Source organism: Manis javanica, chromosome 15, assembly GCF_040802235.1.
Source record: "Manis javanica isolate MJ-LG chromosome 15, MJ_LKY, whole genome shotgun sequence".
In the NCBI taxonomy this organism is placed as follows: domain Eukaryota; kingdom Metazoa; phylum Chordata; class Mammalia; order Pholidota; family Manidae; genus Manis; species Manis javanica.
Genome location: NC_133170.1, coordinates 70,813,126 through 70,954,880, shown reverse-complemented (window position 1 = coordinate 70,954,880; position 141,755 = coordinate 70,813,126). Strand labels below are relative to the sequence as shown.

The 141,755-nt window shown below is 49.0% G+C and overlaps 4 protein-coding genes across 14 annotated transcripts; 2 read left to right on the top strand and 2 right to left on the bottom strand.

Moving 5' to 3' along the window:
• Positions 1-1,300: 1,300 nt before the first annotated feature.
• SDS (serine dehydratase) lies at positions 1,301-9,427 on the top strand. The gene is made up of 8 exons (XM_017645063.3): positions 1,301-1,470; positions 3,997-4,151; positions 4,533-4,572; positions 4,821-4,960; positions 5,056-5,147; positions 5,914-6,141; positions 7,866-7,990; positions 8,723-9,427. Exons 2-8 carry the CDS (start codon positions 3,999-4,001, stop codon positions 8,926-8,928), a joined length of 984 nt encoding a protein of 327 aa, XP_017500552.1. The 5' UTR covers positions 1,301-1,470; positions 3,997-3,998; the 3' UTR covers positions 8,929-9,427.
• Positions 9,428-18,570: 9,143 nt separating this feature from the next.
• PLBD2 (phospholipase B domain containing 2) lies at positions 18,571-42,365 on the bottom strand. 2 transcript variants are annotated; one of them, XM_073223904.1, is made up of 12 exons: positions 42,003-42,365; positions 34,758-34,851; positions 31,675-31,833; positions 30,029-30,129; positions 29,591-29,805; positions 24,565-24,662; positions 22,336-22,496; positions 21,618-21,713; positions 21,289-21,360; positions 20,488-20,643; positions 19,726-19,888; positions 18,571-19,495 (listed from the first exon to the last, which is right to left on the bottom strand). In XM_073223904.1, exons 1-12 carry the CDS (start codon positions 42,290-42,292, stop codon positions 19,328-19,330), a joined length of 1,773 nt encoding a protein of 590 aa, XP_073080005.1. In that variant the 5' UTR covers positions 42,293-42,365; the 3' UTR covers positions 18,571-19,327. The 2 variants fall into 2 exon arrangements, with proteins under 2 accessions (XP_073080005.1, XP_017500551.2); XM_017645062.3 differs by having other exon boundaries at positions 20,488-20,640; positions 42,003-42,364.
• Positions 42,366-52,909: 10,544 nt separating this feature from the next.
• On the top strand, positions 52,910-76,741 carry SLC8B1 (solute carrier family 8 member B1). 3 transcript variants are annotated; one of them, XM_073223566.1, is made up of 17 exons: positions 52,910-53,079; positions 53,461-53,609; positions 54,759-54,994; positions 60,135-60,234; positions 60,374-60,426; positions 60,573-60,631; positions 60,775-60,879; positions 60,960-61,127; positions 62,072-62,179; positions 64,435-64,494; positions 64,759-64,889; positions 66,552-66,693; positions 69,393-69,514; positions 71,050-71,203; positions 71,959-72,039; positions 73,464-73,528; positions 75,625-76,741. In XM_073223566.1, exons 4-17 carry the CDS (start codon positions 60,157-60,159, stop codon positions 75,820-75,822), a joined length of 1,524 nt encoding a protein of 507 aa, XP_073079667.1. In that variant the 5' UTR covers positions 52,910-53,079; positions 53,461-53,609; positions 54,759-54,994; positions 60,135-60,156; the 3' UTR covers positions 75,823-76,741. The 3 variants fall into 3 exon arrangements, with proteins under 3 accessions (XP_073079667.1, XP_073079666.1, XP_073079668.1); XM_073223565.1 differs by having other exon boundaries at positions 60,135-60,287; XM_073223567.1 differs by lacking the exons at positions 52,910-53,079; positions 53,461-53,609; positions 54,759-54,994 and adding an exon at positions 55,030-55,450.
• Positions 76,742-77,000: 259 nt separating this feature from the next.
• TPCN1 (two pore segment channel 1) lies at positions 77,001-128,148 on the bottom strand. Of its 8 annotated transcripts, none has more exons than XM_017645034.3 (28): positions 128,133-128,148; positions 125,154-125,387; positions 105,385-105,512; positions 100,320-100,496; positions 99,792-99,905; positions 98,876-99,006; positions 97,875-97,963; positions 97,071-97,105; positions 96,506-96,564; positions 96,157-96,256; positions 94,446-94,562; positions 94,067-94,191; positions 93,191-93,239; positions 92,729-92,792; positions 91,645-91,689; positions 89,543-89,599; positions 89,408-89,461; positions 88,476-88,548; positions 87,410-87,517; positions 86,315-86,386; positions 85,689-85,778; positions 84,223-84,338; positions 83,372-83,418; positions 82,757-82,825; positions 82,518-82,602; positions 81,526-81,665; positions 81,248-81,328; positions 77,001-79,489 (listed from the first exon to the last, which is right to left on the bottom strand). In XM_017645034.3, exons 2-28 carry the CDS (start codon positions 125,263-125,265, stop codon positions 79,370-79,372), a joined length of 2,457 nt encoding a protein of 818 aa, XP_017500523.2. In that variant the 5' UTR covers positions 125,266-125,387; positions 128,133-128,148; the 3' UTR covers positions 77,001-79,369. The 8 variants fall into 8 exon arrangements, with proteins under 8 accessions (XP_017500523.2, XP_036849117.2, XP_017500522.2 ...); XM_036993222.2 differs by lacking the exon at positions 128,133-128,148 and adding an exon at positions 127,951-128,101; XM_017645033.3 differs by lacking the exon at positions 128,133-128,148 and adding an exon at positions 127,920-128,097.
• Between the last annotated feature and the right edge of the window lie 13,607 nt (positions 128,149-141,755).

Below are 141,755 nucleotides of genomic sequence, written 5' to 3'. Positions count from 1 at the left end.
GAACTCAGAAATCCTGAGGTTGCCTCCCATCGCTGTCACCTGGCCAGTCTTGGGCAATGTTACTCCACCTTTGAGCCCATTTCTTCATCTTTGACATGGGACTCAAAATGCCCACTCACTTGGTTGGTTGAGGGTTAAGTGAAACATGAGAAGCACTTGGCATGAGACACTTGGGCAATATGCCAGCTGTATGCACTCAAATGCACACAGGGAGGCTTCGTGGATGCCCACTTCATTCCAGCTCTGCCACCCTGTATCCCCAAGCATGCCTGTGAAATTCCCCCTGGGTGGGTAAGGGGCTTGGGGGTGCCTGTGGAAGATCAGAGGGCCAGCAAGAGGGGACAGCTTGTCCCACAGAGAAGGACGGCTGTGTGGGCCGTTTGTGCCCTCACTGCCATCTGTCTCATTGATATTCTCCACCCAGCCAGCCAGACAAGAGAGCTTTGTTGAGGGGGCAAGGGTGAGAGCTGGCTGGGCCAGGGTGTGTGTGTGTGTGTGCACAGACCCCTGCACACGGCCAAGGACAGACAGAGCATGGGGCCGGGAGTGAGTTCAGATGCAAGAACTTCCAGTTCTGTGATGATGAGGATGCTGATGCTGATGATGGCCATGAACACTGACACTCACTCAATTTCCCGGCCCTGAACATACATTCATTATCCTGTCATCCAGTCCTAGGAGGAAGGCGTCATTATCACCCCCACTTAACACATGAGCAAAGAGAGGCTCTAGGAGGCCCAGGGCGGCACAGCTAGTTCATGACAGATCCAGGGTTTGAACCCTCCCGCACCTGGGTCTTACCCACAGTGCCATCTGCCCCTTTATGATAAGTCATAAAGAATGGCCAGGGAAAGTAGTAAAGAACTGTGGGTTGATTGCAGACTTGGGAGGCAGACTGCTGGGTTCAAATGCCAGCTCATCCTTCCCACTGTCTGTCCGCCTCAGCTTCCCTTTCTGTAAATGGTGATAATGATAGTACCCACTTCCTCCACTGGCTTGTTACTTGGGTGTTTACAGAGACTTTAAGTTCCCTCCCTCCAGCCCTCTCCCTGCAAGCGTCCCAATAGCCCTTTGGTCGCAGGTGTTGTCCCCATTTGCAAGTGAAGAAGCTGAGGATGGGAAGGATACCAGTGGGGAAGGGGAGGGACTTGGAAAGAGACCCCAGGAAGCTGCCAGAGGAAGAAGGCAGCCAGCTTCCCCATCCCCTGCTGGAAGCCCCCAGTGGCCAGAGGCCAGGGGGCGGGTCTGGGTGGAGGAGTGGCTGGTCCTGGGGCCCCATTGGCTGCCCAGAGGCACCAGGGGAATAAAGCCCAGACTGTAACCCCTGGCACAGTACAGAAGACAGTTTACCAATCCATCAACCCTCCAGCTGTTCATGGACTGCCTATCGAGTCTGTCCATATAGACTGTCTCCAGTTGGTCCCTCCCCCGTCCACTCTGTCCAGCCGGCCAGCTCCATCACCTTTGCCGGTAAGTGGCCCCATCCTCAGCCCCACCCCAGGACTGGAACACCCCAGGCCAGCTTCGGGTTCCCAGGGGAAGAGGGGGAGGTGGAAAGTGTCAGTTGAGCATAAAAACGCATGCTTGAAACCAAACTGGCTGGGTCCACTACGCCTCGGTTTCCCTATCTGTATAATGGGGATACTAATAGAACATTCCTCCCAAGGTTTTTGTAAGGGTAAAATGAAATTGTGCACTTAAGTGTCCAGCCCAGATACAACAGCTCATTTTATTGAGCACTTACTATGAGCCAGGTGAGGAGTGTCTTCTGACCATGGGGCAACAGGGGGGCAGACAGCAGCTTCCAGGGTGCCCTCCTTCCTCCATGCCCAGCGCAAAACTCTTTCTCTGATTTTCCTGAAGGCTCAGCTTCAGCAGGCCGCAGGGTGGGAAGGGCAGCGGGTGTGGCTTCCAGATGCTCACTTTCACAGGGCGCTGTGCCAGGGGGAACAGTGCCTATGGGGGGATCCCTGCCCCTCACCCAAAAGGCATCCCATGTGCATCTGGAGACAGGTGGCAGGAGCGTCTTCCCAAATCCACCTGAAAGAGGTCTTCATGTCAGTGCCTGAGGCCAGGGCTTGGCCACCTGCGCAAGACCCAGGCCTTGAAGGTCCAGTCCGCCAGAATGGAGGTGTCATGGTTCCAGGTGGCACCTCCATAAGCTGAAAGTTAATTCAGACAGGTGTGGGGGTGCCTCTGTTTTGGTTGCTTGTCTGGGAATTGTTTAATCCCTCCATATTTAAAGGGAGGTGCCCCTGTTTTGGAGTGCCTCAGTCTCTTTTATCAAGACATCTGGGGAAAAGTGATGTCTGCTCAGGTGCCCCTCCCAGGCCCTGCATGTCAGTTAATTCAGACATGGGGTACCCATATTTGGGGGGCACTGAGGCTGGTGGGGTGCTCAGGAACCCCACCTGCTACTTTTATGCTGACCCAGATATATCTGGCCCAATCTGGGAGAGGTGAGAGGGGATGCCTGAGCCAGGAGCGGCCCGATCAGGGGGCTGGGCCAGATGGTCATTGGACATGGGTGGGAGTGGGTGGAGGAGCCACCCTTGCCTGGCCTTCTGGGATGGTGGAGGAAATGGGGGGGTTAGATAGGCTGTTCACCAGCCACCCACTGACCAGTCTCAGCTCAGCCCAAGGTAGGGAGAATCAGTTTCCCCCGTAACCCAGCGGAAGAGGAGATGGGAAGACCATATGTGTATATGCATATGTGGCCACCTCAACTTCTTACTCACCCAGAGTCCACCCAGAAGGGGAGGCCTGAGCCATGCTCATGTGTCCTAGAGAAAGCCTGGATTCTAACCCTGCCTTCCCCAGGCACTAGCTGTGTGACCTTGGGCAAGTCGCATGAATATCCCAGTCCCTACTGCTGTGTAACAAACTACCCTAAGATGGAGTGACTTGAAACAACAGCAGTCATTTTATTGTTATCTGCCATGGTTCTGGGTTTGACTGGGCCCCACCAAGCAGCCCGCACAGGGGTGTCACATATGGCTGTAGTGTGACAACAGCTGGCTGGAGTCACCTCACAGTCATGTCCCACGTCCAGCACTTGACCTCTGCCATCGGTTGTCAGGTGAGTCACCTACATGTGGCCTCCCGTGCACACCTGTGCGTACTCCATCGTGCCAGCTGGGTTTGGGAGGGTGCTTCTCAAGAGAGACAGCCAGAGGGAGTCTGTGTCCCCCCCCAAGTCCCAGCTCTGGGAGCTGGGCTGCGCTGCGGCCAGCTCACACAGGCCCTCAAGAACAATTGTGCCCTTCCCTTCCCAGTGCCACATTCAATGATATCATGCTGGTAGCTTGAAATTGGCCTCGGTGAGGGCAGGTACCTCACGGAAGTACACACACTACAAATGAGGGCTTTCCTTTTCTTTGGAGAGCCCATAGTTAAACATTCACCAGCGCACCCAGGCTTGGAAGTTTGCGTCACTTCCGCTGCAGCCCCAGGCCCCGCCTCTCAGTGCGTGGGGGATGGGAACGGCTCCGGATGGCCATCCCAGAAAACACAATCTGAGCCCGTTTTCTCATGAGGAGAATGGGGTAAAAATGGTACCTCCTAGGATTCCTAAGAGGGCAAAGTGAATTAATATCTGTAAAACTTAAAACAGTGCCTAGCGCATGGTATTCATTTTATAAGTGCTTGTTAAATAATATAATAATGATTAGATTTTCTTTAATAATGAAAAGTTTTCCCTAACTGGGCACAGCTCTCCCCAGAGGCCCCTCACCCTGACCACTTTCCTCGATGTTTCCTGGAATGTTCTGTGCACATGGAAGCATATGGATTGTGTGTATGTGTGTGTTGGTATGTGTCCACATTTTTGCATAGGGAGGCTATACCTAATGTCCTCCCCCTGCTTTATCCACTTAACCAGGCCCTTGGGAAGTGAAGGAAGGAAGGGGTCGCCTGCAGGCCCACTGCCTGCCACATGGCAGTGGAGGCACCAGGGCCAGCTGTCCTGACCCTCTGTGTTTCCTTCCTTTCTCCCAGCAATGACGTCTGGAAAACCTCTGCATATGAAGACTCCCGTCCGGGACAGCATGACCCTGTCCAAAGTGGCGGGCACCAGCGTCTACCTCAAGATAGACAGCGCCCAACCCTCAGGCTCCTTCAAGATCCGGGGCATCGGACACCTCTGCCAGAGGGTACAGGATGGGCTCCGTGTCCCCTGGGCAAGGTGGTGGGGCAGTGCTGTGTGAAATCCCTGGAGTTCCCAGCTAGACCCTGACTCCCCACAAGCGCTGGGTGTCCACCACTGGTACCTCTGCTAGATAAGGTATGACCATCCAACAGAGCTCCCTCACGGGCTGGTGGCAGGGCCGTCGGGTGCCTGCCTCCTCTGCCCTTTCCTGAACTAGTCTCTGGGGAGGAAGATATCATCTGAGAGGCTGGGGCAGTACCAATTCCCTGTAAAGGAAGGAGGGGTCCGTGTAAGCTGGAATTTGGGGAAGATATTCCAGTGGGAGGGAAGAACTCAGAGGAAGACTGGGAGGTGGGACTGACCCTCTCCCAACTTGTCTCCATAGTGGGCTGAGCGAGGCTGTGAACATTTCGTTTGCTCCTCAGGTAAGTGGCCTGCACGCCTCCTCCCGTCCTCTGCCCTGTGTCCCAGAGCAGGTGCTCCTCCTCTCTGGGCCCTGCTTTTCCCAGCGATGAGCCATTGCAAACCTCTGTGGCTGCCCCTGTTGGGAATTGCAGAGGGAGGCGAGCAGTCCCCCAGGGGGACTCGGAGTCCCCGGGTCGGGGTGAGCAGTCTGGGATGGGCTCCCAGGCCCTCCCCGCCCTGACGTACTTTCCACCCCCAACCCCGGCAGCTGGCAACGCAGGCATGGCGGCCGCCTATGCTGCCAGGAAGCTGGGCATCCCCGCCACCATCGTCGTGCCTAATACCACACCCGCCCTCACCATCAAGCGGCTTAAGAATGAGGGTGCCATGGTCAGGGTGGTTGGTGAGGTGAGTACTACCCTGGGTCAGGGCCACAGAGGGCACCGTGGGAGGGCAGGGTCTCCCGGCCCCTCACACCCTCCTGCCTCCCTATGGTCTTGCAGATGTTGGATGAGGCCTTCGAACTGGCCAAGGCCCTGGCAAAGAACAACCCAGGCTGGGTCTACATCCCTCCCTTTGACGACCCCCTCATCTGGTATGTGGAGCCCAGTGTCACCTGGTGTGAGTGGCATCCACCCCTACACCACTGGAAGAGCCCCAGCCACAATACACATGGTCACCCCATTGTGCACAGAAGTTGTACATGTGTGTGTGCCCACCGTCATGGAGAAGCACACACAGGTGTGACAGCACGTGCACGCACATGTGCACCAACATCCATTCTCCATGGCTGTGAGCAAACACGAGCTCAGACACACTGGTATCTGCACCTGGGGCCCCCAGGAAGCAGACCCCATGACAAAATATTTCTGGGAAAGCAGCTTGCCTGGCAGGTGACTCATTAGAGGAGAGAGAAAGTGAGCCGAGGAAGGAAGGAAGCCAATAACGGGCTCTAACGGGCAGGTGACCACTGTGGGCAGCTGGAGCTCGATCTCTTGGGGGCCCCTGGGAACTGGCATGGAACACGAACCAGAGTTCCGCACCCATGGGAGAGGATGCTAGTGAGTTTATACACCAACTCCCACAGTCCTTAGCTCCCAGTCACTGGTGGAGGGCAGCTCACAGGGGGTGTCAGTTGGCACTGCCAGTTGCCACATCGGGAGGCAGCTCTAGTGGCCAGAGAACAGATGCAGATGCTGGTGGCTGGGATCAGGATGCAGCTGGGAAGCAGAGGACTAGCCCAAGCCCACCAGTTGCTGGGATGAGGACAAGTGCAGAGGGCAAGTGGGAGCTCCAAGACCCCTGCCTGGGGTCTCCAGGGAGCCCAGCCCTGACCAGCCACCCTCTGCCTCACCCTCCAGGGAAGGCCACACTTCCATCGTGAAAGAGCTTCAGGAGACGCTGAGTGAAAAGCCGGGGGCCATCGCACTGTCGGTGGGCGGTGGGGGCCTGTTGTGCGGAGTGGTCCAGGGGCTGCAGGAGGTGGGCTGGGGGGACGTGCCTGTCATCGCCATGGAGACCATGGGAGCCCACAGCTTCCACGTTTCCACCATTGCCGGCAAACTCGTCTCCCTGCCCCAGACTACCAGGTGAGCAGCCAGGGATGCCCTGTGGGGTGTTCAGCAGGCCTTCGGGAGCCCCCCACCAGGAACTGACTTAAAGGTAGATCCCAGTATGTCCTGTTTTACAGGTGATGAAACTGAGGCTTTGGACACTTGCCCAGGGTCACACATCCACTGAGTGGTACTGCTGGGGCTGAACCCAAGGCTGTGTGACTGTACCATGGATGTCACACCTCCTCACACGAAACATGTAATACTAATCATTTGCTGAGTTCTTCTGTGGCAGGGTTTTACACACCTCATTAATTTGCCAACCATTTACTGAACCCCAAATATGGGCAAGATACTGTCTGATCCTGGGAGTGAATAAACACAGGTCCTGCTCCCCAGGAGTTCATATCTCAGCCCCAAACCTTTGACAGATGGTGTTTAATTAGGATCAGGTTTGGCCACACTATAAGGGAGCCCAAAATAACAGTGACTTAAACAAGGTTGAACTTTATTTCCTCTCTTACATTAAAAAAAAAATAAAGTCCACAGGTACAGTCCAGGGGCAGCTGCATGAAGCAGGGGCCCAGTTTCCTTGAATTTGTTCATCATCTTTATGATGTAGCCTTATGGCCCCAAATAGCTGCTTAAGTGCCAAGTATCACACCTACACTCCATCTGGCAAGAGGAAGAAACAAGGTCAGAAGCTATGCCCCTCTCCATAAAGACATGTACGGTGTTTCCACTTACCTGTCATTGGCCAGAACCTAGGCACATGGCCACCTCTACTGCAAGGGAGGCTGAGAAATCCAGGCATCCCGGTGTGTAGCTGTAGTAGATGTTGGGTAGACAATTCTCTCCACGGACAGGGAAGACCAGGTCCAGGTAAGAACTTCTGGATTCCTGAGCCTAGCACTGCAGAGTTATCTTATTGGCCTCTGATCCCACACTATTGGGATTGAAGAAATAGTTGCTGAGCACCTACTATGAGCCCCATGCTGGGCTAAAGGCTGAGGTGGTCCAGGACCCAAGACACTTAGGAGCAAGTGGTGGAGATGAGCCCAGAAGGCTGGGGACAAAGTCAACACGTTGATTCCCAGCACAGGTCCTGGTGTTACACAGATTCTGCTTGTAATGCCGGCACAGCCACTCCCTAGGTATGTGACCTCGGGCAAGCGACCACACACTTTCTGCCTCAGTTTTCCCTGCTATAAAATCCAGCCACTTAGCGGCAAAAATTGTGAGAAATAATGCTCCTGAAGTGCTTGGCACCTAATACTTTCTCAAGAAGTAGTCACTAGGTGCATGCTATGGGGAGGATCACTTGCGAATTCCACTTGGGGCCACAGGACTGAGTGCTCTCCCTGGAGGACGGCTGGAGGAGGTGGCCTTAATCTTGAGTCTTGCAAGAAGGGGCAGATTTGGGCAGGCAGAGCACTACTGCTCAGCTAAGAAAGGGTTAAGCAGGTGGAGGTGACAACTTGGAACAAAGGCTGCAAGTCCTTTCAGGGGCTGCAAGGAGGCCTTCCTGAGATGATGTTGAACAGAAAATGATGCTGGTTACCCCCATTTGCATAATCTGTGCCTTATGAGAAGCCCCCACTCTTCTGGGGGAGCACTGGGACTTTCAGTGCAGTACAGCTGCAGAGCCCCGTGCCTGGCCGGGGACCCAGGCCCCTCCTCCCTCTCATGGATCGCTGCCTCCCGCCTCTCCCCTGTCCGTTTCTCCCACTCCCACCCTCTTCTCCATCCCCCTTCCCCAGTGTTGCCAAGGCCCTGTGTGTGAAGACCGTGGCGGCTCAGACCATGAAGCTGTTTCGGGAACACCCCATTTTCTCTGAAGTTGTTTCAGACCAGGAGGCTGTGGCCGCCACTGAGAAGTTTGTGGGTATGTGCCAAGTCCTTTCAACACCCAACCTGCTGGTTCAGGAACTAAGTGCCTGTCCATTTGGTCTGCCAAGGGATTCCATTCACTGCAAATTTTCCTCACAGTTCCATCTCCCATCCCTTCCTATAACTTCCCATTTATGAAAGAGAATACAATGCAGAGGTAGAAATAGAAAGGCCAAAGCCACAAATGAAGAAATAAGCCTGATAACCATGACAGCATGGAAAATTAACTGAGTATTTTAAATATTGGCTCTGAGCTTCCTGGTAGCCAAGGTAAAAAAAAAAAAAAAAAGGAACATATGATCCTCAGCATTGAGTTCCGAACTGAGTCTGAAACAAGGTTGGACTCCTTCTGGGTTCAGCTTAGGATAGGAGTAGCAAACACACACACACACACAGCACTTATGCTGCCACTTAATTGTCCTGTCCCAGCAGTCTGGCTCATCAGCCATGGCACTCTTGCCCAGATGATGCCTCAGAATCCTTCATAACACAGTGCTCAGTGAATTAGTCATTTTATCAGTGTTAGCACTCATGATGAAACCTAGCCCTGACTCAGGGCTTGGAAGGCCAATCTAGGGTGCTGTCTAGGAGGTTTGGTCCAGGACTTGACTCTGTAATCAGGGCTGGTTGGCTTGGTTCATTATATACAAGCTTACCAATGGCCCAATAGTTCCCTTGCACCCTAAAGAGCTCAGAACCCACCCTCATCAGCCCCCTCCTCTGGCAGATGATGAGAAGATCCTGGTAGAGCCTGCCTGTGGGGCAGCCCTGGCCGCCGTCTACAGCCATGTGGTTCCGAAGCTGCAGGGAGAGGGGAAGCTCCGCACCCCGCTGTCCTCCCTCGTGGTCATTGTCTGCGGGGGCAGCAACATCAGCTTGGCGCAGCTGCAGGCCCTCAAGGAGCAGCTGGGCATGAACGGGCTGCCCGAGTGAGGGGTGAAGGCGCTGGCCTGCTTGTCCCCCTCCCCTACCCAGAGAGCCCTGGAGGGGCTGGAGGTTCAGCAAGTGCCTTGGTGTAAATATGCTTGCCTGGCTGTGAGCCTGTGGCCTGGGCTGGCCAATTACTTTCTTGCTCCCATGAGTCCACTGTGCGGAGAGGCCCGAGCTCTGAGGTGGAGCCAGGAGGTCAGCAGCCAGCAAAGCTATGAACTGAACTTCTTTGGTATCTGTGTGATGGTGCTATGGCCACCCCTGCCGGGTGACAACCCCCCACATGTAACACACCAGGTCCCCAGAGCAGGTGGAAGGGATGATAGCAGGATGGGCCTCCTCAGAGTGGTGCCCCAACCTGGGAAGAGGGAGAGGATCACAATCCAGGGTTAAGGAGCCATCTTGTCCTTCTCCCAGGAGACCCAGTTATACTCTTACTTATTTTTCTAATGTACAAATTTTTTCATTGCAAAAGAAAAACATATGTTTATGAAATTAAGAAGTTTCTCTATCGTGTCTGTTTTCTATTCCTCCTTCCCCTCCTTCCATCCAACCAGGGCTGCTACGGGCCCTCTCAACAGTAATCACCCCACATGGAGGCCAGGGCCTTGATTCCAGCTGGGCTTGTGTGCTGCCAGGCTGGAAGGAGAGCAAAGAGGAACTGACCATGAAGGTCTGGCCGGGCAGGGGGTTGGGGGTGGACAAGGGCTGCCTCCACTGGAAGCCAAACCAGCTGGGGAGGCTGACCCCATTCTGACAGGAATTCCTTCCTGGTAACAATGATTTTCTCACAGAACCAGTGGAAGTATAGGACTGAGGCCACCATCCCGGGGTGTGTGCAAGCGACACCAGACACCCATCTCAGGGACAGGGAAGGAGTGGACTTAAAGTGAATTTCATACAAACCCTCTTGAAACATGAAACCCTCTTCCAAGGAGAGCACATGCTGAAGGCAGCATATAAAACAGAGGAGGACCTGCAAGAACTGCAGAGAGGTCTGGAAGGGAGCACCCCTGCACTCAGGAATGTCCTGCACCACCTATAGCAGCCCCCAGGGCACTTTATTGGATCCCCAAGTTCAAAGTTTGGGACCACTCAAACCCTCAGGATAACTACCACACAGGTATGCATAAGCATGCAGAGTCCCCACCCACCCCGACAAAGAGCCGGGCCTGTGAGATTTCAGGGGGAGAATGGAAAACCCACCCCAAACCTGCCCTGGCCACAGGCGATACTATCTACTGATTTCCAGCCAGGAGGGGCAGCACATGTACATTAAAACCTAGGGGATGGACATTGGATTAAAGATGGCAGCTTGGGAGGTGAGACAGAGACCTCCTCCTAAAACCACATAATATGAAAATATAATTAGTACAACTAATCCTGAAAGAGCAACAGGAAAGAAGACTGCACTAGACTGCATATACCTGGAGAAAAGAGCAGACCTCATGGAACAGGGTAACATACCAAAGCTGTGACCCAGCAGGAACCAAGCCCTTCCCCCACCGCAGCTCACCAGGCGGGAGGAAGAGAAACAGAGCGGGGAGGGAGTGGAGGCCTGGGACTGCTGAACACCTAGCCCTGGAGATCTGCTCTGGGAGCAGGAACCTACATTGCATGGTGCTCTGGTGAGTGGGGTTGGAAAGCTAAGACAGGCGGAATACCTGGAGAGACGGAGATTCCAGCTGCTTGTGGAAAACAGGAATTTATATCTGGCTGATGTGGGTGGGCAGTCTGAGAGACTTCCTAACAGCGAGAGGGCTGCTAATGGAGCAAGGATTTCACAGATCTTACTGCTCAGGAGAAAGGACAGGTAGACAAAACTGTCCAGGTGCACTCTGCCCAGCAGGTTGGGAACTTAAAAACGACCTTCAGGTGCTCTATCCCCCTGGCTGGCTACGCAGTTCCAAAGCCCCCCCACCATGATATGCAGCCTGCTGTGTCTTCCTCCTGGCTAGCCTGTACCTGGCTCACAAACCGGCAGCCCCTGCCCTGGCATCAGGCCAGCAATAGGGAAACCCTGCCTACGGCAGCTACAAACATAAAGCATAGAAGCTTACACCTGTGTGTTCAGCCCACTGGTTCTGGCACTGGAGACAGGCATAGCAGCCGGGAAGCAGGAAACAGCTCTTTCCTCCCCCGCAGGCACCAGCACCACTACCCTGCAACCCCGACATCACTCCAGGGGCTGAGCAGCTCCAGGGAGTAGAACTTCTGGGTGCTAGAAGGCACCACATACAAATATGAAATGTCAAAGGAACCTGGTTCAAAGCAAAATCTCAACACCAGAAAAAGGACTGAGTGAGACCGAATTAATAAATCTTCCTGAAAGAGATTTCAAAATAAAAATCATAAATATGCTCATGGAGGTACACAAAAATATTCAAGAACTCAGGAACAAATTTAGTATGGAGACCCAATCATTGAGGACCACAATGGAGGGTATTAAAAGCAGATTAGATACAGTAGAGGAGACAATAATGAAATAGAACCTAGGGAAGAGGAATACAAAGAAGCTGAGGCACAGAGAGAAAAAAGGATCTCTCAGAATGAAAGAATACTGAGAGAACTGTGTGACCAATCCAAATGGAACAATATTCATATTATAGGAGTACCAGAAGAAGAAGAAGAGAGAAAAAGGGATAGAAAGTGTCTTTGAGGAAGTAATTGCTGAAAACTTCCCCAATCTGGGAAAGGAGATAGTCTCTCAGGCCATGGAGGTGCACGGATCTCCCAACACAAGGGACCCAAGGAAGACAACACCAAGACATATAGTAATTAAAATGGCAAAGATCAAGGATAAGGACAGACTATTAAAAGCAGCCAGAGAGAGAAATAAGATCACATACAAAGGAAAACCCATCAGGCTATCATCAGACTTCTCAGCAGAAACCTTACAGGCCAGAAAGGAGTGGCATGATGTATTTAATGCAATGAAGCAGAAGGGCCTCAAACCAAGATTACTTTATCTGGCAGGGTTATCATTTAAATTTGAAGGAGGGATTAAACAATTTCCAGATAAGCAAAAGCTGAGAGCATTTAGCTCCCACAAATCATCTCTACAGTGTAATTTGGAGGGACTGCTATAGAAGGAAGTGTTCCTAAGGTTAAATAGCTGTCACCAGAGGTAATAAAAAGGGATAGACAAAGAGTACAGAATATAATACCTAATAAATAAGAATGGAGGAGGAAAAAAGGGAGGGGGGGAAAGAACCTTTAGATTGTGTTTGCAATAGCATACTAAGTGAGTTAAGTTAGACTCATAGATAGTAAGGAAGTTACCCTTGAACCTTTGGTAACCATGAATCTAAAGCCTGCAATGGCAATAAGTACATACCTATTGATAATCACCTAAATGTAAACTGACTGAATGCACCAATCAAAAGACATAGAGTCACTGAATGGATAAAAAAAACAAGACCCAACTATATGCTCCCTACAAGAGACTCACTTCAAACCCAAATTCATACACAGACTAAAAGTGAAGGGATGGAAAAAGATACTTCATGCAACTAAGAGGGAGAAAAAAGCAGGTGTTGCAGTACTTGTATCAGACAAAATAGAAGTTAAAACAAAGAAAGTCACAAGAGACAAAGACAGACATTACATAATGATAAAGGGGTCAATCCAACAAGAGGATATAACCATTATAAATATCTATGCACCCAACACAGGAGCACCTACATATGTGAAACAAATACTAACAATTAAAAGGGGAATAGAATACAATGCATTCATTCTAGGAGACTTCAACACTCCACTCACTCCAAAGAACACATCAACCAGACAGAAAATAAGTAAGGAGACAGAGGCATTAAACAACACATTAGAACAGATGGACCTAACAGACATCTACAGAACTCTACACCCAAAAGCAGCAGGATACACATTCTTCTCAAGTGCACATGGAACATTTTCAAGAATAGATCATATACTAGGCCATAAAAAAAGAGCCTCAGTAAATTCAAAAAAATTGAAATTGTACCATGCAGCTTCTCAGACCACAAAGGTATGAAACTAGAGACAAATTAGGCAAAGAAAACAAAAAAGCCCACAAACACATGGAGGCTTAAGAACATGGTCCTAAATAACCAATGGATCAATGACCAATAAAAACAGAGACAAAGCAATATATGGAGACAAATTACAATAACAGTTCAACAACACAAAATCTGTGGGACACAATGAAGGCGGTGCCAAGAGGGAAGTATATTGCAATACAGGCCTACCTCAGGAAAGAAGAACAATCCCATATGAACAGTCTAAACTCAAAATTAACAAAACTAGAAAAAGAAGAACGAATGAGGCCCAAAGTCAATAGAAGGAGGGACATAATAAAGATTAGAGCAGAAATAAATAAAATCAAGAAGAATAAAACAATAGAATCAATGAAAGCAGGAGCTGGTTCTTCAAAAAAATTAACAAAATAGATAAACCCCTAGCCAGACTTATGAAGAAAAAAAGGGAGTGTACACACATAAACAGAATCAGAAATGAGAAAGAAAAAATCACTACAGACACCTCAGAAATACAAAGAATTATTAGAGAATACTATGAAAAATTATATGCTAACAAACTGGATAACCTAGAAGAAATGGATAACTTTCTAGAAAAATACAACCTTCCAAGGCTAACCCAGAAAGAAACAGAAAATATGAATAGACCAATTTCTAGCAACAAAATTGAATGGGTAATCAAAATATTACCTAAGAACAAAACGCCTGTACCAGATGGCTTCACTGCTGAATTTTACCAAACATTTAGTGAAGATCTAATACCCATCCTCCCTAAAGTTTTCCAAAAAGTAGAAGAGAAAGGAATACTTCCAAACTCATTCTATGAGGACAGCATCACCCTAATACCAAAACCAAGCAAAGACAGCACAAAAAAAAGAAAATTACACACCAATGTCCCTGATAAAGATAGATGCAAAAATACTCAACAAAATGTTAGCAAACCGAATTAAAAAATACATCAAAAAGATCATCCATTATGAACAAGTAGGACTTATTCCAGGGATGCAAGGATGGTATAATATTAGAAAATCCATCAACATCATCCACCACATCAACAAAAAGAAGGACAAAAACCACATGATCATCTCCATAGATGCCGAAAAAGCATTCGACAAAATTCGACATCCACTCATGATAAAAATTCTCAACAAAATGGGTATAGAGGGCAAGTACCTCAACATAATAGAGGCCATATATGACAAACCCACAGCCAACAACATACTTAACAGTGAGAAGCTTTTGAAAGCCTTTGATTAAGATCAGGAACAAGACAAGGATGCCCACTTTCTCCACTTTTATTCAACATGGTTCTGGAGATCCTCACCACGGCAATCAGACAACACAAAGAAATAAAAAGCATCCAGATTGGTAAAGAAGAAGTTAAACTGTCACTGTTTGCAGATGACATGATATTGTATATAAAAAACCCTAAAGAAGCCACTCCAAAACTACTAGATCTAATATTTGAATTCAGCAAAGTTGCAGGATACAAAATTAACACACAGAAATCTGTTGAACTCCTATACACTAATGATGAACTAACAGAAAGAGAAATCAGGAAAACAAGTCCATTCACAATTGCATCAAAAAGAATAAAATACCTAGGAATAAGCCTAATGAAGGAAGTGAAAGACCTATACGCTGAAAACTACAAGACACTCATGAGAGAAATTAAAGAAGATACCAATAAATGAAAACACATCCCATGCTCAAGAGTAGGAAGAATTAATATTGTCAAAATGGCCATCCTGTCTAAAGCAATCTACAGATTCAATGCAATCCCTACCAAAATGCCAACAGCATTCTTCAGCAAACTAGAGAAAATAATTCTAAAATTTATATAGAACCACAAAAGACCCCAAATAGCCAAAGCAATCCTGAGAAGGAAGAATAAAGCTGGGGGGCTTAAACTCCACAACTTCAAGCTCTACTACAAAGCCACAGTAATCAAGACAATTTGGTACTGACACAAGAACAGATCCATAGACCAATGGAACGGACTAGAGAGCCCAGATATAAACCCAAGTATATATGGTCAATGAATATGCGATAAAGGAACCACGGACATACAATGGGGAAATGACAGCCTCTTCAACAACTGGTATTGGCAAAACTGGACAGCTACATGCAAGAGAATGAAACTGGATTATTGTCTAACCCCATACACAAAAGTAAACTCGAAATGGATCAAAGACCTGAATGTAAGTCATGAAACCATAAAACTCTTAGAAGATAACATAGGCAAAAATCTCCCAAATATAAACATTAGCAACTTTTTGGCATCTCCTCGAGCAAGGGAAACAAAAGCAAAAATGAACACATGGGACTACATCAAACTTAAAAGCTTCTGTACAGTATGGGAGAATATATTCGTAAATGACAGATCCGATAAAGGGTTGACATCCAAAATATATAAAGAGCTCATGCACCTCAACAAACAAAAAGCGAATAATCCAATTAAAAAATGGGCAGAGGAGCTGAACAGACAGTTCTCCAAAGAAGAAATTCAGATGGCCAACAGACATATGAAAAGATGCTCCACATCGCTAGTCATCAGAGAAATGCAAATTAAAACCACAGTGAGATATCACCTCACACCAGTAAGGATGGCCACCATCCAAAAGACAAAAAACAACAAATGTTGGCGAGGATGTGGAGAAAGGGGAACCCTCCTACCCTGCTGGTGGGAAAGTAAATTAGTTCAACCATTGTGGAAAGCAGTATGGGTTCCTCAAAAAGCTCAAAATAGAAATACCATTTGACCCAGGAATTCCACTCTTAGGAATTTACCCTAAGAATGCAGCAGCCCAGTTTGAAAAAGACAGATGCACCCCTATGTTTATCGCAGCACTATTTACAATAGCCAAGAAATGGAAGCAACCTAAGTGTCCATCAGTAGATGAATGGATAAAGAAGATGTGGTACATAGACACAGTGGAATATTATTCAGCCATAAGAAGAAAACAAATCCTACCATTCGCAACAACATGGCTGGAGCTAGAGGGTATTATGCTCTGTGAAATAAGCCGGGCAGAGAAAGACAAGTACCAAATGATTTCACTCATATGTGGAATATAAGAACAAAGGAAAAACTGAAGGAACAAATCAGCAGCAGAATCACAGAAGCCAAGAAAGGACTAACAGTTACAAAAGAGAAAGGGACTGGGGAGGATGGGTGGGAAGGGAGGGAGAAGGGTGGGGAGGAAGAAAGGGGGCCTTACAATTAGCATGTATAATGTGGGCGGGGGGGCACAAGGAGGGCTGTGCAACACAGAGAAGATAAGTAGTGATTTTACAGCATCTTAGTACGCTGATGGACAGTGACTAATGGGGTATGTGGGGGGGAACTTGGTGAAGGGGGGAGTCTAGTAAACACAATGTTCCTCATGTAATTGTAGACTAATGATACCAAAATAAAAATTAAAAAAAAAACAACTTCTGTACAGCAAAAGACACCATCAACAGAACAAAAAGGCATCCTATAGTATGGGAGAATATATTTGTAAACGACATATCCGACAAGGGGTTAACATCCAAAATATATAAAGAACTCACATGCCTCAACACCCAGAAGCAAATAACCTGATTAAAAAATGGGTGGAGGATATGAACAGACACTTCTCCAAAGAAGAAATTCAGATGACCAACAGTTACATGAAAAGATGCTCCACATCACTAATTATCAGGAAAATGCAAATAAAAACCACAATGAGATATCACCTCACACCAGTTAGGATGGCCAGTATTGAAGAGACTAAGAACAAAAAATGCTGGCAAGGATGTGGAGAAAGGGGAACCCTCCTACACTGCTGGTGGGAATGTAAGCTAGTTCAACCATTGTGGAAAGCAATATGGAAGTTCCTCAAAAAACTGAAAACAGAAATACTATTTGACCCAGGAATTCCACTCCTACAAGTTTACCCAAAGAATATAATTTCTCAGATTCAAAGACATATGCACCCCTATGTTTACTGCAGCACTCTTTACAATAGCTGAGATATGGAAGCAACCTAAGTGTCCATCAGTAGATGAATGGATAAAAAAGATGTGGTACATATACACAATGGAATACTACTCAGCCATAAGAAGGAAACAAATTCTGCAATTTGCAACAACATGGATGGAGCTGGAGGATATTATACTCAATGAAATAAGCCAGGCAGAGAAAGACAAGTACCAAATGATTTCACTCATCTGTGGAGTATAACAATGAAGCAAAACTGAAGGAACAAAACAGCAACAGACTCACAGACTCCAAGAAGGGAGTAGTGGTTACCAGAGGGAAGGGGTGGGGGAGGGAGAAGGGGATTCAGGGGTATTATGATTGGCATACATGGTGTGGTGGGGATCAGGGGGAATACAGTGTAGCACAGAGAAGGCAAATAGTGACTCTGTGGCATCTTACTACACTGATGGGCAGTAACTGCAATGGGGTATGGTGGGGGACACAATAACAGGAGTGAATGTAGTAATGTTTTTTCATGTGAAACCTTCATAAGAGTGTATATCAATAACACCTTAATAAAGTCAATAAATAAAATAAAATAAAACAATTACACATCAAAAAAAAAAGACCTAGGGGACAGGACATCAAGGAAGGGCTGGCAGGGATGGGAAATCATCAGCCCCTTGGCGCCAGCATTTTTTCTGGGTGACAGAGTGAGACTAAAATGGTGCTCAGTTCAGGAAAACCTGCCCAGAATAGAATTGCTTCCAGCCTCCATTACCTTGAGTCAGGTACGAAACCCCCGCAAAGAGGCAAGGTGCACCCCTGTTGTGGGCTGGGGTCACCCAGCTGGCCAGATCCTTGTCCTCCAGGAGAAGACAAGCCATGGATAAACCTGTGACTACCATCTTGAAGCTGAGGATTATGGGAAACTCCCAGTACACGGGTGCTGAAGGAAGATGCCTTCCTAGCTGTCTCTGCAAAGGTGGGTCCTGCCTTTGGTGGGTCAGCTGATGTCCCAATGGGGACCATCTGCAAGACACCCCAGTCTGTTCAGAATCACCCTGACTTTATGACTTCCCCCACCATCCAGAAAGCAGAAAGAGGAGCCAGTATCATTCTACAGAACAGACTAGAGTTAACCTTTCCTACAGAGTGGCCCTGAAATAGTTCTACCACCACCCTGAGCCTCTACTTGCTCATGGGCCCAATGGGTCTCACAAGAGCCCCATCATGAGAAGTGGTTTTGGATTCAGTGCCTGGCACACAGCTGGTGCAGTGACCACTGTTCCACCAGGGCCTGAGACAGAAGACCAGTAGGACTTGGGAAGGTCGTACTGGTTAACAGGGCCCTAGAACAGGACCTGTATCAAAGTAGGTGCTCAATAAATATCTGGATGGATAGATGAATGGAAACATGGATGGACAGACAGATGGATATGGATGAGTTGATGAATGGGTAGATGGCTGAGTGGATGGATGACGTGTGGATGAATGGATGGCTGACTGGACAGATGGACCATACATGATGCACGGATGAATGTGCGGATGGAAATGGGGGGGACGGTGGATGGTGGACGGATAGATGGACAGGAGAATGCATGGGTGGGTGGTATAGAAGCCAAACCAAAAAATCGGTGCTGACCCAGCCTTCCCACTGCCCCAGAAAACACAGCACAGGGGTCATGGCCTTTCTTGTTTAATGGCGGCACAGCCTGAGATTTGGCTCCTACAGCAGGGGCACTGTGGCACTGCCCTGAGGCCAGGGGCAGGCCCAAGCTGGGGGGCAGGGACGTGAGGCCAGAGCTTGGGGGCTGACACTCCTGCTTATCCCTGGAGAGGACACTCAGACCCCTCCAGCCACAAGGCGCCAGAGACTTTGGTTTTTGTTTGTTTTCAAGTTTCTGTCCTCAAGGAAGCTGCCAAGAAGGTGAACTAAGGGGGGTGCTTCCTGGGGAGCAGAGAGGTTGGGACTGGGGAGTGGGAGGCGATGTCCAGGTCTTGGGTGGTGAAACTCCATGAGCTCCAGAGCTCATCGTTGGGAGGTAGGACTGAAAGAGGCCCCTCCTGCCCCACTGGGGGCCCAGGACCCGATCCCAGGACCCTCCCAAGCCCTGAGGAGGGGACACATGAGGGTGGGGCCCCAGCATGGGAAGGGGAGAGAAGCAGAGCAGAGAGTAACCCAGAGAGAGGCAGAGGGAGTTGGAGATGGCAGTCTCTCTCAGAAGGAGAGAATGCTTCCGTCCTGGGCCCCATCAGGGTCTGAGCCCCACCCAGGAGACCACCCAGATGAGAGCTGAGCCCAGCCAACCCAAGTTCCAGATCTGGGCACTGCAGGGGACAAAGCCCAGGAGCAGTGGTTCGGAGGTTAGGTGGTGACGAGTGGGGTGGCCCTGCTGGGAGTCGGCAGGGGCAGAGGCAGCACAGCACACACGGAGCCTCAGTCCCACCAGACCTCAATGGGCAAGAACTTCCAGAGGTCAGGCTGGCCCATGTGCAGCAGGGTCCTGAAGGGCGAGGTACTCCACTGGAACGGGGGCACCTGGTCCCACGTGGGGCCACCGGCTGCCAGGAACCGCAAGGCCTTGGCCAGCGCCATGCTGGTCACCTGGGGGCCAGGGCAGAGCAGGCTGCTGAGCGCCAGTTCAGGCTGGGCTCCAAGCTGCCCCAACCAGGAGGCCCTGACTCCCACCCTAACTTTGATACCACCCACAGCCCAGTTCTGACCCTGACTCCTGCCCTACCATCTGCTTGGACCCTAGCTTTCAACCCCATTCTTCCCAGTGGGGACAGTGGCCAGGCCCACCCACAGCCCTCAGGCCTGGAGAGGGGCAGCACCTTCATATCGATGCCCCCATGGGAGCGCTGCTTGAGAGCCTGGAAAGGGTAGGAGCCGTTGGCTGGGTTGAGGTCGGAACGGGCTGAGATGGCATTCTCCCCATTGGCCTGGGGGCTGCAGGCTTTGCATAGCGACAGGGGATCATGCAGGTAGTTATTGTACCTGCATGTGGGGAGGGAGGAACATCAGTCATGTTGTGGGGGTGCCCAGGAGGAAGCCAGACTCCCACCTAACACTGCTACCTGCTTCCAGTGCGCCCAGTTCCCTCCCATCACCCAGGGCTCCCTCACCCCTCCGCCTGGCCATCCACACTCTTTCGGATCTCTGTCCAGGCATCACTTTCTGTGGGACGCCTCTGGGATCCCATCCCCAGCCAGGCTAGGAACCCTGTTCTGTCCCTTTAGAGCGTGTCTCGGGACTCGGACTCAGTGCTGGCTGCACATCCACATCAGTGAGTACTTGATGGATTTCTGCCTCTCCCGTGAGACAGGTGCTCCCTGAGGATAGCAGGGGACATGCTCTGGGCTGTTTTGCCAGTACTAAGCACAATGCCCAGCACACGGTGGTCACTTAAGCATCCTCACCTATTACATGAGGACACCAACAGATCTCGTGCTGAGCGCCACTTCAGTACTGCAAGGCTGGTTGGTGCACATTTCCACCATCGCCCTGCCAGCCTCTCAGGCTGCTTGTGAGGGTCTCATGAGTGATGTTAAAGGGCATAGAAAGCTCTGCATGACTGGGCTCTCTCCCCCACGCACCTCATAAGCCGAATCATGGATTCGATGTCATTCACCATCGACTGGTTCCTCTGGAAGATCTGGGCCCGAGGGCTCCTGTCGTAGGAGAACCAGTCCCCATACTGGGCCACCAGGCCCTGCAGTCCACTGGCATTGAACACAGTCTCAAAAGACCTGCTGGGTGATAAGCACGGTCACTCACAACCCTCACTGACCTCACCTGACTGTGGCCGGGGAGCGGAGGGGCCACACCATCATCACCAACAACCGGGCTGGTCAGGACAGGGGTAATCATGTCTGGCGCCGGGGAGTGCCTTGGTGGGGTTGCCAGGCTGGGGCTCTGAGGTCCGAGAGACATGAGATCAAATCCCAACTTCACTGCTGGCAGCTATGGAACCTTGGAAAAGTTAGCATTCTCTCCAGGCCTCAGTTTCATCATCTGTGAAATGGGAACAGGAGTGAAGGCTCCCATGTATATCGTGGTTGTAAGGATGAAATGAGATAACCCAGGCAAAACGCAGCGAGTGTCAACACACGATGGCCACGCAGCCCATTCTAAGCAGGCCCCGCTGGGAGCCATGGCACGGGTTGGCCCCTAGCCTAGCCACTCTCCATTCAGCTGTGGGTACACACGGTGAGGTCCTGTGGATGCTAACCTAAGCCCAAAACTGCCAGGGCTTTCGTGGCTGAAGAAGGGGACAGGGTGGGCTTCTTTGTTCTCTGCGTTTAAAAAACCACCTGGTTTTTAAAAGAAGTTAAGAATCCCCTGCCAGCATGGGGAGCTGACTAGAGGTCAGGCAGATGCAGGGTGGGGGGACATACGGTATGTTGTAGCTGGCCCAGTAGGTCTTCTGGTAGAGTTCCGAGGTCTTATCAGCCACCACGACCATGCCCCTGGGACCAAGAAGAGAAGTGGGGCAAGGGTGGTGAGAAAAGGTGGGCACTGCCCTGCTCAAGGACCCCCATGGCTCACCATTGCCTGGGGAGTGGATTATGTTCTGAATCCTTAGCCCAAATCAGGTGCTGCCTTCTCTTCCCTGTGGCTTTCCTTAGACGTTTCCCCTCCCAAACATGTTTCAGCACGCCTCCAGGCCTTGGCTGGGCAGCTCCCTCTGCCTGGAGTGTCTGCCCTTCTTTCCCAGGGTACTCACGGGATCTGCTCCAGGATGGTGAGCACCCTGCTCCCCAGGCTGGGCTTGCCAGGGACGAATGCCTTGTAGTCCACGATCATCCACTGATTGTTGTACCTGCCGTGCCCAATGACATAGAACTGAACCCACCCTGGGGGCACTGCCCCAGCCTCCTCAGACCTCCCATGCCCCACACAGCCAGGAATCTTGGGGTAGTGGTGGCCTCGGGGTGCCCAGCTGCCCAACTGTCATTCTGACACTGCAGCTTGACCAGGTGTCCTCAACATTTCTCTCATCGTGCTGCCTGCCTGCTCCAGAGGAGTCTATGACTCCCTAGTGCTTGTTGCAACAAAGGTCAATTCGTCTGCTTAATGTTCAAGACCGTGTCCAGTTCCAGTGTCTGGCTTAGAGGGCTCTCATCCACCCATGACCACCTCTTCAGACAGCCCTTCCCACAATTCCAAGACTTATGAATTTCAAGTTCTCTGGGGGCCTTTCCCTGCATGGAAGAGGGGCAAATCCTTTCCTTCCCTGAGCCTCAGTTTCCCCATGCATCAAACAAGGGAGGGCACTCTAGGACTCCTTCCAACTCCAGTGAGAATCTGTGAGAGGGCTCTGCAGAGGGCGTGGGGGTGGGGAGTAGCCCCGGTGCCATGTCAGGTCCCCTGGGGGTCTGAGTATAGGGGGAAGGCTGGTTCCCAATTCTTAGTAAGGAGGCCAGTTCCAGGAGTCCACTCACGTGCCACTGTTGAACCTCTTGAAGATATCTGCCCAGGTGTCCCCGTCCAAGGCCAAGCGGTTGGCCACAATGTTGCGCACCCATTCTAGCACACAGCCCTTGGGCTGCACATACTTCCACAGGGCCGCGTTCTTATTGCCAATGGTGGTTTCCAATGTCACCTGTGAGAGAGTGGAGGGGACACTGCACTGAAGAGTCACCTGACTTATAACCAGGGCAGCACTGCATTAATCATAGGTCACCTGCTGACTTCAGTTTTTTAGAACCTCATGCCCTGGTTTAGGGGCATGTTCCTCAGCTGGCCCTTGGATGAGCCCTCAGAGGGATTCATATCATGCATCCAGCTTTGCCGTGGGGAACAGCCGCTGAGAGAGCCCAGGAGGCTGCTCCCGTGCACCCACACCCCCCACCAAGTCAGTGAGCTCTTTCCCCAGAGAGAGAGCATCCCTTTTCTACTCCTTCGTTGCAGTTTCCCATGGAAAGTTGGGTGGTTTGAGGCCATTAGTCTGGCAGACAACCACAATCCCAATGAATTTTTATAGCCCTCCTGGGAGAAACATAGAATGGTTATTAATGCCCCTTCTTCCTGAAAGGTAAACTAAGGCCTGAAGAAGCCAAAAGATTTGTCAAAGATCATGGCTGGGAAATGGGTGGACCAAGATTTGATCACCAAACTTCTAGCTCTTAAATGAGCGCCTGTTCCTCTGCAGCATGATACCAGCACGCTTCTTCCTCTTCTATACAAAGTGGGAAAACAGTTCAGACAGCAGCAGCCATAGATGCAACGTCTGAAAGAGGAATCTGCTGAGCAAGCCTCTCACTGCAATGCCCAGGCAGGAACAGCTTCTACTCCCTCCACTCTGCACCTTCCTTGTCCCTCAAGCAGCTGCTCTTAGCACCAAAAGCCTCTATCAGGATTCAGAACAGCATGGCTTCAAAACCGCTGGCGGGCAGGGGAGCTCTCCACCTGGGGCAGCGTCCCTGGAGTCTGCAGGATTGGAGGGGAAACCCATTACATCTTCATGTCCACTAACATCAAACTTAAATCAGCTTCTCCTTCCCTTGAAAGAACAGGTGACACACCACAGAGATGATCAGCCGCACTGAGACCACCGCCACCAGAAATCACAGGTGCTTTCCACCATGCGACAGGGTCGCACATCTCAGAAGTATTATTTATGCTCCTCGTTCCTTCTAAATTATAGTAATTAGCACACCTGCTTGCAGAGTTTGTTATTTAATGTGTTAATAAACCAGCATGTTATATTAAAAGTTTGCTTATATAATATTTTGATAAGCGCACTTCCATAGCATTGGTTTCCTTTATAATCCAATATATTTTGGTTTATGCTTTTAAAAACATTCTGAGAAGGGCTTCACAGCCCCCCAGACTGCCAAAAGGATCTGGCAAAAATAGTTAAGGATCCTGATGGAAGGTAAATTTCTTGCCCAGATACGTTCCAGGTAACTGGACTGAACCATTTTGAATGCCCCCTCGCTTCACTCTTCCTTTGACCACGGACTGCGGCAAGGTGGGGGGGAGGGTCCCCTCACCTGCTGTCTGGCCCTCTCATGCTTCTTTCCACATTTAAGGGGACTAAAGTCCACACTCCTCTCAAAAAGTCGTATAAAAGGAAAGAGCCCCTCCTTCCCCTCCCCCAGGGAATTGGCAGCTCCTGCACTGGGGGATTTGGGGAAAGCGATGTTTTTTTTCTCCTCTGCAGTGTTGCCCTGACGATCGCAGGGCTTGCTGGCCCAACTGGGAGTGCCAGAAACAGATTTCTAAATGAGTCTGGATGCCAGCCAGGAAAACCGATGAAAACAACACATCATAAAGAACATTTACTCAGAAATCTGGGCCAGGTTTGGAAAGCAAAAGGGAAAATCAGTATGAGAAAAAGCAAGGTCATACAGGAGAGGGATGTCTTATCTTAAAGACATAAAAACAAAATAAGGCCTCAGGGTCAAGGACATTTCAAAAGGGCCCCAAGACTAGCGATTTCTGAAGAGCTGATACAATGTGGAAACCCAGGCTGGCTGCAGATTTTGGCGGCCCGAGTAGGGTCTGGGAGTCTACACACAAGAAGCCCGCCTCGTGGTCCAAGGACCAGGGCAGGAACACAGGCCTCAGCCCTGGGACAGTGGTGGGGGCTGCGTCCCCCTGCCTGCCCAGAGCTGCTGGGTGAGAAGCCACCCTGGGGAGGAAAGTGACACGGGAGGGAGACTTACCAGCCCGCTGCTCAGGATGTAGAAGTCATCACCGGAGAAAAGGGAGCCAGGGTAGGACGAGAAAACCCACTTGTTGCCAGGAACCAGGGGGGAGTTCTCTGTGTGGGAAGAGTGAGCCCAGCGGGGGGCAGGGGTGCTAGTCAGACAAGCCCATGTGGGGGCCCCTACACCCCCAACCCAACAATATTTGGGAGTCTGAGCAATAGGCCTCAGCAGAAGCCCCCATCCTTTCTGATATTTAGCAAACCAGGCTATTGACATGCATATTTGTATGTGTGTGTGTGTGTGTGTGTGTGTGTGTATGAAAAAGGAAAGCTGGTACCAAATACACATATACACACACACACACACACACACACACACACATATTTTGTTTACTAAGCACCATTTTTGGCTTTCCTTTTTTTTTTAATTGCAAAGATTTATTATAAAAAAGATAATTCAGAGGGGTAATACCCGGAAGTCTGAGCTCATAGACTTTGTTCTTTTTTTTCCCCCAGCTTTATTGTGGAATAATTGACAAATAAAAACTGTCTATATTTAAGGTGTACGATACGATTTCATATGCATATAGACTGTGAAATGACGACCATCATTGAGCTAATTAACACATCCATCACCTCACATAGTCACCCTTTTTGTTAAGTGGCAAGAACAATTAAGGTCTATTCTCTTAGCAAATTTCAAGTATACATGACACTATTATGAACTATAAAGCTGTATATTAGATTCCCAGAACTTATTCACCTTAGAGCAGAAACTTCGTGCCCTTTGACCAACATTTCCCTATCTCCTCCTCCCCTAGCCCATGGTAACCACCATTCTACCCTGCTTGTATGAGTTCCACTTTTTTAGACTCCACAGAATTGTGAGATCATGCAGTATTTGTTTCTCTTGGTCTGGCTTATTGCATTTAACATAATGGCTTCCAGGATCATCTGTGTTATCAAAAATGACAAGATTTCCTTCTTTTTTGTGGCTGAGTAATATTCCATGGCATATATGCATGTATGTACTTAATGTATAAAACATTTTCTTTAACATTCATCCATTGATGGACCTTTAGGGTGTTTCTATACTTTGGCTATTGTGAATAATGTTGCATGAACACTGGAGTGTAGACATCTCTTAGAAATCCTGCTTTCATCATTTCCTTTGGATGTGTACCTGGAAATGTGATTGCTGGATCATATGAGAGTATGGGTTTGGAGGGAGGAGACCTGGATAGAATACTGTCTATGGCAAGTCACTTAGTCTTTCTGAGCCTTGGCTTCCTTATCTGCAAAATGGGAATAATAATCCCTCACCAGCACACAGCACAGCTGTAAGGATTCGATTTACAGTTACAAAAGTAAAGAGCTTCTAGCACAACAGCAAGTGTGCAGTAGGCCTACAAACAAGAGCACTATATAACCAGACCAGCATTTGGCAAGGGATGGGCTCCAGGCACAAGGGCTTCTGGGGTGGGTGTGAGGGCACCTGGAGGGGATGGGCCAAAGGAGCCACTTCTGTATAAGCAATAAATAAAAATAAAAAGGGCAAAGTTGTAACCAAACAGTTTAAACTAGAAGGGAAAACAACCAACATTAATGCTGGTTCTTAGGAACACAGGCCAGGATGGGTCATAAGGGATTTTTATTCCTTCTTTGTGCTCTATCATATTTTCTAACATTCTTAATTACTGAACAACCTGTATTACTTAAGTAATTTGTTTTAATTATTAAAAGTCAGTGTGGGAGCCAGAAGGTGAAAACAACCCAAACATTCACAATAGGTGAACGGATAAACCACACTGTAGTCGATCCAGACAATGGAATATTATTCAGCCCCAAAAAGGAATGACGCCCCGACACAGGCTACACCCTGGATGGACCCTGAAAAAGTGGTGAGTGAAAGAAGCCAGACATGAGAGAACCATTACTATATGATTCCATTTACATGAAATATCCACAGTAAGCCTATCTACAGAGACAGAAAGCAGATTAGTGGTTAGCAGGGGCTGGGACGGGGGTACTGCAGAGTGATGACTTAGTGGAAACAGGGTTTCCTTTTGTGGTGATGAAAATGATTTGGGACTAAATAGGGGTGGTGGCTGCACAACTTTGCGGATGTGCTCACTGCTGCTGGATTGTTCGCTTTAAAATGGTTAATTTTATGCCATGTGAAGTTCAGGATGACTAAATAAATAACTACAACCAGAAATTCTTACAAATCAGTGCAGGGTTATATGAAGTTCTAGAACAGGCAAAATGAACCTAATGGTGAAGAAATTGCAAAAGCAGTTTCCTGGAGAGAGGGGTGGAGACTAGGTGCCAAGGAAACAGGGGACCTGCTAGGGGTGACGGGAACGTTGTCTATCTTTACTGAATGGCAGTTACATGACTGCATACATTTGTCCAAACCCATCAAATTATACACTCTAAATGTGTATTTAAGCTATCCATCATAAAGTTTATACAAACAACAACAATGAACTTAGTCTGGGATGTCATTTATCACCCATCAGAATGGCAAAAATTGAAATGAATCATAATACCCAGTGCTGGCAAGGTTGACGGCACAGTCAACACACTCACAGACTGGGGGTAAGGATAAAATGGCCCAACCATTTCTGGAGGCAATTTGATGGTATCTATCTAGAGATGTTTAAATTATGCCTACCCTTTAACCTAGCGTTTCCACTAGGAAACACCTCTGGGGGTCCCCTTCCTTGCTGCATCACTGTTTGAAACAGCAAAGACTTGGAAATAGCCCAAATCCTCAATTGGGGACTAAAGTTTAACATTCAACTGCTGAAAGGTGGGCAGAATGTGGCAGTATCAGAAATTCGCCAAGGCCAGCTTGAGCAAAAGAAGCAAGTTGTGAACAATCCTTATGGTATGATCTTATTGATGTTTGTTTTTTTTTAAACCAAAAAACAACTTTTTATGGAGGTGAACTGCTCTACATATAATAGTGTAAAGGTGGATATATGTCACTGTGCATTTGTCAAAATCCATACAACAGTACTACTCAAAGAGTGAACTCAAATGTAAACTGTAGCCTTCAGTCGATAATAATGTATCAATATTGGTTCGCTGAATGTATGACCCTAATGCAAGATGTTAATAACACAGAAAAGTCCAAGTGCTATATGGGAACACTCTATGCTATCTACCCAATTTACCTGTAAACCAAACACTTCTCTAAAATATGAAGTCTGTTAACAAAAAAGGTTCATATATACACATATAAATGCATCCAAAAAATCTAGATGGATCCACACCAAAATGGCAACACTAATTTCCTCTTAGGTGGAGTCTGGAATTTGGGAAGAGGGCTATCAAGGGAGATGTGATTTCTTCATCAAGAATCTGTGGCATCAAGAATATATTTGCCTATTACTAATGTAAAAAAAATTAATTAAAGCAAAGGAATATCGATGTACATTTTTTAAAAGCCTAGAAAAAAACATAATCAAATGTTTACAGAAATGATCTCGTGGGTTGTGGGGTGGCCAAGTGATTTTCATTGTGTGTGTAGTTTGCTGTATTTTCCAATTTTCTGTTACATATGTGTTAGAGTTATGTAGGTTTTTAAAGAGATATTAAAGTGTTCATGGATACATAGCAGAGAAAATGACAGACCTACAGCTACAGATAATACGATGAATCTCACAGATGTGCTGAGCAAAAGAAATCAGATGCAATGAGCACATGCTGCATGTTTTCACTCATGTAACACTCAAAATCAGGCAAACCTAATCAATGCTACATGTAAGAAGTCAGGAGAGAGTCCATGCCAGGGTGGGGACAGTGCCTGAAAAAGGACATGAGAGAAGCTTCCAGGGCTGAGAATGTTCTGTTTCTTAGTCTGGGTACTACACATAGGTGTGTTCAATGCACCACAAGTCCAGCTGTATACTATGACGTGTACACTTTTCTGTATAAATATCAATGTAGAAGTTTACTTAAATTTAGATTAAGAGGCATAGTGGTTGTTTCCAAACCACTACTGTACAGTTGACATCCTTGTACACACTCCCTGCGAAGAAATCAAAACATTTCTCTAGGGACAGAGCTGAGCCAAGAATCTGGACCATGGGAGTGACAGATTCTCAATTTTATTAGATGCCGACTGGGGTCCTCTTCAAAGTGGCCATGCCAACTCACATTCCCATTAGCAGTGAATGAGGGTATACCTTTCCTCACCCTCTCACCACCTCCTTGCAACATTAAGTTCTTAAATTGGACCAAGAAGGAGACACTGCAAAATCTGAGATTGACATGGGGCAAGGGATAGGAGTGGGCGGTATGGGGTCCTTGGGCCTTAGCTACAGAGTTTTTATATTTGGCGGGAAGAATATATTTGTGCTTCCCTTGTGGAGTTATTTGCTGTAATTCTTCCTGGCCTGCACCTGCACCATCTGCAGTGTGACTCTGCAGTTCCTTACCTCAAACAGTGCAGTCTATTTCCCCATCTCTCAAATCTGACTAGTCACTTGACTTACGCGGAGCAATAGAGTGCTGTGCTGATTGAAAGTATCTGCCCTCAAAAGGCCTTCCATACTTGCCTGCCCAGATATCATACGAACAAGCCTGAGCTAGCCTCTAGGAGCATGAAAGACCACACAGCCCAGCTGCTCCATCACTCCAGCTGATAGCCAACCCCCAGACATGCAAATAAGGCCATCCTAGATCAGCCAGCTCGCCTCACCTGACTGCAGAAGCATCAGTGAGCCCAGTCAAGGTCAACTAGGCCTGGGCCAGAACAACAAAACCACTCAGCTGACCCATAGACATGGGTCACCTAAAAATGAACAACTGTGTTTTAACCTTTTGCTGGTTTAAGTTTGGGTTGGTTTGTTATGCAGCAACAGCTAACTGATACACTTTGGGGAATAAAAACTAAAAGGAAATAAACATGTTAAAAATAAGATGAACTCTTAGAATGGCTCTAAGACCCATACCTAACTTGCCCCTCCCACCCCGCTGTGTGCCCACATACATGCTCTCACACACAGAGACCCACATCCACATCCACCCACCTTGGGGACCTTCCCTGAACTGGAACCAGTATTTCTTGATGATGCGCAGCATGTACTGGTAGGAGTTCCAGGTGTTGTGGGCAACCAGGAGATCACTTTGGCCAGGCAGCAGCTTGATGAGGGCAGAGCAGGAGCCAGAGCCTACGACATGCTTGGTCTTGGTCTTATTCAGGGCCGGCTCTAAGTCTTCAAGGTCCCCGGCAATCTGCAACAGGCTGAGGAGGGCCGGGTGCTGGAGGGGTCCCATACCATACCTTCTGCGAGTGCCATTTCACACCCATGTCACAGAGGGAGAACATGAGACCCTGAGAGGTTAGGTGGCTGGTCCAAGGCCATCTAGCCAGGAAGTGGCAGAGCTGGTACTGGAACCCAGGTCTGTCTGACTGTAAGGTGCATGGCCCTTGCCCCTACCCTGTCCACTCTGGGGGTGGCACTTACAGGAACCCCAGGGGTTTGATGGTGAACCTCCCAGTTGGAAAGGCCACATTGCCTTCATAGCTGTCCTCTAGGCCTTTCAGCTGCAGGAGGGTCAGCCGCACCTAGGGGGAAGGGGCAGAGTGCAAGCTCACATCGTCTCCTGCAATGTGAGGGGCTCCAGCCTGGAGTTCAGACAGAGCAGAAGAGGCTCAGGTGTACCCTCCAGGCTCCAGCCAGCCCTGACCCTCACTTAACCACCACCCACCTCTCTATGCCATCACTTAATTAACTCTATGCTTCTACCCTGTGCCAATCCCAAATCACCCACACTTAAGCATCCAGCACAAAACCACCTCCTCCAGGAAGCTTCCCAGCCCACCCTGGCCCACCATCGACTGCTCCCTGTTATGGGTTTAGCTATCAGCTGCACTGCTGTCTCAGCTGTCCCATGCAGTCGACTTCTCCCCATTGTGACTATCATGTATATCATCAATGTGTTCCCCACAAGGCTTTGGCCTATGCTGGGCATATACAAGGTACATAGCAAGCATCTACAAGATGGATGGATGGACAGACAGGCAGGACTGGTAGATGGGTGGGTAGATGCTAAGTTAAATGGAAGGGAAGAACAGAGAGAGAAGTGACTGTCTAAATGGGTGGGAAGGAGGAGGGAAAGACAGATGTCCAGGCGCATGGAGTAGATGGACAGGACAAGATGGATTCATTCCTTCATCTATAAATATCCAACAAACTTGTACTTATAAAGCACCTACTATGTGCCAGCACTTGTGCAGGGGAGATCACAGTGAAGAAAGCAGATGTGGTCCCTGCCCTGTCCTCAGGGGCTTGAGTCCAGTTGAAGGCAGACTCTGAATGCCTCATTAGAAGTGCAGGGACAGGAAGCTGGGGTAAGGACTGGATGGGGGTCAGCCGGGCAGAGGGGCAGGAGGAAGAGGGTTCCAGGCAGAAGAAAACAGATGCTCAGAAGCCGAGGCAAGAGGTAACACATCTTGTTCAAGGAACCAGGACGAGACCGGGGGGCTGGAGCACAGAGCAGGGAGGTCAGTCAGAGACAAAGCCAGGCCAGGAGAGGGTGCAGGAGGGCGATCAGGCCACACTACAGAGCGTGGGCATCATCCCCAGAGAACCAGGCAGCCCCTGGCAAGATTTCAGAGCGGGAAAGGCAAGGCAGAGGTGACAGATCAACAGAGAGGTGTCTGGGCAGCCAGGAGGAAGATGGGGAACAAAGCACACAATGGGGCCTGTCAGAGGCGGGTGGGCAAGTGGACAGGAGGAAGCATGGGAAGGTGGACGGACAGACGGGCAGATGAAGGACAGGCAACCAAGCCGGGTACCCCAACAGCAGTGTGGAGAGGAACTGACAACCGGGCTAAGATGGGCAGCAGGTGATGCATAGGCGTGTGGGTGGGTAGATGAGTGAGTTGCCAAACCAGACATGTGGATGGATGGGCAGGTGGATGGGTGGATGGGTGGACAGATGAAGGAGGGAGGAAGGGAGGAAGGGAGGGAGGGAGGAAGGACTGGCTAAGAAGAGCAAGAGACAGGCAGGAGGGCCAGCTGGAGCCACAGCAGCCACAGTGGTGACAGGTCCCCAAAGCAGACTCCACCCACTGCCCCCTCCCACTCAGCACGTGCACTGCACCCACCTGGTGCCAGTAAGCAGTGTCCTTGTTCAGCGCCATCTCATCCTGCATCCACTCCAGGTTGACCTCTAGGAAGTTCTTGAGCCTCTCGCAGTAACCAACTTCATACTCGAAGGGGCCACAGTAATTTACCACCGTGTTCATCCAGTGCATGTAGATGAGCTGTGGGATGGGCAAGGTGGGCAAGGGCAGAAGTGGGCAGCCACGCTGCTCTCTTCCATGAGGACCCCACTGGTTCCCACTTGGGCTCAGAGCTCTCACCCCCAACCAGGTCTCCAAGAGCTGAGACTGAACTACCTCCAAATTCTACCAGGCCGGTGTGGGTGGGGCCACCTCTGCACCCTTGCTCACGCCCGTCTCTATCCCTGAAGGCCCTTCTCTCCCATCCAGCTCTCACCCCCACAAGGGCCCAGCACCTCTGTATGTCCCTTCCTTTGAAAGCCCTTAGCACCCAAAGTCTGTCCTAGGTTATACTCCCTCTGCTACTGGGGACCCTGTACTACATATGCATTTGGTCAGTCAATTACCATTTTTCTGAGCACCTACTATGCTCTAAGTACTGAGGACACAGCAGTGAACTCAATGCCAAGAGTCACTGGCCAATGTCACATGAACAAGCCTGGGCTAGCCTGCCAGGGGGGAAGACCACGTGAGCCAGCTGACAGACAGCCAACCCCTAGGTACTAGAATGAGGCCATCTAGGCCAGCCACTGCCCCAGCTGACCCGTCAGCTGACTGCAGAAGCATCAGTGAACCCAGGCAAGATCAGCCAGGCCTGGCCTGGAATTCCAAAACCACCCAGCTGACATTCTAGCAGTAGGAGATCTCACTGTGCTAAGGGGAAGCAGTCGGTTGTCCACGGTTAAAGTTAATGGCACTCTGTATGTACACATACTCATTCAAACCTCACAATTCTGTAAGGAACATGCTATTAGCAGCAACCCCACTGCACAGCTGAGGAAACTGAGGCATAGGCAGGTGAGCAACTTACCCAAGGTCATCCAAGTAATGAATCAAAGAGGCAAGATTTGAACCCACAGAAAGACATGGATTTGTAATTTCTCAAAGCACAGACATTCACTGGGCAAAGGTTGGGTGGGTTACTTCCAGCCATAACCCTCGCCACACTGGAAATATTCCCAAGACAGACAGGTCAGCGCAGGAACTGTGGCACTCACTGCCCGGAGATAGACAGCTTAAGACCTCTGTGTATCACTGAACTTACCTCCAAATTCTACCAGTCCCTTGAGGCCCAGTAAATGCCACCTCCCCCACACAGCCTTCTACTATTTCCAGAAGCATTTTCCAAGCACCTGCCCTATACCAGACTCTGGGCCAGGTCCTGGGGACAGGACATGATCACCACCCACAAGAAGCCCACAGGCCAGTATGGGAGGGGGCAGAGCAAACCGGTTAGAAGCAGAGCTTCAGGTCAGACAAAGCTGGGTTTGAATGCTGACTCTTTTACTGACTGGCTGTGTGACCTTGGGTAAGTACCTTTGCCTCTCTGAGCCTCAGGGGCATCTGTCCAGTGGGGGTGGCCATGCTTCCCTTGGGGGCTGGTGTGTGGGCTCAGTGATAAAACATGGGCAGAGCGTCTGGCACTCCTTACATGAGAGCCTTGTTTCAGTGTTCCTGGCAGGTTACAACCTTGAGAGATGCAATCATGTCTCATTGACTGCTGAGCGCCCAAAACGGCACAGGCTCAGTACAGCATCTGACCACCTCCCCAGACATCAAGGCCCCGGAAGGGCACCCCAAACTGCAACTGACTGTCACAATGAGGGGTGTGCGTTTTATCAAGGGCTGTCCCACTGTGTGCTGTCTCTGTCACGTGCCCTTTCCCTGTCACCACCATGCATCTCAGATCATCTGTGTTGCCCATTCCCTGTCTGCTCTATCATGCTGCACTACGTGACAATACTGCAATCTGGTTACCCATTCAGCTGCCGGTGGCATTTGAATTGGAGGTCCCCACCTTGGGCTGCTTTGAACACCTCAAGCACATCCGTGGCTACATGTAGTGGGAGGGCGGGGGGCACTGGGTCCTAGGGCATGTGTGTTACACAAGTTAATGCCAAGTTATTTTCCAAAGCCAGTGTCACACCTGCACCCAGGGTGGGGACAAATGGCTGCCGCTGCACAGTCTCACTGGCTTCTGATTGCACCTCACTTCTGAAATTTATAATATCAGTTTTATGAAGCCCTAAATCAAGTAAGGCAAAATAATGTGTTGTTTAAGGATTCATAAAATGTAGCAAAATTAGTTTAACAAAAGTAAGGGAGTGGAAATAAATGTCCAGCCACTGATGGGTAAATAAAATGTAGTATATTCATATAATGCAATATGATTTAGCCACAAAAAGGAGTAAAGTACTAATATGCTCTGGAACATGGATGACCCTTGAGAGCACGATGTTATATGAAAGAAGCCAGGCACAAAAGGCCTCATATTGTATAATTCTGTTTATACGAAATGTTAGGAATAAACAAATCTGTAGACCAAAAGCAGATTAGTGGGTATCAGGGCCTAAGGGGAAGGGGGCACAGGGGGCGACTGGTAACAGGAATGGGGTTTCTTTCTGGGATGATGAGAATGTTCTGAAATTAGTGGTGTTGGCTGTCTAACCTTATAAATATGTAGAAAACCACTGAATTGTACATTTAAAAGAGTGAATTTTATGGCATGTGAGTTACATCTCAATATGAAAGAGAGAAGGAAGGAAGGAAGGAGGCAAAAAGACCTACCACATTAGGACGGGGGCCTCTGGGGTGGGGGAGGTAGGGCGTGGGGTTTGCAGGGGGCTTCAGTGGAATCAGTAGCACTCTGGGTTTTAGTTTGGGTGTTCATTTTATTTTTATGCTTCATAACCTGGAATACGTTAAGAATCTTTCATATGCATCAAATGATACCTAGTGTCAATTTTCAAAGAATGAATGTGAACCTTTTCTCCCCAGCTAGGTGAAGGGCTGGGGTGGGAGAGCCCACTGTGCACACCCTCAGAACCCTCCAAATCTTCCCGGGGAACAAGTTGGGGGTGGGTCGGGAGGGGGCGGGAGCCCCCGACCAGCCACCTGGCCCTTACCTCCTCGGACACAGCGGCCTCCACCACACCCGCGGCGTAGGCCTGCAGACTGTCGCTGTAGCGGCCATCGGTGTGCAGCTCCAGAAAGGCCCACCTGGAGGGGAGGAGAGGGCCACTCGGTCAGCGCAAGGCCGAGCCCAAATCCAGCCTCCGTGACACACGCAGCCGCCCCGGTGTGAAGCCACAAAACAACACAGTTATGAATGGCCCTTCATGTCCAGGTCTGTCTGTCCATCCTTGTGCACTTGTCAGGCTAAGAGAGGAACTGCTTGCTGGGCCAAAGGGCACACATATTTTTTATTTTAATAGATAATGACAAACAGCTTCCACCCAAATCTGTGCTAATCAGTATTCCCACCCTCACAGTCATACCAGCTAGTATCTACTGAGGGCTTTCTCTGGGCCAGGGACTCCAACAGATTCATATCTATTAACTCATTTAGTTGTCGTGACAGTCTAAGGACCCAACAAAGTAGGCATGGTGGTCTCCCTAGTGCAGAAGAGGAGGGAATTAAAGCAGAGTTGGGGAACTGCTGCTCCTCTCCCTATATCCACACCCTTTCCTGTGTGACTTGGCAGCCCCTCCCAATGGCCAAGTACCCTTTCCCCACCCCCTTGACTTGAGCTTGTCATGTCACATGACTTGCTTTGGCCAATGGAATGTGGGTGGAAGTGATTGTGTGCCAATTATGAAATTAGCCTTCAAGAGGCCTCTTGTGCGCCTGCTTGCCTCCTCATGCCTCTGCCATTGCCCCGAGGAGAACATGCCCTGGCCAGCCTGCCGCTCCTTGGAATAGAGAGACACAAGCTGCAGACCAGGTGTGCAGACCTACAGCATCAAACAGCGGACCTGCCTGCCCTGTGGATCCATGAGGATAACCGGTGGCTGTTTTAAGCCACTGGGTTTGGGTGGGAGGCAATTGTTACACAGCACTATTACCCAATACTAGTTGATACACTTGCCAAAGGTCACAGCGCTAGCAAAGGGCAGAGCCAGGATTCAATTCCAGGCAGGCTGGCTCCCGCTCCTCCCGTGAAGTAGTACTTCTCAAACTCCGATGGGCATCCAGGTCTCTTGAAGACCTTGTTAGGGAGCAGATTCTGATCAGAAGGTCTGGGGTAGGGAGGGCCTAAGAGCCTGTATTCCTAACTAGGTCTCAGGTAATACCCATGCTGCCAGTCCTGGAACCATACTACCATATATCCTGCCTTGTTACAATGCACAAACTCCCCTCTGTCCCTTGCTTAAAATGAATTCCTATCGATCTTTTTTATCTTTGCCAAGGTGATAGTTGAAAAATACAATCATGTTGCAATTATAATCCTTTAGTTGTTACATATATTTTCTTATTTTTATTGGTCCTTTATAGCGATTTGGTCCATGTCTTTTAGTCATTTTTCTCTATTGTGGCTTTTTTTCCCTTATTGACTAGTGAAATGATCTATATACATATTAGCCCTTTGTCACTAATGTTGAAAAGCATTTTTGTATTTTAACTGTTGCCTTTGTTTGCCATGTAGAGGTTTTTGCTTTTTGTGCAGCCAAAATCTACCCATCTTTTCCTTATGGCTCTGGATGTCATCCTTGCTCCAAGGACACAAAATACTCACCCAGGTGACTTCTGTTATTAGGAGGGAAACATTTGTGAAGGTAATTTCCATTAAGAAATAAGGGCAACAGGAAGACATTAATGAGACCTTGAAGAGGCTGTAAAACAAGAGACAGCCAGGTGCAGCCAGAACAGCCTCATGGAAGTTGGCTGAAAAGCCACCTAAGAGCTCCAGGACAGGAATAGCTTTGCCCTAGACAAGACTCAGGAGAGGAAAAGACTGTCAAAATACCCACACTTGATACTTTGAGCAAGCAAGCCTCTTGGAGACCCTACCGAATGCCAGACACCGAAGGTATACAAGAGTGAATGACATTCAGCCCTGGCCTTCAAAGAGCTAATAGTGGGAAGGGGGACTGACATGTAAACAGATAATGACATAACAGGGTAACTGCTATGCTGAGAAAAGAAATAAAGTGCCAAGGGGGTGCCCTGAGGAGATATGTTCCTGATGCTGCTGAGTAAAATCTGGGAAGGCTTCATGGAAGAAATGGTGGCTGTTAAGGGTTTTGAAGTTTAAGTAGGAGCTTGCCAGGTGGAAAGAAGAGGGAGGGTAAAAGAAGGAAACCTGAGCTCTGAATGTTCCAAAGCAAAGAACATTGTGGCCAGTAAGATGGAGCTCTAGAGATTGGTTAATGAGAGTCCCCAGACACTGTGCTTAGCACATCACATGTTTACTTACCTCTAAGTAAATTCTAAATTCCCTAGATTCTCTCAAGGATCCTGAGACATGAGTTTTATCCTCTCTACTTTACAGATATGGGAACCAAGGCTCAGAGAAGTGAAGTTACTTGCCCAGTCACACAGCAAGTGGTAGAGCTGAGACTAAAATCCCAGAGCATGAGCTCTGAGCATCTAACTCAGCTGAGCTTTGTGGGGTTTTGCTTTGGGTTTGTTGGAGTAAGGGGCAGGGAGTGGAGATTCTTATCAAAGGAAGATGAGATCCATGAACTCTGTGCTCACAACTCACAGATAATCACAGACAAGGACATTAAAATAGAGCAACTGGAATGAAGATCTCAAATTTCAAGGACAGTAGAGGACAAAAATTCAGACATCAGCTGAATTCCCAGGTCCCTCTCTTAGAGTGTAGCTTTAGGCAAATTACTGGGCCTCAGTTTCCTCATCTGTAAAGTGGGCACAGTGATTCCAGCTTCAGAGGGTTGCTATGGCATCTGCCAGGAGATGATAGCACACGTTTTATGCTCATTAAGTATTTATCTTAACACAAATCTAGGAGTGGATTTTGGAGAAACCCATTGATTTGGTGATGGGATGTATGTTTATAACAGGGCCCAAATGCAGATCCTCTAGTGATTAAAAAATATATATATATCAGGGGATCAAGGGAGACCATACACAAGCTACATAAAACTAGATATGCTGTTCAGACACAAAGCTTGGTTATTAAGTGAGAGGCCACTGGCCTTCCCAGATCACATATGGTAAAATTAGTTGCTCTTTCAAGGGGGAAATGGGCTCCATTAAGGCCATGGTGCTGAGGCCCCTGAGACAGGCAGCAGGTATGAACTCATCACAGCCCTCAGAGATGCGCATGAAGGTCCCTGTTCAAACCAGCATTTTTTACCAAAGCCAAGGAAGACCAGACCCTCCTGAAATGTCCATCATTAGGGGGCTGACACACTTATCTATCCAGACATGCAATGGGTTCCTTGAACCATGCAATGAAATGCCATTACCTGACGAGATGTTAGAGACGTTTTTTTTTTTAAAAAGGTTGGAGAAGAACAAATAGTAAACTCTGGATAACCCTATGTATACAAACATTACACATCACACACCCACACACACATACCTATACACACACACATGCATGTATGTATGCTTAGGCTTACTTATGCATAGAAAATTCTGAAAGAAAGAACTAACAGTGGTCATATACGGAAAGAAAGAATGGAGGGTGGTATCACCTCCAACATCCCTTCTTACCTTTCTAAACTGTTAGTTTTACCGTGAAAGTTCACTACTTGTACAATAATCACAAAAATTTTAAATAGAAGTGCAGTGTGGCTTCTTTCTACCTGGGCTGAAGGAAGAAGGATGAGTGGAATGTGACAGGTGCCCCCACCCACCAGCCGCAGGACCACAAATATGGAATTAGTCACTGCCCCTGCTCAAGACGTCGCCTCTTGGGCATCTCCTTGGGTGCCACCTTATTCCAAAGGGCAACTGGTGTGATTCAGTGCAGGTGGGTTTTATTCATTTTGCCTGAGTCCTCAGAAAACACAGAGAGATGGGTTTCTACCTCTTTCCAGAACACCTTGGGTGGAGGAGGTTCCCATGCATGAGATTTTGCTCTAAGCTATGGGATTTCAGTGCTGGAACCCCTGAGGCTGATACTTGAGGATCCCTCTGCTGCCTTTGACCCTAAGCCCTGATAAATGACTCCTTCTACAACCTACCAAGGTTGTCACCATCCCCAGTCAAGGAGATGAGGCAGCTGCCCACAGCCACTGCAGTGAGTGTCCAGGCAGAGATCAGAACCTGGACTCTCTGATACTAATCCTGAAACTGTGCCTCTGACCACACTTGCTTGCCCTGCCAGCCTCAGCTTCCTCATCTGTAAAATGGAAAGGCTTGAACATCAGCAAATGACCTCTAGAACCCCTGCCTGCTGTGTTGATTGTTGATTGACAACTTAAAGAAACTCCACCCCAGTCCCTGGCCGAAAGAAAACCACAGAGGAGAGAGTGTTTCTAAAGCACGACGTGCCTCTTTGGCTGCTTTTTATTCAGAGATCATGTCCTTCCTCTTCCTGTCTGTTTGGTTCTAAAATAGCTGATCTTTTATGACATAAAGTTGACAAAGGTTGATCAGTTGGGTCCTTTTGTTTTTTAATACACTTCCTTGACAAAAATTAAAAGATGGAAGCATTGAACCTGTTTCCTCCCCTTTTTTTTCTGGAAAGACTATGGGCCGTACTGTGACTTAAGCCAGAGGCAGCTAATGACCGAGACAACTCCGGGGTCTAATGAAGAGGCACTCTTCATGTGAGATGAGTGGAGGGTCACAAATCTCCCCTCCTCACCACCCTCACTTCAGGATACCTCATCCTGGGCACCATCCACTATGGGGATGCCCCAGCTTATCTGTGATAGCACTTCCTTTTCATTCTTGATGGTATGTGTATATTTATCTTTTGTCATTTTTCGAAGAACCACTTTGAGACCACTTTTTCGTGTTTATCCATTTTACTCAGCTGGGCTTCTGCTTGTTGGATGGCTGAGTTGGGTTGTTTCCCTGCTTCTTGATAGGTTAATTCCCTCTTACTGCTATTCACTTCCTCTGCAAACCACTCCAAGGTGATCTGCACCAAATAGCTGGTTGGGGGAAAAGAGGAAAAGGCCAGGCTGGAGGGGTCAGCATCTCCAGGACCAAGGCCAGAGCCAGCTGGTATGGGCTCTACTTCTGGGGGCATCTCTGATCCCCAAGCACCAAATCCTAAACGTTTGGGGCTACGTGGGTAGTGTCGGTCCAAAGTCAGATATGGCAAAACTGAGAGAGGAGAATTTGCCCTGACAATCCCAGGACCCCCGGTGGCAAAATCTGGGTGACAGAAAGGAGGAGGGGTCTCAATTCTAGGTGAACAGAGTCAAATTTCTGGTCTCCACCCTTCAAAAGAAGAGACAGTCACCCACAGATCAGAGTTCTGCTGATCAAGGGCCAGGACACCCCAGATGTCTTTCTTTCATCTTACCAATACAAGAGATTGTCTTTGGGGACCTCAATCTCCCTGCTTATAAACTGCAGGCTTCTGATACAGTTTTCCCTACATCAGAGCCCCAGGGGCCACAGACTCAGAGAGAAAGGGACAGACTGAACAGAAAAGAGGCTATAATGAGGTGAGAGAAGAAGTGTGGAAGACACCTGGGCTCATTTCTCATGTCTCAGTTTCCCCAATGTAAAATGGGAGCAGAGGACACCTGCTCCTACTCTTTTACTCATTCCTTTCTTCAGAAAATAAACAGAGGTATTTTCTGTGATCCCACTGAATTCCCTTAGAGCCCCACCTTCATGGAGGGAAACAGGCTCAGAGAGGTAAAGTGATGTGCCCAAGGTCACACCATGATGGAGCTGGGCCTGGAAGAGCTTTCCAACCACAATCAAGCCCTCTCTCCCCTTCTCCATTTTCTCTAATTCAGAGCAACACAGCCCAGTGGGGCCTCCTGGGGACAAAGTCCCTCCCTATGCTGGGGCTCACCTCTGCTTTCTCCCCAGCTGACATCCAGGCAGAGATTTGTCATGCCCCCTTGGCTCTGCTAAGCGGGACCAAAAACGTGTGAATCAGCAGACAATGGGTCACCAGATTCCCAAGTCACAAAGCCACAGAGCTCTGGTTCCCTCTATAGATGCCAGTCGGCCCCATGGCCTCCTCTCCCTGGGAGGCTTCCTAGATTAGCCCCATCCAGCACCTGTGTCTGCAGCAAATCCCCTCCCCACAAATCTCCTCTCTCCCCCAATCTGATACCCTCCCAAGTGTCTTAAAGACCAGAATGGGGTGTCTTCAGTGTCCCATGTCTCCCCAACACCTGCAAGAATTAATGCATGCCAGCAAAATGTATGGGGCAGCAGAGGGATGCCATGCCTGCTGCAGAGAGTAGTGTAGTCTAAGCACTGGGATGAGGCCAGGAGGGGATGGGCTGTGGGATGCAGGGCTCCCTACGATCCCCCAGCACAGCCTGTATCCAGGGCCTGAGCCTTGCTGACAAGGTTTTGAGGCAGATTTTCCCAGTCCTACTGACTCGGTTTGCCTTTCTGGCACCGTCTATCCCCCCACTGAATCAGCTTGCTCAGCTCCTCAAGGCCAAGCACACCAGGTAAGTGAGTGAGTGAATGAATGGGCACAGCTCCAGAACAGGCCTGAGAAGGGCCAACACTCAACCTCCCAGCCACAGCACATCCACCAAATCTGAACTACAGATGGGGAAATAGGAGTTCAGACAGGTGAAGTTAGGTGAGAGTCACACAGCAGAATGACAGCCTTGTCCCAACAATAAGGACAGTGATCATGACCGCCAAGGATGGAGCACTTGTTTCTATACTAAGTATCTGGCCAAGCAACTTTCCCCTGGAGCAGGAGAAAGGAAGGAAAAGAGATGCAGAGCCCAATCAATGAAACTAAGTCTGTGTGAACTTAGAGACCCTCTGTTTTCACACTGGCCTGGAACCCAGGCTCAGTCCTGCAGCCTTGTTCTGGGATGGAGGCAGGGGGCTGGCATCCATGGGGTAAGCTGCAGCCAAGAGAGTGAGAGCTGGTCTCCTGGAGAGCCATCACCATCACCACCACCTCCGGGAGGGTAGGAGGGCTGGCCTCCGTGGACTGACCCTGATGGAGGCACTGTGGCCAGGGTGGTGGGCACCTGGTCTTCAGCGGATCAGAGGTACAGTCACCCCTGGCTGAAGATAAGGGACTGGTCCCTAAGAGCCGAGGGATGCTGCATTAGCCCCCACTCAGCCACGGACCTGGTTCTGAGGCTGTGCTGCAGCCTCAGAGGAGGGAAGCTGACCCCCAGGGAGACGGGCGATGCGGCAAGCGGCTGGCGCTAGGGACAGGCGGATGCCCGCGCAAACCCCTCCCCCGGCCATTGCCGCGCGGAGTAGGGCCAGCCCTTACCCGGTCTCGCGGATGGCGTTGGTGAGGTTGGCCCAGGCCACGGCGTCAGGGTGGCGGCCATCCACCAGGCGGAGCTGGCCCGTCTCTGCGTCCAGGAGCACCGAGCGGCTGCGGAAGGTGGGTAGGACCTGTCCGTCGTGCCCCCAGTAGTCCTCCGGGGCTGGGATCGCGCCCGTCAGGCCGCTCAGGAACAGCCCGACCAGCAGGGCCAGCACCAGGGCCAGCGCCAGCGCCCGCGTGAGTGCCCGGGCGAGGCGGCCGCCAGGGGAGCCGTACAACGGGACAACCATGACCGCGCCGCGCCGGGCGCCTCAGCCCGGCTCACGTAACTACACACCGCCGCGGAGGGCGGCACCGGGGCGGGAGAAGCGGGGGGCGGGGCTTGGGCCGAGCTCTCCCGGCGGGGCCCGGGGCGGGACGCAAGGGCGGAGCCGTCTTAAAGGGCCCCGGAGCACCCATCCATCCACTTGCGCAAACCCTGCGTGGCACACTTCACCGGCAGCTTTCTATTTTTCAAACTGTCAAATCTCGAGAACAGTTACAAGAATGGCAGAGTAAATACCCATATGCCTGCCGTCAATTGCCAATGGAGCAAATACCTATATGTCTACCATCAAAAGCTAGTATTTGGTCACATTTGATTAATTGATCCAAAGCCGCTTCTCACACCATACACAAAGTATAAACTCCTAAATGGTGAGGATCTAAATGTTAAAAATGAAACTGCAAGTACTGGAAGAAAAAAATGGGTGAATTCCAGCATAACGTGTGTGGAAAAAAAAGGCCTTCTATGACTCAAAATTCGGATGCAATAAAGGATGAATACGTTTAACTGCGTAAAGTTTTCTTTAACTTTTGCATGTCAAACACCATAAGCAAAGCCAAAAGAACTGACAAACTGGGAGAAAATATTACAACACGTATCACAGATAAGGGCAAGTATCTCTAATATATGAAGAACTCTCTTCATTTGAGCGGGGAAATGTGAAAAACAGATAGAAAAATGAGCAGGAAATATGAAGACACTTCATGAAAAAATACGTAAAAATGATCCCTAAATGTATGGGAGATACTCACTTCACTGACCATAAAAGAAACGTAAAATTGTAGTAAATGTGTCTTTGTCCTTCAGATGTTTTCTAAGCATATGAAAGCATATTTACAATGATATTCCTTTCCCAGCCTTCCCTACATGCCTTCATACATGCAGCAGCTGTGGGGCTGCAGACCCTAGAGGCACTGTCCCTTTCTCCTCTGAGGCCTAAAGAGATAGCTGGCAGCCAAGGGAGGGACAAGATCAAGGCCAAGTGTAAGGCAAGGTCTGTGCCCCTGGAGCAGGATAAGAGAGGGAGGGAAGAAAGGGAAGAGGGAGGCAGGGGCCCTGCACTGGGGAAGAGGTCAGGTGGAAGCCCCTGGAGCCAGTCAGAGGCTGGGCAGGAGACAGGCTGTGATCTGAGGGCCTTTGAGACCAATCCAAGCAGAACCAGCTGGTGGCAGTGACCAGCCTGGTGGCCCCTGCATCCTGGGAAGCTCTTCAGAAAACACCCTTTCCAGAAATGCTAATAAAAACCATGAAACTATTTTTGTTTGTTGGTTCATTTGTTTGTTTTGTATTTTAGATTCCTCATACAAGTAAACTCATATGGAATTTGTCTTTCTCTGACTTATTTCACTTAGCATAAGTGAAATAGACCCTTCTCAGTCTATCCATGTTGTCCCAAATGGCAAGATTTCATTCTTTTTTATGTCTGAGTACACTACACTTCAAATGGGTGAATTGTATGGTATATGAATTATATCTCAATAAAACTGTTATAAAAAAAAAACAAGAGCTATCACCTTGCACCTCTTAGGATGACTATTATCAAAAAACGAAAGATAAGTGCTGGCCAGGATGTGGAGAAAAAGAAAAGGAAAGCCTTGTGCACTATTGGTGGAAATATAAATTGGTGCAGCCACTATGGAACACAGCATGGAGGGTCCTCAAAAAATTTAAAAAAGAACTACCATATGATCCAGCAATTCCACTTCTAGGTATATATTCCAAAGAAATTGAAATCAGGATCTCAAGGAGGTTTCAGTGCTCCCACGTTCACTCCAAGTGGCCAAGAAAGGGAAATAACCTAAGTGCCCACTGACAGAAGAAAGATAAAGAAAATGTGGTGTACACACACACACATACACACACGCACAAAGGAATATTGTTCAGCCTTAAGAAAGAAAGAAATCCCACCCTTTCAGCAACATGGATGAGCCTGCTAAGTGACATAAGGCAGACACAGAAGGACAAATACTGCGTGATCTCACTTATATGTGGAATCTAAAAGAGTCGAACTCATAGAAGCAGAGAGTAGAATGGTGGTTACCAGGGGCTGCAGGGGAGGGGAAATGAGAAGATAATGGTCAAAGGATACAAAGTTTCAGTTATGTGGGATGGATAAGGTCTGGAGATCTCATGTACAGCATGGTGCCTGCAGTTAGCAACACTGTATTATACATTTGAAATTTGCTGAAAGAGTTAATATTAAATGTTCTCACCATACACCAAAAAAAGTAACTATGTGAGATGATAGATACGGAAATTAGCTTGATGGTGGTCATCATTTCACAATGTATATGTATATCAAAACATTGCGTTGTGCATCTTAAATATGTACAATTTTTATTTGTCAAGTGCACCTCAATAAGGGGAAGGGGAGTAAAAAAAGAAAAGAAAAGAAAAACCGCCTTCCAGAACCTCTCCTGGAAGGGAAAGGAAACCAGATCCTGCCAGACAAAGGACATACAGGGGTCCTCAGCCCTGCTGGGGGTCAGGAGCAGCACCATCCCCTAGTGTGATGATTGCGACTTAAATTGTTTTCTTATTTGATTCTAAATTTTCTTGGGACCAATTCTTTAGAGCTAGGTCTTAGAGAAAACTCTTGGGGATGGTCATTATGTATAAATAGAACTGTCTATGATGTTGTCATGATTCCAGGACACCTGGAAAAGTTCTCCAAAGCTCCGTCCTACTGTCTGTTCTGCCATCCTTCGCCCTCTGGTATTAAAAAAAAAAAATTCTTCAAGTTTATCTAAGTGTATATACCTACATGTCTACGTGTATGCCTATTTCTATGTCTATAAATATATCCATTTATCTATCCACATTTTTTTATCTGTATGTCTACTTATATCCTATGTTTATCCATATGTCAGCATCTTTATATTTTAAGGAGTGATACATTAGATCAATCAAATCCTGGTTTTCTGCAGCTGGTTACTGCCATTTCTAACTTTGGATGAGACCCAAAGAGAGGGGAAGATATTCCTGGCAGTGGGTACACCCTGGGCAAAGGCCCAGAGGTGACCACACAGGCTGATTCTGCAGCACTAAGTAAACCGGCTTGGCTAGATCCGATGACAAGCCCCATCTTTAGCTTTCTGCCTGCCCAGAGCTTGGCACAGTGCTTGGCACCAGCAGAGCATGTGCTTGTGGACTTGCTGTGAGTGAGCACAAGGCAGGGAGGCCGTTTGGATGGGGAGGTGGCAGGTAGCTGGTGGGCAGTGAGTGCTGGGAGCCGATGGAAGCCGTGGATGGTTTTTGAGCTGAGGAGTGAAGGGCCTGGGAAGGGCAGGCTTTGGGGGAAATGAGCTAAGAGGCGGTAAGTGGTCACAGCATGATGTAGGAGGCAGACTGGGCTCTCCAGCCAGACTGCTCTGACACTTCCTGCCTGTGCGGCCTTGGAGGTACAGAAAGGAGGGTAGCATGAGATAGTGGGACGGTCTGTGATTTGCCCCAAGGTAGATTTCCAAAGCTGGTACTCTCCCCTACTCTCCATACACTAGGTGAGCTGGACCCAATGACATTCTAACTCCTTTTTGTCTCTGGAAGGGAACCACACCCTTGGCACTGACACAGTCATCACTATCATTTGTTAACCACAACCTGTGAACACTTTCTGTTACGGAATCCTCACAGCTACCCAAGAAGTCCCCACCAGTACTATTCCCATTTTAAATATGGGGAAACTGAGGCTCAAGCTGGTGAAGTGACTTGCCCAGGTCACACAACTGAGAAACCTCAGAATAGGGATTTGAACTGTGTTCTTTAGCTCCCTGGACGCTGCCGCTTGTGGACACCACAAGGGGGCGCACTCCACCGATGCTGAACGGCTTCCCTGTTTGATCCCATTTCCCGCTGTGGGCAAACCTCACACCTCAGGACCGTGGGCTTCACACATGCCCTGGCCCCTGTTCAGGCGCTACCCCGTCAGTTTCCTGACCATTCAAGGCATCTGGCCAGGCCAAGAAAACAGTTCTCCCCAGAAGGACGGCCCAGTCAGCACTAGGCGGCCCCCCTGCTGTGACAGCATTGTCCCAGAACACAGCCTTTGACCCTCCCTATGGGTCATGTGAAGCTGCACCCCTCACCCCCACACCTCCATCCCAACCTTTGCTGTGGCTCAGCTGTGACCAGTCACCTCAGGTGTGCTGCGTGTAACCACCAAGCAACTCCGTGTTCTGGAGACTTGGCACCTGATAGCATCTGACATCCACCTGCTGGGAGCTTCTGATTTGCATTTCCTTTAACCTTTGCAACAACCCTAAGAGACCCAGGAACCCCTTAACCCCATGTTAAAAGTGGAAAACCATAGTCCAAGAGGAGAGGTGACTTCTCCAGGGACACACTCAAGTGAGTAGGGAACCTGGATTTAAGGGATCCAAAGACCTAATTCTTATCCACTATGTCTAGGGGGACCCAAACATAGGCTGTACTCCAAGGTGCCAGTACCAAAACAATTCTGTAATGGCAACAATCCCAGGAAGACAGGGATGAAGCCCACAAACAGGACGGCCCCATAGAGAAATACTTAAAGAATGCAAGCAGGCAGTTCATGAAAAGAAATACAAATAGCAAAAAAAATCAAAAGAAAAAAAAGGATAAATGAAAATACCTACTAAGCTTGTAAAAACTTACCAGTCTTGCCACAGGGAAAAAACACAAATTAAAGCAATGATGTCAAAGTTTGTTTGTTTTTTACCCACTGCATTGGTAACAGTTAACAAAATCGTTAAAATACAGTGCTGGTGAGACTCAGGGAAAGGGATACTCCTTGATCTGAGATGTAGGAGGTGGATTGCCATGCCCTTTGTAAGAATGGATGTGCTAGAAAGCGTTAATATTTAAAATGTGCGTGAGTATTGGTCTGCTTTCCACTTCCAGGATTCTGTCCTACAGAAATAAAAGCTCCTGCACCAAAGGAAATTTCTACAAGGATGCTTTTGGAGCATTGTTTGTAGCCAAACCCCAAAGCAAGTGTCCACCAACGTGAGTGTGTTTGCAAAGTTGTGGTGCCTTCCTTCATGCAACAGAATATTAAGCAACTGTTATAAAGGATGATGATAGACTTAAATGTACAGGCATAAAGAACAGCTATGAAATGTTAATTTTTTAAAAGCCACAATAAGATCGATATCATAAGTCTGTTTTTTATAAAAATTAAATGAAATCAAAGGTGGAAGTCCAATATGCATATATTTGCACACACCTGCTCTTAACTTTGGTTATCTGAGTCAGGGCAGGGGCAGGATAAAGGTGTGGTGGGTCCTTAGAAAGGGATACAGGGCAGAACTAATTTCATGATTTATTTTATTGGTTTTCAGACTTTACAACTTTTCACTCTGTCATTCCAATGACAAAAGAAAGGCAAATTTACTGTGACAAATGTAATGATATTATGTATAATGAAATATAATATGCACACTGGTGCCTCCTTTCTCACCTTGCTCCTGGCCTCTACCCCAGCACAAGCAATCCTACTCCCAGATCTGTAACTGTGAAGGTCAATGTTAGATGCCAACTTGGCTAGGCTACAGTCCCCAGTTATTAGATCAAGCACTAAGGTGTGGCTAGAAGAGATTCTATAGATGTGATTAAAGTCCTAATCAGTTGACTCTAAGTGAGGAGGCTACCCTAGATCATATGGGTGAACCTGAACCTGATCCAATCTGTTCAAAACCCTTCAAAGGAGAGCTGAGGCTTCCCTGAAGAGGAAATTCCACTGTGCATGTTCCATGCCCAAGACATTCCAGACAGCCCACCCAGCCCCAATAGGCACGTAAATCCATTCCTTTCGATCAGTCTCTTAACATATACCTCTTACTGGCTATTTCTCTCATTGAACCCTGGCTGACACAATATTCTAGAAAAATTCTTTTATAAATGCACCAGGAGACATGTAAAAAGATGACCTTGGTAGTAAAAACCTGGTAACAACCCACATACAGCCATCAACAGAAAAATGGATAGATAAACCCTGTTAGAGTCATGCAATGAGCTACTACACAGCAGTGAAAATGGGTAAAGTGCAGTCATCCAGGAAGAAAGGGATGAAGCCCAAAAACAGGATGGCAAAAGAAAGAAGCAAATAGCTGAAAAATATACAAAATCCTGTTCCATTTATGTAAAGGTCAAAGACAGACAAAACAAAACAAATCATTGCTTAGGAATACTTATAAAGTGGCAAAGCTATATAAATATGCAAAATCTATTGTATATATAATATATATAATATGCATTATATTTATATATACTCTACAGTATAACACATCATACATTTATTTTATTATCACATGTGCTAGATATGAAATACCATATTATAAATTACAAATACGTATATAAAACAAAAGAAAGTTTTGTACATATAGTGAAAGAATAATTTACACAATCATGAGGTTGACGGTGACTTTAAGAACTCATACAGTGCTGATATAGTTCTGATTTTTAACTTGTATGGAGGGTTTTTGCATGTTCATTTTATTATTTTTAACTGTGAATAACTATATTTGCCCCTTTTTGCATATATAATACAGTCCACAATAAAACATTAAAAAAAACTAAGCAAGCAAGCAAATAAGTTATAAGCCCCAATCTAGAGACAACAAAGCAGAGTACATGTGGATTATCAGGTGGCAATGGATGAACGAGATGTTCCCCCAGAGCAGGGGATGGGGTCTACAGCACTAGGGTGGAGCCAGGAAGAAAATCAAGGAGCAGGGGTGGGTGGACTTGTCTCTGGCCTCATCCCCCCTTCTCTGAAGGACTTCAGCATTCTTCTAACTTCTGCACTGCACATATGGTCTAAGTTGCTTCCAGGAGGCACTGCCAGAACTCAGGTGGGTAGGGTATGTTCTAGAGAGGCAGACTTCATCTCTGTGAAGAAGGAGGGGGAAGAGGAGAAGGAAAAGGCAGAGAAGAATGAAACAGAATGTTAAATGGCTGCGCTGCAACATTCCATAGAAGATCCTAGAAACTATTTACTCAAGCACTGTTGCTGGACTTCTAGGTATTTTCAACTGTTGCACAATCATGAGTTTTGCTGTGGTAAACATTCTTGTGCTTACAGCACTGTCCAGATCCTCTCTTCTTTACTTCGGAAGAGCTCCAGGAGCAACATGGGCATCACAAGAGGCACATAGATTTTCAAGGCTTTTAATTGCCAAGTCACTTTCTGGAAGGATTATTCCCATGGAGACTCCTCTGGGCAATGCCAATGAAAACACTTCCTCACAGTGGGTATTGTCCCCTGGTAACTGAGCTGCTGTGGTGGGTAATGAGCACCTGAGCCTAGGGGTTTAAATTGGTGGGGTGTGACCGCTCAGGGCGCTATGGTCAAGTAGGAACTTGCGTTGGTAAGGGGAGGTTCAGGCACCCCTAAGGAACCTTCTAAGTCTTTGGGCCAATTCAGCTAACCAAAAGGCTGTTCAAAAACCTTCAGAGCAGAGCTGAGGGTTCTTTCAGAGCTCTGATTCTTTCTGTTTCCTCTTTTAAGTTCCCCTTCAACCCTTCTGCTCACACTCACCCCACAAACTTGTACTGTTTCTAGACCTGCTGCCCATGACCTGGGCCACCTGGACAGGGGTGCTGAGTGTTGGGCAGATCTGCCTTTCCTCTGAGTGATGCAGGACACTTGGCCCATGGTGGTGATGGGGGAATCACTGGGGGTCACGCAGACCTGCGTGCAGATTCTATCTCTGCCACTTCTCATTGGGTGCCTTGGGAACAGTTCAGATTGTCCCCTGAACCTCTGTTTTCCTCCTCTGTGAAATGGGGATCACTGTAGGCATCACCCATAGAGCTGTTAAATGGGACTAGCCTGTGAACACGCAATGTAAATGTTAAGTCTTCAATAAATAGTCATCATTTATTTTTATTGGTTTGGGTTTGTTCATAAGACGCTGAGGACAGGACCAGCCTGCATGTGATGCTGTAGGCAGCTGTCCAGCCAATGAGATTTGAGGGTCCTTTCTCCTCCTATCTCCAAAATATAGCTTCCCTCCACTGCTTATCAGGCTGCCTAAATATCCATCATTAGTCACCTCTGGGGATTAAGGCATTAAGGTGGCAGAATCATATATTCCAAATGTAGCCAGATTGAGAGCTTACATATTACAAACTCTTCCTACAATGTGACTTTGACATACCTCCCAGGGAGGGAGTTTACGTTTCCTTTCTGTGAATCTGGGTGGACCTATGACTATGTGACACAGTGTTCCTTCCACAACTGAGTCAAAAAAGGCAGTACAGCTTCCTCCTTGTTCCCTGGAGCCCTTGCGCAGGTCCCCTGAGCTGCCTCAGATCCTGGCTCTGCCATCTGAGCCGTCTGTCTGCCTGAGATTGCCATGCTCTGAGGAAGCCCGGAGACCAGCTTATGCAGAGAGATCACAGGGAGTGGCCCTGAGACTCCATGAAGAGGACCGTCCAGGCAGCCCGCAGCCAGCCCAGCCCAGCCACGTAACTGCAACCACATGAGAGACCTGCACCAGAACCACCCAGCTGGGCCCTGCCCGAATTCTTGACTCTCAGAAACCCTGGCAGATAATAAAATGTTGTTGTATTAGGCATCTAAGCTTTGGGGTGGTTTGTGACACAGTAATAGATAACTGAGGCAAGTGCCAAACCCATCATTCAAAATCAACATTTTTCATCTGCTGTGTGCCAGACACTGTGCCAGGTTCTTTTACTGTCATACTACTAACTACTAATAGCAGCTTCCATTTATTCAGCTTTTACAAGCAGGGCAGTGGGCTATGGGTTTGTATATTGATCTCAGTGCATCCTGACCACAGTCCTATGAGTGCCTATAGAACCTATCATCATCCTCATTTTTCAGTTGAGAAAACAGCCTCAAAAACATGCAAAGACTTGTCCAGGGTCAAATAGCTAGCAAATGGCAGAGCTGGGATTTGAACCTGGATCTCAGTGGCTTCTGAGGCTGCACCTGTCAAAACGGCCTTTCCCAGACCCAGAAATGGGTCCCAACACTGGTCAAAGTCCACCAGAGCACGGGTGAACCAGAAGCTGTGTCCCAGGCCCAGCTGTCGCCCCTCTCTCTCCCACTGTTTATTCTCCTCCCTTGAATCTTCCAGGTATCTCAACACACACTCATGCTCCCCCCACTGTCTCCATCCCACCCCAGTCCCTGGGAGACAAGGAAGTAGTGATCTGCCTGCCCCATTGACCTAGGAATGTGACATGGAGTTCTCACTGTGGCTGGGCCCCTGAGGACCAGAGTCAGGGCCCCTCAGGGAAGAACTTTGGCTTCAAACTCAGCAGTTCTGGAGCTACTTCCCCAAGCAGTGGTGAGCAGCTGACCCCAAAGTGGGCTCAGTCATTCCCCAACACAGACATTAGCTGTGGGCGCCCCTGTTCTGGCCACCAAGATGTGGGGATGAGCTAGGCCTGCACCCTGCAGTGGGAGGCTCCCAGCCTGCAGGGAACAGGCATGTGCGGTGTTACAGTATAGGATTAATGGAATAATATGCGCAATGACGCCTTCCAGCCAGGGAGTACTGATTCAGCTCCAGGCATGGGGTCTGAGGCTTTAGACACAGAGCTGTGTTTCATCTTGCAAGGACTTCATGTGGTAAGTACTATTATCATTCCCATTTTACAGAGAAGGAAACTGAGGCTCAGAGAGTGTGTCTACCAAAGGTCACACAGAAACCTGATGCTCTGAGATTCCAAACATTTCGTGTTCTGGACTACAGTGTCATGCATCCCAGAGCGGGGAACTAAGGGGTGCTCTCTCTGAAGGTAAGGAACGTGGTTTGGTGAGAGAGGATGGAGGTTGTTCAGTGGGAGTTGCAGGGAGAAGCGTGGAAGATCACCCAAATGCGGTGGCATTTGAGCTGGCCTGGCCCATGAATAAGAGTTGGTCAGCTGGCAAAGGGAAGGGTGGGGGCCGCAGAAGGAGCAGAGGTTTGCCCATGTGTCAGCAGCAGGATGCTCTGAGAATGGGGAGCTGTTGTGGGGCCAGAGAGGCAGGAGGTGGAAGTGGGGGTTAGAGAAGAGGTAGGAAAGCTGCGCTGGGGCTGAACGGTGAGGGGTCTGGGACGCGGGGCTCCGCAGGGCGCAGGTGATGGGGAAGCAGAGCGGACTCTGACAGAGGGTCGTGTGTCCACTGTCAGGGGCTGGGGTCGGGTGTGGGAACGCTTGTCCCAGCCTCGTCCCCACCCCACCCCACCCCACCCCAGCAGAAGAAAAGACAGAGAGGACCAGAATTTCCCCAGGGGGTTGGGAAACTGGGGAGGTGGACTATCTCCGTAAGGGCGAGGAGATCACCAACTCTCCGGTCTCGACCGATTTGCCATCTTCTTTTAAAAGTGATGCTAGTACTGGGAAATGGGGAACCCGCAGGAGGTCCGGCATTTCAGGCAGGTCAGCCGGAATATTCCTGGGTGAGCGGTTCCCCGCCAGACCTTGACCTTGATCACAGGGGCATTTTGAACCCCCCTCGCACACTCCTCCCTCGGGTATAAAAACCACTGGCTTCACCAAGTGACTGTCCCTCTCCAGCCACTTACCTCCACGGAGCCTGTGCCTTTAAGGTCAGGGGCGGGGCGAGCCTTTGGGGTGTGTCCCCGGGGCGGGGCCGAGCGGGTCGAGCCGGGGCTGAGCAGAAGAATCCGGACGCTGCAGCGGGCGGGGCGCCCCCCCCAGGCCAGGAGCGTACGGGCGGCCTCGTGGGGGCTGGGAAGACTGCGAGGCCTGGCGGGGTCGAGGTTTGCTGTTTGCTGGTCCGAGGCCCAGCCAGAGGTAAGAGGAGCCGCCCACCAAGACGCCCCCAGACAACCGGGCACTCGAAGTTCAACAGTTCAACTGTCAGCCGCGGTCCGATTGGGAAACAACATATTGACTTGCCCGGGGACTCGCATCTAGAAAGTGTAGCCGCAAAAATACTTGCAGCCCCAGTTTCCTGTCCCCTCCACTTCCTATCAGGACTGCAGTTCTGGGAGTCTGAGCGCCTGGCCCGGGACAGGCGCGTGGGAGGCGCTCCATAAATGCTCCCTTGTGTATGAGTTGGAGAAATCGACGGCTGCTAGAGAGCAGACGCGCCCTGATGCTTAAGTGGGGAACACCAGGGGCGCGAGCCCTTATTGTATGCTCCGACGAGCCTCATTTGTCTCCATTTTACAGATGAGGAATCAGCGGCTCAGAGAGGTGAAGTGACTTCCTCAAGGCTGCACAGCTCGTTCGTAAGTGGATGAGAGTGAATTGGAAACCTGGAGTGTCCGGTTCCAAGGAGGTGCGGAGTTCGGGAGAACAGAAGAGGCAAGAGTCAACAGGTGAGGGAGGTGCTGGGAGCCCCCTCCACTCCTGGGTTCCTCCTCCCTCCTCCTCCCACTCTGGGCCTCCTGTCCCTCTCCTGTCAGGACCTTGAGACCCGTCTCTGCAAAGAATTACAAAGAAAAAAAAAGAAAAAAGTAAGAAAGAAACCACCACGTTGCTTTCTGGACTTTGTTTATCTTGATGGCATAAATAAAACATACTCATCTATAGCAAGTGGAAGAACAAAGAAGGAAATGAGTGTGCCAGGGCTTTTATTTCCCCAGTTTAATTTCTTTGAAGAAAAATGAGGCTAATTTTGCCCTGGTGTTGAGGGAAAAGGCAGATGCTAAACGTAGCTCTGCAGCTAACGGGCTGTGGTGTGATTTTGAGCAATTCACTTCCCTTTGGGCCTCAATTTCCCCATCAGAGGAGCTGTTGGCTTCTGGACCTCTTTGCCTTATGATGAGGGCACGCCCTCTGAGCCCAGCTCCCTCCTCTCAAAGGGATGGGGACAATAACATCTCCAAACCTGTCTTGAGGACTAGATGAGGGAGGCGGTGGCCGGGACTGAGGTGACAGGCCTGGCCGTGTGCCCCAGCTGGCTCATCTGTAAAATGGGAACAGCCGGGTGTGGGGATTAAATGAAGTCATCTGTGCTAAGTGCTTGGCTCGCTGTAAGACTGAGAACAGCACTGCTTAGTAGTCCCAGACTGGTGGCCTAGACACCAAGTTCTCCCCCAGAAGTAGATTTTCCTTGTTTTAAGGCCCCACACTGCCCACTTCTTCCTATATTTGTCCCCCGCAGTGGGGTCCTGGAGGCAGAATCTCCTGTAGTCTTAGGATATTCCCTTCTAGCCCTGATACTCTGGCCTCAGGCTGGCGCACTAAGGGGATAGGAGGCTGGGAGGGGTAAGTTGGGGGTCTAGGTTTCCATGGTGACAGTATTGGGGGCTTAGGAAGAAGGGGGCATGTCTAATCTGCATGCCAAATGAGGGGGGCACTGGTCCCTCCAAAGAACCTCCATCCAGAACATGGCTTTCTACATGGACTTTCCTTTGATGGGGGAGGAGAGCTGGCAGTTTCCCAGCTGAAAAAGTTTTCAGTCCCCTCCTGCAGGGTCCTGGGGTCTTCAGTGACACTGTCCCTCCTCTCACCCCACCCTGCAGGCCACAGGAGCTGCCAGCTGTTTGGAAGCGAAACACTGCTGAAGGGGAAGCAAAGCCAGGGCCAGGCCCTGTGGGGGCCGCCAGCCAGCGGGTCCCTGAATCTGCGCTAGGTGCTCAGTTCCCTCTGCATGCTGCCGATGGTGGAGACAGTGTCCGGGGCCAGGGGCCCTTTTCCATGGGCCCTCATTAGCCCCCAGTTTTCAGCCGCAGGTGTGAACCAGACCCCCATGGTAGATGTGAGTATCCAGGCATGAAGCTGGCATCAGGTAGGGGCGTATTCATCCAGTCAACAACAAATATTTATTAAGCATCTGCTATGTGTCAGGCACTGAACTGAACCCTAGGATATACCAGGGAATAATACTGACAAAACTCCCTGCCTCATGGAGCTAAGTTTCCCTGGAAGACAGATAAAGTAGACATGTACATTTTAGGTGGTAAGATGCTAAGTGCGCCCTGCAAATAATAGGATGAAGTGATATTGGGGAGTGGGAACTGTGAGGGGGAGAGTGTATTTCCAAGCATTTCAGATTGGGTAGTCACAGATGGCTTCTGCGAGGTGGTGACCTTTGAGCCAAGGTCATCCTGAATGGAGAGAGGAAACCACTTACTCAGACACCTAGAGGAAGAGCATTCCCGACAGAAGGAACATGTTCCTGGAGCAGTGAGGAGGCCAGAATGGCTGGAACAAGGTGAGTGGTGGGGAGAGAGCTGAGGGTGGAGAGGAAGTGGTGGCCTCCACCACCACTTACATAAGGCCTTATAGGCTGAAGGTAGGAGGTGAGATCTGCTTACAACAGCAGGGAGCCAGTGGAGGGTTTCAAGCAGAGGGATGTCAAAATCTGATTTATTTCTTCAAAGGATCTCTCTGTCTTTGGGAAGAATGGATTAAGAGGGGTAAGGGTGATGGCCAGGAGGCTTCTGCAGCCATGCAGGCGAGTGATGGTGGCTGTGGGAGACAGGAAAGAAGTGTGGGGTCTGAGGTAAATGTTGGAGGCACAAGTGGGATATGGATTAGATGGAGGGGTGTGGTGGTGGGAAAAAGAAGAGTCAAGGATGGCTCCTGATTTCTGGCTTTTAGCAACTGGGGGGATGGTGGTGCTATTGACTAAGATGCATGGATGGAGGAGCAATAGGGACAGTTGGGTGAGAGGCAGAAAGTCCTCCCAAAGCAGGGAGGGTACAGACCATTGAGACATGCCACAGGAACTTGCATCATTGCATTCCAGTGTCTGGAAGGGGAGGAGTGGTCACAGCGGGTCCTCAGTGAAAGATGGCAGGCCAGGCTCAAGAGGGCCCCCCCTGGAGTCCCCTCCAGCTGCAGGGGCCCGGAGTTCTCGTCATTCCTGGGAGAATGGAACAACAAGCTCCTCTCTTCTTGAACCAAATGGCTAAGAGGATTTAGTGCCTGTACCAACTTTAGGGAGCTGCAAAGTGCCTTCATGCCCACCCTCCAAGGCAGGCAGACAGGTAGTTACACCCATTTTACAGATGGGAAAGTGTTTTGTGTGGTTATAAAATTGACTGTTGCCCCTTGGGGATACTTCTTGCAGGCAGGAAAACTGGGGTTATCTTTGGCTCATGCCTGATAATTGTTCCAAGTTACTGAGTGCTTCGGCCAGCACTGTGCCAAACTCACCAGATCTTCCCCATTCCTCCTGAGATGAGTGTGCTTATCTCTGTGCTATAAATGAGGATGCTGAGCTCAGGGAGGGGAACTTGGTCAGAGCCAAGAAAGAGCCAAATGTGTTACTGGGTGTCCGTCGTGACTCAGGGAAGAGCATGAGAGGGCAAGGGGCAGACTGGAAAGTCACTCGCTGGAGACTCAGAGCAGTGCCACCCTAACTGGGCTGCATCATGGCAGGGAGCTGGGCCGGGTTCTCCTGGGCCTCGGAGAGGGCTGACCAGCTTGGGTGGGGGTGGGCTGGCTGCAGAGGAAGGTGATTCTGGAGGCCAGATCCGGGGGGCCCGCCTTCCTGGCTCCCTCTGCCATCAGGGAGATGGAGGCAAGCTCGGATGGGGGCATCTCCCTGCATCCTCCCTGGCTGAGCCTGAGGATGGGGAGAGGAGGGAGGCTGCCCCTGCCCAGTTGAGCTGTTGCCCCAGGAGCTTCCACTGGTCACTGCCAAGCAGAGCCAAGTTTGAAACTACGCAGGAGTGGTGGGCTCTGTGCCCTCGGGCAAGTCACTGTACCACTGTGCTGTGGTTTTTTCACCTGTGAGGTAGAAGCAATTGTACCAATCTCCTAGGTCTGTCCTGAAGACTGAGTGAGTGAGGTAGTGCCCAGTACAGTGTGTGGTGAAACAGTTATGAGGACCTATTGTGTGTTGGACACTGTGCCGGTCTGGTGGGAGAGGCAAACATTAAGTAAGTCTGTGATCTTACAAGTAACTGGGGATTTCAAAAATGGTCAGTACTTTGGAGAAGACCTGAAGTGATGACAACTCATAACGAGGGGAACTGCCCTAGGCTGTGGTAATCAGGGAAGGCTTCCTGGACAAAGCATCGTGGGAACTAAGAATTGGAGGATGAATCTGGATTGTTAACTGCAGAAAAGGAGGGAGGGTTGTGGCAGTCAGAGGAACAGCACATGAACCAGGAACAGAGGGCTCAGGGTTGCATCCACAGACAGCTGTTGAGGAAGGGGTGGGGAGATGGCCAGAGGGCTCAGAGACAAGAAATTGTACCTCCAGTTTGGTGTTGGTAGGAGTTCAGAGAGGGCTTGTGGTGGGAGTGGAGCCATGCTCTGACAAAGCTTTTTAGAAAAATTATGGTTAAGTTTACATCACACTTCACTATCGTAACCATTTTTAAGTTGCACAGTTCAGTAACATTAAGTCCATTCACATTATTGTGCAACCGTCACCGACATCCAGCTCTGGAGCGTGTTCATCTTGCAAAACCAAAACTCTACCCATTAAACACCTCCCCATTTCCACCTCCCCTAGCCACTGGCAAACCACCTTCTGCTTTCTGTCTCTGAGTTTGAGGACTCCAGTTACCTCATACAAATAGAATTACACAGTATTTGGCTTTTTGTGACTTAGTGTAAGCTCTTAAGGTTCATCCATGTTGTAGCCTGTGTCAGAATTTTCTTTCTTTTTAAGGCTGAATAATATTCGATTGTATGTGCACGCCACATTTTGTTTATCTCTTCACTCACTGATGGACACTTGGGGTGCTTCTAAACCTTTTAGCTGTTGCAAATAGTGCTGCTATGAACTAGCTGTGCAAATATCTCTTTGGGATCTGGGTTTCAATTGCTTTTTGTATATACCCTGAGGTGGATTGCTGGATCATATGATAATTCGATTTTTACCCCCCGTTTCATTGAAATAGAACTGACATACAGCAATGTGTAAGTTTAAGGTATACAGCATAATGATTTAGGTATACATCATAATACGTTGTTACATGATGACCTCAGTACATTTAGTTAGCACCCATCACCTCATATAGTCATTAGCTCTAGTCATCGTGTTACATCCCTAGTGCTGGTAATTCTCTTTCTAATTTTGGGGTAACTGTCATGCTGATTTCCCCTGTAGCTACACCCACTTTATATTCCCAGCAGCAGTACACAAGGGTTCCAATTTCTCCCCATCACCAACACTTGTCATTTTCTGGTTTTATTTGTTTGTTTTACATAAGAGCCACGCTAATGGATGTGAGGTGGTATTAACAAAACTTTCAAACAAAAGTTTTGAGAAGGGTGGCCTTTTAGGCAGAGGGCATTGCCAAAGCAAATGAATGACCTGACAAAGGGCTAGGGTCCATTACGTAAAGAGCATCTACAAGTCAATATGAAGGAGCAAATATTCTAGTTGAAAAACCTGGCAGTTTAAAGAAGGAATACAACCCTTAACATATGAAAAGAACACTTCACAAGTGATCAGGGACTTGCAGTTTAACAACATGGAGATTCCTACCACCTTGGCCTGAAGCAGACTTGGAGCAGCCAGCATCTGTACAGGTGCAGAACAACTCGTTTCCCACTGCTGGTGGGAGTGTGTATGAATAGAGCTTTGGGAGGGTGTTTTAGCAAAATCCATCCGATGTTTAAGATATTTATCCCTCTGCAATAGGCACTGTCAGGGCCCTGCCCATAATTCTTTGGACCCTACCATTTTGGTGGGTTTCTGTTGCCTTCTACTTGCCAACATCTTTTTCCAGAATCCCCTATAAGCATGGTAGGCAAGAAGTGCTGGGGAACTAGCCCCTCTCTCTCCAGTCCCCCCTGCGTGATGACTGATAGAAGTTGGTGTATAAACACCCCAGCTCCCAGGCCCCTGGGATTACTAGCCCAAGGTGGGAGCTGCCTCAGCCCAGCCTTCATTGGTTGCTTTCCCTTCCCTGTCCTACTTTCCCCATTTCAATGCTCTTATTCAGTTCACCTCCCAAATATATGCTTGCTTATAAATCACTGTCTCAGAGTTACTTCTGGAGGGTCTCAGGCTAGGAAATGCTCTGACTCAGCACTTTCAGTTCTAGAATTCTCTCTGACAAAATACTCTCACATGTGCTCAGAGAGTCTCAGAGTCATATGCAAGGAAGTTCACCGTCGGTAATAATGACAAATTGGACACCACCAAATGCCTACCAGTAGGGAACTAGGAGACCATCCTAGTATGAAATTATGAAATACTATGCTGCTACTCTGTAGCGGGGTGGAGTGTGGTGGCTAAGGAGAGGGTTCTGAAGCCTCAAACTGCCTGGGTTCTAACCCTGCCTCCACCACTGGGTAGACCTTGGAACATTGCCTTGGTCTCCTTATCTGTATAATGGGTGTGATAATACTACCTACCTCACAAAATTGTGCATATAAGTCGAGATGCATTTTAAGCTCCTAGCACTGTGCCTGGCATATAGAAATCATTCAGAATGTTTGACTTTTATCATCCTCTTCATCATTATTATGTGATCCATATATTAATATATGGCATACATGTGAAGTGGTAAAAGCAAATTGCAGAAAGAAGAGATCTGGGACTTGTTTTGTAAAATGAAACAAACTATGATAGGGTGTGTATACACATTAATTGAACTGAGAAATGTCTGTAAGGATATGCTTCAAACTGATCATAGTGGGATTTGGGAAGAGAGATGGGATTATGGAGGGCAGGGATGACAAGGGGGAGTTTAGAAATCTTTATATATTGTTGTGTGTGTTTTTTTAAACAAACATGTATTCATGAATTACTTGTGTTAATTTCAAACACAAGTTTATTTAAAAAAATTAAAGTGTGCAGTTGGCATCTGGAGGGTATGGGGGCTTAGAGGCCAGGCTGAAGGAGGTAATCTGCAGCTACTAGGTGGGCCTGGTGCAGCCACCCTTGGGATGCTGAGCCCTGACGTGTCCCTCCCTCCTTCCTGCAGTGTCGTGATGTGTGTGGCCTGAATGTCTCGGACCGCTGTGCCTTCATCAGGACCAACCCTGACTGCCGCAGCGAAGGGGGCTACCTGGACTACCTTGAAGGCATCTTCTGCCACTTCCACCCCAGCCTCCTCCCTCTGGCTATCACCCTCTATGTAGGCCCTGCCCTGGGGAGCTGGGGAGAGGGGCTGGTGGCCTAGGCTGCCCTTCATGCTCCCTTTCCCCTCTGGCCCCCACCCAGGCTCTCTGGCTGCTTTACCTGTTTCTGATTCTGGGAGTCACTGCGGAGAAGTTGTGAGTTTGGCCTCGGGCTCAGATCCAGGTTATAGATGGGAAAGTGGAGTCCCAGGGGGTTGACATTCGGTTGTCCCTGGGTTTTGGGAAGGAGTGGAGTAAGGGCCACTCACCCTGGAAACATTCACTTTTCTTTTTCTCCATAGTTTCTGCCCTAACTTGTCAGCCATTTCCACCATGCTCAAGCTTTCCCACAATGTGGCAGTATCCTTTGGTCCAGGTCCTGCACCCTGGAGTGGGAGGGCAGTTAGAAGGGTGGCCAGGAGACAGGGTGGCAGCTCCTGGCCCAGAAAAGGTCTGGGCAGGTGGGGACCCCTGCACTGAACCCCCTTGACATGCTCCCCCATGGCGTCACCTTCCTGGCCTTTGGGAATGGTGCACCTGATATCTTCAGCGCTCTGGTGGCTTTCTCGGACCCACGCACAGCTGGCCTGGCCTTTGGGGCCCTGTTTGGTATGAGCAGCCCCAGTTGGAGGGGGCGGGGCAGCAGGTGGGAGCGCAGGGCTGGCTGAGCACCGTGTCCTCACCTCCAGGTGCGGGCGTGCTGGTTACCACTGTGGTGGCCGGTGGCATCTCCATCCTGCGCCCCTTCACGGCTGCCTCCAGGCCCTTCCTCAGAGACATTGTTTTCTACATGGTGGCCGTGTATCTGACCTTCACCGCGCTCTACCTTGGCAGGGTCACGCTGGCATGGGCCTTGGGTGAGCAGGCACAGTGCTGGGGTGGGGTCGTCTCAGGGCTGATGTGTGGGAGGCACAGGGGGACAGGAAGGGGTGGCCAGCAGGGCACAGAGTTACTTTTGGTTCCAAGTGACAGAAATCCACAAGTTGGCTTGAGCACAAAGGGGAACGTGGTTCAGATAACCAAAGGCGGCAGGGAGAAGCCTGGGACAACGGGCAGGATTTTCACAACTTCAAATTTTAACGAGCAGTGCAGCTGGGATGCTGACTGTGGCCACCAGGGTCCCAGCAGCATACACATTCCATTCAGGTGGTTCGAGTGACATGGACTGGGGGACAATTTATAGAGGGTTAAGGAAACCAACAAGGGACATGAAGATGCAGACACCCAGGAAACAGTGGGAGCCCCTTTAGGGGCCGGGAATGGCTGGAACCTGGTAAAGGCTGGAGGCCCAAACCTGGTGCCACCCAGCCTTGGCGAAAGTCATGGAGGTATCAGGCCCTCCCAGAGACAGGGCACCATGGCAGGGAGGGAAGGGGAATAAGTACCCCAGACTCTCTTTCCTGCTGCTTTCTGATTGGCTGTCAGGACTCCCATTGGCCAAACCCAGTGCAGCCAGGGCTTGGGGGATGCATTGTGCAGGGCTCAGCCTCCCAGGGCATAGAGCAGGACACCGACCCTTAGCACTTGAATCCAGTCCTAGAGGCCACTGTCTGTGCTAAGCATTACCTCCTTGGTAACCGGATTTGGAGTGGGGGCTGGCAAGGAAAGCAGGGTAGGAGCTCCAGGAACTGGCCAACTACCTACTGGTACTGGGCTGGCTAACAGTCTCCACCAACAGGCGCCAGCAATAGAACTGGTAGCCCTGGGCCTTGTGGCCCTGTATAAACACATAAAATTTCCTGAGTACTTACTAGCTGGTAGACAGATAGAACTTGGTGACAGCATGCACCCTTTTCTTCAGGTTACCTAGGCTTGTACGTGTTCTATGTTGCCACTGTGGTTCTCTGCACCTGGATCTACCGATGGCAGCGGAGGAGATCCCTGGTCTACTCCATGCCAGGTACTCCAGGTAAGTGTCTGAATTGCGCCCCCAAGAGGGCCTGCGGAGTTGGAACCCTCTGTGCCCTTCACTGCTGCCTTAAGTCTCTGGAGGCCTTTGCCATTGCTCGTCTCCTCTTCGTACTTTCTACTCATTCTCCCAAGGCCACACCTCGTGCTTTTGCTTGTGCTGGTGATGCCTCCTCATCCCTTGCTTGTCCAAGTTCATTCATTTCTCTTCCTCCGTGCTGTTGCCAGGGCAACGTCTGTCTAAGAGCTGACACTGCTTACATCCAACCATCCCAACTACCCTCAGAGTCAAATCCAAACGTTTCCATAGACACCAATACACGCACACACATACCAAACACATACACGACACCCATGTAGATACACACACATACACAAATACCTATACATATATACCATTCACATACTCAAACACAAAAACAACACATAACTCAAATACATATACCACACACATGCAAGTCCACGCACACACTAACACGAAATACATACAAAACACATACCTACATAAATATATATACACATATACCGTGTATACACAGGTACATGCATAACATACAACACATACATACAAAACACACCCACATATCTATGAATGCATGTACGCATATACATGAATACACAGACACAACACATATATACACAAATAAAGACACAGCACATACACAAATACACAACATGCACACACACATATAGTTTACTGAGTACTTACTAGCTGTTAGGCCATGTATCATTTTACTCCTTTCTCTCCCTAAGACTGTAAGGTAAGGACTATTTATTATCCCCTACAGACCAAGGGAGGTTAAATCCTTGCTGGGCCAGAGAGGGGCAGAGCCAGGACTGGAACCCTGGTCCCCCAGACCGCAAAGGCCATCCCCCTACCTACTGAGCCAGAAGTCACAGCTGGGAACCTAAGGATCAACCTAATGTGTGGAAGTGTTGTATTTTGGTGTGTGTGACCAGTGTACTCTTAAAACTTAGGCCAATATTTAAAATGAAAAGATTGGATATAAAACTCCTACATTTTGGCTTCTCTTACAACATGTGAAGGTCTGGCCCCGCTCTCCCTCCCTTCCTGGCACAATGGCTGGAGCTGAATGGGGCTTGCCCCTTAGGACAAGGCATGGTGCTCTAATTTCCCCAGTCCCCACCACTCTGTCATCACCCCTCACATCCCCCACACCCCACCACATGGAGGTGGGTCGGTTGCAGACCTGATTATGTGGAAAACTAGACTTCATCCACCCAGCCCATTTCACTTGGTCCCAGTCTTGGGTCCCTTCAGCATTTGAGCCTGAGAACCTTACACTTGATTATTTGCCATTTGTGCTGCGCCTCGACTTTCTTCTCCAGAGTCATTTCATACCCCAAACTCCAGGCCTGGCTATGTGGAGCCACCGCACATCTTTCTCTGGGCCTTTGCATGTGCTGTTCCTGCTCCCTGATATGCCCTTCTGAAAACCTGAAGGACACAGCATGGAGGGAGCTCAACAAAGAGCCCAGGTGTCCTTCAGGCTGGCACCGCTTCCTGACTCGCCCCAGCAGAGCCTTTATCTCTCCATTCTGTTGTTAGTTTGCTTACATGTATGTCTTTTGGACTCTGGGCTTCCAGAGGGCAGGACTGTGCCTCATTTCCCTGGTACAGGTACCAGCAACAACCCCTATAGGAAGTCTGCCATGATTTTTCCCCTCCTCCCCTTTGTCAACTGAGCCTTCAAAGTTCAGCAGATATCACCCCTGTGCCATCTTCTAGACACCTCTAGTGCATCAGGCTGGAACAAAAGGGGAAAGAAGCCTGGAGAGGGGGTTCAGTGTCTCACAGATGCAGAATGAGGGCTGGCACTGACTCCTAACCTGAGGAAGGTCAGTTTCCTTTAGGCCCCTCTTTACTCGGCTCAGGCCTGTAAGCATTCCAGAAGACTCTCAAGAAAACTTTCAGACTGGAAAAGAAAAATATGATGGGTTCCAAATTCTGAAAAATACAAAATTGAAATCAGTAAATGTCTAATTACATCTTCAAATGCCCTTATTAAATTTAGCATTATAGTTGCATTGTTACATTTGAAAACATTTTGTAAATGAGACTTTCCCACTTGGGAAGAACTCTTGAGCATGGTGATTGCTGAGAAATACAAAATACTAAAGGCCCGGACACTTGATACCTGAAGACCCCTGTCCCAGAGGTGCCCTGCCCTGGCACAGAGTGGGCAGGGTGTGGGCCCCTCGCTGGCTCGTGTGAGACACCCCTCTCTCCTACAGAAGTGCTCTCAGATTCCGAGGAGGATCCGATATCTTCTAATACTAACAGCTACGACTACAGTGAGTCCAGGGCCCTGTGCCCAGCTAGGGTGCAGGTGAATAGGTGGGGAGATGGGGCCCTCTAGGCCCCAGGAATGAGGCTGCAAACCAGCCCCCTTCTCACAGCACTAGGGCTGAGCTGTGGGCCAACCTAACCTGCCCCCTGCTGGGCCCTAGGCTCTTCCTTCTTCCCAAGGCTTCGGGGGACTGGTGGGAGGGCAGAGGGTTTCCTTGGAGCTGAGCCAGCCATGACCCCCCCGCCCTGTCCCTCTGTTATACACCCAGGTGAAGAGTACCGGCCACTGATCTTCTACCAGGAGACCACAGCTCACATCCTGGTCCAGGCCCTCAACCCCCTGGATTATAGGAAGTGGAGGAACAAGTCAGCATACTGGAAGGCCCTCAAGGTGTTCAAGGTAGGAGGCGGGGCCCCAGAACCAGGCTCACGGCGTTGTGACAGCAGCAGGCCCAGGACACTGGCCACTCAGCCTTGTCTACTCAGTGAGGAGGGCCGGGGTCTGCTGGGATTCTCTCAGAATAGATGACTTGATGGGGAAGCTGAGTCATAGAGCCTGGCTGATGGCCTGGCCTGGGACTCTGCCTTGCCCCATGGAAGAGGGAGAGCATCTGATCACAGACAGAGAGAGAGAGGAGGGGACCTGTTCTGATTGGGTGAGGGCGAGGGCCTGAACTGGGGTGAGGCTGTAGGTCAAGGTGAGTTCAAATGAAACCAAGGTTGGGTTTTTCTGGTCACTTGCTTCTTCCCTGGGCCAAATGCCTTCTGAGGTCTAGACCTGAGCAGGGGTACCCAGTCTTGTTTACATGAGGCACAGATAGGTGCCTTCCACTACCCAGACCAAAAAAGTCAGAGTCTCACCTCACTGCCCTTATCTCCTCCTGCAGACAACCTAGAGACCTCCACTTTGTATACATTGTAGGCTTCCTTAGTCCTGTGGGGCAAATAATGAGCTACATTTGCACCCCAGAGTGGCTCTGGCTGCATCGTGACCTTGGGCAAGTCACTTCACTGCTCTGAGCCTTGGTTTCCTCCTATAAAATGGGGATAGTGATAGAACCTTCCTTCTAGAGTGGTTGTATCAGTAAGCTGTTGCTGCAGCAATGCTATGTAACAAACAATCCCAAAAGCTCATTGACTTATGATCTCACAGTAATAGTATTTTTTCTCGTTCAAGGGTCTGGGGCTGTCTTGGGTGACTCTACTTCAGGCCATGGTTGGAAGTTCTGGTCTGCCTCGTGTTCATTCTGGGGGCAGTGGGTAGCCAGGGGTGTGTTTTCTTCTTGGCAGAAGAGGCCAAGGCAAACTTCACAAGCCTTTTAAGCCTTGATTCATATCATGTTCACCAGCAGCCCATTGGCTAACACTAGTCACATGGCCAAGTTCAACATCAGTGGGATAGGGAAATATATTCTACAGACTTGACAAAATGTATGGGTGTTTGTTTGATTCTGTTACAGGAAGAGATTGAGGAATTAGGAACAATATTCAGCCTACCGCAGTGGTTGTGACAATTTAATAAACTAGTATGTGAATGGCTAGCTATGGTGCTTAGCATATAGTGAGCACTCCATAAATGTCATTACTATTTAATTATTGGCTAAAAACAAGGTGTGGAGTCGGGGCTGGCCCTGTATCCCAGCTTCATATACCACTCTGTGACTTTGGAGAAATTCCTTAACTTCTCTGAGCTTCATTGGGAAGGTAGAAAAACAATAGTTCTATTCATTAGGGAATGAGGGGCTGTGGTAGGCTGAATAACAGCCCCCAAAGATGACCCCTTGGGCTCCCTTCCAGAAGGTGCCCAGCCCTGCCGACAGCTTGATCTCAGGGCTCTGTCTTCCAGAACCGCAAGGGAATACATTTGTGCTGTTTGAAGGCCCTCTGCTTGTGGCAGTGTGGCACAGCAGCAGTAGGGGACTAATCCAGGCGCTTAGCCCAGGCCTGCACACAGTTGGGGCTGCAGCCACTACAGCCACAGTCTTGAGTCACTGAGCTCAGGGTGCTCTCACCAAGGCGCAGGCCTTCTGGCAACCCCTTCCCACCTTTGCACACTTAACAGCTGCCTGTGGAGTTCCTGCTGCTTCTCACTGTCCCCGTCGTGGACCCTGACAAGGATGATGGGAACTGGAAACGGCCCCTCAACTGCCTGCACCTCGTGATCAGCCCCCTGATGTTGGTCCTGACCTTGCAGTCAGGGGCCTGTGAGTATCTCCTCCCCCCAGCCATCCCACCTTCCTCTTCCCCATATTCCAGAGTTTTCTATTTAACCACGTTGGGGCACTGGGCCAGCAGCAGAATCCTGGACATACAGCAGGCACTCAATATGTGCTTGAGCTGTAAGGGATACTAGTTGGTCCAATCCTGCAGGTCCAGGTGGAGGCTGCAAACTGGTGGCCCATGAACCAAGCCCAGCCCTTCAGCTTGTTTGCTTTCATTAAAAAATTTGGAGATTTCACATCAATTATCCAGGTTTGAGCTTCTCAAGAAGATCTGGGCTGTATTCCTGAATTGGCTGGAGCTGAGAAGGGTGCCCCCGGATGGGTACCTGCTGTCCAAATCATCACAGACCCCTCCATTGCCCGCTGGTGACCTGACTAGGGTCCTTCCCCGTCTCTGTGACCCGGCTGGGGAATTTGAGTATTCTCCGTCTGCCCCAGGCTGTCCTTCTCTTTTCTTATCTGCTCTGGCTAAAGAAATGCCCAGTCTTGTTAGGCAGCTTCTAATTCCTGCTGCTCAGGTTTCTTCTGTTGTCTAACTTCAGTATCTCGTGCTGTGCTCCTCTCCCTGTCATCTGGGCTCTTCCCTCTTAACCCAGAGGCATTACCTGGAGGTGGAGGTAGGGCTTTGGCGGCAAATGCTGCTGGGTGTGGCAGCATTTTTTGCTGTAACAGTGTCAGCATGAATCAGCGGCCAAATTCCCTGTGAGTTCCCTCCGCACCCTGATTTACGGGGGAGACACAGGCATGGAGGGGAGGCGAGAGAGTCTGTCAGGGACAGTGTGACCCCTGAGCTGAGAAGGGAGCCCCCTAGGGGTGCCAGCTCTCTGGTTCGTCTGCCGTCCCTCCGCTGTTGAGCTGGCAAACCCTGCCTGTCTGTCCCCGGCAAGCCCAGGGACTTGCTTTCACACTCTTTGTGGCTTCTTAAAAGGGTGGTTCTCAAGCATCAATCACCCAGGAATCATCTTGATTTCTTCCCATTCTACACTATTACATTTGATATTTTTCTTAAATCAACTGTTTTTAAACTTAATTTATTGGGTAGGGAAAAACTGTGTCACCTGCATCAATAGGAAACTGGTGTCATCTCCAATAAATTTAAGGTGTCTGCAAAAATAAATACAGTAAAAGTAAAGCATCTGAGCCAGGAGCCTTTGTTAAACTGGATGTTTAGCAGGTGTCAGAGATGTTACAGATCTGTTAGCACCAGAGGAGACCGTCTCCTCACCATGAGAACTGAAGGAGTCCCTTTCCTGAGATGCGCTTCGGTGGTACTAGAGTCTTGTCCACTTGCCCCAGCACCATCTGGGGGTAGCAGGTCCACACTGGGGAAGACTGGTTCAGGCTAAAGTATCTGTGACCCCCTTCTGGGCTGAGAACTGTAGAGGATAACTCTGACCGGGAACTCGACTCTGCCCGAGGGGATGTTGTGATTTGAGGGGGTATCATGTCAGCGGACAAAACCTCACAATCTCAGAGCCAACTTCCAGCCTCCTCCCTCTCCAGGCCATCTTTCTAGAGTGCCACTTTTCACAGGTTGTAGTCATTCCTCCACTCTGAGGCCTCCCGTGGCTCCCTAGTACCTCTTGGGAAAAGTCCAGAGACCCCTGCTACCATTTGAACCAGCCCTCTCTCTGCTCTTACTGCCATGAACCTGCCTGGTTCCTTCCCACCCAACTCTCCCCTCTTCCCATGCAGCCCTGCACCCCTCTCTGCTTATGACATCTCACATCCACAATGCCCCAAGAAGCTCTTCCTGACCACCCCACCCCAGCCACCCCCTAAAATTCCTCTAGTGCAGCCTTAGCAAATACTGAGAAAGGGCCTTTCACCCAAGTGTCAGAAAGCTGGCATTATCCATGAACATAATGTTCTGTCAAAACTACCTCCTGAAAGTCACCCACTATGATTGTGTACATGACTTTGTGTAACCCCATCATGTAATTCTTATGCCCACTGATGTTTGAGAGTCAGTGAGCAAGCCTAAAGGAAGAATAAGAGGAAAGCCTCAATGCATGTATCTGGTGGTCAAACCATCCAGTGCCTTTAAGACATGTACCAACTCCCTAGTGGTGAAAAAGATGGTGTGGAGAGAATACTAGAGTGTTTTGCCTGTCTGCAGGATTTTCTCCCGTTGGAGCCTCTGGAGTCTTCATAACTTGTTAATGCATTGGTTTGTAGAGTAGACTTATCAAGAGAGCAGGTGCTGGGTTCTGGAATCAGTGGTAAGGTTTGGTTTGACTGGACAGTTCATCTAGTGGTATACTGCCCATCGATTGGTAATGCCTGACTGGAGGGGGCTGCCTTAAAGCTCAGCTGGACAGAAGCATTATGGTTGATTAGTGATGTCTGCCATGGGCACGGGATAGGATAACCAAGGTGAGTAGTGTTAGCCATTTCCATCCCAGTCCCACAACAAAAGGCTGGGATTCTGTTGTTCACATGTCTGTTTTGTCCCGTGTTACTATCTTGAGGGCAGGGACTGTGACTAATATCTCTGCATCCCTAAGGTACCTGGGACAGGACTAGGCACATAAGACGTATTTACCTTATCAAATAATCAAGTGAAAGTGGGCTTATCCTTAGGTCTTCCTGCTGCCAAATGCCTTCTGGGGAGGCCTCCAGGAGGAGGTGCCAAGCTGAAGCTGTGGAGAGTACCAGCTCCCTTTCTCATGTCTCTACAGATGGCATCTACGAGATAGGGGGCCTCTTTCCTGTCTGGGCTGTGGTGGTGATCGCAGGCACTGCCTTGGCAGCAGTGACCTTTTTTGCCACATCCAACAACAAGCCACCGAGGCTTCACTGGGTAAGAATCCTGGGCTCTCCAAGGTAGGAGAGGGGACACAAAGGTCTCCAGCACGTGACCTGTGCACGCCTCCTAGGAAGTTAGGCCAGTAACTACTTTCCACAATGTTGAGTGTTTAAAGCCATTTTTGAGGGGTTTGTACCTGGTCACGGTCTTTTTTTTTTTTTTTTTTTTTGGTAACAGCTTTATTTTATTGAGCTGTAATTCACACACCATACAGTTCACCCATTCAAAGTATACAATTCAGTGGGTTTTATTATATTCACAGAGTTGTACAACCATCACCACAATTTTAGGGCATGTCATCACCCCAAAAAGAAACCCTGTACCAGTAGCAGTCACTCCCCATGTCCCCTCTTCCTCACCCCCAGCCACTGCCAGTCTGCTTTCTGTGTCTATGGATTTGCCTTTTCTGGACTTTTCATATAAATGTGATGAAACTACTAATATGGCTTCTTTCACTTTGCGTCATATTTTCCAGGTCCCTCTATCTTGTAGCAGGTGTAAGTCACTCCTTTTCATGGCTGAATAATATCCTACTGTATGGATACAACACATTTTGTTTATCCAGTCATTGTTTGGTGGCTATTCGGGTTGTTTCCACTTTTTGCTTATTATGAATAATGCTGCTATGAACATTTGTGTACAAATTTTTGCCTGAAAATACGTTTTCCTGTCTCTTGGGTAATATTCTAGGAGTGAAACTGAGGTGTCAGATGTTAACTGTAGAATGGCCTTTTTGAGGAGTTGCCAGACCCTCTCCTACTACGTTCATGAGGCAGCACCTGGCTTTCTAGCACGCGCTCCAGTGGACAACTGGTCTGGCCTTGTGGGTGTCTTTCCATTCCCTCCCCTCTGCACAATCTCTAGGCAGTTTGTCCAGACACTTTCCTTAAAAAGTCACTTAAAATTTTAATTTCTCACTATTTGTTGATTTTTAAAAATTGTAGTTTTTAGTTTCAGAAACTCTGAATGGATGTAACAACCCCAAGGGGGGTGGATTTTCAGCAAATTGATGATTTAGAGGAAAGGTTTTCTACCAGTGCTTCTTATCATCTTTGAAGTACTGACACATGCTCCAACATGGATGCGTCTGGAAAACATGCTGCTTCGTGAAAGAGGCCAGTCCCAGAGGACCACGGACTGGATGAGGCCATTTATATGACATGTCTGGAACAGGAGAATCCATAGAGACAGGAAGTAGAGTTGTGGTTGCCAGGGCTAGAAGGAAGGTTGGGTGGGGTGGGGAGTGACCACTAATGTGTGTGGGGTTTCTTTTCGTAGTGATGGGGTGGCCTTTGGTCCATAGACTGGAAAGCTGATCAAAGTCATGATGAATGCTTTCTTGGCAAAACAGTCATTGAGCTCACATTTTATCAGCATTTACTGCATGCCAGGCACTTGCCTCTGCTCATTTATGCTCATGACAACCTCACGAGTAGATACTGTTATTGTCCCATTTTACAGATGAGGAGCTGAGGCTGTGTCCCTATTGGGGGCCAGCCTTGGTCCCATCAGCACCATTCTTTCCCCAGATCTTTGCCTTCCTGGGCTTCCTGACCAGCGCTCTGTGGATCAACACAGCCGCCACAGAGGTGGTGAACATCTTGCGGTCCCTGGGCGTGGTCTTCCAGCTGAGCAACACAGTGCTGGGGCTCACGCTGCTGGCCTGGGGGAACAGCATTGGAGGTGAATCGGGGCTGGATGAGGTTCTGAGATGAGCACAGTTGCTCCCCCCAGCCAGAACGGCATGTAGGCAGGGGCATCGAGGGCATCTGCCTTCACCATGTGCTCAGTGCTCACTGAAATTTTAGCATGACCATCATTGGGTATCAGAGTGAGATGGCCTGGAGTGCAGTTGTGCCAGGAGACTCTGTAGAAGCCCCAGCCTCTTCCCCACTCTCATGTGTGGACACATGGCTCCACATAGTTCAGGCAGGACATGGAGCCCATTGCAGCCAGCCATGCTGAATGTGTACATAATTGTGCAAGCATTTACACATACAGACATATATATACCCATCTCTATGTACAGCCGCCAGGTAGGGTTGACCAGGTTGTACACTGCACAAGAACATCCCAACAAGGGGTTGGGAACTAAAATCTAGCTCTCCTTCCACTCACCTTTTTGAGGTACCTTTTTCTAATTTGTACAAAGTTGCCATATTGCTAGCTGCAGACAGATTTGGGTGAAAAATAGGTGGTGGCATGTCATACCCACAAAGTTTTACCTGGTAGGAAAGAATGGGTTAGGAGGAATTCAGGAAGGAATCGTGTCTTATGGGATGCTGTGGCCATAACAACCAGCCAGCTAGTGTAGAGCCCAGATGGGCATTCATCAGTTTGCTGACTGAATGACTGTGGGTATAAATGAAGGAGCAAATAACCAAGGAGGGCCAGGGGAAGCCACTCACCACTCAAGGCCTTCTCTTGTTTCCAAGCAGATGTCTTCTCAGATTTCATGCTGGCCCGCCAGGGCTACCCACGGATGGCATTCTCAGCCTGTTTCGGTGGCATCATCTTGAGTATCCTTTGTGGGTGCCTCCTCACAGTGCTGTTGGCACGGGCTCTGGGGTCCATCAGTGTGCTCCATGCACCTGTCAGGATTGGCTCTTGCTGTAACACCTGGAGCAGGTGATGCAGCTGCTTGAGCCTCAGCTTCTGCATCTGTAACATGGGGCGACTGAGTGGACTGGCCTCATGAGGTTGTTGTAGGATGAATGAGATGACAGAAATGCCTGGTACCTGGTAAGCACCCAGTGGATGGCAGATCTTATTCGTGTCAGGGCTACCTGACTATCATGTGAATATCAGCACATGGCAGATATTCAAGTGGTGGACAGTGTCGGTGTTACCATTATATACCAAAAGTTCGCCCACACGTGAACTTAGTGTGTCCTATGACAAACCCTCTTCCTGTTGCCTATGGATGTCATGGTCTATAAATGTCAGGGGCCAGCAGAGAGCAAATTAGACTTTAGGGGCCTTAGGGATCTCTATGTAACTACCCAACTCTGCTGTTGTGGTGTGAAAACAGCCATAGGCAATACACAGACCAAAGGGTGTGGCTTTGTTCCTGTAAAACTTTATTTATAAAAGCAGGTGGTGGGCCACATTGGCCTGCTGGCTGTAATTTGCCAGCCACTGGTCTGTATAGAATAGACACAGACAGGCAGCCTGGAGCTGGGAAAACAGAAGAGCTTCAAGACCGGACAGTGGGGTCCAGTTCACATGTGCCAGAGGTGTGATCTCAGGGCTTTGCACATGGCTTACTCTCTCTCAAGCTCAGCGATCTCTGTGAATTCAGAACGGGTGGGGGTGGTGACTGACGATGAGGTAGGGCATCCAGGACAGCGCTCAGCACACGGCAGATATTCAAGTGGTGGACAGTGTCGGCTGTGAAATGAAGTCATATTGTTTAAAGCACTGGGAGGGCCGTTTTCCCCAGCGTTCGCAACGGAAGGGCCAGCGGGATGAGCCGAGTGCGGGCAGCCGGCTGGTGTTAGGTTGGAACTGGTGGGGGCCATGTGGGCCCTCCATGGCCCATTGTACCCACTGAGACCTGCTCTTGGCTTTGGGCTCTTGTCTCTCCTGATGCCCCAGGATGGGGTGGGATGGAAGGAGCCCACCTGGAGCAGTGTCCCCTGAAGAACCCCTAGAGATGGCCTTGACCTGTGCTTCATACTAGTCCCCCAAGGACCCATGGGTGGCCACCTCACCATCCTCCCCAACTACTCTGTCTTACCAGGTACCACACATCTGTCGCCTCCTTCAGTTCCTACAGATCGAATACAAAATGAACACTAGACACTTGCCTTCTTAAAAGCGTTAAAACTGGACAGGATCTCTTCAGATAGGGTGTTTTGGGGCGTGGGGTGTAGTTCATAAAACTGGCGGGCTGTGTGGTCATACGGGATAGTTCTGGCAAACTTCCTGAGCTGGGTTGCAGATGTCCTGGTGGGAGTGGGCCTGGGCTGCCTTCTGCAGATCTCCAGGGGCCACCCGGAGGTGAAGGTGAGTGGCTGGACACTTCTGCAAGGGGCCTCCTTGTAATGCTGTCATCATCCTCTGGCCCCCTGGGTGGGAGACTGTTCACCTCTCAGCAGTTCACACTTCCTTGGGAGAGGACTTGTCTGAATTTCTAACAAGTCTGATCTGTAGAATATTTTTAAGATATTTAGAAAAAATGTGTTCCAAGTTCACAGAGTAATTAAGATGTAGTTTCAGGGGAAGAGGAAGGCAGGCCCTGGATTTGGATCCCGGTCTCTCGATACATAACTTTGAGCGAGTTAGGACATCTCTGGGCCTGTTTCCTCACCTGTGAAGTGTAGTTGATGATACCCCTCCTTCCCCAACACACACACACACCCCACCCCCTTCCTGGATCAGCACACATGAGGTAACTGCCAGGCCCAACCCCGTATCCCAATGCTGCCCATAAAGGACAGACTGGATGAGGGAGAATAAAGACACCATCTGTTGAAGACAGCCTCAGAGGTGGGAGGCTAACAGAGTTGGAGAAGGGTCTGAAACACATGGAGCAGAGGTTCTTACACTTCAGAGGTGCCCAAGGATTTCCTGGGGTGCATGAGACCTGACCCCAATGTTCAGGGGTGGGGCCTGGAACTCCACATTTTAAATAACCTCCCTGAGGACTTGAAAGTAGGACCCTTGAGAAACTGTTCTTACAAGGTCAAAAACTCCCAGCTCTCAGCCAGGCCAGGGAGGTACCAAATATTTGCGTGATTCAGGTGGGCCTCATGATTTTCTAGAAAAGAAGTTTTCTAGAGATTTCCTAGAGAAGAAATCATGATTCCTAGGTGATTTTAAAACATTGCACGTGCCCCATGCAAGGCAGGTTCCACCCACGGGCTGCACATGGGCCTTCCACATCCTGGCTGATCCTGGCTCTATTCTGGAGTTGAATTTAGAGACAGGGCAAGGTAAAGCTTAAGGTGGGAGGGGCAGGCAGCATAGGGGATGCTTTAAAGCTCCCCATGTGCAAGCACTTGGGGTTTGTGAGGCCGAGATGGTGTTATTAATGGGAACGAGGTCACCCACCTTTCTCCAAAAGGCATCTGGGTCTTTTGAATAGACTCTTGTGGCTGCCTTGTAATTAGCTGGCAGCAGGGCCAGCTTTTGACGCTGCCACACCCATAAGCAAATAGCTACTGACTGCTGGAAAGTTTGCTCTTCTAAAAGGTAAGCACCCTCTGCAAATTTTGTTTATACTCTTCATGGGTTTAATAGGTTCCTTTCTTACTGATTGTCAGGCAGTTCCAGATAATGAGTCTTTAGGGACCCTGAGAGGCCTCTTTCTTTCTCTCTTGCTCCTTGTGGAGTGTGTGTCTGCATTCCACTGCCTTTATGCTGAGTTTAGGAAATTCTGCTGTTAACTGTGTGAGATAAGACCAAAGGCATCATGGAAGCGCTGTCCATGGAGAACAGTTGTGTGAAAAACACAGGCTGCTCTTAAACACTTACCTATTGTACGATCCCACTTCTTGCTTCGGAATTGATGTACAGCTCTGTGTGTGTGTGTGTGTGTGTGTACCCACATGCACCGGTGAACCTACATGTCACTGTATGTACGGCAGGAGAAGGGACTGGTTAAGAGCTCAGACCTCGATTTGAGCTCCGTCGCTTCCTAGTCACTCAAATCCCTCATCTGTGGATTGGTGGTAATGCTCCCTTTGCAGGTGGCCGGGAAGAAGAAAGACTATGGTGTGTGTAAAACCCTTAGCACAGTGCCTAGTGTGAAGTCTCTGGAGATGATGATGGGGCAGTGCTGAGTCTGGAAGGCAGAGAAGTGAGGAGGAGACAGTTTCACTTCCCTTGGCTCTTCTGTGTTGTTTTCAACAGCTGCACGTGATGAACAGATATTAGATATATATGTATATATAAAACAGTGTATGAGCTTCGCCGGGCTGCCATAGCAAATTACCATGAACTTAAGTGGCTCAAAACATTGAACTTCAAGGTGGTGCGTGCCATCCCATGGGGCGGGCCCCACAGCTGTGAGCCGACTGGCCCCTCGTGAGGGACCCTCGCACACTTCGACTGTTGGTGCTGTAACCATCCTCTTTCCCCTTGTCCTCCCCGCCTGCCAGCTAGAGCCAGACGGACTGTTGGTGTGGGTCTTGGCCGGCGCCCTCGGCCTCAGCCTCGTCTGTTCCCTGGTCTCCGTCCCACTGCAGTGCTTCCAGCTGAACAAAGTCTATGGCTGCTGCCTGCTCCTCTTCTATTTGAACTTCCTGGTTGTGGCCCTGCTCACTGAATTTGGGGTGATTCGTTTGAAAAGTGAGTGAAGCCGTGTGTTGGGGTGCGCCTAGTGGTCAGGGACGTCACTGCAGGAGTTGAGATGGAAGAAGGAAGACGGAAGGCTTTCTGCAGGGCCTGCAGGGCACACCTGGCGGGGAGGGCGGCGGCTGTGTTTAAGTCCCCCATCACTGCTGTGTGCATGAAGAAGAGTTAAGCCTTGCTTTGGGACTTGGAGACTGGGCTTGCTGTGGACAGTTCGAGACAGAAGGTTGAGACTTTCTTGGATGGTCTCTGGAGCCCCTCAAAGGTTGGGGTTTGGGGTGAAGGGGATGTCTGGCTGCCTTCCAAGCTGGTGTTGGAAGGCCACCCCTCACCCATGTTCAGGCCCATCCCTGTAATTGTCACCTGCTGCCTTCCTGCATCTTCTCCTCAGGGCTCAAACGGCTGCAAAACCTGGTGTAGGGAGTCAGGGTGCCTCGGACCCAGCGGACAGAGCACCTGTGTGCTGTGGGCCTCCGGCCAGGGTGGGCTAAGCTGTAGAGCTGTACCATCTGACGAATAGAATGTGAGACATTCAAAAACTTTAATTTTCTAGTCATCATGTTAATAAAGTCAAAAGAAACGGGTGAAATTAATGGTAATATATTTCATGCAACCCAGTGGCTCCAAAACATCAGCACGTGGCGCTGACCTGGTTAGTGGCTGCCATCCTGGATGGCACAGCCCTAGACTCCACCTCTGTGCCCTGGACCCTGGGTTTCCCCAGCTGCAAAACAAGTCAGTTTCTGTCTGCGTCTACCTCGGGGGAGCCCAGGGATGGGGTCCCAATGCCTGCAAGCTCTGGGGAGGACAGCATAAGCACTCCCATCACCTTCTGCTGTAGCCAGGGACCTGCCTTTACAAAAGGCAGCTCTTCTGTGTGCCCGATCACCTTATGCTGGCAGTAAAGCGATTCAATTCCCTTTTTTCCAGTGAAAAAATTATTCAGTATTTCAAGTATACAGAAAATCACACATCAACTCTTACCAGTTCTTCCTTACCTGGGCCTGGTGACAAGTGGTCGGCTCCAGGGCTGAAGGCTCTTGGCCTGGTATCTGGGTTTCATGGCACACCTAGGGTGGGGCTGAGGTGGGTCAGGACAGCCACAGATGGACCCATCCCCTTTCCCCACAATATGGGAACCCACAGAATGGCACCTCGCTGGAATCACAAGGCAGAAGCCACATTTACAAAGCAGAGGCTCTTTTATTAATATGCCAGAAATCCGAAGACACAGTGGGTTTTCTAGGTAACAAATCAATGTACAAAACCTTACAGTGTTGCTCTCGCTATCCATACAAAATGATTGTCGCATAGTGTGAAGTAAGGCTGGGTTGGAGGGAAGCAAGGAGGGGACAGATGGCATCCCTCCAAAGTGGAACAGGGGCATTGTTTAGGTTACTGACAGGTCGTGGGACCTGGGGCTAGTAGTGAGTCTGACCTTAGTTCCATTCAGCTATGGCATGGGAAGTGAGAGGCCATTAGGCAGATGTCTGGGTTCCTCAGAGCTCACAGCCCTGGGTGACACCTGCTCCTTGCTTGATGGCCTGTGTGCAAGTTTGAGGGTCAACTTGATGAGGCCGCAGATGACCCTGCAGGGCCAACTGACTTCTGCTTCATGACAAGGGCACCTACCATGCTGGCCCATCAGCATGACTGCCACCTCCCATGTATCCATCCTAGCTAAACTAAGGGCTTTCTCAGGACAGAGCTGGAAGGACTGGCCTAGATCCCACTGGTCCTGATACCTGCCCTCACAGTGGAGGCATGGGGCCTCAACTCCCCTGGCATCCCCTCCCTGTTTTGCAGCCCCCTGGGTATGGGGCAAGGGACTAGGCCGGACAGCCACTTGGGAGAACTCATGCCCTCCTTTGAAAGCTGCCCCTTGACTCCTGCTTCCAAAACACCCATTTCAATACACAAAAGCTAAAAGGCACCCAGTTGTGCAAATAAAGTTCCTTCTCTGGAGAGGGGAAAGGGTTCTGCCTGGGTGGATGCAAGCTGCCAGTGTTGGCCCATGGCCCTCCAGAGACAAGAAGACCCTGGCAGTCTCCTGATTCCCCATGGGAATCTCAGTGATTTGTTGTTTCCCCAAAGGGCTGTGCTTTAAAATTGGAAACCCCTATTTCTCCCCTGGTGAGGGGCTGAGCTGTGCGGTTTCAGCTGCAGAATCGGCCCCTCTGGGACAGCTTGGCCTTGGAGATGGCCTCGGAAGGAGTGGGGGAACCAGGCACAGGGCCCCTGGGATCAGGCTCTGCCCTGCTGGATATGCCAAGGGGGAACTTCTGCCCGCCTGCCTTCCTAAGTCATGGGAAGTGGTGGAGGCAGACAGAAAGCTGGGGCTGGAGCAGGATGCTCGGCAGGGGCTCCCTCCCGCTCCTGCACCTGCATGGTGCTCTGGTGCTCGAGCTGAACCAAAGCTCCCCCAGCCCCGACCCTGCTTCTGCTGCCACCAGCACCACCTCTCCTCCGATCTCCCATCCTGCCCAGACCACACTGATCTCAGAAGTCCCCCACGATACCAGGTTAACTGAGAGCTCACCTGATCCCATATCTGTGCCAACCACTCCTGCTAGTGAAGACCCTGGGGTGAGCTGAGTCCATGGAGGTGACAGCACAGGGCGATCCTCTGTGCTCTTTGCTCCCGGCCCCAGCAGCGAAACCTAACGCATGCCCGTGAAGGACCTGCCATTGTCTCCAGCAGAATCCTGAATTAACCAAACGTCTTTTTGCTTGAACAGGACAATCACAAGGAAAAGGGATTTGGTGAAGAAAGCCCATTTTCAGAAATTGGTCTGGGTGGTGGGCCATGCTTTCCTCCCCCCTCCTCCATTTCTGAAGGATTTTCTGATAGAGGTTTAAAATCAGAAGAAGCCTGGGAGAGAAACTTACTGAGCCAGGACATGAAATTCACCAGTGCCATCCCTTGCTGCCCAACTCTGGCTGAGATCTGACCGCAGGAGTATAACCACAACCTTAGATTACTATTCCCATTAGGTCTGAGGCCCTGGTCCCCAAAGGAACATTCTATTACACTATCATGTATAGAGAAATACTAACCCAGAGGATGTGGGTTCTTTCCTTCCTAAGTGGTTTTGTCCCTAAAGCAAGACACAGAAAGCCCATGACATGGGCCACAGGGAGAAGTTAGTGGGGACGTCGTCGGCTGGGATGTGAGTCTAAAGCAGCGTCAGGAACACGATTCAGATCTGGCCTCGGGAGGGCTGGCCACTTGGAAGGCGAGCCCTGCAGAGATCGGCAGAATCTATTCAAGTGGTCGTTCTCTTGTGAAGGCGGCCTTCTGGAGCTTTTCATGTGAGAAAGCACTCACAGTGGCCTGACCTCCCCCGCAAGCCAAACTGACTTCTGGGGTTAAAGAAAACAAGGCAAGGTGGTTACAAACCAAACCCCCACCTTGTCCTTTTCTCTTCCTATATATAAATATGTGCATATATATGAATATGTGTGTATACATACACACACACTATTTCGATACATCATAGTAAAATAATACTATTGTTATTGCATAGGAGAGACGGCTTTCCCGAGCTGGGGTTAGGTGACGGTCTGGGAGCGCTGGCGGCTGCCAGGGAGCTGCTGGGTGGCAGGGGCCAGGCCACCACCGCTGAGCTGTTGCTGCACCTCTTGCTTCCGGGTGTGCTCCTCGTACCACTCCTAGAGTAGAGAGCGGATGGAGTGCTGAGCAGGGGCACCCTTCCCAGTCTGAAGAGGTCACCACTGCAGTGACCCTCCAGCCATGGTCAGAGGAGCAAGCCTCAGGACAGAACACACAGGGCTGCCCATGAAGGTGCGCTGGAAGGTCCCCTCACCCCCGGACCTGCTGGGAATTCTGACTATGGCCCCAAAAAGAAAAGTTAAGAGTGGCATCTTTCCCTAATTAATTAGAAGATTTGCAAACCTCTTTGTAAAGTGTGCTTGGTACACATCAGCTCTTTAAGCAAGGCCCAGAAAGTAATCCTTTGTGAACATCTTTCACCCTTCACAAAGGGCCCCCCACCCCGAGTTATCCCTTTTGAACTTGGCAGGAATCATGTCCTTATTTTACACCTTATACAAGGCTCAGCAGTTGTATAAAGCCAGATGAAATTGGGTGCCTGTGCTAAATCCTTAAGGCTTTTGTGGCCCTCCAATAAGACTGTGAAAGCATTTTGAAAAAAATTAAACCTGCCTAACCATTGTTGTTACAGTATCCAACATTTCCAGGGGTGGGGTACTTGGATAATTAAGGAATTAAACATATAACTTGGATTTTTAAAGAATCTAAGTCACAGAACTGTAGAACTAGAGAAAGATCAGGATGGCCTAGTTCTGTGCCACCTCATTTTAGAAAAGGAGAAATAGGCCAGGAGCAGGACAGGCAGAAGCCATACAACAAGCACAGCACCCAAGAGCTCACATGCAGTGGTCTCCTTGGCTTCGTGAGGCAGAGACTGCCCCCCTTTCACAGGACTGAATGGGCTGAGTGACTGGCCCAGGGTCACAAAGCCAGGAATCAGAGCCAGGTTTTGTGACGCCGAAGCTCACATTAGTTCCACATCTCTGTGACGCCAAGCTCAGCGAAGCACTATGTATTGTACCCCTTGTGTTTTTAGACAGTACAGGGTCTCTTCTGGGTACTGCAGCTCCTAGCCCTGCGGGCGTGGGCACTGGTCACCCGTCCAGTGAGACAGAGGGCTTTAGCCACCAGAATGCCACACAAAATAGCCTGGCCCCTATGGCTGGCATGGGAGACCCTCCTCTGAGCTCAGGACCCCAAGGTGGAGGAGCAGAAGACCCAGAGCAAGGCTCACACACTGGTGGCCCATGGAATCTGTATGGAATGCAAAGCTCCAGCCCATGTGGTATTTTACAAGATATTCTGCTTAGCTGCCAACATGGAAAGATTGGGAGATTGTGTAAAATAAAAAAAAAAAAGTGACTTGTCCCTTTTCTTCAATTAGAACAAAAACAACAAATAGTCAGAAAGCCCGAGAGCCCTGGGCACAGAGGGCCCATCCTTCCTGGCAATGTCTGGCGGCTCTCTTTGAAGGGTCTTGTCCTTTCCAGCTCACCGTGGCCCCTCTATTCTCCCTTTGCCCACTGTGTCTCCTGCTGCATACATTTAACTTGCAGCTCAGGCTCAGAGTAAGAAATCAAGATGAGGTACTGAAGAAAGAACAAGGCAGAGACACATGCAAAGGACCACACAGAGCCACCTATACTGGGGAATGGGTCAGGAGTCCAGGGCTGGGACCTCTGCTTCCCAAACCTTCGTCCCAGCTGCCACTGGCAGTGGTCCCAACAGATGCTCCCATACTCCCCACAGAGCCTCCCCCCTGCTCAAGATAGGGACTGGAGAGCAGCTCCCCATCAGCAGTGGGGAGGACCTCTCCCTGGCAGGAGCTGGGGGCAGCATGTTCAGGGGGCTCCTACCTGAATCTCCTCTTGGTACATCTTCAGGCTCAGATCGCTTTTGGTCCTCGATCTCCGTCCCAGAAATACCAGCGTGTTTTGCTAAAGAAGAGCAGAGGCTGGTAGGGACCTGCCCATGTCAGAGCCCGGGGACCTGCCTCCGCAGACCACACCCACTCCTCTGGCTTTTCTAATAGTGCTACTCAAAAGTGGCACCAAACGTGAGGGGCTGGACAGTAGGGGAGGGACTAAAGCTAAAACCCGCTCCCTCCGTGGGACGAGGCCCTGCTGCTCCCCACCTCGCATCGCTCCATCTGGGAGAGGATCCTGAGCAGCTGGGTGATGTCTGAGTTGGCTCCCCGCACCTCCCGGTACAGTTCCAGGACAGCCAGCAGCTCGTCTTTGGAGAATTCCTTCTCAAGGATGATGCCGCCATCAACTGCAGGCGGGGTGGGAGGGAGTGGGAAGGAGCCTGGGTCCAGGGCCCCCCATCTGGCTTGTTCAAGCTTGACCATCCTCCCTGCAGCTCCTTCAGAGGCCCTAGGGTTCCCTCCCTGAGCAGAACTCCAGATCACCCCGCCTCCTGCCATGTGGACCCCGTGTCCCTCCCCTCCCCTTGCTGTGGATGTCAGGGGCGCTGCCCAGATCAGGAGCTTACAGGGGACAGAGGGTTTCGGGAGGGAGTCTCTGAGCAAAAACAATGGTCAGATAGTCTGATCCGACAGAGATTTGGAAGCAAGTTAAGTAGGTACATGGCAGTCTGATGGAGAATCTGCAAAGAATGAAGAATCAGTATGCAGAAAGCTCTGCGATACCACCTGGGAAAACTGAGGCAATTACTAAAGCTGGATCAAGTTGCAGAAGGAAGGACTGCTGGCTCTGCAGGCAACAGTATCTGCGCCATGTAAATCTAGAACCATAACCTGAACACGTTCTCTAGAAATGTGTAGACAATGACTCACAAGAGGAACAGCTAGGGGAGGCAGGGGAAGCGGGACAGAGGGCTGCTGTGTCCACCATCAGCCTGTCTCTGCCATGTGATTTTTCTTAAACTATGACATGTGTTATTTTTAAAGATGAAAATGAGCATTTTTCTGTCCTTAAATAATCTGAAAATCAATGCAAATGGAGATCCAAAAAAATAAGCCACAGAGGTAAGATGAAATGATAGAAGGTTGGGCAATTAGCAGCTGAACTGGACAGTCAAAAAGCCAACAGCTTGCCAGCCAGCCAGCCAGCCAAGCAGACAGATGAGCCAGCAAATGCTCCTGCTCTAGCTCCTTGCACAGACCTTCTGAGTCTTGGTTCTTGCGGCTATAGTTCATTCGGAAGACGAAGGCCTCGAGGATGAAGGCTACAATGATAGTCATCACCACCTGGTGGGAGAGAGGAACAAGGGCACGTGAGCTGCTGTGGGGCCACCCACCCAACTGAGCCCCCAGCTCCCTGCTGAGATGCCACCCTGTGTGTAGGGGCAGCTGGAGACTTTGAAGATGAAGGACGAAGGTCTTTCTGTGGCTGGCGACTTACCATGGTCACGATGTAAAAGGTCATGAAGTAGAGGCGGCTCCAGTGCGAGGTCTGAGAGGTGACGCCTTCCTGGAGACAGAGGGAAGCAGCCAGTGAGTGAGAGCTGGGTGGGGCCGGGTTGCTGTCCAGCTGCTGGCATTGCAGGCTCTTTACAGTCCCTTCCTGATTTGCCTTTGGTTGTGGGAGACATAGGAGGGGGACTTCGCTCCCCTAGGTCTAAAAATTTCTCTGTGCTGCATAAGGCCTGGACACTGCAGCGTGGCAGGTTCAGGACTAACATGGCCAGTCTTTGTCTCAAGTAGGGGTGGCACTTGGAAGAGTTTAAGGAATGGAAAGCAAAAAATAACAAACCAACAACCCTTGCCACCCTTTCTTGATTGAAAAGTCTATCCCACATTGGTGGGAGGACAGAGACCCGGAGGTGAATGGGCATCTCCTGGCTGCTGGGGGACATGTGGGGTGCAGGGACCAAAAGCCAAGTTCAGCAAAGGCAGAGGGATTGGCTCCTGGGGCCCAGCTCAAACTGTGGCCTCCCTGCAGGACCCCAACCCTGCGTGACTCAGGATCCCACCCCTGCAGGGAAGACACCCCCCAGGGGATGACCAGGCTCCTTACCATGATGATGTACCAGTTGTTGACAACTGTGAGCTCAAACAAGGTCACTGCCAAGGGAAGGGAGAAAGAGAAGCATTTTGATCAGACCTACTTTTAAAAAGTCAATTTCAAGTGGACTCTCTCTACCTATCCTGGGTACCCTGCGTTAAATGATGGTGTCCCCATCTTCCAACTTGGGCTGTGAGCTCCAGCAAGATCAGCCAAAGCTCCTGAGTGCCCGTCCCACAGGGAGTGCTGCCATCGTGGCCTGTCCCCAAAAGGGTGTGCCCTCCACCTCAGCAGCTCTGAGTGACTGGGGCAGGGCTGGGGGGCGGTACTGGGGAAAGAACACCCAGACCTTACTTGGTGTAGATCTGGGAGGCCATGAGGGGCTCCCCTTCCTACCAAGAGGCTGTGGCACAGCCTCTTCTCTCTACCCCCTGCACCCCCAGCCTCTCCACAGCCAGGAGCAGAGCAGTGTGGGTCTCAGCTGGGGCAGAGCAAGGACACTATGGCAGGTGGGGTGGCTGGGTCCCACCCAGCAACTGTAGTGTTTGGCCAGGAGGTGGTGCCTTAGCATTGGGACATGTTCCTCCCAGCAAAGCACTAAGCTTTTCTGCTCCCTGATACTGAAAAAGTACCAGAAAAGGAGTAAAACCTGGGTGCTGAGTGAGTCCTGGGGTCTGGCCTGGACTGCACCCCGAAGGCTGGGCAAACCACATGCTCCATCAGGGCCAGACAGAACTCGAGAAAGTGGCAAACAGCCTGGGAGGGAGAAGCCCCACACAGCTTTGCTATGCCACATCTGGAAGCTGTGGTACAAGGGCAGCATGCCCAGGAATGTCCCTCCAGCCTGTGGCTTCTGCACTCACCAAAGCTGTTCAGGATGTTGTCAAAATTATTGAGATAGTAGTAGCCTTCCTCCACGTCGGTCCTATTGCCCACGGTGTGGTTGAGCCAGCGGTAGGCATCTGCCACTGTGCTCATACTGGCCGGGGAGACAAAGGGCAAAGGCAAGGTCACCAGACAATCAGTCTCCTCAACACAGAACAAAACATTCAAGCAAACTAAGATCCACCCAAGGAGTGTCCCCAGCCCAGCCCACACCTATCGTTACCATGCTCCTGGTTTGAGGCGAGCTCCAGCTCCTCTCACCAGCAGGTGCTGGTAGGAACCCCGGTTTGCCCCCCTTATCTGCCTCCACTTGGTGGGACCTGCTCCCTCTCAGCTGCCCAGGGAGGCGCTGCACAGAGGGGTCAGCAGAGCTGTCTCTGCATCTCCCCAACCTGGGACCTGCTCTTGGGCCTGGGTACAAGGCAGCAAGCCAGGGAGGGAAAGCTCCTCCGTGCCTTTCTCCACCTCCTGGCCACAGCATTCTAATCGGGTGCCCTGTTCAGAGTCTTATTTACTACTTTCCTTCCAATCCTTTATGGCTGAACTGCTAAAATCCATGTTGATATTTCTACATGTCTCCACATCCCCTTGTTGCCACAAGGCCCCCAGGGAGCTTGTTCAGAAGGCAGGGTCCTGATCCTCTTGCCAGACAAACTGTATCAGATGCACAGGGTGGGGTCTGGAGTTTGCATTTCTGAGCAGTCCCCCTCGCCCCCACCCGCGATTCCGATGTACCCGAGAGTGTGCGACCACGGCTATTGACTTCTGGTTTTGTGCTCAGCTTGACACTCAGAATGGCTACCAGTGTCTCTAGGAGGCATTTCTTTACCAGTGCTTGAGGCCATAAGGACCTAATATTAAAGAGAACACTGGGAATCAAGGACTAATGGCAGAGTGTGCTGACTTCACTGTGGTAGCCTGGAGGGAGGGAGAAGGGAAGGGAGAAGTCACGGGAGGCTGTACCCCCAACTCCGTCCTGGCCCCCAAAACCCTCCTGCAGGCGTCCGTCGGTCTTATCCTAACAGGCTGCCCCTAGTTGCATCTGCCCTCATCCCCAGCCACACTGGAGAGAACTGGGAGGAAGCCCTGGACTTGGATCTTAGGCCCCAGGCTACCCCTGGTTGTGGAGCAGCCTTTAGCCCTCGGCCCAAAGGGTGAGCTGATCTCGGCCTGGCAGGAGTGTGCTTGGGGGACAGGGACACTTGCTCAGATGTCCTCCCTTCAGAGACGACCTCTGTTTTGGGTCCCTCGCTTAGCTGCTACACGGAGCCACCCCCGAAAACCAAGGCAAGGCCATCCCCAGGGCTCTCATGGTGCTGGGGCTCAGAGGGCCGTGCCCCCAGGGACCCCGAGGGGCTAGTCGGTGTGTTGTCCTGACTCGGGTCCTCCAGCAATCCCGGCTGCCCAGGACTGGGCAGGGCTGGGGACCCCGCTGCATACTCACTTGCAGCAGTTGGGGTAGAGGACGCCACAGAAGAATTCCACGCCCACGATGGCGAAGGAGTAGTAAAAGATGAGCAAGGTGAGGCCCAGGCTGCAGAGGAGGGTCAGAAGGGACAGGGTGACTTACAGCCAGGCAGGAGACCAGCTCCTCCAGCAGCCCCGGCATCCGCAGACCCTCTGAGCTGACTCACGGAGAAGCATGCCCCTAGCCAGGTTTACTGACTGGAAAGTGCCTGCAGGGAAGGGGCCTCAGGATTCAGGTCGGGGGGTAAAAAACGGCTTGAATCAGGACTCCATTAACAGATGCCCCGTTACCAGAGATTCACCCCTTACCTGTGAAGGGAGACTCACAGGTGACCCCTTACCTGTGAATGTAGACACAGGTGGTAAGTGAGTTGACAGCTCCCTGCCCTCCCTACTAAGTGTTTCAGACTGGTCAGTGGAGGAGAGTGGTGCCAGGAAGGCCTGTGGTGGTCGAGATTTCAGTCTCCTTGAAGACCCGTCAGACCCCTCGATTTCAGGCCTTTTCGGGACTCCTCCTCTCCCCCAACTACCACCCAATTGCCCCCCACATGGGGCACAGGCTGCACGATGCCTGGCCCTGGGGGCCCAGAGGCAGAGCAGTACCTGGCCATCCGGGGCAGCAGTTCAAACATGGTGTCCAACACGTTGCGGTAGCGCTTTTTCAATTTGAACAGCCTGAGCAAAGGAAGAAGGCCCGGCTGCTTTCAGTGCGTGACGGGGCCCCTCGTCTACCCAAGCCCCTCCCGCCCTTGGAGCCGCCAGTCCAGCACTCGGCTGGGGTGACTCGCACAAGGTGGCCAGGACATCGGGGCGGGAGAGGCCCCTCCCTGAGGGGATGCCAAGCCATGCCAAGCTCCTCAGTCTTACTCGGGCGAGGCAGCAGCAAGTGGTCACCACAGTTTACAAATGGAGCAGGAGGCTCAGGAGGCGGTGCAAGGCCTTGCTCGGGACAGTGTGGCAAAACCCAGAAAGAAGGGAACGGAGGCCCCCGCCTGCAGAGGAGCTGAGAGGCTGGGGGCTCGTCGGGGAAGAAAGGGCAGCGGTGCGTGGGGAGGAGGTTGCCGTCTGCCTGGTCCCGGCCACCACCAGTGCACGGCACCACAGTCTCCTAGAGAGACACCACCCGGACCGCCATGGCACACCTCCTCCTCTCCTCCCAGGAAGGACGGGATGGGATGATGGACACCCAAGGGACCTCAGCTGTCTATCAGGAGGAAAACCAGGCTTCTGCAGACAGAGAGCTGCGGATCCCTAAGGAGCAAAGGACACGTCCTTTGCCTAAATGACTTCCTGCAGTGGTCCCTGGAACAAAGGGGGAACCAAATGAGTGTTTTTCTTGCCTGGAGGCTGTGTCAGAAAAGCACAGGGGACTCAAAAGTCCCTTTGGACCCTCAGGGGCCGTGGCCAGAAGGTTTATGACTGAGCATGTGTTTCTGTGGCTGCATACACCAGGCGCCAAGTTCACCTGAGCTGCAAGCCATGGTTCTCTTGCAGTTAGAGGCGATTGGGTCCAGTGCTGTGAGGAGGCAGGTGGTCTGCACACCCCCACGGGCAGACAGGGCCCTGACTGCTTCTGCAGGGTCGTGCCGTCTGACATCAGGCTTCTGAGTCCTCTGACTCATTCCAGTCATCTCCCAGAGCAGCCCCAAGGCCTGTCCCACCCTCCCCTGCCCATCTCGCCCCTACCCCAGTCCTGACCTCAGCAGTTGGAGGGGACGCAGGACTACTATGAAATAAAAGGGCTCCATGTTGAGGGACAGAGCCAGTAGTCCCAGGAAGGCGAACACAGTGACGGAGAAGTCAAACCTAGGAGGAAGGGGGAGAAGCTAAGGTCCACTGAGCCCCTCTGAGCTTCCCCCCTACCAGCCTGCTGGTCCCAGCCCTGTGCTGTGTGCCCCTCTCCAAGGAGTCCACACACACCAGCCACAGCAAAGCAAGAGCGTGGCCCACAGAGGCCTCTGCCAACAGGTCAGGAAGCAGCTCCTGCCGCCTCGGGGTTTCTGAGGTTGGCTAGGCTGGCCCCTGTCACAACACACTTCTCGGGGGTCAGAGAGGCCCCAAACCCCTCCTAAGGGTCCTGGTCTCGTGGGTACGCCAGTGACAGCTGACCCTAATAAGGTTCCCAAGGGAAGGAGCAGGATCAGCAGGTACGATCCCACCTGGAGACCAGCGGACAGGGTCTCTGCAGACATGCGCTAAGACCCGGAAAACAGCCACATACATCTCACTGTCCCCCCAGACTCTCCTCTATTAACCTGCTTTACTCTCCTGACCCAAGGCCCGGTGAGTATAGCCCGCTTTCATGGGTAAATTAACTTTAACAGGCACTAAGTGACTGCTTGAGGTCTCAGTGGAACAGGGAGAAGGGCCACTCAGGTCTCTGCACTGCCACCAGCTTGCTGCTGACCAAGGCAGGTAGTGGAACTTCCTTCTCTGTGGGCATCATGCTTTTTATGGAAAAAAGCACTTAGTTGTCGGGGTGTGGGGGTTAAGTGACTCAGGAAGAGCCAGTCAGCCCAAGGACCCCCGAGAGGCCATGTCCAGGAGGACTAGCAAGGGCAGCCTGAGGGAGTGAGACAACAGCCTAGCCCCAGTGAGTTCTGGGCTCCAGGAAAAACTGGGCCAGGACACAGGCCTTGACCTGTCCTCGGGGCTTCCTTCTGCAACTGCAGAGACAACGTGAGTGCATTGTGGGTGTATAGGGGGAGGATGCAGGACTTTTCATTAGTCTCAGGCACGGTTAAGAAGCATGCTCTCCACTTACAGATTCCATCCAGAGGACAGGTATTCAACGGGGCCCAGGCCAGCAACCTTCAGGAACAGCTCCACCCCATAGACTGTGGATGGCAGGACGCAGTCAGCAGCAGCCTGTCCCATAGCCTCTCCCATGCCTGTCCCAGCACTGTTCCTCATTCAGACTCTCCCGAGATCTCCAACCTCCCTCACAGGCTGTGCACCCTCCAGGCCATATCACACCCATGCCCCCCATGACAGTGTGGGTTTGGGGAGGAGCCAGGCCCACATGCTGGGACCTGGGGCCACCTGCTTAAAAGTGAAGCACCACCCCCACTTTGAGAATGGCCCAGACATCTGTCTGTCCATCCAACAGGTATGTCCTGGGCACCTCTTCTGTGCCAGACATTGTGCTGGGTGCTGGGTGCGCAACAAACAGTAAGCAACACAGTGTGGTGCCCGCTTGCATGGAACTTAGTGTCTAGATGGGAGGAAAGAGTATGGATGGGTAAATGATGATGCAGTGCGCTCAGGGATGCTCAGACACAGAAGGAGGAGGAGGAGGACTGTCAGGCAGAGCAGTATGGCAAGAGGCCCAGCATGCCAGGTAGAGCAAATAGCCTGTGCAAAGTCCCTGGGGTAAGACAGGGCACTGGAGAGTGGGATGATGGTCAGGAGGGCTGCAGAGTGGAGTGAGGGCAGCTATACTGGCAAGAGAGGAGGGCGAAGAGGAAGGTAAAGGGGCCCCATTTGGTCAGGTGGTATGAGTTACACACAAGATGGGGAGGCCAGTGGAGAACCACAAAAGAGTTTAAACAGGGTGGGATGGAATTAGACTCAACTTCTGCTCCATTCTCGCTAAGCTTCCCTGTTTTAGAGAAGAGCCATGAAACCCTAAACTAAATGAAAGTGCTCCTTGCCGTTTAGGACGAGCAGTTCAGCAAAGCTATGTCAGAAACTTACTAGTCAGAAAGACGAGGTAACTCCAGGGCACATGCTTGGAGAAGAAGTTCCCATCTGTAAGAAACAGAGGCAACAGCTCAAAGAGGAGGGCCAGGTTTGCCCCCAGGACATGCCAGTTCCCTCGCCAGGGCTCACCTTGCAGCATGAAGGTCTCCACGAGGATCCAGACCCCATTGACCGCCACCACCAAGTCTACAATAGACAAGCCCATAAAAGACAGAGAAAACACAGACAGGTGCAGAAATCTACAGGTTGTGGCTACAGCCCTTGGTTAATTTTGAGCAGCTCCCTGAGAGTGCGGCTGCTCCACACACCCATATGGCAGGTGATGTCTTTCTGCTTAGTGCTTGTAGCTTACAAGCTAAATCAACCAGTGGTTTCACTTAGAAAACAGTTATGGGTTTCTAAAACACCCTCTATGCCACCGTAGGGATATTGGTTATGATGTTTCAGTAAGACCTATAGATTATTCCAAGCTGGTATAAGTGATAGACAATATATAAATGGTTTGAGTATTAAAACATTTTATTTTCCTTAGAGATGTCTGATTTTAAAATGACTGCATGAACTAGTCAGCAAAACTGCATATGCATTTGGCCTTTCACTTCTAGGGACCCATCCCAGGAGATATTAGCAAAAACACAAAACCACATATACTGAAAGCTGTTTACTGAAGAACTATTTGTGATAGCAGAAAACCACAAACAACATATATGGTCAACTGGGAACTGGCTGAATAAACTTAACATGTTCATGAAATGGTGTACTATCAACTATAAGAGAAATGAAGAACAAGAACACCTCTATATATGGAGTAGCCTACAGAATATATTGTTCACTGAAAAATGCAAGGTAGGAAAGAATACATAAAGTATGCTATTGTTATTTAAAACAAGGAGATATGCATATATATGCACCTACCTATATATTTTTTTTAAATGGAAGGATAAACAATAAATGTTACCCACTAGGGGAGGTGACAGGGTGTAAATGAGACATCCTTGAATGTATTTGATTTTGTAGATCTGACATAGAACTATACATATGTATTTTACATCATTTTAAAACAAAATTAAATGTAAAAAGCAATCCCTAAAAGTCAAAAGTAAAATGAAGTAAAGAAACCTAAATGTATATCCCATTGATGAAATACCTACAAGGAGGGGAACTATTCCAAGTGACCTTAAAACACAATAATTTGAGTAGTATTTTAAGTAACTGTTTTGGGGTTGTGCTGGTATTGTTTTTCAGAGTCTATTAGGTGTGTACTGTTGGATAAAGCAAGGGAATAATTACATTAGTGTTGCTGGGAACCAGGACTTTTAAGACTGCAGGAATCTAGATACAACAAAATGACGAAGTTAGGTAAAAACCCTTTAGTCCGGAATTTGAATTAGAAATACCAGGATAAACTCACAATATAGTTGATCTTTAAAAACCCAAATCTAACCTCCATCCATGGAAAGGCCTAGAAACAGTAACCAACCCAAAGCAATGAGTACATCTAGCAACCCAGATTGTGGTCTCTAAATATCATTTCCCACTAAATGGAACCATAGCTCCTCACAAAGACCAAACCCAATCAAGCCTCTAGATGAGTATTGTCCAAGAACTTCCTGTGGCAATGGAAATGTCTCACATGTGCCATCCAATTGGTAGTCATTAGCCATATGTGGTTACTGAGTGCTTGAAGTGTGCTATTACTACTGCATAACTCAATTCTTAATTTTAGTTAGCTTCCACATGTGGCTAGAGGCTACCACACTGAACGATACAGCTCTAGATAACTTCTGAATTACAGGAAATCAGCAAGAGAGGAACATGAGAAACCAAGACCGGAAGAGAAACAATATTGTTTCTTCAACTAAATATCCCAAGAGTCAGAAGAGGGATGGAGGAGGAAGCTACAGATTAAAACAGACTTAAGTGATGTCTCAGCCAATCACACTCTGTGCTTCTGGAATTTGCTTCCAAACACTCTACATCCTGAGAAGAGGTGATGAGCTGGGGCGAGGATATAAATGGACAAGGAAGACTGGCCATGGGATGATAACTGTAGAAGCTGGGTGATGAGTACATGGATGCTCATTATAATACCCCCACTTTTACACATGCTTAGAATTTTTTGCAATAAAAAGTCAACAAAGCCACAGGACTAATGCCTTGTTCCCTCTATCCCTGGAACACTAGAAGACTCAGGAGGAGAAAAGGGGCCTAGAGCTATATTTCATACTTACACATGAAATACTGGAAGGCCTTGGACTTCACAAGGATATTAATTCCTATTTGAAGAGAAGAAATGTTAACATGGAAATTTTCGTATACACGTGCTCCTATCACACTTCACACATGTTGAGTGACCTGGGCATTTGTGCCCAGGGGTGAAAATAGAAAGGTCTGTTCTAACAGTGACACCCACATTTGTGCTAAGTAAGACTGCTTTGAATACAGCTGCTCTGTGGAGAGCTGGGCAACCCAGAGCCAGGATAGAGCAGAACAAAGCTTTGCTGACCACTACAGAAACTGAAAGGCCGCTGGCCTAGACCCGGGACTATTTATTCATCTACTTTTCAACTATCATCCAGTGGAATAAAAAACCCTCAGAAGAATATGGAGTGACAGCTGTGCCTAAAGCCCAAGCTGTGGGAGAAATCACAAAATAGAATATACCATCTTTATGCTTGTTCATAATGACTCAGATCCAGGCTGCGGGCTTCTTGCACAAGAAAATCCCTGTGAACTAACAATACTCCCATGTGAAACTTTAAAACTGGCGTCAAATTAAGGGGTAGCTATTAGATAAATAATATGGGCACTCCAATTTTTAAATTTTGAGTTTTTCACTATGCAAGCATAATAGAAGGGACTGCATACACCGCTACACATACTGCCACAGAAGGGTGGTCAAAATATATTAGATAAAAAGGCAGGTTTAGAACAGAATATATCAAGTAATTTCACTACTTTTTTAAAATGCACAGAATAACCCACGATGGAAAGAAACACAAGAAAATTAACAGTTGGCTATCTCTACATGGGAAATTTTAATTTTCTTCTAAATATCTGACTTTGTAAATTTTCTCCAATGAATAAACATCCCACAAATGTCTTTTGGTTTGGTTTTTAAGTTACTGATTTCCATCCTAGTCCAACACTTATTCCTCTGCTGTGGCAATCACACTCCATCTCTTTTACACACACAGACATTCAGACACACACACACACGCATCCTCTGAGCATGCTCTCCAAATGCCCATCTGTGGTCTCTAGAAATCTCCATTTGTCCCCAGCACCAAGACACCGCATTCAGGTCGCCCTTACCTTTGAAGATGAGGAACGCTGTCCGGGGAAGCTCGTCAAACCAGTGCTCTCTGTTTTTCTTTGCCTGGCCAGGAAACAGGGCCATGGGACAGAAGATATCAAGACCACTGACCAGACTAGCCCTTCCTTGCTCCCCGCACTAACTTGAAAACACTCAGGGATCTAAATGACAATAAAGACGCCCAATATTTACTGAGCATTTAAATGGGCCAGGCACATGCATTATTTTTATGTGATCTTTGAAATAACTGTAGGTAGGGACTCTTGTTACCCCATTTCCCAGGTGGGACAAGCCTTGGGAAGGTTCCATAACTTGCCTGATGCCACACAGTGACTAATGGGGTCTAACAGAGGCTGGGTGTTCTTAACCAGATGTAACAGCAGATGCAGGGCCTCTCAGCCTCACCGCCACCCCATGAAGCTGTCTGCCCACCTCCTCTCTGGTCTCACAAGAGCACTCACCTTCCACTTCAAGGCAGCAACTTCATAGATATCATAGAAGTCCTTCAGGCTGCCATAAGCAACATGAAAAGGCAAAAAGATCAGAACACATTCACATTGAGCTTCAGTTCTTACTCACTACCTGTGGTCACCCTTAAGCGGTAGGGGGGTGGGGGCACCTGGGAGTCCCGCACATCAGGACCCTCATCTGCAGGCATTTGATGTCCTTCCCCCAGGTGCTATGAATACTTAATCCATTTAGTCTGCTCTAACTACTGACAACGTGGATCCTCCCAGATTAGTGTATTTCCTAGATGGACAGGGACTGAGCCTCCTTTAGCAGAGGACTTAATACACCTGTCTCTGCCTCTTTTTAAATCAAAAAGAAGGGTTTTGGTCATGAGCAGTCCTACCTAGACTGACCCTGGATATCTCAAGGCCAATTCTCTGAGGGGGGGGTGTGGTGTGGTGTGGTGTGGTGTGGTGTGGTGTGGTGTGGTGTGGTGTGGTGTGTGTGTGTGTGTGTGTGTGTGTGTGTGCGTGTGTGCGCGCGTGCACACATGCCCACATGTGCTCCCCCTGATGTGGATCTGCTCACAGTGAACTGCCCCACTGCCCCACCTCCCTCAGGGCTCAAGGGTGAGCAGCAGGCCAATCCATTTCAAGAGTGAATGTGTTCCTTTTTGTCAAGATAGCCAGCCTGAATTTATGTTGGACTCTTGTCACTTGCAAGTAGAATCCTGATGAATGGTCTACATGTGTAAGAATCTCTGTGAAGAAAACTAAAGGCTCTAACAAGTCTCTTTGCCCATCCACCACCTAGGGCCTTCCTATGCCCCAGCTCCCTCTCATGAATGCCCTGTCGGGCCAGCTGCTCTGCCTGGCATCTGTTCTTACCTAAGCAGAGATGCGTTGCTCTGATTCAGGGCCTTGAAAGTAAGATAGCGCTCCCCAGCACTCATCCGGGGCTTGTAGAAGCGCATCAGGCCTTCGAACTGCCTGTAGGAGATGCCGGCAGGCCTCTGAGTGATGATGGAAGATGGCAATGTGGGATATAGGAAAACACACAGAGCCCAATGCCCTTCTCTTGCGGGCAGCCATGCCAATGCCCCACACAACACAGGATCCTGGGCACCCCACTCCTTCTTGGTATTCCAAGGGCAGGACTCCTGGTTTCTAAAGCTGCTGGTCCCGCTATGCTTAGGGGCTGTTCAGGGAGAGGGAGGGGGAGTGGGGACTAACCCAACCTCCCTGACCAGCCCCCACTCCTCCCTACCCGCTGGCTGATGAGCAGGCAGTAGGCATGCTGGATGGCGGTTCGCTTATGCAGCAGCAAAGACTTGAACTTGTGTTTCTCAATGTCATTGAAGGTGTCGAAAACCACGGCCAGAAGCTGTGAGGCAAGAGCAGAGACTTGGCTCCCCTGCATGGTGGGGCCTCAGGGAGTCAGGGAGTTTGTTCTTTGCCTCCAGAGGGCGCTTTTCCAGTCACCCCAGAAAGGGGTTTGAGAAGACCCTCCTGCCTGCCCCTCAGTGGCACAGGAAGTTTGTCTCCAAGTCTTGCAGAAAAGGGTCATTCACTGCCTCTCATAAATTTTCTCTCTTCAGATACATGAAGACACTGTTATCATTTTCCCCAGCTTTCTTCTCCACTTACAGCTTGCCCTTGGCTGGGCAGTTTTTTAAGGGAGAAGAAAGCTGTTGAGAAAAACAGCTGGGTTCAACTCCCAGTTCAGCTCAGTACATGGCCAGTGGCTTGGGAGGCGACTGTGTGTCCATCCTGTGCTCTCTCACCACCCTCAGTGCAGGAAGAAACATCATTGCACCAGATGCTCCCTCCCCCATCCCCTTTTCCCCTCTCCCGGTGGGTCATGGCTTCAGGCATGGCCCCCCGCAGTCAGGGTAATGAGGAGGCCTGCACTGAGAGCACAGCCTTGCATAGCTGCCTAATGCCACAGTTAGCAGATTAACAACACAGGGTTCGTTATCAAAGCGCAGTGGGGGAGTCAGGGGCAAGAGCTGATTTGAAGGAAGCCTTTTTGGAAACACTTATCTTCCAAAAATATTTTGAGGGAAATCTTTGTCCTTACCATCCCTTCAAATTTTTCCCCATTTTTCCCCTTTAGACCAAGGGTGGGTCAGCAAACTTTCTATTTAGAGGGCCAGATAGCAAACATTTTAGGTTCTGAAAGCCTCTGTTGAAACTGCTCAGCTCTGAGGTTATGAGATCAGCCATAGGCAAGGCATAAACAAATGGACATGGCTGGGTGCCCATAAAACTTTATTTACAAAACAGGCAGTGGGCTGGCTTTGGCCAGCAGGCTGTAGTTTGCTGACCCACGCCCTAGATTTTTACAGCTCTAGACAGATTACAAATTAAGGCACATCAGTTACACTACATTTTATGATTCTAAACTAACCACTGCATTTAAGAACTATAATGTGTATGAAGAGATATCCAACATACTTCCTTCTGGTTCTGATGAATGTAAAAGAAAATATTTTCCTTTCTGAGACTTCAAATTTTTAGGAGATTCCCAAGTCTACCCCAGAGAAAGGATTTTTCCATTTCTGCACTGGGCCTGACTGCAGTGACTGGTGTGAGAATGATCTTCAAAAGCATAAATTTAAATGCAAGACCTGATAAAAGCCTCTCCCTGATTAACTGTGGCATTGACGTACAGTCTTGGCACTGGCCTAATGGCCTAGTGTCAGCGGCGATCTGCTGATGGCAGAGCATTTCTGGTGGCCAGCTGAGCCTCCACAACACCTCCAAAGTTCCAGTGTGTCCAGGCACTTTCCATTCTCCTTAATGGAATGTGTTCTGTATTGAGTCTTAATGGCTTGTGATAGAAGGGGTGGAAAGACACCAGACATTCCTGGCACCTCGGTGCAGGAGGACGAAGTGATTGAGAGCAGGTGCTCTGGATCAGACCAGCTCCCCAGCCCCATGAACTGTGCAGCTGCAGGCAAGTCATGGTCACTCACCAGGTTCATGATGAAGTACAGCTCGATGGAGAGGTACACAATGAAGAAGACACAGGACCAGGGGTTCCGGGAGTAGGAGGGCATCATCACATCTGGGAAACTGGATTTTTCAGAGTATCACCCACAGGGCCCTGTGTTGGCCTGTCTCTGCTTCTCAAAGGCCATCTCCCTTTTCTGCCTTCCCAGCCCCACCTCTCTTCCCCTACTCTTGATCCATGGGCTTCAAGCCTATCAGGCCACTGCCACCCCTCAGTGAGCCCAAGGACCTGCCGAGCTGATGTGTAGTGCTCTTGGGAAGACCCAGGGCCACTGACAGAGGGCGGAAGCCAAAAGCAGAACACCGACTTACTTGGCTGTGGTGAGAAGGACAAACAGACTGACGATGCTGTCCTCCAGGGTTCTGAAGTACTGTGTGGGGAACAAGGGGAGAACACACTGGCCCAGTCCGAGCATGCACACCGGCCAGGAACAGTTGCAGGGTCCACCTGGAGGGCCCTGCCCTTCTGCTCCCCACCCCACTGACTCTGCCTCCTTCTGAGGAATCCCCAAGGGGTGTCAGAGGATGAGGAAAGTGGAGTCAAGGCCTCTGCCTTCCTGAACTCCATGCTTCTTGCAGAAGCAGATAACTAACTTTGGGATTTATCTCCTGGAGAATCATGTCCTCCCCCAAAATGCTCCGATGTTCCAAATCGGATGCTAGAAACACGCCTTCAGGGGCAGGAAAGGGGAGTCCCTCAGTGCTTAAGGAAGGAAACGGCTCATGTCTGGGTGATGGGAATGTACAGGTGCGAATGGCTATGAGGAGAGGCCAGACAGGGATCCCTTCCTATAGTGGTGGGATCAGTCCAGCCACCTCGTCTGAGGGGAAAGGCCTCACATAAAGGAAGAAACAGACAAACATGGCGATTACTTACGGGGTCTGAAGGATTAGGGGAGAATAAGTAGAAACCTAGAAGGTGATGGAAAACAGGTAGAACAAAAGGGTTAGAACAGAGGACCAAACCAGATGTCAAAAAGATTGGACAAATAAATGCTGGAAATCTGTCTTTTCATGTAAAAAATCTTGTTTTAGAATGTTGGCCTTATCTAAAGAGGCAAGGCCTCCTCAGGGTTAGAAAGTCTTGCTTTGATCTCTAGTACAGCTGAAGTGTGCAGACCTGAATGTGCTAAGCATACACCAGAGACAAACTCCCATGCATACACACCAGGAAATGCACGAAAGTTTGCACTGCAGTGTGTTCTGTAATAGTGAAAAATGCCCACCAAAGGAAGAACAGATAAATCTGGGTATGCTCACATCCACTGAAAACAAACAAACTAATCTACATCTATCAATATGGATAAACTTCAGAAGAGCAACTTGCATAAGTAGACACACATATTAAGTAACCATCCATGTAAAATTTTTCAATATGCAAAGCAGTATCATTTATTATTACTGAAGAAAACATAAATAAAAGTAAAACTATAAAGACACACATGCCAAGGATGAGTTTAGGACAGGGGTACCTCTGTTGGAAAAGGAAATTGAGTTCATGGCAGGATGCAAAGGTGGCTTCTGTTTTATTTCCAATACTTCACTTGCTAAAGTGGAAGCCATGAGTGTTATTCATACAATTAGTAAAACCTTTCCGAGTTCAGGAAACGGTCAAAGCAAGGTTTTCTTCAATTGTATATTTGCTAGAGACTATCTGGCTCCTGGGGCACAGGGAACTCACCAAGGATGGCGAAAATGATCATGAAGAAGAGCAACAGCAGGAGGATGTCCATGAAGGGCGGCAGAGACTGGAAGATCTGCCGCAGGTTGCTGGGGAGAAAGGCAAGGCCAGGTGATGAGGGGCTTCCTGGGGCAGGTGGGCCCAGAGAAGTGCAGCTGGGACTCCACAGTGGGGCATGCTCCTGTTGCAATGGGGGCCAGATGCTCCTGACCACGGAACACCAAATCCCACTGCGCCCTGGCCTGTGACATCACGCTTAGTGCTTCTCTAGAAGACTTGCACTCAGAAGGTGAGGTGACAAGGAGGAGTGGGGGCAGGTGTGGCACGCACAGCCATCTCCTCCTGCTTACAGAGCACAGGAAGCAAGTGCCCTGCAGGAGACAGAGGGAGCAGCAGAAGGCCAAGTGCATGGCCTTAGGTACAAAGGGCAGCTTCCACCAGCAGATGTGGGATGCCTGAAGATATGCCAGGGCCACCTGGTCCTAGGACACTTGTTCCCAGATTTAAGAAAGGGCACAAAGAATGAGTTGCTAGCGTACTCTCATCAACACTACCCCAGCCACAGGCTTTTCCAGATGGACTCTCTGAAGCTAAGCTGAACCCTAGGATTGTGGCCTGGTTTGAGTTCTGGGCCCCAGGCTCTGTGGAGGGGTCAGGATAGCCTGCTGAGTCACATGGGCTTTGCCGTGCTGCCTGCTTTAGGCTGTTGCCTGCTGATGTGTTTGGGCAGATAACGTGCTCAGAGAAAGGAGCCAGCCCCAGAAGGCTGCAGGTATATGGGAATGAGCCTTGGCCCCGGAGTCAGGAAACCTAACGTTCAGAAGGTATACCACTTCCTTTGGGCAGGCCGAATAGCTCGGGAAGTGAGTGTGATCACAACCTACAATGTGCAGGATTCATCTTACGCCTGCTTGATTCACTGGGTCCTGCTCCACTGGCTCAGAGGTCCAGGGCAGGCCATGATAGTGACTGTCTAAGCAGCTCCTCCCCACAGGCCTTACCGCCGGACGCCACCGCAGTACCGACAGTCCACTAGGAAAATGCAGCGCAACGCCCGGGTCACCCGCACGTGGGATGTCTGCCGTACCAACACCACAATGGCCTCGATGAACTGCACCACCAGCACAGAGGTCTGGGGGTAGACAGGGACAGAGTATGTTAGCTCCACCAACCCAGCCCCTTCCTGCATCCTGTGAACCGAGGGCTAGCAAGATACTGCTCACTATGGCCCCAGCTCTCTCTCAGCAAGCAGCCCCTGGAGAAGAGCCCTTCAGTGGCTGGTGCAGATGTGTGGTCCCAGGAGAATGAACCCAAGCAAGCAGAATGCTCCAGCAGCTGTCAGGTGGCATTTCACTGCGTAAAACCACCACTCTGCCCGGCCACATCTACCCCCTCTGCTTCCAGCTCTCCCCATTCACATCATGAAGGACCCCGAGGTCTGCCACGTATCTCAATCGCCGATTCCTTGGGCACATTCTTCCAGAAAAGTGTGTGTGGTTTTCACACTGTAGAGCACCATAGGAGGCATTCCCAGTTATACCTCCTCCCCTCTGCACAGAGAGGAGCACAATACTGTGTACCGATCAGTGTTGGCTCAGAGGCTAGACAGACCGGGGTTTGAATCCCATCTCTCTGGGATTTAGATCCCATTCTCTTCTGGCTGGCTGGATGTAAATGAATGGAGGGACATCTCCTGCAAAGGTTATTGTGCCATGCTTGGCATGCACTAAATACTGAATCCCACTAGCTACTGTTAGCATCACCATGACATCACAGCAAGGCTCTGCAAAGCTGAAAGCCTGGCAAGGACAGAGACCCATGGTTACACTTCCGAATGCACTAGACTTGGGATTGAACTAAAGATACAAGCTTGGAGGTGGTATGGGAGAAAATACAGTGAAGAGATGGGTCCATCACCTTGACCATGGTCCGTTTGTGCCGGATGAAGATATGGAGGCCCAGCCACCGCAGCTTCATGCAGAGTTCAAACACAACCACCATCAGGGCGAACAGCTCCAAGGTTGCATGGACCTGCAACCCAAGGGTATGGAGGAGATGCGGCATCACCAGCCCCTGCTCATCGCCTTCTCCTCTGAGAATGGAGATACTGGGTGGGATTGCTAATCAGGTATGCTGCCCACTGGAGCCGAGGGAGGGCCACTGACTCTGAGCAGAGGGCACCCCTCCCTGGACTTTACCAGTGGGCAGAATCACAGAGAGCCTGGGGGAGATGCTTTTACTCTAGCAGGGACCCAGTAAAGACTTGGGAGCCACTGCTGCTCCCGGTGCCTCCACAACCTCCCAAGGCCTCCCTTTTAAATCTGTACATAGTCTCTGCCCTTCTCTGCCCTTCTAGAATGTTTCCTCTCAGGCTTGAGTTAGCCTGAGAGACACTTTCTGCAGCTTGCCCCAGAGGTCTGTGACTCCCTCCGTCTGGACACTCACATAAATGCCGAGCCGGAGCGCGGGGACAGCAGGGGCCTCGCACAGGGACAGGAGCAGCAGGAGCAGGGCCGTGGATAGCTCCATCAGGTAGAAGAAGTGGTTGTGCGCGAAGAGGTAGGCCGCCAGCGCTTTGGCATTCTTGGGGTGGGTGAAGAACTTGTCATTATTTTCGCCTTCCTGAGAAAACAAGAGCAATGTGGGCAAACGAGCCTCAGGTGATCAGCCCCGAAGAGATGCCAAGGGTAGGGAAGAAAAGGAAGGCCACGGGCAGATGGGGGGAGATTTAAGCCAGAGGCAGAAGACCACAGAAATCAAAAGTGTTATCTTCCTGAAACTGCACCCCAGCCAAGCCTCACCACCCCCACCTGCTGATGGGGCTCAAAAGGCTTCTCCCTAAAAAACATTTGGAGGAACTAAAGAAGAAAAGTCCCAGGAGAATGATAAGCAGCATATCTGACCCCAGAGCAGTCAGATTCCCTCTCTCAGATATGCCCCTGGAAGGTAAAGAGCTGGGAGCCTGGCGTAAACTCTCCCAGTCCTCCCAGGGAGCACCGAGAAAGCTCCTTCACTGCCAACGAGCTAACACTGGTGCCTACTCCTCACAGGGCTCCAGGAAGACACCTAGGACATTGCCTGGCACACAGGAAGCTCCCTGCAGAATACTTGTTATTACTATAAATCATAGTAACATCGAGAGAAAAAAAGCCTGAGGCTAATTTTACTATACTCTTGCTTAACTCAGATTTCTCCAAAGCCCACTTCTTAATTTACTCTGCTATTTCTGCCTAATCTCCTAACCCTGGCCTTGCCCTTGACTCCTTCATCCCAGTGGTAAAGAGACAGCAGCCAACCTGGCGGAGTGCTCACCAGACCAGGCACCGTGCCCAGCCCCCTACCCGTGCCCTCAATGTTCCTTTGCTCCTGCCAGCTTCCCTTCCAGGCAGGGACTCTCATGATCCCACTCGACAGCGGTGAGAAAGTCGAGGTGCAGGGAGCCTCAGTAGCCCCTGAGCTCAGAGCCAGCACCTTTGCTCTGCAACGGCTCCTGCCAATGATGTAGAAAATAAATGACAGAGCCCTGGGAATGCTCTCCTTGGGAATATACGGAGATGACACCCTAAGGCCATTGCTGACCCTCCTTGTTCTTCTGGGGAAGGGGCAGTGGGCACAGTGGTAAGTAAGGGATGCCCCCACCGCGTCAGCTTTATCTCATCGGCAGTCATCCGGCAGCCAAAACACACAGTACTTGCTGGGCTAAGGCTCTGCACACACCAGCTTGCTTCAGCACTTCTAAGCTGGGGGGCAATGCTGCTCCACTGATGCACCCACCCCAACCTGGAGACACGTGGGGCTGTCACATCTGGAGGCACTGGGGAACATCCTGCAATGCACAGGACAGCCCCCGACAACGGCCCTCGTGCCAACAGTGCTGCACCCACAGGGCCTGCCTCACTCACTCCCAGCACCAGCTCTCAGGATGAACACTCTTCCCATTGGCTCCATGTCCTGGAGGAGGAGAGCAGCAGAGCCAGGTCCCCTCACCCAGGGCCCTTCTGAAAGCACTCCAGCTATCTTGGACCACGTCAGACCTTCAACTATTTCAGCCATTCAACTCTTCTGGGATGAGGCCACCCTTGCCATCCTCACAAAAACCTGATTCTGGGGAAGGCGAAGCTAACACATGCCATGGTGAATCCTGCAGAAAGTGCAGGGCCAGGCTAGCAGGAAGAAGCATTTCTGGGCCCAAAGGTGGTGCTGGTGCTGTGGAAAGAGCTCTGGCCAGTGGGCCAGCTTGTGCCGGCCAGAGGTGGCTTCAGCTCACCAAGCCTGTTGCAGAGAGTTGGGAAGGTGAGGGATATTGTCACGTCCTCACCGGGCATAGTATCTGAGACACACAGTAGGTGTTTAATAGATGTTTGGTAGGCTGAACAGTCCTGTAAGAGATCACTTCTCCAGGCCCCAGCCTAGCCCAGGGACTGTCCAGTAGCTGGGAGGTGGGCGTCTCTGATCTTGGCTGTGGTTTGCAGGGTAATTTTGAGCAAGTCACTTCCCTGAAGCTGCATACGTCACTACCCTCAGTACCAAAAAATAAAGACAAACCACAGACTTGACAAGGGGCAGGCTGGAAAAAGGGAACAAACAACCCGCCAGTCAAATGGAGGGCAAGCTGGACAAGTCCTGTGATCTGTGCAGGCCTATGGTTTTTACCACCACCACCACAGTTGGCACAGCACACACAGCGGCCCGGGAAGCTTTGGGTTTAGATTACTAAAAAATGCAATTCTTGGGTAATTTCTTCTAACAAATAGCCAGGAATGGAGGTCCTGCTGGAGGAAACCACTGACATGGGGGTCTCAGATTTTAACTCTAAGATTTGGAATTGCCACCGAGGAGAGGGAGAATGAGGTGTCCGCCAGCAAGGACTGAGTGAAATATTATCCATGTCATGGGATTTGTTCCAAACTCCAAGAGAACACCGACCTTGTTTCCTGGCTGCTGATCATGAACTTGAGTAGGAGAAATAAGGAGTCAGGCCAGTTGCATATGACTTCCAGGCCTCACTCTCTGCTCCCAGGGGCAGAAGTCCACACTGCAAACGAGGACTATCTCAGAGGTGGTAGGACCATCAAGGCTCCCGAGGGTGAGTTATCAGGTAACATTTGGGAAGAGAGGAAAATGCAAGCACCAGGTGCCCTCAAAGCAGCAAAGGACCGATTACCCAAGCACATCAACAACCTGGTCCAGGGGCTGTGGTGCAGCTGGGCTGCAAAGCAGGAAAAATCTGACACCAGCTAAACCCATCCTCCAGAAATAGATGTGAACTGTTGTTCACAGGGGTCCCAGTTCTGCTTTCACTTTTAAGAAGTAATGTGTTTTTGGTGAAATAATTCAAAAATATAAGGTAGTAAAAATTTCATCAGCCAAAAATAATCACCTTTAATATTCAAATAAACTTTCCCAATGTGAATGGGTATGGGTTGCTATATACATACATACATACATACATACACATATATATATGTATATATATACACACACACACATACATACATACCTGTACTTGGGTGTGTGTATGTTATATACATGAAAGCTACATAAAAATTATCATACCTGCTGCTCTATAACCTCTTTTTCCACATACATGGCCCATTTAAAAAAATTTTTTATTAAGGCATTATTGATATATACACTCTTATGAAGGTTTCACATAAAAAAACAATGTGGTTACTACATTTACCCATATTATCAAGTCCCCACCCATACTCCAATGCAGGCACTGTCCATCAGTACAGCAAGATGCCACAGATTCACTATTTGTACATGGCCCATTTTTAAGTGGATACGTGGGGTCAGATATAGAAATGAGGAAACAACACGTAGGAGAAATAGCATCGTTTGGAGGCTACTTGGACACAGTTTAAGCCCATCCTTTCCAACTTACTAGCTGGGTGGCTTTGGACTCACTTAGTCCCTCTGCCATAAAGTGAGATGATCAAACTGCCTCGGAGAGTTGTTAGAAGACTTTCTATCTAAAGGTAGACATTTTTATTACTAATTTTTCCACCTACTTAAGGAAAGAAGGAACTGCCAGGCTTCTGAAGTCCCCAGGCCATTCTAATTCTGTGTTTTGACTCATCCCATGCTCTTTTCTAGCACCTATTCAACCTCGGAGGTGACAGTGCACCAGGGTGACCCTGGTGACCCTCCCAGATCATCAGCAGGTGCTCCTGAGCTTGCTAAAATGTCCGTAAGAAACTTCTGCTGCCTTAGCCTGAATCAAAATGCCTCAAAGTATAACTAAATACGACCCTGCATAAAACATGAGAAGCATACGGACAACTGAGCAACTGATCAAATAAATATCCCATTTTAATTAAATCTTTTTAAAAAATAACAAAGCAAATACAATGGAGAGCTGCTTCAAAGAAAAAAGATTGGGAGAAAATTATCATTCAAATGAATTTAAGAACATTTCCATTTCCTCACCCAAACCCTTACTCCATGCACACCAGAAACTGAAACCTTACAGTGACAAGAATAGCAAGATTGAGGTTACAATGCCACAGATAGTGAGACTGGCAGCTAAGAGGCAATACCCCGTTTAGAGAGTATTCAATATTATAGATAAAGGGCCCTAAAAAATGTTGATTCTTTCTCTCTGGTAATTCCACTTCTTAAAACCGTTCTAAACAAAAAATCCTAGACAGTCAAGAGAGAAAGAGAAAGAAAAAGAAACAGCTCTCTGCATAGACTGTCCTCAGATTATAATTTACAATAGGGAAACGCATAATCATAATAAGGGAAAAGAAAAAAGGGAAAATACCAACCTTACCAGGATAGTGAAGTAAATGAGGATATATTTACCAGATATAATTATAAAGTCATTAAAATTCGTTTACAGGAGTTACAAAAACATGAGAAGAAGCTTATACTAAATGCCATGGGGAGAAAAAAGCAGACTATTCACCTGTAAATACCACATAACTTTAAAATTATTTTAGAAAACACATAAAACCTATGTATTATTCTTCAATAGCATTGACAGTGGCTGCCTTAGGCAAATTTTTTTCATATCCCCTTTGTACCTAAACTCATTGTAATGAACATACATTACTTCTTTCAAAAAGCATTATTTTTATTAGAGACTAAATAAAAAAACCAAGCATGAGAAAGTAAACATGAACACACCAGCAAGTTGAGCAGAAAAGGAATAAAGATCTCTCAGTTCCCCACGCTAGGTCAACTAGCTCCTGCTACAGAATTAAGTATTTAAAGAAAAATTCCCTCTCAACAACTGGCTCCGTGTGGCCCTGAGAAGGGGGAGTGGGGCAGGGAAGGCCGAGTGGACAGACTCGGGGACCCCAGGGGCAGGCAGGGCCACAGACAGCCCGTGCACTGCCTTTCCTGTACAGGCACCATCAGGCTGGCTCCCCCCATCTTCATATGAGAACCTCTCAGGGAGAAGAGGGGCAGCGACTAAAGCCAGACAGAGTCTGTGGGATGGGACAGAGTGCCCGCCACCCTGCTCCGCTAACAGGTGCCCAGAACAGGTCCTGACACTCACCTGGAGGTAGATCGCTGCCTCTTGATAATTCATCTCCCAGCTGTGTCTGCTGGGGCTCTCGGGGGGACCCTCACCCTCTGAGCTTAGGCTGGGGGTCCGTGAGTCGTGAACAGCATAGCTGCTTCCATCTGCATTGGAAGAGGAGAGAGGTTCACTCACAACCCAGGCATAAGAGGATAAAGATGCGGTTCACTGGAAGAAAAGGCCAGCAGTCACCTCCCATGCTCATACATATGTCCCGTTCTCCGTAAGTCACCACAGCATGAGTTAGTATGGCTAGTTACAAATGTTTTTCTTTCTCTTGTTAAGGGAAAAAAACAAGGGCAAAAGGGCACATAGAGTATGCTCTCGTGTAGAAAAGGGAGAAAAAAAGAAAAATCTACTTATCTTTACAAAAAGAAACAGGAAGGATAAATTAGAACTCACTGAAATGGGTTACTTAACAAGGGTGTGGGAACAGGGTAAAAGCGTCACTCAAAGGGAGTGATTGTTTTGTGTACTTCTGACTTTTGGAAGCGTGTTAATATTCTATCCACTTAGTTAAAAAATAATAATTGGAGTTGATCCCTGGGGCCGTCATCTGCTGCTTCCCCTGGTGACACCCATGCCCTTTTCTGCCATCAATACTGCCCCCTCTGCCTCTGGAGAACATCCTCTCCCTACTTTCTAATCCATATTCTTTGTCTCTGGCCGACTCCACCACCCCTGGCCTAAAGGCAGGTGGCGCTGGTATAACAGGGGCACCTCATCCCCCCAACAGGGCCTGGTTCAGGCAGGGAGCTGACCCATGCCCAGCCAAGGAGGGCTGGACTTGGACCTTTTCCTGCACCAGCTAAGAAGGAGGGGCTCTTCCCTGCTGCTGGCACTGGCTACCTCTGCCACCACCACATGGGGACAGTTCGCCCAAGAAGGAACGACAGAAGAACAAATGAGTAACAGAGATAACACCAGTTGCACCCCTGGGATGGAGCTGTGCCTGATATCTACCTCAGCATTTCTGGGCCCATGGGGATCCCTTTATTTTTAAGACTGTTCAAGTGGGGTTTGTCACAATGCTCAGCTATCTCTACTGATACCTGGTAAGCAATGGCAGTAAGAAATGACTTTCAACTTGTTAATTTATTGGAAAGATTTATTCCCATCACCCAGGATGAGAATTTGGCTCCTTATATTCAACACTCTAAATGATCCACCTACAGGGGGATAAAGAATCAAATGTTTGGATAATGAGATATGCACAGGTGGCAGGAAGCAAATGGGAAAAGCTCACAACCAAAGAGGAAGGGAGGAAAGAGAGCTCACAGGGCTTCGGATACGGCTGGTCCGGGTGACCTTGGGCTGCCAGGCAAGAGCAATTGGGTTCACCTACCTGCAAAACTCTTCTCCACCCATTTTTTTGAGGCTTTATTGAGATATATTTGATATGATAAACTGTAGATATTTACAGTGCACAATTTGATATGTTTTGATTTAAATACACACTTGTGAAACCATCACTACAATCAAGATAATATATCTATCACCCCTTTAGGCCCCCTGCTGCCCATTCGTCCTGGACAACTACTGATCTGCATGCTGTCACAACAACCCTACAAAGGTGGTAATATGATATCCATGTCACCTTGAGGAAACTAAGGCACAGAGGGGCCAACTACCTTCCTGAGGTCATGCAGCTGGTGGCGAGAAGCAGGGCTGGAGCACTGAGCCCCCGGGAATGGTAACAGGATGGCACTCAAATGACCAAAATATAGTAGCGGTTCCATCACTAAAATTGAGTTACAAGCAGGAGGTAGGATCTGGGTGCGGTTTGCACTTAGTAACTCTGGCCCTTCTCTACCCAATGCCAACATTTCCCAACTCTGATCCCAGCGTCCATTTCTGAAAGAACTAAGCCCCGGGCAGAGACAGAAGGTCAAACCTTCTTCCACCTGCTCCTGTGGACCAGGGAAGCAGCAGCCAGACTGTGACATCCAAGTAGAAGCTGCAGGCAGGCAACTGGACAGCAGCACGACCTCATGTGCCTGCGCCCGTCCTCTGCGACCTTCATACACCACAGCAGAAGCCAGCGCCCGCGACACAGCAGTCCTAGGTGAGATCAGTAACAGTGCTGGTACGGGCTGGGCGGCGATGAGCTGGCACAGAGGGCAGCAGACGACAGGGCCACTTTCCCAGCCGGCACTAGGCAGAAGCGTCTGTGGAGCCCCTGCCTTGGAGGCCCTGTGCTGAGCATTCTCAGCCCATTCCCAGTGGGGAGAAGGCACCTGGGCCTCCTCAGCCTCTCCCCTTTGTCCCTCACCACTTACTGTGTACATGATGGTGACTGGGGCTACAGTGTAGGCCACTCCTTGCCACTCATGCCAATGGGTTTTGCCTGGGAGCAGGTGTCCCTTGGTATCTTGAAATGTCCTGATTGGGTGAGAGAGAGACACTCTCCTCCCCTGACACGTACCGCTTTCAAAGCCACAAACAGCAGCTCCGTTCAGTCTCTGAATTGGACAAGGACCATGGGGACAGGGTAAGGGGCCAGCGTCTGGCTGCCTTGAGAGGACAGTTGTCAGAGCCAGAAATCTTTGACACCACCTTTTTCCCATGCCTTATGGCAAGTCACCAGATTTGGGGGTTTCCTCTCAAGCCCATCTCCAGTCCTCACTTCACTGGGGTCTCCCGACTTTCAATTAAAATGCGGCCACAGCCTTCAGCCCTGCTCTCATGCCCGGGCCTTCTCCAGCCACCCAACCCCGGGTGTCTTGTTGCAGGATGAAGTTGCTAAAGCAAACATCTGCTTGTATCACGCTGCTGCTGGAAACCCCTACATGGCTTGCCCTCGGGAAAGACTCAGGTTCCCTGGCACTGCAAGGAGTTGATATGACACCAGGCAAGCAAGGGTCTCTAGAATCTGGCCTCTGCTCTATCCCTTTCCACTTTCTGTTCCTTCCCAAGTTCCTAACAGACAGGCGCACATGCAGCCCAGTGCTCACAGGCTGGGCTCTGGAGGACAGCTGCTTACTACAGAGCACTGAACCGGTAGGGCCCCTGCCACCAGGTCGGTGCGCATCGCAGAGACAAACGGTGTGCTCCGTGGCCACAGGTCACACCTGGCTGGCTGGGCGGTGAGAGCAGACAAGCTGTAGGGCTGCAACGGGCGGAAGGAGGACTTGGGCAGGGATGTCCCAGGAAGGGTGTTTCTGCTTGATCCAAGGATATGACGCACCATGCAGTGGGGCCAGTCAGAGTGGGCCTCTGCTCCTCGTCTAGAGCTTTCCTCAACACAAACGCTGGTCACTTGTCCCTCACGAGAGAAATTTGGGGGTGGCTCCCCAGCCCACCGTCTGTCATGGGCTAGCAGTTGAGACCATCAAAGAGAACAAGCACCTGGGCCTCGCACAGACTGCCATCCCCGTTGGCCGGGGCACTGGGGAGGCACCAGTCATTGGTGGGCAGGCAGGTCTTGACGGGGTAGCCGGGGAAAGAATGTCCTCAGCCTCCAAGTGCTGAATGGAGCAGCCATACTCACAGGGAATCCCAGGCCAGTCAGGAGGCTCACTCCTAGCCCCTCATTCATTATGCTGAGTGACCCCCAGGGGCCAGCTGCGCCTGGATAACATGGACTCAGTTCTCACCAGCTGCACCATCAGTGCCCCAGCCATCTCCCCACTGGATGCACACAACCCTTCTGCCGGCTCAGCTACCTGCTCCCTAACCTGCCTGCTCTGGCCTATTCTCTATGCCAGTCAGAGAAATCCTATGTTGTGTGTGTGTGTGTCCATATGTGTATGTTTCAAGTCAACTTTTTAGTTTAGTATAATAATCAAGTCAGATAGTATCACTCTTCTGCCTCAAATAGGCCACAGTGTCTGGCTCCAGAGAAAATGCTCAAGTTCTCCCCTGGATTAAAAGATCCCATGAAACCTGACCCAAGACCACGCTCCTCTCATTTTACCACACTCACCCCCTCACTCTGGCCACACTGGCCTCATTATCCTGGGACATGCCTGAATGCTCCACCTGAAGGCCTGGGCACTTCCTGAGCTCTCTGCCTCCCTGGGCCTTCCAACGGCCTCACATCTCCCAGGCGTCCACCGACCACAACTTCCCAGAGGCTGCCGTGGGCTCCCCGCCAGAGGTCACATCAGTGTTGCCTCCTGTCTCCCTCAGGCTTGTCAGGGCTTCCTCCCAGGGCTGGGCCGCCACCAGGCAGGACATTTATTCACACATTGGTCTGTTCAGTCCCTGCTGCCCTCCTGAAAGGAGGGCTCTGAGGGCAGGGGCTTTTGTCTTATACACGTGGTATCCCCAGAGCCCAGAGCAGTATCGGGCATGATGGACGAGTGCTCAACAAACATTTCTAAACTGAAGTGAGATGGAAGCTCTTGCCTAGAAGGTTCCAGAAGCACACTCCAGGGGACACTTAAAGATGGCCAGGGGCTGCAGGACAGAGCCAGCACTGATGTGCAGGGCCTAGTGGGCAGTGGGCAGTGCCCAAGGGGGCTAAGCAGGGGCATGGCATGATCCCTCTGTGTTTCCTAGAAATTGTTCTTGTAAGGATTTACTGAAAAGGGCCTGTTTTGTATAAGAGTAATTCAGGGCAGAACCTTGAGAAGGAAAAATACGACTCAAAGAGCTAAGGGGAAAGAATGAGAAGCCCTCCCCTCCAAGTAGACTCTATTTGGTGCTTCTAACTATCAATTTCATGACACAGAACTTCGCTTGCTCACTAGGTCCTGAAAGCCCCGATAGCTTGTTTGTGGCTTTTGCGGGGGGAGGGGGCTGAAAAGGGCCCAGGTGAGAAGGGCCACTGCTGAGCTTTTCAAGAAAGCCACAGGTGATTTCAAAGAGCCCCCTTCACACCAGGCACAAGCGGCCAGGCAGCACATTTAGGGATTATAGAAAGGGCACAGACGGAGGCAGGGAGCCAGGGTCCTGTTTCATTCCTTTTAGATGCAGCCTTCACGCAGGACAGTGGGCATGCAGCCAACTCCAGAAACACTTGGATGCACTGCAAGAGGTGGGGCCAGAGCGCCACGTGGGGTCCTAATTTCCTGCCCCCGTTTCCTCTGCTGAACCCTGTTTCCCACTTCCTGGGTTCCAGAGGTGGCCAAAGAGGAGATGGAAATGCTCCAACTCCCAAGTGCTTTATTGTTGCAGTATAAGGAATGTTAAAGGCTCAGCAGCTTCCCCGAGGGAAAGGACAATTACAGGTCTGTAAAAGAGAGGAAGGCAGGGTACAGCCGAGCCCGGGAGATGGGCCGTGGGCTGTAGTTCAGGAGGGGTGGTGAACAGGGTCATGAAGCTCTGCTTGCTGGGGAACTGATCCCAGCGGCCTTCCCCAGAATGAACTACCTCAAAGCAGGGAGTCAGGCTGCACAGGGTCCCAGTTCCCCTGACTGGTCACCACTGGAATGAAGTCCCAGGGGATGGTCTGTCCCCATGTCCCCATCGAGGCACACGCATCATGCACACTGGGTCTGCTCAGCAACCAGTGGCTGTTAGCAGCCATCTGCCCTGGTGCCCTGCCCCAGCCTACTCCTGCCTACCTGGGCCAAAGCTGCACTTCCTGGAGGAAACACCAGCCACCAGGTCTCCAGCTAAACTGGTGCTCGAATCTTTTGGAGCAACCCCTGCACAGGAAGGGTCCTGGACAACAGAGCAGTCAGGTGGGCTCTCACCAGAGCACTCCACATCCAGCCCCATCCTGGGGCCTGGGACAGGCCTCCCACACTGGTGATTATGAGTGACCGTGTAAGTATCAACACCTGCCACCTCTGACTTTGGCAAGGTCCTCGCCCAGAGCAGAGTGGGTCGTCCCAGGTGAGCTGGAAAGGCCAGGTCGGTGCATCTCGCATGGCCCCAGCTGCCGGAGACGGGGCGGCCTCATACAGGGCTGAGCGGGAGCTGGCCCTCCACCGCCTCCTCCAGGAAGATGATGGCTGGCCCTTGCCTCCATATTTCCACTTTTCTGGGAGGCAGCTGTGCTGCAACAGGAGGAAAGAAGGGGAAAAGATGCCCAGCAGTGCAGGAGGGTGGGAGACACCATCTTCTGAGCTCTCCCAGCAAGCCAGCTTCTCAGCTCACAGGAGGTTTTAAAAGGGCCAGTGGAAGCTGACCAGGAACATTCTTGGCAGCCAGGAAGATCCCATTCTGCACCTCCAGGGAAAGTCCCCTGAAGGGAAACACTCTGTTCTGCACTCTGGTGCACTGGGCAGGGAGCTCTCATGTGAAAGTGGCCTGCAGACCTTAGCCACTGCAGATTTATGCAACCCCTTCCCCTCAACTACCCTCCCTGAAACCTGGCAATCAGCCCAGAGAGGTGACCATAAATTTCTGGCAGGAGGAGGAGGAGCTACAAGAAACCCCTGAACTGACAGGTATTAGAATATAAAACAACAATAACAAAAACACTCTGACTCCAAGTATGAGGGAAGTTGCCCATCCAGAGGACAGGCAGACAAACCAGGATGACCTGTTTGCACAGATGGTAACACTTCCTCCAAGCTGATGTAACAGGGCCCAGACGCTCCCTGCAAAACAGCTGGCTGCTTTGCATGCAGCCTCTGAAATGACCCTGCAGGGAATCCAAGGTTTCCGTTAGCTGGAGCACAGCATGCAGCAGCATCCTGGCGGTGCTGGGTAAATAGAAACAGTTTCCATATGCCGGCCACAAAAGCGGCACCAGGGAGGAGACGGAAAGGACAGGCAGGAGGGGAGAGCTTCCATGACCCACCCCCTAGCCAGCAAGTGCAAGGTCTGCTGGGCTGGACAAACCACTGGGACCTTCCTTCCGGGCCTGGAACAAGAAGTTGCTCTGGACAAAAGGCCTGTGAGCTCCTGGTGGGAGGTAGACGTGATCAGAAAGAACACAAGGTAGCCACTACTCTTAAGGTTTATCCTGAGGCCCTGACCCCCACTCAAACCTGTTCCTTTTCATTCTCTTATGTGTACACACCCTCATACCTTCTCACATACGCACACACAACACACCCTGCACATCCTCTTCAAGACAAAACTAGCTGGGACACCCAGGTTCCCTCCCATCTGTGCTGCTCCCCTCCCCCTCCCCTGATCTTAATTCCCAGAGCCTCAGTTTCTTCATCCATTTACTGGGACCTGTATGCTATGCTCTGGGCATTGCAGAAACAAATGTGAATACCCACAAAGCACCCGGAGCCCTCCGGAAACTAGGGCCCACCAGAATGACAGCAAGCAATCGCCCAACCATTCGCCAGTTGTCACTGAGAGCCCCACTCCATGGGAAAAGCTCGAAGAGGAGAGGAAAATAAACCAGAGTGACAGTGGTGAGTTTTCCAGGCACAGCATCGCCACACTGCTTCTGTGCCGGCTGGCTCTTCAAAGGCCCCCAGATAAAAATCAGGCAGAAGACACATCGCCAAAAGAAAGCAAAGCACACATTTCCTTCTGCTCAGGCCTCTCTCTCTGATGACTGGTTGAAAGATGGTGTGGGAAGTAGACCTATGTTATCAAAGCACATTAGTAAAGGCTACAAACCTGGGCAGAGCCCTGGACAGAAAAACCGACCTCCAGAAAGGCAAGAACTGGCCCAGAGCCCTCCCAGTTGAATCACTGGCCCTGAGCCCAAAACCAGTCCTGCCAAAGGCTTACACTAGCAGAGGAGAGGAAAAAAATGAAAGGCTCAACCAGGCCAGCACTATACCACGGGTCAAGCACTATTCTAGAAAGAGGAGCCCTGGTTTGGAAGTGACCAGGAAATGCCCTGCACTGCCTCCAACTTTGTTTCTGGCCAGCTGACCTAACTAGCCAAATCCAGAGGGATTCCCTGTAGAAACATGAGGCCAGCCATGGAAGCACCTGGAACTCGCAGGGGAAATGTCTAGAAAGTTGAGAGCAGTGGTAATAAACAGAGGAGGTGAACGGAAGCACAGGAAAGGTGAAGATGTGAAGCATCAGGCTCTTGGGTGGGTCTAGGAAATGAGCACCATGAGGCAGAGAGAGAACAAGTGGTTGGCCAGATGCCTGCAGGTGATTTCTTGGAGAAGCAGGACATGATGTCTACTTTCTTTAGTCTGCTGATTTCAAGACTCAACTTGCAATTGTACTGCCTGCTCCTGTGCCACTGGGTGTATTAGAAACAAAGGAGGTGGGAAAAAAATTAATAAATAAACAAAGGGCTTTCACTCCCACAGATCACTCATCACAAAGTATTTACTGAGAACCTGCCATGTGCAAAGTGCTTTGGATGCTTTGAAACATGTTTGTAAAGCCTGTGCATACCTCAAACGCCCTATGCTTCACACACACACAAACACACACACACACAGAGGCGTGCATACTCCACTCTGTTTACCCAGTGAAGAGAGCAGCACCTGTGCGAACATCTGTCCCGTATTCACTTGGAAGCATCAGAAATGCTAATTGTGATGCACAGGGATGCGGAAAGGAGCCGTAGAAGGGGAAATGGAGACGAAAGGCATTTTTCACTGTCCTGGCACTCCCAGAGTCCCTGCATGAGGTCAGCAGACACCGCTCCTCTGCACAGCTTTCAGAGGAGCAAGTCTGGCTCTGGACTCACTCTCCATACAGACTACTGATGTGTCTGCTGAAGATAGCCACTCGGTGCAGGTTAAAGGTCTGCACAAGCCCCTACCCAGGGCCACCTGGCTTCTATGAACACTGGCTATGCCCCAATGTCTGGATCTTCTGCAGCTGCTGGTGGCTCTGCTCAGAAAAGCAGCAACAAGGGGCAAGGTGGCCTAGAAGGCACAGTAGGAAGAAGTGTGCATCCTACAGAGAGCTTGACGGCCTAGGCTTGCCCCTTCTCCAGGGACCCAGGGTGGTCTGACTAGTACTACCCCCAGGGGAGCCGAATGGGGCCTAAAAGCCTCTGTGGTCAGTGGCAAGGCACTAGGCTCGGCTTGCACTTCCTTTTTCCTCAGTGTCCCTTTCTGTCAAGTGGGGAGAGCAGCCCAAGAGAGACATCATGGATGAAGAAAAATGCAGTGGAAACTAGGAAACTGGTGAGCAGGTGGGAGACAGAGCTGCCTGAGCTGACTCACCCCTGCAGAGCACCGGGATGGCAGTTGTACTAGCCCTCAATTTTACCATGACAGGATCCTCTAGAAAACACAAAAGACCAGCTACCCCTCCTTAAGAGAAAGTCAGAGGATTTCATAGGAGAAGACAGAGCTCAAGTCTTCAGTGCAGACCTCTCAGATGACCCCTGCAGGGCCTGAGGAAGGGGCCCCGCTGCCACTCTGCTGGAAATGAAACCCCAATACCTTACTATTATTTAGAGTTTCCACTTACTGAATAGGTACTGGGAGATATGATATGGAATTTCCCATTCAATCATTATGTCAACCCTGAATGGAGATATTCTCATCCCCATTTTACAGATGAAGCAACCAAAACTCAGGAAGAAATGGAAGCTTAACTCCTTATTCAAGGTTGCCCAGCTACTAAGAGGTGATCCTGGAAATTCAACCCTATACTTTGCTACAGACTGAAAGACTATCAGCAGATACTGTCACCCCCCAACACATACACATTTCTAACAATCTGAGAATTCTCCCAAGCCACCCCTGTCTCCAGACATTGTGAGCCCCTCACAGCCTGGGAAGGTGTCTGATCTCCAAAAGGAATCAGCACAAAACAACATGCAATAAAACCAAATGGGCAAATCAGCCCAGAGGCTGAGTGGGCTGTGGTGCTGATAAAATCTGAGCTCCATCAAGGCAAGCAGACTGGCTCCGGGGTGCACAGTAAAAACTGTGATTCCAGACAACGAGGCAGTCCAGCCAAGTGTGAACAGCCCAGCCTGCAAGAAGAGGGGGCCCTCGAGAGTCACAGAGAGAAGACATCACGCTTGTCAACGACCACCCACGAATGAAAGCCAACGCATCCGGCAGCTTGGAGTGGCTCCAAGCCATTAGCCAGCACTGAGTACGACCGCTCTGCCTGAGCTGCTTTTCAGCAAGAGCTAAAAGAATAAGAAACAAGTAAAAATAAAAACCCAATCTAACAAAAAGAGAGATTAACAAGAGAGGAAGGCAGGCTGTGAATGGTAGGATGATGATGGAGTGAGCTTGGATCGGAGGGCAGGTGGGAACTGGGCACATCAGGCAATTATGGGGTATGTGTGAGCGCCCAGAGAACTCGAAGCACTGGAAGCAGAGACCTGAACATCCAAAACGCAGGCTGCTCTTCGGGGAAGCAGGGGCCAGGCCTCATATGGGCTATTTCTGACCTGATCACATGTGAATGAGTCACCTTGTCACCCCAGATGGCCCCAGGAGCTGGCTAAGCAGTGACTGATGGAGTCATCTGGGACCCTGGGTGTTTGGGGAACCTGGTGACTCACTCCCAGATATGTTACTTGACATCTGTTTATTAAGTGTCCCAGGGATGTGTAGAAAAGACATGGGCCCTGCCTTTGCAGAAGTTAAACTACCAGAAAGAGGCACAGCTGTGTAACACACCAGCACCCAAAACAATAGCACCTAACTGGGCATTTCCCTGGGTTGGGCACTATGCCTTCCTGCCTTGTCCAGCCCAGCCATCTGCAATGGGCATTAAGGAGACACATGAAAGAAATCCATAAACAGGTCAAACCCTGATGGAAGGGAACATGGTTCACAAAACCCAACTCAACACTGGATGAATTAAGGGGTACTCATCATACTATGAAAGAAGGTTTTGCCAAACTCAGTCCTGCCCATATTTTAAATTATCTACTGCACCAAAATTCTGTTTTCTCACATCCTTTAGGAATCCATCATGGCACAAAGCAAGCCTCGATTCAGTATCTAAGACATTAATCAAAGCTATCACAGGCAGGTGCTGGGGAGCGAGTGGGCCACTGTGCAAGGGGGTAGAGGATGAGGCATAAAGAGTGTACATGGAGAATGAGAGGGGGCTGGAAGCGCAGCTTAGGGACGTCTCAGTGGAAAAGGAAGACAAAGGTCTTCAGCTAAAGCTCCACTTGAAGAAAGCTGAGCAGGAAAGATCAGAAGCATGAGACAGCAGCCCAAGGGGAGGTTTGGTAGTAGAAGTGGTTTATATGGGAAAATAAATAAAATTATGTGATCATGAAATATACAAGATTATATGAGCAATCCCATGTTTTAAGACTTTTGATTATTGGTTCTGATTTCCGAGGCAGAGTGAAAGAATGGAGGCCAGGAGTGTCACTGGGGTGAAATTCCTCAAGGCCTGGAAAATGCTGGGGCCACTGCCAGGTGTCTGGGGCCAGGCAGGTCACAGCACTTGACCCAAAAATTTGGCCTAGGCCTCACCAACTGGGCAGGTCTACGATTATTATTTCCTTATCTGCACTCTGAGGTTAATGAAACTTTCAAGTCCACTAGAGCCAGGGCAGATAAATGCTCCCTCTGGGCAAGGTCTGAGAACAGAGGTGGCAGCTCTACAATTCGAAGCCACACACCTTCCTGCCTGGTGCCTGCCTGGCATGAAGCAGCTCACCAATGTCCCCTGAGTGAACAAGCCCCACTGCTCACGGTCTGCCTGTGCAGGTCACTTCCCTCTCCAGGCCTCAAATTGCACATCTGAAAAATGGGATGCATACTGTTACTTCACAACGGCTATTAAGACAAACCATGTGTAAATAGTATTGCACACTCTTTCCAGCTACAGTCAGTTATGACAGTGCTTGCTGCCTCTAACAAGAGTAACAAGACTGGCTTATACTTTAAGGTAGCATAAAGGATACTCTCATCTGCAGCTACTGGGTTCACTGTCAGGCCAGGAAACAGGGGTGGGACCCACAGAGCACTCATGGGAGATGTTTGCAAGTTGTTCCAAATGCAGGCTGAAGCCCCCAAATGTTCACCTAGGAGATTCCCCACATGTAACTGAGTCTTCCAAGGAAAAGCAAACCTAAATCATGCCTTAAGAAAAAAAAAAAAAAAGATGCTGTGGCAATTGGGTTCTTTGCATGCTTTTATAGCTGAAATACACAAAGAGAGCCCCCCTCAAAATTTTTTTATTTGTAATCTAAATACCCCAGTTGTATTCCAAGGCATCAATTCCTTAATATGTGAAGGGAGGTTATGAGGCCAGAATCCAACCCTTCTTTTCTCCACTGAAAAGGAGAATAAATAAAGTTAGATCTAGCTTCCTGAGTGATTGGGAACTTCCTGATCACTCCTGTATTAGAATGGATTGTTAGTGTTCTGGAACAAAGCAGAAACTTATCTGCCGGAAACAGTTAGAAGCCAAGCCTTTAAATCAGGAGAGCGGGTCCTTTCTGATCCTGAGAGCTCAGTGGTGGGATTAGGAAAGGCACGGTGGGGTGCAGCCAGGGCGCAGCAGAACACATTCCTCGCTCCACTCTGCTTGCTTTTCTTCACCACTTACTTTCTCCTTGTCAGATTCAGCTCCTGGGTTTCTAACCTAAGAGGCCCCTGCCTATGCCCTAGGCCAGGTGAGCCTGGAAAAGGGCTCCGCGCAGAACTGTCCAGATGTTTCCTGTGTACCTCACATGGGGCAGGGAACTGTGCTGAGCTTCAAGGCTATACCGATGACCTGGCCCTGGGGAAGTTCAGAGCCAGACACAGGAAAGAGAGAAAATGCCAAGTCTGGCTCCTGTCACTATAGCACATCCTGGGAGTCTCCTCTCCACCCACTTCCCAGTCTCCGAGGGGAAAAGTAAGCTGATGCTGGGCTCATCCACCTCAGGGTGGGGCGTCTAAGGGAGGTTGTCATGGTGGCTAGGGATGGCACCCAGAGTTGGCAAGAGGTCAGAGGGAAGACACCCTGTCATCGCATCACTTTCTGGCCCAAACACATATAGCAGTGCCTGCGCCCTACTCAACCAAGTTCAAACTCCAATTACGGGCACTCTAGGCTCTCCATAAAACAGGTTTACCTGGTCTGACCCCTGCCCTAATAGCTAGCATCCACTGAGTTTTCCATCTGGTATAAGTCAGGTACTGTGCTAACTCTTTGAGACAGTCTCCCTTGTTTAAACCTCAGGACAGCCCTCTAAGATAGTATCGGGATGATTTTCCTTCTACAGAGGAGGAAACTGAAGCTTGGAGAGGTATGCAAGGAGCACAAGGGCCCACAGCAGCAACAGCAAACCTGGAACTCAGCTGGCTTGGCCCAAGAGGACATACTCTTAACCATGCCCCAAATCCAACCTGAGCCCAGCATGATAGTCTCTGGCCTGCACAGGGAGAGGCCCCCTTGTTTCCTCTGCTTGCGGATTCCAGCCCACTCTCCAGTGTCCCCATCTGCCACCTGTCCATCCTCCAGGCAGGTCCCAACTTGGGCTCACCTGCCTGTGGAACCACTCGACAGCAACCCCGCCAGCCTGCGGGCCCCAAGGCTGGTCCTTTGTCCTTCCTTTCTGTTTCCCAAATCTTGACTCCCATGGGTCCCAACTTTCAGCCAAAACTGTCTCATTCCAACCACTGTAATGTAGAAGTTAGCCAAATGCCTGTGCAGAGGAAGATCTGGGGAAGGACATGCACTAAGGAGAAAACTATCATTTTCATAGCTGGGCAAAAAGAAATAATGGCTGCCATTTGTGGTCTGGTTTTCCCTTGCCAGTGTTTTCTCATTTCTCTGTAGTGATCCAGTACAGCTTACACTGAAACCCCATCAGTTTTGCTATTTTGCAACATGAAAGGGAGTTCCAGGTATGGAACTTCAATTTAGAACTCCAATTTCCTACAACTCCATGCCCTGTAGGAAATAAAAGTTTAATTAAAAAAAACCCAAAAAGATAAAGATAGAAACTAACTTCCTTTTGCAAAAGAATTGGCTTAAAATTCTACCTTCTCCACAGAGCTTTACTCTATGGCACGCAGCACAACAGTTAACAGCCTGAGGCTTGGGGTCAGAAGATGTGGGTTCAATGCTGCCACTGGCAATTCCTGGCTGCATGGCCTTGGGTAAGTAATTGACTCTCAGAGCATCTGTTTCCTCTTCTGTCAGATGGGGATATGGAAACACAGGCCACACAGATTTGCTGGGAGGACCAAGTGTGAGAGATGGCACAAGTGAGGCGCTTGCAGACACTGCCTGGTGTGTGGCAGGGACTGGACACCTGACAGTTGTCATTTGTACTATGTAGCACCTTACTTAGCTTGGATGGATGGGGAGAGGAGAGGGAGGGTCAGGAAATGTCCAAATCAGGGAATTCACCCCAGCAAAGGGATTGAGAATGCAGAAGTGCCCTGTGGGCTCCCTGAGCATGAAGGTGGGCTGGGGATAGTCTGGGGACCCAAGACCTGCAGGGGCTCTGTCCCTTTGTGCTTCCTCTGCAGAACATAGGTTTCCTTCCTGGGCCACTGTGCTCTAATTCGAGGCAGGCCTGGGAAGAGCACCACAACCAGAAGCCACCAGAGGCCCGCTGCTGTAAGCTATCAACTCCCACGCTCCCGCCCTGACTTGGAGGCTGAGAAGTTGACTGTTTCGGCTCATGAAGCGCTCTTGGAGCAAATGTGAACTTAGACCCCCAAAGGGCGATGGGTAAAGAGCAGTGCAGCACGCATTCCAGCCCGCACCCAGCTGCCTCTGCTGCCATTTCAATGCGGCAGCTTTCTGCACGCAGAGAGCAAAGATGGTATTTCATGGCAGGGGGCCTGAGGCAACAGACAGGATCCCCTGTGAAGATTCGGAGGGCTGGGAAAGTGAAAGGCTTTGAGTCTCTGTTACGAGGCTGGAACGCAGCATGCCAGGTGCTTGCTCATTTTAATTGGTGCCTCCGCCAGCCTGATGACACCCAGCATTCTGCCTTGGCAAGGTCCTAAGAAAGCCAGGGGTATGGCTCCAACGGAGCCAAATGCCCAAGCTCCTTGGGAGGCTGGGAAAGTCTAATTGCTGTTTGGTCTCCAGCTGCCATGCTGCCTCTGCTTCCTGGCTCGGCTGTGGCCACCTACTGGGCCAAGAATGAGGCTCAGAGGATGCAGATCCTGGCCTGAGTTCAGGACCCCTGCTTGTGTATAACGGTATTCCAAAGAAGCCCCTTCTCTGGCCATGAGAATAACCCTATGACTGGCCAAGCACTTCCACAGCATCACACACATGACTGTCCCCTCGTCTTGGGAGAAGCTAGCATGATCCCACTGTGCAGATGAGGAGGCTGAGGGTTGGAGGCAAAGATCTGTGATCAGCTAGGATTGGGAGCCTGGAGCCTGCATGCTGAACCACTATACTATGCAGGTGACAAAAGCTGTGCAAGTCCCTTGGACTTCAACCTTTGGCTATTATTCTGGGGATGCTCAGTCAGAGAAAGAACCACCATCACAGATTTCTGTGATGGAGAGTCCCCCTTAGGGTTGATCATCCTTGGGTATAAACCCCACTGCTCTTTTGCAGATCATCTTGACTACATCTATCCTAAGGCCGAAAGCTCTAGCTCACCTTGACTGAGTCATGCTAACTGGCTCTGGCTGCATAAGGACCCTGGAAGGGGAGCCAGGGCACCACGTGTTGGTGTCCTGCACGGGGGCAGTGGCCTGCCACATTGCTAGATACCACACTGGGTTAGGTAACTCCTGATGGCATACTAGGCATCAGTGTGAAGGAGGGAGAGGAGGCTCCTCTGCTTTGTTACCTTAGGCCTTATCCCTGCATGGCTTGTCATCTGGAAACCATGAACCACCAAGCATCAAATTCGCCCATAAGACTAAGTATCCTGCTCAAGCCTCAGCCACTCCCCTTGCCCCCGATCCTTTTTTTATTTGGAAAGGCATATAGTACAGGCCCATCCTAGGGAACTGTTTGACTGAAAGGCAATGAGAAGGCAAAAGCTGAATGTGACCAGAATCCCCCTGGAAAATCCAGTCTATCCCCCAGTGCTCAGACACTGTGGTCTAGGGGCTGTCCCGACCACTGCCTGACACGCAATACAGACCGCAGGCTGTCTCTAAACTGCACTGTCAAACGTCAGCCCCACCGACTATTTTCAAGGTTATTCCTAATATCCAGGCTTTAAATACCTCTGCTCATACCTGCCTCCTTTATCAACTTGACATCTTCTGCCTGTGAGTCATTCATTAGCATTCCAGCAGCCACTCTCACAGCCCAGAGATGTCTGAGTCTTGGATAAAATCCATCCTTGCCCAAAGAAGAAAAAAAAAAAACTCAAACCCTCTAGTTTCCTGCAGAGATAAAGCTTCAGCATAGGTCATGCCTAGCATAGGGTCAAAGGTCACAGGCAGCTTAGCCAGGTTCCCAGGTACCTGCATCTGAGGAAAGGGTAGGGGTGTTATGAGCTGAATTGCATCCCTGTAAAATTCCTATGTTGAAGTCCTAACCCCCGAGGACCTCAGAACATGGCTATGTTTGGATAGAGGGTCTTTAAAGAGGCCATTAAGGTAAAATGAGGTCATAGGGATGGGCCCTTATCCAATATGACTTGTGTCCTTATACAAAGAGGCTAGGACACAGACACACAGACTGAGGGACAAACATGTGAGGACACAATGAGAAGGCAGCTGTCTGCAAGTCAAGGAGAAGCCTCAGAAGAAACCAACCCTGCTGACACCTTGATCTTGGATTCCAGCCTCCGGAACTGTGAGACAATAAATTTTTTTTGCTTAAGCCACCCCAGTCTAGAATTTTGTCATGGCAGCCTGAGCACACTAAGACAAGGACTGTGTAGGTACAAAGCCAGAGGAGGGTGTCAGCAACAGCTGGGTCAGGGTGGAGGCCCCGGCGTGCTCAGGGTTCACACCCTTAGGAAGCTGACTTAGTTCTCTTAGGCTCCTGCCCACATAGCTGCCAATGCTGCTGAAGGCCTCCGTCTGCATCTGCCAAGCTCCTTAATACTGCAAGAGTTTATACCAGCCATAGACAGGGGGCCGTAACGGCAGCCTCCGGGACAGTCAGCTGTGCTGGCAGAAGTGAGATCAAACCACTGGTTAGGGGAAGAGGCAGGAGGGGCCTCTGCCCTCCTCTCACTAGGGCCCTCAGTCAGCCACCCCGGTGAAACCCAGTCAGGTTTATTTCAACCACGATTTGTTGAGTACCTACAGATTGTAGGCATTGAGCTAGGTGATACAGAGATGATAGAACTCAGGGCCCAGCAGATAACCAGATGGTTAAACAAGTAAGCTACTTATAATAATGGAAGCCTCATCTAGCATCAAAGCAGAAAACGGCAGTGTGTAATTAGCCCCTTCAGGAAGGGAGAGAGGTTCAGTGGAGGCTTCAGAGATGGGAGTATCAGCAAGATTTCCAAGACAGAACTGAAGTTCACAAGCAAACAAGCAGCTGAGAAAGACATGCCAGAGTTACCAGCACAGTGAGGAGGCTCAAGCATGCACAAGGGATTCACAGAACACACCCGGTGTGACATAGGCAGGAGATGGGACCATTCAGGCAAGAAGGCGCTAGAATACACAAGGCCCCGTGTGCCAGCTAAAGAGCTTGGCCTGCATCCTGAAGGGGACAGGAAGGTGCTGGGGAACTGCAAGCTGGGGCAATTTCCAGGTCTAATTTGTGTTTTAGACAGACTGCCCAGACAGTAGGGTCAAGGAACCCTGGGTAGAAAGTCAACACCAAAATCTAAGCATGAAATAACAAAGTCCTCTGCTAAGGCAGAGCAGGCCTCCTCTGAAATCTCTCCTTTCCTCAGAGAGTTCCTGCCAGTTTCCTAGCCAGGCTTGGTGGATTACCCTGAGGGTTTTTTAGCAAATGACCCAGCAAGAGGATGAGAAGGGAAACTGAGGCACTAATGCACTGCACAAAACACACAGTTTCCCTGGGCCCTGATGGTTTTATATTTCATTTTTCTTAAATGAGACAAAATAAGCCACCAACTTCACCGAGATAAGAACAGTCTCACCAGTGGCCTATCCAAGGTCACTTTTATTGTTTATTTGGCCTATTTCCCATTCATCAATCTCTGTCATCAGTTCAAAACCTGATCTTGACACAGAACTAGTTTGCTCTTCTCACTTTCATCCTTCAGGAGAGCTGGACACCCTGCCATCAGCTCTGATACTGAGGAAGGACTTAAATAAAAGTGGCACCCATGACAGAGACCAGGATTCCAGTTTAGAATCTTGAGCCTGGCTATTGCCTGAGCGATTCACACCCTTAGTATGTCAGTCACCCTCCCTTGCTGTCCATTCCATGCTGGCCATGGATGAGAGTGACACCCTCACCCCGGTTATCCTGCTTTGAAGCTGAGACTGTGTCACATTCATTTACATCTTTTTCCTCAAAGCACCTTACATGGTGGCATGAGAGGGAGGCTCAGAGGGGTGTCACTGTTTATAGTTGTGTGATCTTGGACAAGTTACTTGACTTCTCTGAGGCTGTTTCTTTCTCTGTAAATACAGAAAATAACAATAACTCTACCTTGAGATTATATGATAATTAGGTAAATGTTAAGGGCCAGCACTCACTATTATTAAGGGCTTGTGAAGAAAAAAGGAGGAGGATGGGGAGGAGCAGGAGGAGAGAAATAAAGGGAGGAAGGGCTGGAGAAGAAACTTGAGAATCAGACCATTCTGGGTTCAAATCTTTGCTTAACCACTTGCCTGGCTGTGTGCCATCAGGCAAGTTACTTAACCTCTCTGATTCAGTTTCTCCTCTATAAAATAGGGATAATACTGCCTACCTTGCAAAAGGATCTTAGTTAAGAGAACAGACATAAAGAGCCAACACTTTGCTTGCCAGCTCTAGGGCATTCACGAAGTGTGTTGGTAATCAGACCCACTGATTTCTTAGCCCTAAATGGTACTTAGGGGAAAACATGGTTTAAATTCTAACCTTCCTGGACCACCCACTTCAGCCCTAGGAGGGGTGAATGTGTTAAAGCAAGTAGAGGCCAGTTTATAGACACCCAGGCCCTCCACCGTGCTCCCATCCACAGGAACACTGCTGTCCTTCATCACTTCCAAGGGGAGGCTGCTGAGCTCCCTGAAACCCAACTGTGTTCTCTCTGGATAAAGGGGACAGGAGAGCCAGGCTCGTCTTTCCCTGAACCCAAGTGTCTTCACTTGTGAACTGGAGGAGAGCAATGCCCCTCTGTCTGGGTATTGGCAGAGTGTGGAACATCCATTTGCTAAGGAAATCCTAAGGCACTAGCCCCTCACATCTTACAGCCCTCTATTACGGCAAGTTATTTTAAGCCTCTCCTGGACCCAAAGCCTGAGCAAATGAAGCAAATGGCTTTGGGACAGGGACCAGAAAGGTTTTTAAGGCCTCTCATTCTGCCAGAAACACACTTAAAATTTAAAAAATTTAAAATTTACCTCTCTTGGGTTCACTCTGTGCTAGACGCTGGTTTAGAGGACACAAAGCAAAACCCCAAACCCTCAAATCAATGGATCACGGCAAACGCTTGCCCCTTTCCACCTTGTCCTAGGTAATGCAGGGACTGAGCTCCAGTGGGAGAAGCAATCAACTACACTTTCCTGCTGACAGTTTCAGATCAGGACAGAGGCAGGCTGGTGGTAAAATGTGTCTCTTTTTTAACAAGGAATGGGACAGGAAGTTAGCCAAGGAGCAGATGGCCTGAGGTCCCTGCCAAGCATCCATGGACAAAGCCAGGATGGGTCCTCAGGGCAAGGGGGGCAAGGCACCAAGGGAAGCAAGAACCGTGGGAGGGCAAGCTAGCCCCTAGAAGCGTCCCTAAATAGGGAGGGCAGGATTAGGACCCCCAAGTCTCCTGGGAATTTCTGTGTCAGGACTTGGGGGTCAAATATGGGTCAGGCATTAGGGTACACATGTCTACTATCAGACCACCAAGGCCACACTCACCCCATGAAACAGATAAGTTGTGTCCCATCCCCCAGCCCATGCCACAGTCTTACTTCTACTGGGCAGCTCCTCTTGGCCCAGGCCGTTGGAGGGAGCTAGAGGGGCACTGCCACACTCGTCCAAGGTCAGGATGAGGGGAACGTCGTCATCTAAACTCACAGCCATGTTTTCTTCTGCAGCCCTCAGGATGCAATGTCCAGGGCTTTAAATAGTCTCTGCTTTGAGCTCCCTTTCAAAGCCACTGGCCCAGAGGTGCTTCTAAGAAATTCCTCCATTAGAGGCATCTTCTAGGGTTTGAGAAATTAAAAAAAAAAAAAAGGAAGACAATCATCAAAATACAGACACTATTGATGAAAATACGTTGGCATTAGGTAGTTGTACTCTTTGAAATGGTGGATCTTACAGTATGTGAAATACATCTCCAGGGAAAAAGAATGTTACAGTAAAGCAGCAGTAAAATATGGGGGAAAAAAACTCTGCCTGAACAAATACTGAAAAGTTAAGGGTAATTGTATCTGGAGATTGAGATTATGGCTGACATGTTCTACCTCCATCCCCATTAACCTTGTTTGTGTATGTTTTGTAAAGACTTTAAAGACTTAAAAAAAAAGTTATTTTATTGGTTTTATATATTATATATAAAATACTATTATTTTATATATATATATGAGCAATTGAATACATTTCATATTCATTCATATAAAATATATATATAAAACCATTAAAATAATAGTTGTTAATATTATGTACCAGGGGCTCTTGTAGCAATCATTAAGTAACACTGATTGAAACTATCTAACATAGATAGGTAGGATTATTATGCCCCATAACAGAGGAGTCTTTAAGAGGTTAAGTAACTTGCCCAAGAACCCAAAGCTAAAAAGCTGAGCTTTGGACTCCACTATCTGGCTCCAGACGCATGCTCCTTGACACCATGATACAATTCTTCCAAGCCCCAGTATTCAGGCCACACTTAGCTCCAATGACTTGTAAAGAGTTAGTGTGCCAAATTATTCACACTTGCCCATATCATTCTTACATAGGCATTATCCTCCCAGATTTAAGTGTTGGAGGAGGAAGGGGAAGAGGACTAAGAGTATTTTTTTAAATGGTGTCCAGTCACACATTCTGAATTCCCAATTTAAAACACTCAGAACTAGCCTGTTACATTTCCTATTTATATACATTCCATTTCCGCTGGGAGGACAAAAGAAAAGCAAAGCCTCAGCAGATCTGACAGCAGACCTTCGAACTTAAAAACAGCAGCTGGTTCCTTCTTCAGACTGTGGCCTTCTGGGTTCAATCAAGTTTGCCTCTGCTCACCCACTGAATGGCAACCCAGCAATGTCTTTCTTTCACAAATCACCAGAATAACCCTGGGCAGGACCCTGGGCATCAATATCTTCTTAGGCAGCAAAAGTGGGCACTCTTCTGTTAGCTGCAAAGCCTACAGCTCTCTGCCCAGCAAACTTCCTGGTAAAGTTTCCTCCAGGTCTGGGGATTAATTTTGCTTTTGATTCTCAATAGTAGACAGACAAGAGAAGAAATCCCAAGTGAGATACCATTCGGCTGTCTTAAACATTGTCTTATTTTCTTTTTAACTTTTTTCCACACATCTTTTCAAATACACTCAGAAGTAGAGAGAATATGTAAATGAACTTCCTTGTATCCATCACTCAGCTCTGACAATGATTAACATCTTGTCATTCTCTCTCTTGTCGAAAAATATTTATTTTGAAGGCTGGAAAATCTATTAACCTTCTCAATTCAACGAGAGGTTTCTTAATTTTATCACTGTTGTATAATGGCTAGTGGTTTTTATTTTAACTGTTTAATATATGACTGCTTGCAGTGCACACATTATCTTAGCTCTGTGGCTCTCATCTGGGGTGACTTTTCTTCCCAGGGGACACTAACAACGTATGGAGACATGTTTTCCTGTCACTATGTGCTAGGTAGGTAGGTAGGTAGAGGCCAGAAATGCCCCTGAACATCCTACAGTCACAGGTGAGACCCACCACAACATAGAAATATGTGGCTCAAAACGTCAACAGTGCTTCTGTTGAGAAATCCTATTTACCTAATATCCCCACTTCACATATGTAGAAAGTGAGGCTTAAGGAGTTAACCTGCCTCTTACAAATCAACAGCAGGTTTTCACAGCCCAATGGTACAACACAGCCCAGGCAGTCTGAAGCCCTCCCACTCAGCCATTACCCTATACTTCCTGCCAGAACCAGCTTTCCAGTTTGAATTCAAGGCCATCACTTTACAAACAGGTAAAAGTGAGGCCCAGAGGGGAAGAAGGGACTTGCCCAAGGTCACACAGTGCAGGACTCCTGAGTCCTAGGCCAGCGCTCTTTCCGCTGGCTTCGCTTCTCCCTTTGTGGAGGGCCCAGAAGGGGTCACCCCTGGGGACAGGTCCCTGGAAAGTGGGCCAGCAGCCATCCTGCTGTCCCCTAGGGCAGCCTGACCCGGGTCAGAGTCGCTTGCTAGGTGGGTCGCCTGAGGGCGCCAGAGAGACGAGCAGATGAGGGAGAAGAGGACGGAAGGGGAGTGCGGGCTCCAGCTCCACGTGCTCCCAGCCCTGGTCCGGGCCCACGAGCGGGTGTAGCCCCAGGAAGCCGCGGGCGAGGAGAGGGGGCGCAAAGCCCCAGCCTGAACTATTGGAAGAAAAGCGTGGCGATGACTTCGCCGCGGCCCTTGTGAGCCTGCCTCCCACACCCCAAAGACTAGCCGCAAACCCCTACTCCGCGCCCTCTGACCCCTGACCCCTGCCCTCTCCGTCAGGCATTCCCTCGCACCCCTTGGATTCTTACACGCGCCGCCCGAGCAACCCGGACCGCGCACCGGGGTCCACACCACGCAGCCCAGCCCGCGGAAGCCGCCGCCAAAGCTCAAAGGCTGGAGCTGCAGCAGCCGCCTCAGCGCCGCAGCCGCCGCCACTTCAGCAGCTGCCACCACAGCAGCAGCGCCAGCCCTCTCATCCACCGCCTACCGTCCCCTCCACCCCTCCAGCCCCGCCCCATTACCCCTTCGCCCCTGTCTATTGGCTCCCTCGGCTGTCATGATGCGCGCTGATTAGCCAAGCCTCGCGTCCCTTCTCAGTTCTCGCCCGCTGCCGAAGCAAGACTGCCTGCCCGCCTCCTCGAGAAGGGGCCGGGAGATCAAGCTCCGCCTCTTTCCCCGCCCACCCTCCCCGCCGTACTCGTTCAGCCCAACCCAGAGGGAGAGACCGTGCCCCTGACTGGTTGTGCTTCAGGAGGAGGGGCGGACTGAGCGGAACAAGGAATTGAATGGTGGAAAGGAAAGTCAGTCAGGAGCTGCGTCCTGCCTTCTGAGATTGGCGGTAACCTAGCAACGCAGGTAACCGCCGAGGTAACAGTTGAGAAACCAGGAGCCCTCCGAGCTGGTGAGTGACCAGGTGGGAAGGGCTGGGAATCCTTTGGCTCCCGGAAGAATCAGTAGTCTGCCCCACGATCTCACCCCTGCCCCGTAACCCCGCTCTCCAGCCGCTGCCTCAGTCTGGACCTCCCTTTCCGCCTTCAAGGAAGGACCACTGACATCTTCAGTGACCCTACCTCTACTCTGCCCTTCCACTTGCCGTCTTCAGTCCCATTTACCCGTCCTTAAAACGTGGGTGATACCAGTCGAATGGAGTAGCGTCATGGTTGAGGAATTTCAAGTCAAACATAGGTGATGGGGCTGAGAGGGTAGTTTCTAAGTCCCTGGCCATCCCATCCAATGGCCATCCACTCCAGGATGAGTATGCAACAAAAGGCACCTCACTTGAGTGGATTTTTAAATTAGGTAATTTTGAATGTACCAGGTTTTGACTTTTGTGCTAACTGTAGCACTTAACTCCCACCTTTGCCCTTTAAATGTGATTTCATTGTACATACATAATTCAAAGGGTCTGCTGTGAGGAGTAAATGAGGTAAAGCAATGGAGAGCTTGGCATAGAGCCAAGCAACATAGTGAGTGCTCTGTAAATAATGGCAATTATTTTCTTTCTAAAATGCATTTGTCTTTGACTTCTGCTTAAAACAAGTTCCAAAGGAGTCATCTTGTTTCATACCTTAAATGTTCATATATTCAACAAGTATTCAGTGCATGCCTACTACTGGATGCTGGCATAAATTTGTACATTTACCAAAAAAAAAAAAAAAAGTAATTGAGTTGTATGATTAGAATGGGTGAATTTTATGGTATGTAAATTACACCTGTGATAAGTACCATGCAAAAAAGGTGCAGAGGGTTTCCTGAGATTATAATGCACTTTCATGTTCTAGTCTGGGGTGAGGTCACCACTGAGCTGAATTTGAAGGATCAGAGATAGCTGTTTATCTAGGGGTTGGGAGTTGATTTTCTGGCAAAAGGAACATTGTGTGTAAACATCCTGGTGTTCCGAGCCCTTTAGAGGCCTCTGCGGCTGCAGCACTGAGAGCAGGAGGGCTTGGAGATACAGCTGGACGCGTAGGCTGAAGCCAGTGAGAAGGAATCTCATCACAAGAGAGAAGGGGCTTGATCCTTTGCTCCTTGCATGGCCTCCGCCCGCACCTTGGCTTTAGTCACCATCTGTGCAGTAACAGCTCTTAAATTTCTGTCGTCTTTCTGCGTCTTCCTTGAACTCTACACCAGATATCCAACCACTTCCGCACATCTCATCGTTGCCCCACGCAGGCGGCTGCAGGCCTATCAGGCACCTTGGTATGAATTAGGAAGAGGCACCCTGTCAAGGCACACTGCCTCCTAATTTTGTGACGGACTGAGTTTGCTCTCCTCTGTCCTTGTCCCCACCACAACAAAGAATTGAAAGGCTGAGACACAATAAGGAAGCAGAGTGAAAGTTTTATTTGAATACAAGGGAGGAATGGGCCAGAGTCCAGGTAGACAAATGCCCCAACTTTTAGGGGAGGGTCTGTTATCACCACCTAGCTGAGAAGCTCTTCTTTTGATTGACAGGGTGAGGTCATTTGATTGACAGCTCTAGTTACACACCCATTCTTCTTGATGCGCACGTCTTTTCCCAAAATGCACATAGAAAAAGCCCATGGGGGTGGGGGATAGTGAGAAAAACAGCAATTTTATTTTAATAAGATTATGATGAGGTGTGGTATGGGCGGTTCTTAGTCTTGTTGGATTTCACCCTCACTGGAACCTGGTTGGGGCCGGTTTGGCCTAGTCCCAATAGACAAGAAGTTATCTCCCTGCAAAGCCTTTATTGACTTCACGTGGGACCCTCCTCTCTGGGCAGCTTGGGCAGTTTTCTTTCCTTGAACCTTATCTTCTCCTTCCCCCGCTGCTCATGTCTGTATTTCTACTAACAATTTCAAGGGTGGTCAAATAGATAGCATGTTCCAACACCAGTAACCACGCCTCTCAAACCCGGTTTCTCTTCCAGGCTTCTCTTTTTGGTAGACCCTCCAACAATTCAACCAGCAACCCAAAACATCAGCCAGAACGTCAGCCAGAACACTAGACGTCATCCCTAACTCTACCCTCTCCCTCACTACCCATGTCTAGTCCTTTACCTCACCACACTGATTCTGCTTTCTCAGTATTTCTGGAACCCATCCACTGCTTTGTCCCTGGCCAAGGCCACCCTCATGTCTTCCCTGGACACTGCATCAGCCTTCCAAACCTGATCTTCTTGCCATCCTACACTGGCCAACCTTTTCACCACAGATCCGGTCTTGTGACTCAGCCCCTGCTTAAAACTCTTTCCAGGGCCTTCAATACCTCTTGAGCAATGAGGGGAGCTGTCATGGCTGACTTTTCTAACCAATCAAAGCAGGGTGACTTTCTTATTCCCGGGTCCCCTGTAAGGTGCCCAAGAGGAATTGAGAATCATAACCAGGATGGCCAGGCCAGGCCAGGCCAAAAGGTCAAGTAGCAAAAATGATAAAAGTCAAGAGTGAGAAGGGGTGAGTTCTGAGGTCATTGCTCATGCCTTGTCTAAATATAAAAAAGCTATTACTAAAAGGCAAAAATCGAACCCACTCTTCCCTTTCCCAGAATTCACCCTCTACCCAGAAAAGACCCAAATGGCCTTTTGATTAGCAGCATCAGTAACAGAGGCCACAAAGTCATAGCATCAATCTTCCTGCCTCCAGGCTGGACAGGCTGCCCAGGGCATTCCAGACAGAGCTCTGCCCTGGCTCTGGGCAAGGCATTGCTTGGGAACGTTCCAGGCATACATGGTCAGGGGTAAATGCTGTGGTTTTAGCTTGGGGTTTTCACTCAGTTTACAGTGAAAAAATGAATTAAAGGTGTGAGCCTTACCCAAAAGCCTTTCCCTTTTCCCTAGGAGAGAAGAGCTCAGGGTGATGAGGCGATGCACACCTGATTTATGCCTCAGTGTATAATAATCATGCCTTGCCTTTGAAGAAGGCATTTAACTCTCCTAAGGGCTTTCCCATCTATTAAATCATTCTTCCTCCACCAAGCTCCCTTTTGATGTGGCTAGATCAGGTGTTGTATCCCAGGTGTCAAAGAGATAAAGTACTTGCCCAGACTTATTCCAAGAGCCCCTAGCAGGGGAGAGTCATACACCAGGTCTCCCAACAACGAGCTTATGAATTTGACCTTGACTCTGTAACTCATGTTGGCTTTAGGGGGCACAGAGTTTTTTTTGAGGAGACCAGGAGTTTTATAGGGGAGCAAGGCTGTATAGTCTAGAGCAGTGACTCTCAACCAGGGGCATCCCCTTGCACCCCCATCAGGGACATTTGGCAATGTTTGGAGACATTTCTCTAAATGGTCAGAACTAGTGGTGGGAGAAATGTGCTACTGGCATAGTGTGGCCAAGGAGACTGCTAAACATTGTACAACACGGAGGAGAGCCCCCACAACGAAGAATATCTAACCCAAAATGTCAGTGGGGAGGAGATTGAGAAACCCAGTTTCAAGCTGGTATTTTCATTCAAGGCAAATACACACACACACCTTTTCTCTCAGTCCCTAGTTAGTAGAACTGAAAGCAAAAGTAGTTAAAAATCAAGATCATTTCAAATACAGAGCATCAGGGCAAAGTATCTCTCTGACCTTAGCTTTCAAATAATAGAAACAGATTATATCCTATGACCATTTAAATACTGTTCACATTTTTGTTTTTAACCACAAAGCAGACATAGAAATACATTTCCCATCTCAACCTCACACACATCTTCAGTTCCATATGAATAGTTACTGCATGCAATGCCTTCTGTTATTTTCTATTTTATTTCATTTATTTTTGACACTAGTCAAGCTGATTTTACCACTCACTAAAGGGTCACAAACTTCAGTTTTAAAAAGACACTCTTCGTTGTGATCTGGCAGTCAGGAAAAGCCATCGTTTTTCAATTGATAAGATTATAATTTAAAAAAATTTTTTTTAAGTGGAGGAAATTTATTTTAGAAGAATCTAAATTCACTAGTAGGAAATTCTTCCTGCTGTCTGAAATAACCAAAATGATACTACCCAGACTTATTCCACTGAAGCTATAGTGTAACCAGAAGAGGAATTAAAAATCATGATGCATTAATTTGGGAGGAGGCGGCAACCAGAAAATGGTGGGATCTCAGTCCTCCTCCATCACTAGCAGAAAAAAAAAAAGTGAATAATGTAGAAATTAAGTTAAAAACAAGTAGTAAAAAAGAATAAAAAGTGGTTCTATTTTGGCTTTTTATAAACTGTTCTGCATAAAACATATAATTTTTTTTTGGTATCATTAATCTACAATTACATGAGGAACATTATGTTTACTAGACTCCCCCCTTCACCAAGTCCCCCCCACATACCTCATTAGTCACTGTCCATCAGCATAGTAAGATGCTGTAAAATCACTACTTGTCTTCTCTGTGTTGCACAGCCCTCCCTGTGCCCCCCCACACATTATGCATGCTAATCGTAAGGCCCCCTTTCTTCCTCTCCCCCTTCTCCCTCCCTTCCCACCCATCCTCCCCAGTCCCTTTCCCTTTGGTAACTGTTAGTCCTTTCTTGGGTTCTGTGATTCTGCTGCTGTTTTGTTCCTTCAGTTTTTCCTTTGCTCTTATATTCCACATATGAGTGAAATCATTTGGTACTTGTCTTTCTCCGCCTGGCTTATTTCACTGAGCATAATACCCTCTAGCTCCATCCATGTTGTTGCAAATGGTAGGATTTGTTTTCTTCTTATGGCTGAATAATATTCCATTGTGTATATGTACCACATCTTCTTTATCCATTCATCTACTGATGGACACTTAGGTTGCTTCCATTTCTTGGCTATTGTAAATAGTGCTGCAATAAACATAGGGGTGCATCCGTCTTTTTCAAATTGGGCTGCTGCATTCTTAGGGTAAATTCCTAGAAGTGGGATTCCTGGGTCAAATGGTATTTCTATTTTGAACTTTTTGAGGAACCTCCATACTGCTTTCCACAATGGTTGAACTAATTTACATTCCCACCGGCAGTGTAGGAGGGTTCCACAAAACATATAATTTTGAGGAAAAATATATTTTCTATTTTAAGTATTCAAATGTTAATATTCAATAACATAATTTTGAAGTTGTAGTAGAGGTAATAAAACTTAAACATTAAAACCAGGACTTCATTTCATACTATCAAATGTGGGTTCCATAACTGTCCCCATTTCACAGACCTACAAAGCACCTACAAACTTAATCACTGTGTAGTAGACTTATATTTTTCCTTTTCTCTTCAGAAAGGAGGAAATGAGGGCCCAGAAGTTTAAGTGAATTTGCCCAGGACTATAGTGTGGCCAGTGGCCAGTGGAGAATGTTCATTATAACCAGCAGTTTGGAAATCTCTCCCTGGAGCACATTCCCCCGCCATCCTCAGTCACTATTCCGAGTCCTCTGTATCCAAAACATGGGATAATGTTGGAGCCTGCGCCCATGGAGCCATCACCGCAGATGAAACCCCGTCTGTTCATACCTCCAGCATTCACTGCTACAGTTCTAGCCCGAAACCTTTTGTAAATCAAATGCAATCCACAAAACTTGGGTTCTCAAAAAGGACAAGAGAGGATTGGGTAATCGTTCAAAAATGCTGATAGGGGAAAAAAAAAAAACTAAACTATGAAAAAGAAAAAACAAATTAGATTTAAATCTTTTATTTTAAAATCCCAAGCCCTGAATATAGGGATGAGAAACAGCCCATAGGCCAAATTTTGGCCCACAGTTTTCGTTATTAAAGTATGACACTATTTTCTGGTTCTAATTCAGGACATAAAGTACTCCGTGAAATAACATTATCCTATTATGCCAACACCTCCCTGTGAGGAAACAGGTCATTGGCAAAGCTGGATCTGCTGTATCTTTATTTACCCAGCAGTGATTTATTGAGCGCCCACTGTTTGATCGTCTTCATCATGAATGTTCTGCCCCTTTGCAGCCTCTCACTACCCTGCCCTAGACTCAGAAGAATTATACCACCTGATAAATCATACAGAGCTCTTCTGAAGAAAGCTAGGTGTGTGGTTTGAAGGCCAGTGAGCTGTTAGTGAGACTACAAGGAAGATTCTGGCTTCTTCAAAGGCAAAACCTCTGCCTATTAACCCAGCAAGTAGATGGTGGAATAGGAACTAAGCAACTAGAAATTCCTTACCCATCAAGGGCTTCTCTGAGTCCTAAGCAGAACCTTAGGATAAGGATAAAGCAGGCAGTGTTAGGTACTGAGGGCATGGGGTGGGTGAGAATTTTAACTCTCAGAAACAAGACAAAACTGTCAAAGGTATATGAAATCAACTATGCAAATTGTGAAATTCATAACATAACTTTATTCAGTCTGCAATCATGCAGAAATTGAAAATTTTTCATTAGGGTAGAAAATTAAAAACAGAGACCCTAAGCTCCATCTCTTGTGAAAACTTCTCTATACCATCTCTACCTCCAACCATATTTCCCACCCCAAACCATTCTTTCTTAGCTCTCTCGCATCTAAGCTGAAAGCAGCCTTTTTTTTTCAAGTCACGGGAAGAACCAAGAATGGAACGAGAAAAGTACAAACTCTCATTTAGAGCTAAAAATCAATGAGAAAATATTTAATTACCTAGGAATACATGTGCTGTGAATTTAAAATGGAAGCCTGGTAGTAAAGGAGGATGTGTTTTGTTGGTTTTTATTGCTTCAAAGATATCTAGTTTAGGAAGAGATATACATGCATGGCACTACGTTATTTTACATTGATTCCTGTGGTGAGAAGCCTGTGCTGAAGTCCCTTTTCAGGTCTCTTTTAATTCCAGTTACATCAATGAGAAAGTCTCAGTTTGATATTAATAAGTCTTTTGTGTAATAACTTTATACCCTGTAAGTTTGCCATCATTATTTAGTTCCAGGAGTGTTTTTATTGATTCTTTGTGATTTTCTACATAAACAATAATGTCATCAGTGATCAAAGATAGTTTTATTTCTTCCTTCCCAATCTGTATACATTTTACCTCCTTTTCTTGTCTTATTGCATTAGCTAGGGGCTTCCAAGATTATGTTAAATAGGAGTGGTGAAAGGGGAACTTGCCTTGTTCCTGATCTTAGAGTAGAAACTTCCAGTTTCTCACAATCAAGTATGATATTTTATAGATTTTTTTATCAAGTTGAGGAAGTTCCACTATATTCCTAGTTTGCTGAGAAATTGTTTTTTAACATGATTGGATGTTAGATTTTGTCAAATGCTTTTTCTGCATCTATTGATATGATGATAGTATTTTTCTTTTTGTTGATGTGATAGATTACATTAATTGATTTTTGAATGTTGAACCAACCTTGCAGATCATAAATCCCACTTGGTTGTGGGGATTAATTCTTTTTAGACCTCGTTGGATTCAATTTGCAAATATTTTGTTGAGGATTTTTACATCTGTGTTCATGAGAGATATTTAGTTTGTAGTTCCCCTTTCTTGTAATGTCTTTGTCTATTCTGATATTAGAGTAATGCTAAGCCTCGTAGAATCACTAGGAAGTATTTCTTCTGCTTCTATTTTATGGAAGAAATTGTTGGGAATTGGTATAATTTCTCCCTTAAATGTTTGGTAGAATTGACCAATGAAATCCTCTAAGCCTGGTACTTTCTGTTTTGTAAAGTCATTAATTATTGATCAATTTCTTTAATATATAAAAGCCCATTGAGATTATCTATTTCTTCTTGTGTGAGTTTTGATAGATTGTATCTTTCAAGGAATTAGTCCATTTTATCTAGGTCATCAAATTTATGGCCATAGAGTTGTTCATAAAATCCTTTATTGTCATTTTAACACCCAGTAGTAATGGCCCTTCTTTCCTTCCTGATATTAGTAATTTGTCTCCTCTCTTTTTGGACCATTTGCTAATCTTGCTTTTTAACAACAGAGATCTAGTCTCAGACTCATTTCCCTGTAATACTAGGTAACAGTATCTAGTGAGAATGAAATAATGTCAGGATGTAGACATTGTTATCTTCTATTTAAAGAAAATACAGATTTTCCAGTTACAGTGGAGATATAGTTTCCTTTTAATGAATAGTACTTAAAACGAAAGTATACTTGAAGAAAATGCAGTGATAATAGTACAGCTTGGTCTATAGATGTGCTAGAAATCACAAAGGTGGCGTGCTAGTAAGAGAGATTTGGAGAACGCTGAATGAGAACTAACCCTCATGAAGTCATCTTCCTGACCCACAAGTTCTGCTTCATGCGGTGTGACCTCATGCTGCTAGCAATCCTTGTATTGTGATCAATTATGAGGTGTGCCTTGGTAATTAGTTTATAATAAGTTCCAAAGTATGGAGGTGATTTACTCAAAAATATAAAAGTCAACAAAAGAAGATTCAAAGATTACACTAAAACTGAGTCACTCTCACTCAGTTACGTTCCAATAAGCTTTCTTAAGCGAGAAGAAAGGGATGGGGTGACAGCTCTATTGTTGCAAGCTGTCTCTGACTGATCCTGGGTGTACCTATGCGAACATGACGCCAATAGGAACAGTGTGTGGCAGTAGAAAAAAAGGAAGTCTAGTGTCTTACATATACATTGTGTGTCTATGTATATAAAACAACAAATAGGAATATTCCGTTTTCTAGTTGCTAGGTAGATTGGATGCAATAGGAACTGAATCTTGAAGACATCTGTCCTCTAGGACTCTATTTGATGGGATTCATTTAAACTGGATCAGCAAAGAATCATTCTACTATGTCTACCACAGAAGTCCATCTTAAAATCGAGACTGGACCTCATAGTGGTTAGGGAGTACAGGGTCCTGAGACACACCTCCTGGGCTGAAATTAAAGTATCTCATCCATTAACAATCTTACTAGCTGTAAGTGGCAAATAGTAGCTTTATGCAAATAGCTGTAAGTAACTAATAGGAACTTAAATCCTCTCTCTGCCTCCCTTTCCTCATATGCCTCCCGACCTCATAACGGTTTTGTGAGAAATAAAGGAGTTAATTCATGTAAAGCATTTAGAACACTGTTTGGCACATAGTGAGCTCTCAAGAGTTAGGTAATATTAAAATAGCATTCCATAAAATGAAATTTCCCCAAACATACTCCACTTTTGTTTAACACTGCCTGACTCTTTCACATACCAGTGTTAGATTTGTGGGGCAGTTGTAAGGGTTGGTAGGAGGAAAAAAATATAATTTAGCTCAAGCCTTCTTTTTTTTTCAAAATGTTCTGAGAGCGAAAGTAATAAAATATCCAACAAGCCCGTTTGAATGAAGACGAGTTATAATTTGCATGATAAAGATATATTTCCATTTATAAAGTTCATCAGCAGAATTAATGACAAATAAAGGGAAGATCCAATTAAAGTTTCTCATCCATTAACAATCTTGCTTCATTCTCAGGGCAGGAATTTTAAAAGGAGAGGCTTAAGTTGGAAATGATTTAAATATTAAGGTTGGTGGCATTAAGAAAGACATGAAATGATCATATTAGAATTCAAAAGAAAGAGATTCTCCAGTGATTTTTGTCATCAAAGTCAGATGCATTCCCCCGCCGACCATCCTGGTTGGTTCCACTGGCTTTTTCTTGTTCACTCAAATGAGCTGTCAAGAACTGATGGGCGTCATCATAATCAAAGAAAACAAGTTTGCCCTTTAAAGCAAGAGAGGTAATTTGGCTGAAAGCAAATTGGAAACATTTCATGTAACATTGTATTTCTGGACGCAATCTCTGAAGAATTCAGGCATTTTGATTTATGCCTGAGAGCTTTGAGGGACAATGGGGAGAGGTGTGTTCATTAGACACTTTGTTCACATTCATCCTGTGGCCATGGAGCAAAGATCCTTCATCCTCAGAGAAGCTGAGAAAGTTCCATGACTGTCCCTAAAACGTTAAATTTTCAGGAAAAGCCTTAAAGGAACTCGCAAGATTAATTAGGGAGCCGGAAGTGGGCGGGAATTAAACATATGCAAGATAATGCCCTTCTCACTTGAGACCTCAGCTCTCAGAGGCTTCTGACTTTTAGGTCCATTTAGTCTGGCCAAGGACAAAGCATCTGTAGCTCCTGATCTGGCTGCCTTTCTTCCTTACTCTTAGTTTCTTCAGATGTTTCCTTGATTCCCACCCTTCTCTCTATACACTCTGGTTTGGTGGACTGAAGATATCTTTTGTGGCTTCAGGTATCACCTCCTTCTCCCTTGTGCTTATATCTCTATCCCCAGTGGCTCCCTGGAGCCCTCGCCCCCGCCCCTGCCCCCACCCTGATCTTGTGCTGTCAGTTGCCTAGAATATCTTGTCAGCTAGGGTTCTTTGATGGTAAGCAACAAAAACTGACTGCCTGAGCAAAATGGCAAAGGAAAAGATGAAGATCCAAGCCTCAGAATGGATAGCCACCAAGGAAGTTCTGGGGATCTTGGTAGCAGGATCTTCACCACCACTGGCACGAATCAGCTCCCACCGTTTCCTGTCCCTCTGACACTCTTCAATATTCCCAGGAGGGAAAGAGCAGGGTTCTTTGATTGGCAGTCCTGCCAAGACTGCACACAATGGGAGAGAGGGTGAGTTCCCCCAAGGAAAATCAGCCTATCACCTGACAAAGAAGAACTTTTTGGATTGTGGGAAGGTGGGGACATCCTTGTCCACTATTGGCTCTGGTTGCACCAGTTACAACTAAGTGAATTCAAAACTGAGCTCTTTGTCCTCCCTTCCAAACCTTCGCTCCCAATTTCCCTAGTTCCTCCAAGGCCCCACCATTCTTTCCCAGTCACCCAAACTCAAAACCATCTCTAAACTCATCAAGTTCTAATGATTCTTTCTTCCAAACATTTCTCACATCCACAGACAGAATGTGAACATTTGTGTGGCCCAGGTAACCCGTCGATGCTAGCAGCAGGACCCTCCCCCAGATGGTGTTCAGGGTTTCTTCAGTGCAGTAGTGACGAAGGCCCTGCCTTCCTTCCCTGGGGTTTACTTTTTAGGGGAGGGGGAAATATAGACAATAAACTAATAAACAGACTCATATACAGATGTCAGATGATGATCCTTAACCTGGATAAAAAGTAAAGAGGAAAGGGGGAATGAATGGGAGGGAGGGAGGAGGAGAGGGTTATATTTTAATGAAGGAAGTCAGGAAAGCACTCACCACTGCACTGGTAACTCAAGCAGACAGGGAATCAAGAGAACAAGCTTTCCAGATATTTACAGGAATATTGCAGAACAGGGCAGCAGCGGCAGGGGGAGGCAGCAAGTGCAAAGGCCCTGTATGAGAGCACTGCTGGCATCTTCAAGGCACAGCAAAAAGATCAGTTTGAATGCAGAGGAGAATGATTGGTTAACAGCAGCCAGATTATGCGGAGCCTTCCAGGAAACTGTAAGGACTTTGGCTTTTATTCTGAGATGAGAGGCGATTCTGCTGGTGAATTTTTAACAACTGGTTTGGTGGGAAGGGGTACTAATTTGTATTCTTTGCCAATTTCTATGGTATAAATACTCCCATCATGGCTGATTTCCAGCTACCAATGGTTTAATAACCAGCTCACAAGTATCCTGAAATTTTAACAATCAGCTCTTGTGAGCTGGGTTTTGAACAGAGAGTGAAAGGATCTGATGTATAACAGGCTCCCTCTGGCTGCTGTGATGAGAAGAGACTCATGGGGCAGGAGGGCAGAAGCAGGGTCACCAGTGGAGAGGTTATCAGTCATCTGGGTAAGAGATGATGGACGCTTGGAAGGTCCAGTGGCTCAATGACATCAGGAACAGCATTCCTGCAGTTCTCTTAATTTTCCTTCTCTTTCACAAAGCAGCTGCCACTGCTCCAGCATTAAGCCCAAATTCGGGGAATGGAGGTGAAGCCAACAATGTCTTTCTTTTGTATCCCAAAAGCCCCTAGAAAACTTCTCTATTTCATTGACTTGAACTGTGTCTATAGCCACCCCTATCTGTAAAGCAGGTTGAGAAGGTGAGAATTAAGTATTTCTAGTTGCTACAGTACAGGCAAGCAAGAGGGAAGGAAGTTGGGATGGGGAACAGTGTCTGCCACAAAGGGGAGTAGCCTTATAAGAACCTACAATGAGAATCTGATCCAGTCTGGAAGCCAGGAAAAGCGTCTCTGAGGAAGTGGTCCTGAACTGAGATCCGAGTGTAAGGAACTGGCTTGGCAAGAGGGAAAAAGAGTGTGTTAGGAAGAAGAAACAGCATGTGCAAAGGCCCTGAGATGGAAGGTTTATAATATCCCTACCTGCCACCAGCCCTTTCTCTATAAATCATCTATTGTGACATCTTTCAGAAAAAAACCTGATTTTATTCTTTGTCATTTTTCCTGAGGTCAAAATGGGACCCAGTTTCTTACAAGATAAACTCCAAAGTCCTCACTCTGGTCATTATCTGGACCTATTCTATGAATATAACTTTATCCCCTTCCTTCAAAAGTTGTTGAACTTTCATGTGTGCAGTTTTTGTATCCCAAACCAGGCTATAAACCCTGGGACGACAGCACCCATACCTTGCATCTCTCCTTGCATCCCAGGGGCTCAATAAATACTCAAATAAATGACTACAAGGATGACTTTTATAGCAGGGAGCAGGGACAGATGTAAGCAGACCAGTTAAGAAGTTCTAATCCTCCAAGTGAGAGATTATAAGCCCTCACTCAGGGGCAGAGAGGCTGCTGAGAAGGAAATGCACTGGGAGACTTCACGGAGACAGCGGATTGAACTGGGTGGCAGATTGGATGTGGGGGTTAAGGAAGAGGAGGGGTGGTGCTCAGGTGTTTGGCTTGAGCAACTAGGATGGCAGAGTTGCTGATCACCAACACCAGGGATAAAGAAGGAGCAAGGTGAGGGGTGGGGATGTGGCAGAGTCCATGTTACACACAGTAGATTTAGATTGGGAGGCCCCGTGAATCCAGGGCAGTAGGTACACAGGGATCTCCAGCCAGGTCTGGAGACTCGGACTGGAAGTCACTGGAGTCTTGGACTCAGGATTTTGGTTCCCCTGGGCTAGTAATAGCTCCTATTTATCAAGCACTCACAATGTCCAGGCCCTGTGCCAGAAACTTCCCATTGAATCTGAGGATGCCTGTTTTATGGCTGAGGAAGCCCAGGCTTAGGAGGATTAGATAACCAGCCCAGGGACTCACCAGGGTCCCCAAGTGGGGCTGCCACAAAGCTAGCACTCAGCCATCATGCCATGTAGGCACATAAATTATTATTTCTGACTGCCTCCATAAATGTTTCTGAAAGTCTTTTTAAAT

Coding starts and splice junctions, on each gene's coding strand:
- SDS (XM_017645063.3), top strand. CDS start 3,999: ATGACGTCTGGAAAACCTCTGCATATGAAGACTCCCGTCCGGGACAGC. Junction 4,573..4,820: donor ACATTTCGTTTGCTCCTCAG/GTAAGTGGCCTG, acceptor CAACCCCGGCAG/CTGGCAACGCAGGCATGGCG. Junction 7,991..8,722: donor CGCCACTGAGAAGTTTGTGG/GTATGTGCCAAG, acceptor CTCCTCTGGCAG/ATGATGAGAAGATCCTGGTA.
- PLBD2 (XM_073223904.1), bottom strand. CDS start 42,292: ATGGTTGTCCCGTTGTACGGCTCCCCTGGCGGCCGCCTCGCCCGGGCA. Junction 31,834..34,757: donor AGGCCGCTGTGTCCGAGGAG/GTAAGGGCCAGG, acceptor CCCATCCCACAG/CTCATCTACATGCACTGGAT. Junction 21,361..21,617: donor ACCATCCTGGAGCAGATCCC/GTGAGTACCCTG, acceptor TCTTGGTCCCAG/GGGCATGGTCGTGGTGGCTG.
- SLC8B1 (XM_073223565.1), top strand. CDS start 54,887: ATGCTGCCGATGGTGGAGACAGTGTCCGGGGCCAGGGGCCCTTTTCCA. Junction 62,180..64,434: donor CTCCATGCCAGGTACTCCAG/GTAAGTGTCTGA, acceptor TCTCTCCTACAG/AAGTGCTCTCAGATTCCGAG. Junction 71,204..71,958: donor CTGGGGGAACAGCATTGGAG/GTGAATCGGGGC, acceptor GTTTCCAAGCAG/ATGTCTTCTCAGATTTCATG.
- TPCN1 (XM_017645034.3), bottom strand. CDS start 125,265: ATGGCTGTGAGTTTAGATGACGACGTTCCCCTCATCCTGACCTTGGAC. Junction 100,497..105,384: donor AGGCAGCGATCTACCTCCAG/GTGAGTGTCAGG, acceptor TTGTTTTCTCAG/GAAGGCGAAAATAATGACAA. Junction 94,192..94,445: donor GCCTGCTCATCAGCCAGCGG/GTAGGGAGGAGT, acceptor ATCATCACTCAG/AGGCCTGCCGGCATCTCCTA.